At 37.0% G+C, this 144,179-nt stretch overlaps 2 protein-coding genes across 3 annotated transcripts; one reads left to right on the forward strand and one right to left on the reverse strand.

Moving 5' to 3' along the window:
- Positions 1-9,890: 9,890 nt before the first annotated feature.
- METTL25 (methyltransferase like 25) lies at positions 9,891-114,209 on the reverse strand. Of its 2 annotated transcripts, XM_004417917.3 has the most exons (12): positions 113,951-114,209; positions 92,938-93,102; positions 92,344-92,450; positions 84,910-85,509; positions 81,929-82,076; positions 56,603-56,697; positions 52,924-52,953; positions 48,269-48,342; positions 26,874-26,967; positions 13,784-13,858; positions 13,137-13,208; positions 9,891-11,562 (listed from the first exon to the last, which is right to left on the reverse strand). In XM_004417917.3, the coding sequence occupies exons 1-12, from the start codon at positions 114,207-114,209 to the stop codon at positions 11,470-11,472; spliced, it is 1,812 nt and encodes a 603-aa protein (XP_004417974.2). In that variant the 3' UTR covers positions 9,891-11,469. The 2 variants fall into 2 exon arrangements, 1 of the variants encoding a protein (XP_004417974.2); XR_015556399.1 differs by lacking the exon at positions 26,874-26,967 and having other exon boundaries at positions 11,497-11,562.
- A 181-nt stretch (positions 114,210-114,390) lies between these two features.
- CCDC59 (coiled-coil domain containing 59) lies at positions 114,391-121,477 on the forward strand. Its single transcript, XM_004417916.3, has 4 exons — positions 114,391-114,549; positions 115,549-115,888; positions 118,596-118,695; positions 120,953-121,477. The coding sequence occupies exons 1-4, from the start codon at positions 114,396-114,398 to the stop codon at positions 121,112-121,114; spliced, it is 756 nt and encodes a 251-aa protein (XP_004417973.1). The 5' UTR covers positions 114,391-114,395; the 3' UTR covers positions 121,115-121,477.
- Positions 121,478-144,179: the final 22,702 nt, after the last annotated feature.

Below are 144,179 nucleotides of genomic sequence, written 5' to 3' on the forward strand. Positions count from 1 at the left end.
CTTTCAGTATTTTGAATATATCATTCCAGTCTCTTCTAGCCTGTAAAGTTTCTGTTGAGAAATCCACTGAGAGCCTGATGGGTGTTCCTGTGGACGGTATTTTTTGTTTTTGTCTTGCTGCCCTTAATATTGTTTCTTTGTCATTGACTTGGCTAGCCTTACCACTAGGTGTCGTGGTGAAGGCCTTTGTCTGTTAATATATATAGGTGTCCTGTTGGCTTCGCTTACTGGTATTTCCTGCTCCTTCCCCAGATTTGGGAAATTCTCAGCTATTATTTCCTTGAATAGGCTCTCTGTTCCTCTTTCTCTCTCTTCTCCCTCAGGAATACCTATAATTCTTATGTTACATTTTCTAATAGAGTCAGATATTTCTCAGAGTCTTTCTTCATTTCTTTTTAGTCTTAGTTCTCTCTCCTCTTCCATCTGGAGTATATCTGTATTCCTATCCTCTAAAGTGCTAATTCTTTCCTCCATATTGTCAGCCCAGTTCTTTAAAGATTCCAGATTCTCCTTTATCTCCTCCATTGTGTTCTTCATCTCCATCAGCACTGATTGGTTTTTCTTTATGATTTCAATCTCTTTTGTGAAGAAACTCCTAATCTCATTGAATTGTTTGTCTGTGTTGTCTCGTATTTCATTGAGTGTTTTTATGATAGCTATTTTGAAATCTCTGTCATTTAGTTTATGGATTTCTGTGTCTTTGGGGTTGATTTCTGGGTGCTTGTCATTTTGTTTCTGGTCTGATGATTTCATATATTTTTGCATTGTGGTTCCTGTGTTGGTTTTGTTTTTTCTCATCCTGGAAATCTCTGGTTGCAATTTCCACCTACCACCACTGTCTGGTGGTAAAGGGCCGTGTAGTCTAAGCCCCCTGCACTCTGCCCAGGTTTTTCTGCTGCGATCCGCAGTTTTGTTTTTTGTTTTTTTTTCCCACTGCGATCCATGGGTCCGATCGTTTGATCAGGTCTGCCGCAGATCGCTTGGTCTGGTCTGTCGCGGATCTCTTGGTCTGGTCTGCCACGGATCGCTATGTCTGGTCTGGTTGGTTGAGCTGCAGGGTCCGGTTTAGCGGGGAGGGGGGAGCTCTCTCTTTTGCCCTCTGGGTTCCTGACATGGGAGGCTTCTCGTTTGCCCCTCTTTATCCTCTGTCTGTGGTGCTCAGATGTTGATGGTAGCCCTGTGGCTCTTCTGAGTCCTCTGTGCGGGAGTTTCCCACTGGCTGAGAGAGTCCGAAGAGCTACGGTTTCCCCGCCGAGGGCCGCCCCTCCCCCCTCTCTGGGAGCCACGCGGACCGGGATTGCTGATCTGATGGGGAGGGAGACGAGTTCTCCTTACCTCTCCCCACTTCCTCCGGGGGCCCGGCACGTTCTGCTCTCAGATGTGCGGCAGTGTGGATCTTTCCGCTCTAGCTTTTCACTGTCTGGGATTCCGTTGTTGGTCTGTGACTGTTCCTTTTGTTGTATCTTGTCGGGGGAAGAGTTCACGGGAAAGCTCGCTCTGCCATGATGCTGACGTCACTCTCCATTCTGTGTCTTTTGATTGGTGAATTCAATCCACTTACATTTAGAGTGCTTAGTGATATATGAGGACTTAATACTGCCATTTTATCTTTTCTTTTCTGGTTGTTTTATATTTCCATTGTTTCTTTTTCCTTGTATTTCTGTCTGTGCTTTCAATTTGGTGGTTTTCTGTGATGTTTTTCTTAGTTTCCTCTTTATTTATGATTTGTGACTCTGCTCTGAATTTTAGTTTTGTGGTTACCCTGAGGTTTGTATCAAAGATCTCATAGATGAGATAGTCCTTTTTCTGATAGCATCTTATCTTCATTAGTCTATGCAGGTTCTGTCCTTTTCCTCTTCCCCTTCTATGTTATTGTTGTCACAATTTATCATTTTTTGTGTTGTGAGTTTATTACCATATTGCAGTGGTTATAGTTATTTTTGATGCTTTCCTTCCCTTTAGCCTTTACTTTATAATTGTTTATTAACCTATTCTCATATAGAGTTGCAATTTTCTAATTCTGCCTGTCTATTTACCACCTTGCTCAAAACTTTGTAAACCTTTGCTTTTTTGTTTCAGGTAGGAGAGCTCCTTTCAACATTTCTTGTAATACAGTTCTGGTGGCAATAAACTCCCTCAGCTCTAAGCTAACATCTATCACCAATCCTCCTCCTTTTTTTTTTTTTCCCCAAAGCCCCAGTAGATAGTTGTATGTCATAGTTGCACATCCTTCTAGTTGTTGTATGTGGGACGCGGCCTCAGCATGGCGGGAGAAGCAGTGCATCAGTGTGCGCCCGGGACCCGAACCTGGGCTGCCAGTAGCAGAGTGCGCGCACTTAACCGCTAAGCCATGGGGCCGGCCTGCTACTATTTCTTTAAATAAGCTCTCTGCTCCTTTTCCCCTCTCTTCTCTTTCTGGGATATCCATTATCCTTACGTTGCTTTTCCTAATTGAGACAGATATTTCCCATTGAGTTTCTTCATTTTTTAAAAATCTTAGTTCTCTCTCCTCTTCCACCTGAATAATTTCTAGATTTCTATCTTCAAGCTTCCTAATTCTCTCTTCCATATGGTCTGCTCTATTTCCAATGCTTTCTACTTTATTTTTCATCTCATTAATTGTGTTCTTCCTCCCTAGAATTTGTTTTTTTTTTAAAGTTTCAATCTCTTTGGTGAAGTAATCCTTCTGTTCATTAATTTTACTCCTGAATTCATTGAACTGTCTTTCTGAGTTTTCTTGTAACTTGCTGAGTTTGTTCATGACAGCAATTTTGAATTTTCTCTCTGTTAGATTGTAATCTTCTGTGTCTTCAAGTTTGGTTTCTGAAGAGTTGTCATTTTCTTTCTATGTTACTGTGTTACTGTATTTCTTCATGGTGCTTGATGAGTTGATCCTCTGCCAGCACATTTGAGGTGGTAAACACCTTTCCTGTTTGGGTAAGGCTTTGGTTACTTTGATTCTGAGCTGCTTCTTGTTGTATCTGAGAGCCTGCACTTTTTACCCTCCACTGCCTCTGCTAGAGGTGTCATTAGTGCCCTCCTTGTGCTCCTTGTGCCTCTGAGCTTGTTGGTGCCTTGCTGCTTATGATTGCTGCAGTCATGGGTGTTGCCACTGGGGTCACCAGACTGCGAGCACCTCTGCTACTTCTGGGGTTGCTTGGGTCTTGTGTTTCCCCACTGGCTCTCTGCAGGCTCTCCACAGGCTTGGGTGCTGCTGCTACGTGTACCACCTGTGCTCCTGCTCCCAGGTTATCTGGGGGTGCTGGCAGCAGTGCCACTGGGGTCACTGGGTTCATGGGTGTCACTGCCACTGCCAGAGGCCCAGGGTCATGTATGCAGCCCTCACTACTGGTAGAGCTGGTGTTGAGGGTTCCATCACTGGGGGCTGGGTCATGGGTACTGCTGTGGTTCCTGAAATCTCAGGTCACAGGTGCCACCTGCCACTGCTGGGGGAGGGGGAGGGGCTAAGCCACGAGCATTGTTGCTGCTCCTGCAGCCTCTCTTCTCTGGCACCAGTGTGCTTTTTGAAATCTCAGGTCAGGGCACCACTGCCACTGCCAGGGGTATCCACATTTTGGATTACCACTGCCAAGGGAGGGGAAGATGGCTGGTCCGCTAGTTCTACTGTCTCCCAGAGGTCCAGTCTACTCACATTCAGATGTATAGATGTATGGATCTCTCAGGTGTTCTGGTGTGCTGTGCAGGCAGTCCTTTGTTGGTCAATGGATGTCCTACTGGTTATAACTTACAGGAGAGAGAGAAAGAGAAAAACTCACTCTGCCATGATGCTGACATCACCCCTTGCTAATGTTTTCTTATATTATGGTTTTAGCTCTTTCCACAAGTTTTGTTGTGTAACTTTTCCACTATAATTCAGTTCAATTATTTTCATTATTATTCAAAGTATTTCCTGATTTCCACTGTGATTTCTTCTTTGACTCCAAAGTTATTTAGATGTATAATTCTTGAGGCATATAGGAATTTTCTACTTATCTTTAAAACAATTCTTTTTAGCTTAAATGCATTGTGGTCAGAGACTATATATGATTTCAGTTTTTTGAAATTTATTAAAATTTGCTTAAAATCCCAGCACATGGTCAATTTTTGTAAAAGTTCCATGTGTGCTTGAAAAATTATGTATTCTATAGTGGTTGGGAGGGGCAGGCCCGGTGGCGCAAGCGGTTAAGTGCTTGCGCTCCACTTCGGCGGCCCGGGGTTCCCAGGTTCGGATCCCGGGCGCGCACCGACCCACCGCTTCTCCGGCCATGCTGAGGCCGCGTCCCACATACAGCAACTAGAAGGATGTGCAACTATGACCTACAACTATCTGCTGGGGCTTTGGGGGAAAAAAAAATAAAAATTATAGTGGTTTGGAATAGTTTATTATATTTGTTCATTAGGTTAATTTTACTTATTTCATTTTTTTTTTTTTTTTTTGTGAGGAGATCAGCCCTGTGCTAACATCTGCCAATCCTCCTCTTTTTTTTGATGAGGAAGACTGGCCCTGGGCTAACATCCATGCCCATCTTCCTCCACTTTATATGGGACGCCACCACAGCATGGCTTGCCAAGCAGTGCATTGGTGTGCACCCAGGATCCAAACCGGCGAACCCCGGGCTGCCGCAGCGGAGTGTGCACACTTAACTGCTTGCGCCACTGGGCCGGCCCCCTTATTTCATTTTTTAAATCTTATATCTTTATGATTTTGTTTGCTTTTGCCATCAGATAGAGAGCATAAAAATACTCCCAGCATGATTGTAGATTTATTTCCCCTTGTAGCCATGTTAATTTTTGCTTTATATATTTTGATATTAACTGAATACAAACCTAGAATTATTATATCTTCCTGGCACATTAAAACTTTTTTCATTATGAAGCTTTTTTCTTTATCTTTAAAAATAAATTTTGCCTGACATTAATTAAAATCTACTTTGATATTGATACAGCATCCTTTTGATGAGTATTTGCTATTAATTTTGAACATTTTGTACCCTCATGTTTTAGATGTATCTCTTGTACTAGCATATTGTTGGGTTTTATTTTTCTAAGAATGCAATCTTTGTTTTATAATTGAAGCATTTAATTTACACTTAATGGGATGACTGATATATCTGGATTTAAGTCTACTATTCTATTATTTGCTTTCTACATGTCTATATGTCTTGCCTATTCAATGTTTTTTTTCTCTCTTTCATTGCCTTTTTTTTTTTTTTTTGAGAGAGACTGAGAATCAGTATCACATTGGTTGAGCAGGGCCCCTGTTCTGGACCCCACACCTCAGGGATCCCTGCCCTTTGGAGTCCTTTCTGGAGCCTAGGATGATCTGGGCCAACAGTGCCATCTGGGCAGGGCAGTTCAAATTGGAAACTGTGTGGGTCCTGGTCCCCATTTCTCCCCGTTAGGCCACTCTCTCCCTACCTTCTCCCCCATGTGTGGGCTCAATCAGATATCCTCCAAAATTTTGAGACTTGTTCCTATAAAGTTAACCTGGGGCCCACAGTTGGACCACAGTTCCAGGAGCGCAGCCAGGTAAGAAGATTGCTTCACTGGCTGGTACAGTGTTTCTTCCATGGGACCTGCAAGATTTGGGTGCCTTATTGACAGGCTAATTTTGGGTGACTCATATTGTTTATGTAGAACAGGCATCTGCAAAAAAATATTTGCTCATGGTTCTGCTCACTCTTGGGGTGGCCCTTTGAGAATATAATTTCATTCTTTTTCCTTCTATTATCTTGGAAGTTATATTCTTTATAATTCTTTTAGTGGTTACCTTAGTATATTACCTAAGTCTTAACTTCTCGAAGTCTAATAATAATTATTAATATTATTTTCCTCTTGGTCATTGAAAGGACCTTGTTAGAACATGTAACTCCATTTACTACTTTCTCTTGTATGCTACTTGTTTTGATTATTTAAATTGTATATATCTTTTAACTCCCACCAGACCTTATTATTATTGTTTTATATAGTCAATATTTACCTGAGTTTACCTATTATATAGCCTTTTTGTTGGTCTTCCTTTCATCTTTCATTTGCAACCTTCCATCTGAGATCATTTCCTTCCTGCTTGAAGAACACCCTTTAGTATTCCCTTAGGTGCAGATCTGCTATTGAAAATTCTGTGTTCATTTGTCTGAAGCTGTCCTTATTTTAGCTTAAGTCTTGAAGGATATTTTTACTGGGCATAGAATTCTAGGTTGGCAGTTGTTTATTATTAGCACTTTGGAGGTATTATTCAATTGTCCTCCAGCGTCTATTGTTTCTGTTGAGAAGTCCATTGTCCATTCAATAGCTATGCCTTTGTAGGTAATGGGGTTTTTTTTTCTTCTGGACATTTTCAGATTTTCTTGTCTCTGGTTTTTAGCAATTTAAATATATGCCTAGATATGTTTTCCTTAAAATTTTTCTTCTTTAATCTGTGATTTGATTGTTTTTCAGTTGAAGAATATTCTTAGCCCATTATCTCTCTCAATAGTAGTTCCGCCATTCTCTCTATCCTTGTCTTCTGGGACTCCAATTATATGTGTGTTAGACTTTTCCAATGTATTCTCTATGTCTCTTATCCTGTGTTCTGATTTTTTCTATCCCTTTGTCTCTCTGTGTTTCATTCTGGATATTTATTTCAGAATTTACTTAACAGTTCACTAATTCACATTTCAGCTATGCCTAATCTCTACTAAGCCCATTCACTAAATTATTAATTTTGGTTAATGTATTTTTCACTCTTAGAATTTCCATTTGATACTTGTTTATAGTTTCTAATTTTCTGCTGAAATTCTCAGTCTTCTCTTTTATCTCTTTCAACTTAGTAAGAATGATTAAAGACTCTGTCTCATAACTGAAATATATGGAAGTCCTATAGGTCTGTTTCTATTCTGTAGTGTCTCTTATTTTATTTTTTTGGTGAGGAAGATTAGCCCTGAGCTAACATTCCTTGCCAATCCTCCTCTTTTTGCTGAGGAAGATTAGCCGTGAGCTAACATCTGTGCCCATCTTCCTCTATTTTGCATATGGGATGCCGCCACAACATGACTTGATGAGTGGTGCGTAGGTCCATGCCCAGGTTTCGAATCTGCAAACCCTGGGTGGCCAAAGCAGAGCGCATGAACTTAACCACTATGTCACCAGGCTGGCCTCGTAGTTTCTCTTATTTTTTAACCTCCCTATATTCAGGTCATTTTTTCTAGTGTGCCAGACATTGCATTTGCAAAATTGTTTGTAGAAGTAATGTGAGGCCTAGAATGTTATTTTCTTTCAGAAAATATTAGTATTTATTTTTATAGTTTCATAACCTATAAAATAGGGATAATGATAGTACCTACTTCATGAGTTTTCATGAGGATTAAATGAGTTAATACATGTAAAGTGCTTAGGACAGTGCCTAACCAAAAATCAATGTTTTCTAGTTATGAAGACAGACATCCATAGATGCTGCCTTCTACAGGACATTTTAGTAAGTGATTTAAGGCAGAACTGATACATTAATTTAGCAGATACTCATCATGAGCATTTTATGTTGCAGGTACTGTGTTGGGTGCTGGGTATCGAAATATGCCTAATAATTGTTGGGAGATGCAATCCACATAGTTACAGACTGGCAGAATAGTAGTTGAGTCCTTTTGTTATACACAGACGTATTCCAGGAGCTTCATCTGTGTTCCTTGACTATTTCTATCAATTCTAAGTCTCCCTGAATATTAATTATTAATGTAGGATCGCCATAGTGGAGTTAAGATTAGAGGCCTGTCTGCCTGCATCTATTTTAACAGCATGTCACTGGGCTATATATATCTCTACAAAAAATTGATGGCAATGATATTCTTAAATGGCTTTAGAACAATGAACTAAAGTTGAGGAGATTTTAAACAAAAGTTGTTTCTGTGTATTTTGAAAACAAACTTTAAGAAAAACAGCAGAAAGCTAGGAAATAAAAAAAAAGAGTGGTCAATTTAGCTCTTAGCCATCTAGGAAAGGATGGAACTTCATGACTCACTGCAAAGACTTTGGAATAACTCTGCATGTTAAAACTGGGTAATAATAATAATAAATATTACTAATAATAAATAATACTTTATTATTATTATCTAGCACAGTGGCTAGAACCACAGATTAAAAAACAACCTTCAGATGCATGTAGTGTGGAAAGGCCTTTTGTATAAGTCTCTGCATTTATACTTACAGATACAGTGTAGTCACTGTTAGAAATAATGCTAGAAATAAATATTAATCTTAACAGATAACCTCAGAAAGCAAAATTACTGTGAAATTTAACTACTGAACATAAGATAATGTTTTCCATCCAAAAATCAAATCTACTTTTTTGTCCACATTTAGTGGACAATTCCCCAGATTTTGAATGGGGATGCTAAAAATCCATTTGTACGTTGATTAGAACTTAGAACACATTTTTTTTCCTATAAAATCAATGTTATAAATATGGATAAGTTTGCATTTCTCTCCCTCTAGGGCATTTAACAAACACAACTATTGCTTTTATATTACGCATTACATGTCAGGAATTAAGTGTTTTACATTGCGAACTGCAACCATCTGCATCAATATGACAGAGCTATGGGGTCTAAGAACTGAGACCACCTGTGTCAACATGATTTATTTGTTTGTTACAAAAAAACTTTGCCCATGAAAGATAAGACTGTAAATGAATAAATAACTTCATTGTTTGTTTCAGGAAATTCCCATATATTAATTTATCTCAGACAAACAATCTGCTCACCTTGGCAAAGAGTTCACTATTCAAGCAACAGCTTACTTATCAAGACTTGCTGCAAGACCCTCGCCTTGTTATAGATACTAATCTAAAACTATTATGTCATGAACTTTTCCAAATCCCAGTCTATTCTCCACCTAAAAAGAGCCACCTTAAACCACTTGAGCCCAGACTCCCAAATCCTATACATAGACTCCTCTGACTTCTCCCTTCAGAGACTGTGGAGACTCTCAAGGCAGAGTCTTCTCTTTTTGCAGAGAATTCAAATAAACTTAGTTTTGCTTTATTAACAGGTTGTCTGAAGATACTTTGGAGAAGCTCAATAACATCTCTACTTCTTTAATCTTCACAGCAACCTTATGAGTAAATTCTATTCTTATGTCCTTTTTACAGATGAGAAACTGAGGGATACGGAATAGTTAAGTGACTTACCCAAGGACACAAAACAACTTAACTCACGTAAATCTAAACTACGGTACTAATATTAACTGAGTCTTTCTTCCCTCTACGTCTATCGATTTGAGACACCCTGAAGAATCCTGTGCCCTGACCCTCTCAGACCTGTAATTACAGTACTAATTAATGTAATTAGTAATTTTATTATTTGCTTTCCTCATTGGACTGTGAGCTCTTTGAGGACAAGACATATCTTTGTCTCTGTACTGCCAGTACCTAGCATAATCTCTGACACATGGTAGGCATCCAATGAATGTTTATAAAATAAATATTAAATGAAACTCCACTTCATAAATGAAGCTCTGAGATATTAAGTCTTACTTTAGCTCACCCAGATTTGGTGCTCCCACCAATGCACTATATTCTTTAGCTCAACTACCTGTAAATCAGTTCTCAAAGAGCAGTTTTTATGAGAATCTACAGACACTGCAATGGGATTCATGTGTATAAAGCCCCAGTTCTATTGAAATATATTTTTTTGTTTTTTGCTGAAATATTATCATCTCAGTATGATCATACAGGTCATCTCATGTTGATTAGATGCTTGAATCCTACATTTGTCGCTCATTAATAAAAATGCAAAACATTAATTGCTAAATGCAATTTCTAACAGTGTTTTAAAACATAGAGAAGTTACTATAAAGCTTCCTTGGTATTGAAAGAGTTGTAATTTTCCATACTAAGCAAAGCTTTACACATATAAAGTTCTTTTTTTTTCCTTTATTATAATGAGAAATGAATGTTATATACATATTTGGGCATCAAGGAGAAAGTTTAAAATTTTACATAGAAAGTGGAATTATGAAAGGAAGGAAAGTAGGTTGGAAACGTTTTCTGCTCCTTTTGAGACAGCTACTCATACAGCAAATGATATGAGGAAATAAAATAAACAACCTACAGAGACACATCAACCAAATGCAAACGTGAACCCTGTTTTGATTCTGAATTGAGCAAACTGATACATAAGACTTTTTGAGCAAATCATAAAAACATAAATGAGGACAAAAGATGTTATTATGGAAAAAATTCTTAGCTGAGAAATATATACTAACATATTTATGGGAAATAACAAACTGCCTGAGATTTGCTTTAAAATTCTCCAGGGCATGGGTGTGGGTGACGGGTGTGCATGTGTGCATGCTCAGGTGTGTACAGATGAAACTAGATTGGTAAAATGCTGATAACTGTTGAAGTTTGTGATGAGTACATGGGGATTCATTACACGCTACTCTCCACTTCCAAATGTTTGAAATTTTCCAGAATAAAAAGCTTAAAAAACGGCTAATTTTCCCAGTATTGTACTAGCTATACAAAGTACCTGATAACTCACGTATATATTGGCTGCAAACTCAATGTTAGTATTACAACCCAAAGCAAAAAGTTATTCTTCTCATTTGTTGATATACTCCAAAATATAAGAAAACAGTTACTTTTTCTGCTTGGGAGAATTTTATTATAGTCTCTAGCTGAGCATCAAAGAAGCTTTCTCCCAGCACCCATCTCTTCTGTGTGTATTAGAAACCTCAAGTTTTCTGCTACTGAAAGTAACCTGTACCACACTGAGCAGAGTGCTGGCCTTCTCTCACTGACTCTTGCCTTACTCAGATGGGCTTTTTATAGAGCACAAGGTAATTCCATTAAGTGCCAAGCCATCCCTTTATTTTAGTAAGATAAATAGCCTCAAGAATTCTTATAGCGAATATCTCTCTTATAAGATACACATTCCTTTAAGGGTACAGAATATTTCCTCATCTAACTTAGATTAAAACCCAGTGAAAAATATGCTTTATATTAGGCACTTTTTATGGCTGGCCTGGCTCCTGGGTATTTCTTTCCTTTAAATGTGGATTTTTCCCTCCTGATAACATGGAAAATCCTTCCAAAATGAGGAGGAAAGTACAAATGATCTTCAACTAATTTTACTATACCTACATCTATACCTTTCATCTGCTTTTAAGTCAATAAAAGTCAAAATATAATATGTAGCAAATATTAAGGGTCTCAACTATTGAACAAGAAACAAAGCTCAGATTTCAAAGTCCTTTTGACATACTAACTCAGGAATGTAGGTCAATCCTTTTATAATATTTTCACGAGTTCTTATTTTATTAATGTATGGTTTGACAATGGAAAAATGGATTATGGCATTCTATCGTTAGCTATTATTTTATTATTTAAAACATACAGCAATGTTTTTCAAATATTTACATAATATGACATAAAAAAAGCAAAATTAGCAATAGATTCCACAAACAGACACATCTAATACTTTGCTTCAATTGAAATCATTGCTGCTTCTTCAGAGCAATAACAGCATAACATCTGGGAGATTTCACAGGATCAAACAACTTTACAAGCGCAGACCATGCAATATCTTCCTGCAAATTGATAAGTGATTTAGATATATAACCATTTGTTGAAGATAAAAATGAGAGATCAGTCAGACTATATACTATAATACAAAAACTACATAAAAAACCAACTATATAAAAGAAAACTAGTTTTGGTGAATAAAATTAACATTTACAATTTCACCTTCAGGAATTTATGCTGAGGAAATAATTAAGATGTACACAGAGAGTGAACTACAAGGTTACTCTTTGCTGTGATTGTGAAAAACCGGAAGTGGCCAATAACAATCAGGTATTACTTAAATAAATTATTATAGGTGAAACATTACTCAGCTTCTGCAGTATATTTAATAAGATCGGAAAATTCTAAATAAAATAATAAATGAAAACAGTTAGATGCAAAACTGCATTTATAATTTGACTCCAATTTTAATTAAAGTATAAAAAATGTGCATATACATATACGTGCAACATACATATATTAGAGAGAAGCACTAGAAAACATACCAAAAATTTAATAGTTAATGCTGAAAGGTGGGATTATCATTGCTTTTCATTTTCTTTTTTATATTCTTCATTTTAACTTTTCTAACATAAATATGTATTACTTTTATAATAATAAAATATTAATAAAATAGCATTGATATGATTTCTATCACTTCACTACGAAGCTATTAATTTTTGTGCATATTGTTTTATTTAGGTCAATGGAAATTGTTTGAAAAGGGAAATGATGAGTACCTAGTAAAATAGGCCTGATTCTGTCACCTGCCAATTTGGGAACCAAAGCTTTTCAATGATTTTGAGTTCAGTGATTTTGGTAGCTTAGGAAAGGACATCATTATCTAAATATTTAAAAATTGCCTTTCTCCATAAAAATACAAATTAGAAGAAAAGCAAACATTTATTAAAATCCACTTCTTCCAAGTAGCCCGTTGAAAAGAAGAAAGTAATGCTCCCCATATGATAAAACAGAACTGTTAAAAATAAAGGGTTTATAGTGGAAACATAAAGCTGAATCCACAAATGGGTTTAATTTAAACAGTTCACAAAACTTTATTTTGATCACAGCTCAGAACAGAATCTGCAAAAACCATTTCCCCTAAAGATAACCAAAAAGACCATTCTTTTTGGTCATTCAACATCGATAAAACAAATAAGATTGTGAAAAAATAGAAGCAATTTCAATTGATCAGAAAGAAGTTTCTATATTGCAGAGTGCATATGTCCAAAAGTCCAAAAGTGAATTAAAAGGCAAATTCTTACAAAATGAAACATATACGATATCTTTTATGTCTGGCCTTTATTAATTTTAGCTATACAATATGTCACATATGATGGTTTGTGTTCACTGCCTACTGTATAATAATTACCATACAATTAAAACAATGTAAACTTTATTATAGCAACTTTGCTGAAAACATCTGTTGTACATATGTTTATGTTTAAAAAGAGACGGAATGACTATCTAAACTTAAAAAATATGAGAAAAATTATCTTACTAGTTTTATGTGAAAGAAACTTATCCCAGATATAGGTGGATCCACATTACTGGATTTAATAAAGGTACTTGTTACGCATTTAAAACTAACATAATTTACCTGCTCTTTCAGGTAGCAAAGTCGATCCAGAAGAATCAATGTCTCTATACAAGGAGCCAGAACAACTTTCAACTAAAAGAAAGAATTCAAGATAGGATAGTGGTACTAAACAAACAAACAAAAAAACCAAAAAACTAGCTTAACACTTATGTGTATGACAATGTATTTACAGATACTTATATAAGGCCAAATCTCCAGTACCCAGTGTACATCTTCAGAAAATGAATACTGCAGAGATCAAACGTTTTTCTCCAATAACAATAGGAAAAGAATGCCCTTTGAGTCACTTTGAGGTAGAATCCAAAGGCAATCATACATATGGGATAGAAAGCTTTTAAAGGGGTACTAAGAATGAAATCATTAAAAGGAATGCTTGTGAAATAACTGCATTGAGACCAATATGTGTTCAAAGAACTCTGAGACTTCTTCTGTGCATTTATAATATACTTTAAGAGAAGTCTACCATATGTTCTCTTTATTACATTACTGGCACCTAATATAGTTCTGAAATAGGAAATGATTCAAAATGGTTTTTCTACAGTAAGAGAAAAACAACATAGATTGGTTAGCTCCATAACAAAATTTAATAGGACCCTATTCAAGTCTAGCAACATATCCAATTTAATATGTTTAATTCTGAGATTTACCATATTAAAAGCTTCCAGTTCATTCATTCTAGGCTTATACTTCTCGTAGTAGTCCATTATAATTTTTTCTGGCAGCTTCAAGATAAAAACAACAACAATAAATTTAGCAATAGTTAAAAAAATTTTTTTTCCTTATCAAACATACTCTAAAGTAAAATAAACATAACAATTTAAAACAACCTTAGGTGTCTGAAGAGTTCTAAGGATATTCATGAAGCAAGTCAATATAACTCTAAATTCTTTCATTCAAATCTTTTGCACTGATACAGGTTATTCAACATATCAAAAACAAAATCACCAATAACATCCTTTTAACATTGTTTAAGTTCAACAAGTAGTGATGAAATATTTACTTTCACTGGTTTCTATGCCTGTGGTACATTGTAGGGGCTCAATAAATATTTTTGAATAAAATTAAGATTTAAAGCAATATATTGAAAACTACATATCCTAGAGAATAATTCAAAGGCAGCAGGAACACAATAATAACATATATCCATACTTAAGGTAATTTCCTCTAACAACCACCTAACAAATCCATCAACAAGCATTACTTTCTGTTTTTTCTCTAAAACATATGATATCCATAGGACACTGAACTCTTGTGATTAGCAGGCCCCTTTCTAGATCACTTCCATGTTTCTGTTCCCACCAGTTGAGCTTTATGCTTACTAAGTCAATTGTATTTGTTTCTAAACTTGTTATGCTGACTAGCATATTATTGTAATGATATAAGGTAAGTAAATATTATATAATCAATGAAATACGAATGCAAAAGGAAATGTTGTTTCTGTAAGCTGAATGCCTTTGTGAAAGGCTTGATAAAGGAAAGTCACCAGAAGAAATTGCTGTCAATTTAGATGCAGTCAAAACAACTGAATAGATCTAAATAGTCAAAAATCTTAAAGGACTTAGATATCTTTGCAAATGTCCAAATGAATTTATTATTTTTTTCAAAGCCCCTATTCTTTTTCTTATTGCATTAAATTTCTTTTGAATTTGAAAGGACAAAAGGGTAACAGTGAAATGTAAGGCTTTGTCTCACTCAGTTTCTAGTGTAGCCTTCTGGAAAAGATCCCTCCCTTGGTACAAAGCAAGTGCAGATTATGCCCCCCGCCCCAAGCCTTTTTAAAATGTTGTCCATCTTCGAATCTTATGAGTACCTCTTGGACCAAATTTTTGCAGTAGAGTATATTGGACTGGATTTGGGCCTGCACTTCAAGCCAGCAAAAATTCTCATTTCACAAAATTGTGTGTGTATTTGAATTATAGCCTTTAGTCTTTACTTCTCTCCTGCCCTCTAGGATCAACAGCTGCAGGACTAACTCAGAACTCATACTGTTTTTTTTGATCCTGCTTCACTAGCATACTGCTTCCTACAAAGATGGCTTTTCAAAGTGATTCCTTGAGTTCTCCAATATTCTGTTTCTCTTTTGTGCCACACTGAGAAGCACCACCCTGGTCATCAGTTGCATTTGTTCCAAACTACGAATTGTTGATTTTGCTCCTCAGGATATGCCACTTTTGAGAACTGTGTTCGGTTGGTTTTGCTGGTGATCTGTAACCCCGGGCATCTTCTCTTGGCATCTTTCTGTATCACTCCTTATCTTCATTGTACTTCATAATACACATGGTTTGAGATTTCAAATGCGTTCTGATTTTGTCAAAGAAGTTAGTTTGTGTTTCTGTTTCTTATTCTATTTGTTGCTTTTGTATGATTCTGACGAGAAAAGGTGAGAACACCATCTTAACTCTATCTAAAAAAATGGATGTCTACTGCTTTACTTTAAGTGAACCAAAGCTGGACACTGTAGAGATGATGCAAAAAAGCTAAGGTAGAACTCCAAGTAGTGAAACTATATGCAAACCTGTGTGCAAAAAACAAAACAAATGGCCTTGTTCTTACACCAAAAGTTTGGTGAATCAAGTATATTAAGTATGTTTTTAAGTTAAAAATGCAGTGTTTAAGGTATTATTTCATGCTTTAATCAACTTTTTCAATCAGATGCTCAACTATCAATCTCATCAGATTAGATCACCGAGATTATATAGAAATTTTAAAATGAAGACACTATCTCATTTAATCCTAACATCACTCTGTAACATACATATATTCATGGTCTCATTTTAGGGATGACATTATTGAGTGTTAAAGCCAGTGAGGGCCTAGGTAGGGCCAACATCCTAGGGATAAAGGCAGGCATCAGAATCGAGGCATTGCCTGGTGTAGGTCATACTTTGGCAAGGACATACATGGAAACTTACAGGTTGAAATGTACATTAAATGGCAGCTGGGAGTACTGGTCATGAATTCCATTGCTCCCTGCAGCCCATCCCCTAGACTCCAGAAAAAGGGATTAATACGAGTTAAGCTGTGTAATAGGGCCCTAGGTCAGTGGGTTGTGGTTTGGGTTTAGGGAGATATCCAGTCCAAAAGAGAAACGAGGGTGAAAGTTGGGAAATGAGCAGTCACGTTTAGGTATTTTAGATTTTTTTCCTCATTTTTCTTATACTTTTTAGACAGTTATTTTAACTCCAATATAGCCTCTGTTAGATACTATATGTCTTACTATTCAACACATTTCTTTTTTTTTTTTTTGTGAGGAAGATCAGCTCTGAGCTAATATCCATGCCAATCCTCCTCCTTCTTGCTGAGGAAGACTGGCCCTGGGCTAACATCTGTGCCCATCTTCCTCTACTTTATATGGGACACCGCCACAGCATGGCCTGACAAGTGGTGCTTCGGTGCATGCCCGGGGTCTGAACCCAGTCCACCAGCAGTGGAGTGTGCGCACTTAACCGCTACGCCATGGGGTGGGCCCTCAACACATTTTTAACGTTTGACCAACTTCATCCTGTCTGCAAAAGTTTCGAGTCAAAGTTCTGGATGTAAACATCTTCTTTAACACTTCAATACGATTCATTAATCCTTGAATTTCTTCTGCCTTTATTCCAAACCTCAATTCTTCAATCTACTTTAGAAGTACATTTATTTTGTCTGTTGGCAAGCACAAATTTTCTGTGTATTCTTCCTCATAGGCTTATTTATCTGATGACTGTGTTTTGGAAAAATGCTAAACAAGCATTCTTCTTGTGCTCAATGTCTGTTAATAAGTCATATAAATATGACAAAAAAGAGCAGTCTGGACAGTCTGGATTGGAATCCTTCTTCCTCAACTTCCTAGATTTTGGCATTAAGAAATCCACTTAATCTACGTCTCAATTTCCTCACCTATAAAATGAGGATAACAGCACTCATTTCATAAGGGCATCCTTAGTATTCAGTGAGATAATCTATACAAAGCTTTTAGCACAATGTCTGGCACAAAGCTAAAGTTCAATAAACATTAGCTTTTCTCATATTGTTTTTTAAAAATGAACTTATATTTTAGAATAGTTTTAGATTTACAGAAAATTTGAAGATAGTTTCCACATAGCCTATATTCAGCTTCCCCTATTATTAACACCTTACAATATGGTTATTTATTATAATTAATGAACAAATATTGATAATTATTAGCTAGAGTCCATATTTTATTAGATTTCCTTAGTTTTTACCTAATACTTGTTTTTAGTTCCAGGATCCTGTCCAGGATACCACATTGCATTTAGTTCTATTGATTCTGACAGTTTCTCAGACTTGCCTTGTTTCTGATGACCTTGACAATTTTGAGGAGTACTGGTCAGGCATTTTGTAGAATGTTCCTTCACTGGGATTTGCCAGATGTTTTCCTCATAATTAGACTGGTTTCCTATGGGTTTTTGACAGGAAGACCACAAAAGTAAAGTGCCATGTTCCTCATATCAAATCAAGGGTACATACTATCAATATGATTTCTCATTGTTGATGCTGAACTTGATTACCTGGCTGAGACAGTGTATGCCAGGTTTCTTCAATGTAAAGTTTCCCCCTTTCCATACTGTACACTTTGGAAGAAGGTCACTATGTGTGGCCCACACTTAAGGAGAGGGCAGTTATGCTCCATCTCCTTGAGGGTAGAGTATTTAAATAAATTATCTGGAATTCTTTTCCATGGGAGACTTGTCTCTTCTCTATTTATTTATGTATTAAAATTGTCTTTTTATAGATCAATATAAGGGGGCCCAGATATGCAAAGGTGGACCATACTTCAACTTCACAGGGAATGGGTTGGATTAATGGATGAGAGATACACAGTTGTTCAGAGATCCTCCCCACATCTTATGTGATCAGAAGATGGGTTAGCAATTGACTTAATTCTCACTGCTAGATGGTGGGACTGAGGCTGCTGATATACCCTTGGCTAGGTCGTGATTGGCTCAAGACCTAGAGTCGGTGGATGCAGAGGTGAGGCCCATTAGCTGATCTTGACTAGGGAGCTGGGGAAGACGAAGCCAGTGACAAGAAGGCTGAAGTGGGCCCGACAGTCTTAGGCTGACAGAGGAAGTTATCTATGTGATTACTCAAAAGATTACTATCATTGAGAATCTTCTGGAGCACACAGTGCAAAGATGACTCAGTAGGTTTCTTACTTTTAGAAGTGATGTAATTATGTATGTAACTAATCTTACTAAGCTTGACATGTAGGGCAATAAGATAGAAGTTTTCTTAAAAAGAAAGAAAGAAAAATGTAATGCACCAAGTTCTCGCCATATTTTCTAATGTATACATGTTCAATAACTAGCTAACGGAAATAAAATTTGAACTGGCTACTATCTGAACAGCATAATCTACATATAAAATATTAAATTCAGTTCATATTCATTCAAAAAATGATTATTGATACATCATAATTGATACATCTGATATATATTGATACATCTCTTTTTACATCATAATTGTTACAAATTTTTTATTTTAATAAGTCATTTGCAGATTTTGTACACTTCAGTAATTCTAATAATCTAAAATAAATGTTTAAATTAATGTTTTTTCCTATATTAACAGCGGTATCAATAAAATAATCAAGTAGCTCTCCTTCTTCCTTAAACAAATAAAAAAATAAATAAAAAGTGTAACGTATTTTCCTATTTCCTCTAGTTTCAATGACTATATCTTCTACTACTCCCTAGAGCTACTGGTTGCCAGGGAGACATTTCTGTATCTAATGCTTCTCTGTGGTTAGCTGGGAGAATATAGATAATTTTTATAGGCAACATAATCTACTCTTATATAGAAGTAGACATATTACATGAGAATGTTCTATTGCTTAATAAAATATTCTTTTTTTTTTTGGGAGGAAGACTGGGCCTGAGCTAACATCTCTTGCCAATCTTCCTCTTTTTTGCTTGAGGAAGATTGTCCCTGAGCTAACATTTGTACTAATCTTCCTCTATTTTGTATGTGGGACGCTGCCACAGCATGACTTGATGAGCCATGTGTAGATCCGCGCCCAAGGTCCAAACCTGCAAACCCCGGGCCACCGAAGTGGAGCGTGTGAACTTAATCACTATGCCACCGGGCTGGCCTCTAAAGTAGTCTCTTATTTTCTGTGCATTTGGCATTAAAATGTTATTAGGCTTGGTCTTTGCATGTAATTTTGATATATCGTTTTTGATCAGAATTTGAAAGAAGTATAAATTAATTCTTGTTTTTTATTCCAAATTTAATTGCTCCAAATCTATACAATGACAAATTACAGAAAACTTTATTATTAATAACATGGTTATTTTCAAGAAGAATTTGAGGTGGTTTATAATATGAAGCATAAAAATATATCAATAGTAGAACCATTAAAGAAAGGATAAACTCTCAAGGGTATATAATTCAAGGGAGAAGATCATGATACCAAAATAACCTAGCTAAGGACAGTTGCTGGAATAAAGCATAAATTGAACTTTGAGCCTCCTGAGAGCTAAGACAAAAAAGAAATAAGGTGAATGTTCTTTGGAGATCATCCTATCACGAAAAATTGAACAGAAATTATGTAGACTGTTATATAACAGAATCCAGATAACATAAAAACGCTTATCTTTATTGAATGTCCAGAAATATCCTCATACCAAATACATTAAGACTCAGAATGCCTCAAAACCCTAAGCCCCATTTTTGTGTTCTCGTCCAACCATTGCTTGCAGAAAAGGTCACAGGCGGCAACTTATGCACAGGTCTCACCACATGTACCCACGTTTCCTCTCTTCTACCTCTCTCACTTTATTGGATTTAGAGTATTTGTGAGTTATGACAGGCCTGCTGCGAGCTGATATGGTGTCTTTGTGAGAATCAGAAATAGACTTCCCCACCTTCCTTCCGGGGCCAAGGCACTTGTCTTAAGTGGAACATCGGCTGGAATTTTAGTCCTACTTGTGCCCTCAGCCAGATGCCTTTGTGCACAGCAAAAATTGGGCAACCCTATGTGGCGGCCCTGCTGATGAAGTGGTATGGAATAAAAAGTCTATCCAGATAGGTACGAAAGATCAAATGAATCAACTAGATCTTCTTTTTCTGGGGGGAGGGTACGGGACTGAAAGGGATGTACAAAGTTTGTTGGACGGGGAAAGCAGAGTCATGAATAAACAACCTATCAATAAGCTAAAATCTGGAGAGAAAAATCACCTAAGACAGAGAGTGAAATAGTTGGTAGTACAGGAGCTGAATCACTATAATGGGGAAGGATTAAAAAACATGTATTGCTCAAAAGTGACAATAACTCAGTCACTATGGCTGCTTTAACTCAGTCACTATGGCTGTTCTGAATCCTGCTCCCACTAACAAACTACATTCTGATGAGACCAGGCTGTACATCTCTTTCTGGATTTTTGTGAAACTGAGAGATTTCAGTCTTTCTTATAAAATATATGTCTTCCTGGAATAACCTCCCACCAATTATTAAAAAAATCTGAGTAAATCTTCATTTTTTGCAATCAAATATTCCTTCCTTCTTAAGAGTTTGATAAAAGCAAACCACTTAATCACAGTTCTGATAATGCATCCCTACAGGGATAAACTACGGCAGGTACATGGGTATAAATAGGGGATTATAGTTCTTTAATGATGTAATTTGACAAGATGGGGCTTGGATATCTAGATGCATAGGGAAGGGCACAAAATCCCTTATGTAATATTCCTGCCAAAAATGCATAAATTTAATCTGTTCATGAGGCAACACCGAGACAACTAGCCTTTTCAAAATATGTCAATGTCATGAAAGACAAAGAAGAGATGAAGAACTGTTCCAGATTAAATGCAACCAGAGACAGAACAACTAAATGCAATGTCCCATCCTGGGTTGTATGTGTTAAAAAAAAAATGCTATAAAAGACAGAGGCAGATGATGTCAGCTTGTTTCATTATTGGTGATGCTTTTTTTTTTTTTTTGGTGAGGAAGATTGGCCCTGAGCTAACATCCATTACCAATCTTCCTTGTTTCCTGAGGAAGATTAGCTCTGAGCTAACGTCTGTGCCCATCTTCCTTCATTTTGTATGTGGGATGCTGCCACAGCATGGCTTGATGAGTGGTGCACAGGGCCGCGCCCAGGATCCGAACTTGCGAACCTCGGGGCTGCCGAAGTAGAGTGTGCGAACTTAAGCACTATGCCACTGGACCGGCCCAGTGATGCTAACTTTGATCACTTGGTATGGGTGTTGAAATTAATAAATAATCTGTGGGAGGTACTTTGAGACTGTGTAAATATCTTGGTCCCCAAAAGTCTTTTACCCAATTTTTTTTTTTTTTGTGAGGAAGATCGGCACTGAGCTAACATCTGATGCCAATCCTCCTCTTTTTGCTGAGGAAGATTGGCCCTGAGCTAACATCCGTGCCCATCTTCCTCTACTTTATATGGGACGCTGCCACAGCATGGCTCTACAAGCAGTGTGTCAGTCCGGGCCAGGATCCGAACTGGTGAACCCCAGGCCGCCGCAGCGGAGCACACACACTTAACTGCTTGCGCCACTGGGCGGGCCCCTTTTACCCAATGGTTTTAACATCCACTAATGATTCTCCTGTTAATCAATTATTATCATGGTGGTTGCAAAAAGCAGCAGGAACTTATTTATGGGAATAACGCACATGTTTTTCTCATATCATCAAAGATGACAGGTTTTTGGCCCTATATATTTAATCTGTATCAGGAATTTGCTGTTTCTTTAGGGTCAGAGGGACTCATTCAGTCTAGGCCATTTACGGACACATTACCACACAGAAGAGTTTATGAGCTCCTTAGATTTGCTGTTGGCCATCTTGTGGAACGATTCCTGCCCTCCCGCCTGTATTTAAACCACCCGGTGAGTATGATTAGTCCCAATTAATTTCTGATTTAATGTCCAAAGATCAGTTTACTTGGCCTCTCCACATGTGCCCACTCCTTGAGCCTCATCTCTCACCACTGCCTCCCCTACTTGCTTTATGCTGCAGCAATGCTGAGTCCAGAATCATGTTTCTTACATCTCTGTGGTTTTGCACAAGCTATTCCCCCCACACATCTGAAATGAATTCCTTGCTGCCTATCCTCTCACCTTGTTTACTCAATGCATCCTTTAAGACCAAGCTAAGGTCCTTGGTGAGATCTTCACAGGCAGAGTGAGTCACTCCTTTCCCTGTGACGCCACCATAGTTTATGTATGTGTCTGCTGGTGTAAATTCACGCTATAATTACTCGTTTTCTTTTTTCATGGTTATGTCCTAATTATCTTCGTAGCTCCAGAGTTAACGCTGTTCTTGGCACATGGGTGATTCTTCAAAATAAATGTTTGCTGAAGAATAACTAAATGATTTTGGTTTCAAAAGTTTTGCTTTTGAGAAAATATCTTAGGATATTTTTCTGAATTATCCTCTAACTACTTCGACTAAGTAGAGTTCTAGCTTAGTGGTTTTCAATTTTGTCCATTCAACAGTACACCACCCCCTCTTAAATCACCACTTGTATTGCTTTTATTTCACTTCTCTATATCTGAAATTAACTTCATTTGTTTGAGTATTCATTATATAACACACACACACACACACACATACAAGCAAGCTCTAGAACATAAGCTCCTTTCCTCTTCTTATGGACAAATACTCCAGCTCATTCTTTGACTATGAAACAATACCATTTCTTACGCTTTTAGAATCCTATGGACGTGTGTGTGTGCATATTCATGCATTCCTGTGCGTGCAGTATACGCATGGGGAAGGAGAAAGAATGAAAAGTAATACAAAAGAGGATAAAACGCTGTGGACCATGAAGAAAACATGAGACCTTAAAGACAATTTTGGAGGTTTTCTGAAATCTGGTGAGATACCAAAGTTTGGGACAGAAAATAAGGTTTGAGAATACCTAATCTTTTTTAGGTCTAGGTAAAGCTAATCACTACAATTTTGTTATTTTAGACTATTCTAAAGTTCTATTAAAATGTTTTACAAAGAAATACTTGAACCTTACAAGAATTTTCCTGTAACATTTCACTCGATTACAAACAGTATACTTGCTGATATAAGGTAGTTGATGTTCTGCCACAATTTATTGTTTTCAGTGCTATAGAGTTAGGCTTAACTTTACTGTGGAATCTAAACACTCTTCTTAAACAGACCTGTATTCTACGCAGGGCTGAAACAATATCACCTTTAAGGGGTTAGAGCTATACAAAATCAAAGACCAAGGAGGAGATAATTTTGAACAAAAAGTCTTCAAAATGTAACAACAGAATCACTGCTTCTTCCTCTTTTCCCCTCTCCATGCTTCTTGGTGTAATATGGGATTTTTAAAAAAAATGTGGGGTTTATAAGGTGAATATTAGATGATTGCAAATAGAATCACTAAGATGACCAATGTTCAAAGACAGTGGATCTCAAATGGGGGTGATTTTGTCCCCCATGGCATTTTTGGAAATGTCTGGAGACTTTTTTTTTTAATTTAATTTTTTTGATTGTCACCACTAGGGTGCTACTGCTGACATCTAGAAGCCAGGGATGCTGCTAAACATCCTACAATGCATAGGACAGACCCTTACAACCAGAATTATGCAAATGTCAGTAGTGCTGAGTTGGAGAAATTCTGCTCTAAGATAAAATATCCAATGCTGTCTTTCACAACTGACTATAGGACTTATGGATTAATCTTTTAAGCTGTGTATGAGCCACTTCTATATCCAGCACATGCAGCTCTGGTCTCCTTTGGAATGATGATCTGTCTGCGAATGTCCTCAGTTTACTTCTATACATTTAACATGATTTCTTGCAAATAAAGAGTGTATCCAGAGCATATCAGAAGATTTTCTAGGCACTTCACTTGCTTACATAGTTTTGAATATGAAGAGATGTGCTTTAAAAGATGAGAAACACATCAATACATTCACCACACTTTCAATTATATATAAAAGTTTGTTAATAAATGATTATGAATTTAGTCAAAGATCTTTTAAATATTTTGGTATATCTAATATTTTAAATTTCAACGGTTTTGATACTTTTCAGTAGTTAGAATCTCATGTGAAAATTGATTTCATTTTTAACATAAAACTATACACAAATCTCTTTTTCTTGTGCTTGTGGTCAAAACTGTCATTTTAGCACTGATACTTCATGATGTGGGAGAACAATGATAGAATTTTGTATTGGATAAGAAATATGTTTGGTTTTAATAACTTATCTTATTTCCAATCACTCTGGCCAGGGAGACACAACTCTCTCATTCCTCTTGCTTAACATTAAAATAAACAAGCAAAAAACCCTAAGAAAACATATGCACATCTATTTGCTTTCTCTCACCAGCACATCTTCTTAAACACCTTTATTATGTTTTTTGGTACCTTTCCCCCACACTGTCTTCCAGCTTGGGCTTTTTGTTCCTTTTCTTTTTCTAACCCATTTTATTTGACATATTTGTTTTTAATGAGCTTTAACAGTATTATGAGAAAATCAGTGGGGTACTATTATTGTCTTTATTCACTAATAAAGGGAATCATTTAAGACTGATTTTACATGGTGATACTTATCTACATTAGTCTTTTTTTCTTTTGTTTTAAATTTCACTTCTCAGTATAGTGGTGTTGAACAGTTGAGGTTTTGATGTTAGTGGAATCTGTGTTCCAAGTTTCAGCTCCCACTTGCTAGCTCTTTGACCCTGGAAAAATGACCTGCCTTTCTCTGAGCCTATCTTTCTAGATCACTACCCTGGGAATAATAACAGTATCTACCATGGGTGTTTTTGTGAAAAGTAAATGAGATAATGTTGTGATGTCCTTAGTATAACTATCACATAGTAAGTGCTTAGTAAATATTAGCTATTAACATTCTTATCAGTAACATAATAAGCATACTAAGGAACATTTACTATGGTTATTATTAAAAACAAACTTGGGAAGAGAAAGCCATCAGGAAGGATCAGTAACATTCTTTCTGGATTTTTCCTATTTGGTTTTTGGCAAAGAACAACACATTTTTAGTTTAAGTAAAAACTCAGCTCTTTATTCATGAAAATAATGCTTAGGTTTGTGTTCCTGATATAAAATCCAAGACGTGAAATTGAGACATGCAATAAACATATGTACTAAGTAAGACAAATTGGAAGGAAGAACAGTCTGATTAAAAATTAAAAAAAAAAAATCCAGAAATAAAATAACTAGGATAACAGTGAGGAAGATTAGCCCTGAGCTAACATCTGTTGCCAATCCTCCTCTTTTTGCTGAGAAAGATTGACCCAGGGCTAACATCTGTATCCATCTTCCTCTACTTTATATGTGGGATGCCTGCCACAGCATGGCTTGATAAGTGGTGCGTAGGTCCGCGCCCGGGATCTGAACCTGTGAACTCTGGGCCACCGAAGCAGAGCACATGAACTTAACTGCTATGCTACTGGGCCGACCCCAACAGTGTCTATTCTTATTCATTTATGCAAGACTAGAAGGATCTTTGTTTTGGTGACTAAATAAAAAAATATATAGGTGTCATATCAATTGTGTTATTACAGGTAGTAAATTTACAAAGATCAGAATATTAAAAATCAATACTATTTAGTTAGCATTTACTATGTACAAACATTGTGTTCAGCGTTTTACATACAGTACCTCATTTAATCTTTCTTAAATCATATGAGTCAAGAATAATTTTTTTTTTTTTGGTGAGGAAGATTTGCCCCGAGCTAACATCTGTTGCCAATCTTCCTCTTTCTTTTGTTTGAGGAAGATTATCCCTGAGTTAACATCTGTGTCAATTTTCCTCTATTTTTACGTGGGTTGCCACCTCAGCATGACTGACGAGTGGTGTAGTCCGCACTGGGGATCCGAACCCATGACACCGGGCTGCCGAAGTGGAGCACACCAAACCCAACCACCACTATGCCACGGGGCTGGCCCCAGGAATACTTTTTTAATGGCCATGACACAGGGGAGCAAATTGGATTAGTACCAGTTTAATTGCTTTAAGTAATAAAGCAACTCCGAAGAAAATGGATAATTGCTACAATAAATAATAATACTCTTTAGCTTTGATATAACTGAACCGTATCTGTGTAAGTTTTCTCTTTCAAGAAATACATTTTATTCCTTTAACCATCTATTTTATTCTTTATTTCAATTTATAATCAATTCAAAATATCAGAGTGATCCAAGTTCAACTTAATATTTCAGTTAACAACTCATTTGAATCATGTTGGGAGTTTATTTTTTCCCTCAGGGTTAGACGATTTATTATTACTAGTCAATCAGCTTACCTTTTTGTTTTCAACAATATAGTCTCAATTATAGCTTGGACCTCCTATGATTTGCCACTTTCCAGGATTCTCCCATTCAAAGGCTTTTTGAATTCAAGGTTTTTAGTTTTAATTTGCTACACAATCTTTAAATAAACGCAGTTCAAAATTAAAACCATTTTTTCTTCCTTTACTTAAAATTCCCATTTGTTCTGTTCTCTTCCTTTTCAACTCTATTTTGATTTGAAAATTGACAGGTTTTTACCTGGATAAACCTAAAGGGGGAATCTCTCTGGAGAGATTTTGGACAGCAAACTACTCACACTGACAGGAAAGGTGTACGGGAGTAAAGGTAATGGAGGTTTGCTTTCAATATAATTTAGATGTTTTTTACAAATGGGAGAAAAGTAGAAGGCAAATAGTTTTGTATTATCTCAATTCATTACTCCATAGGAGTTCTTCTGTTCTTGATAAAAACAATGGGTCATCATATACTGACCTTTGACTCATCTAATCCAAGCTTCTTTAGAGACTTTCTGACATAATCCAAAAAGGAAGAGGATTTGGAATAAATTTTACCAACATGCCCATCACTGCAAAACAAAATTGAATCACTTTTTAGTTTTTAAAAAATTAAATTAAAGATGATTTAAAATTCAATCATGAAATACTTTCAAATACCTTCTGTGTATCTGGCACAAGCTCTAGATGTGATAAAATGAAGTAATATTTCTGTGAACACTTTAAAGTTACAATTATAAAGTAGTTAGGATCTCCTTCTGAGAATCCCTTCAACACACAGCAGTGGAAGACAATATTATGAAGATAATACTATGAGAAAGAAGTTGTAAACTTATAGCATTAAAAAGTCTCGTTTTTGGTGATGTCATCATCATGGCAGCATGAGAGGATCATTTTGTCTCTTTCCTTCAATCTACAGTGAATAAAACATCCATAACCCAACAAAGGCATTGCACAACACACCAGGATGCCAGAAAGATCCACACATCAGTACATACAAAGGTGGGTGAACTGGAGCACACAGAGGAGGCTAAATGGGGAACAGCAGAGGCAGAGCCCAGGATCCTGGATCCAGGCTGCAGTGGCTGAGCCACCTGTCCCCAGCTGCAAGGAACTTGGTGGGCAGCAGCAGAGGCACACGAGTGACTCAGCCAGCTAGCCACAGAGGTGCTTGCAACCACGGCAAGTGGAGCAACAGCAGACGTGGAGGCCCATGAGCCCACCCCCCTGGTCTCAGTGCAGAGCCTGGTAGTAGCAGCAGAGGTGTGCACAGAACTCTGACATCCCAACTGCAGTGGTGCCTATGACCACAAGGTAACAGGCAACAGCTGAGATGGTGCCCCATGTACCAGACTTCTTCCCCCACCCCACCACAGTGGCAGAGCTTCTGACGCAGGTGATCCTGGATGCAGCTGAGGCACCAGCTATCCCTATGTCCCAGGTGGCAAAGCCAGCAACTGCAGTGACACCAGCAACAGCAAGGCATCAGTGACCCCTAGAAGTGCAGATGGCAATGACAAGAGTACCAGCAACATCCCAAATAGAGGTGGTGGAAGGTAGAATGTGTAGATTCTCAAATACAGCCAGAGGAAGTTCAGGTAAGAGAAACCAAAAACAAGTGCTATAGCGCCACCTACTGAAAAATGAAAGAAAGGCCTCTAATCTTCAAGCAGCTGAAAAGTTTGAATCAAAACAAAGCCATACCTAAATAAAAAATGTGTTTGCTACAACCAATGTGCCAGTAGAGGAATAACTCAGCAAGCACCACAAAAAGCCACAGTACCAGGGCACTACATATAGAAAACAATTCTCCAGAAGCCAAACACAAAGTCATGGAGGATTGTGATCTAATTGATAAAGAATGCAAAATAGCTGCCATGGAAAAACTCAATGAGCTACAAAAAAAAAAAAAAAAAAAACCCACACAAAAAAATGCAGTTCAATGAGCTCAGGAATAAAATCAATAAACAGAAGGAATATTTTACCAAAGAGACTGAAACTCTAAAAAGAACCAAACAGAAATTTTGGAGCTGAAGAACTCAATAAATAAGATGAAAAATGCATTAGAAAGCATTGGAAATAGAGATCATATGGAAGAGAGAATTAGTGAGCTTGATGATAGAAACCTAGAAATGATACAGGTAGAAGAGGAGAGAGAACTAAGACTTAAAAAAAATGTAGAAATTCTACAGGAATTATCTGACTCCTCCAGAAAGGCAACATAAGGGTAATTGGTATTCCAGAAGGAGAAGAGAGAGAGGGAGCACAGAGCTTATTTAACGAAATAATAGCTGAGAACTTCCCAAACATGGGGAAGGTACTGGATATAAAAATCAATGAAGATAATAGAATACCCAACTATCTCAATGCAAAAAGACCTTATCCAAGACACATCATAATAAAACTGTCAAAAATCAATTAAAAAGAAAGAATATTAAAAGTAGCCAGAGAGAAAAAGAAAATAACCTACAAGGGAATCCCCATTAGGCTATCAGTAGATTTCTCAGCAGAAACCCTAGAAGTTAGGAGAGAGTAGAAAGAGATATTCAAAATATTGAAAGCTAAAAACTGTCAGCCAAGAATACTCTATCCAGCAAAGTTATCCTTCAGATATGAAGGAGAAATAAAGGCTTTCCCAGACAAAAAAAAAAGCTGAGGGAGGTTCATCACCACTAGACCTACCTTACAAGAAATGTTGAAAGGAGCCCTCCTACCTGAAATGAAAAGGCAAAGGTATACAAAGCTTTGAACAAGATGATAAATAGATAGACAGAATTATAAAACTGCAGATCTGTATCAGAATAGGATAGAAAACAATTATAACATAAAGGTTAAAGGGAAAGAAAGCAATAATAATAAATATCACCACTTCTATTTGGTAACAAAATCCTCTCCATATGGAGAGGGATAATTTGTGATAACAAAAATATAGAAGGGGAAAAGGAAAAGGATGGAACCTGCATAGGGAAATGGAGATAAGAGGCTATCAGCAAAAAAAGAACTATCCCATCTATGAGACCTTTTATAAAAACCTCATGGTAATCACAAAAAATTCAGAACAGAGTCATAAAACATAAAAAAAGAGGAAACTGAGAAATACAGCACAAAAAACCACTGAACTGAAATTGCAGTCATAAACATAAGGAAAAAGAAACAATGGAAATACAGAGCAACCAGAGAACAAAAGATAAATTGGCAGTATTAAGTTCTCAAATATAAATAATCACTCTAAATGTAAATGGATTGAATTCACTAATCAAAAGACAGAGGATGGATTAAAAAACAAATCCAACAATATGCTGCCTCCAGGAGAAGCATCTCAGTTCTAAAGACAAAAATAGGCTCAAAGTGAAGGGATGGAAGATGATACTCCACGTGAATGGCAACCAAAAGAAAGTGTGTATAGCCATATATATATCAGACAAAATAGACTTCAAGCCCAGAAAGGTAACAAGAGACAAATATGGATACTGTATAATGATAAAAGAGACAATCCATCAAGACAATCCATTAATAACATTTATTAATATATATGCACCTAACATAGGAGCACCAAAGTATATAAAGCAATTATCAACAGACCTAAGGGGAGAAACTAACAAGACAATAATGGTAGGGGATTTTAATATCCCATTTAGTTCAATGGATAGACCACCCAGACAGAAAGTCAACAAGGAAACATCAGCCTTAAATGAAACATTAGACCAGAGGAACTTAATAGATATGTATAAACATTCTATCCAAAAGCAGAATACATATTCTTCTCAAGTACACAAGGAATATTCTCAAAGATAGACCATATGCCGGGAAACAAAACAAGTGTCAATAAATTTTAGAAGACTGAAATCATATCAAGCATTTTTTTTTGACCACAATGCTATGAAACTAGAAACCAACTACATGAAGAAAACTGAAAAGCCACAAATATTTGGAAACTAAACAACATGCTACTGAACAACTATTGGATCAATGAAGAAATCAAAAAACACCTGGAGACAAATAAAAATGAAAATACAACATACCAAAATCTATGGGATGCAGTAAAAGCAGTTCTACAGGGTAAGTTTATAGCAGTACAGGCCTACGTGAAGAAACAAGAAAAATCTCAAATAAAAAATCTAACTTTACACCTAAAGGAACTAGAAAACAAAGAGCAATGAGGTCCAAAATCAGTATAAGAAAGGAAATAATAAAAATCACAGTGGAAATAAATAAAATAGAGATTAAAAAGACAATAGAAAGGATCAATGAAACTAAGAGCTGGTTCTTTGAAAAGATAAACAAAATTGACAAACTTTTACCTAGACTCACTAATGAAAAAAAAGGAAGGCTCAAATAAAGTCAGCAATGAAAGAAGAGAAATTACAACAGATACCACAGAAATACAAAGAATTATAAGAGAATACTATAAAAGCACCAACAAATTGGATAACCTAGAAGAAATGGATAAATTTCTAGAATCACACAACCTTCCAAAACTGAATCAAAAAGAAATCGAAAATCTGAATAGACCAAATACTTGTAATGAGATTCAAAGAGTAATCAAAAACCTCCCCCAAAATAAAAATCCACGACCAGACAGGTTCTCTGGTGAATTCTACCAAACATTCAAAGAAGATCTAATCCTATCCTTTTCAAACTCTTCCAAAAAATCGAAGAGGAGGAGACACTTCCTAACTCATTTTACGAGATCAACATTACCCTGATATCAAAACCTGACAAGGACACCACAAAATAAGAAAATTATAGGCTAATATCACTGATAAACGAAGATACAGAAATCCTCAACAAACTGTCAGCAAATCAAATACAACAATATATTAAAAGGATCATACACCACGATCAAATGGGGTTTATTCCAGGGATGCAGGGATAGTTCAACATTTGCAAATCAATCAATGAAATATACCATATTAACAAAATGAAGAATAAGAATCACAGGATTATCTCAATAGATGCAGAGAAAGCATTTGACAATACTCACTATCCACTTATCATAAAACTCTGAATAAAATGGGTATAGAAGGAAAATAACCCAACATAATAAAGGCCATATATGACAAACCCACAGTTAATATCACATTCAATGGTAAAAACTGAAAGCTAATCCCCTAAGAACGGGAATAAGACAAGGATGCCTGCTTTCATCACTCTTATTCAACAAAGGATTGGAAGTCCCAGCCATAGCCATTAGGCAAGAAAAAGAAATAGAAGGGATTCAAATTGGAAAGAAGTAATACAGTCACTATGTGCAGATAATATAATTTTATATATAGAAAACTCTAAAGAATCTACCAAAAAACAATGAAATAATAAACGAATATAGTAAAGTTGCAGGCTACAAAACCAACATACAAAAATCAGTTGTGTTTTTATACATTAACAATGAACTAGCAGAAACAGAAATCAAGAATACAATCCTATTTACAATCACAGCAACAAGAATAAAATACATAGGAATAAACTTAACCAAGGAGGTAAAAGACATACACTGAAAACTATAAAATATTGTTGAAAGAAATCAAAGAAAACACAAAGAAATGGGAAGATATTCCATGCTTATGGATAGGAAGAATATAACATAGTTAAAATGTCCGTATTACCTAAAGCAATCTACGGATTCAATGCAATCTCTATCAAAATCCCAATAACATTTTTCATGGAAATAGAACAAAGAATCCTAAAACTTATATGGAACAACAAAAGAGCCCAAAGAGCTACAGCAGTCCTGAGAAAAATAACAAAGCTGGAGGCATCACACTCCGATTTCAAAATATACTACAAATCTATAGTAATCAAAACAGCATGGTACTGGTACAAAAACCAATACACTGATCAATGAAACAGAATCGGGAGCCCAGAAATAAACCCACATATCTATGGACAGCTAATTTCCCACAAAGGAGCCAAGAAAAGTCTCTTCAATAAATAGTGCTGGAAAAACTGGACAGCCACATGCAAAAGAGTGAAAAGTAGACCATTATGTTACACCAAACACAAAAATTAACTCAAAATGGATTAACACTTGAATGTAATACCTGAAACCAGAAAACTCCTAGCAGAAAACATAGTACACTCTTTGACATTGGTCTTAGTATCTTTTGGAATATGTGTTCTCAGGCAAGGGAAACAAAAGAAAAAATAAACAAATGGGACTATATCAAACTAAAAAGCTTCTGCACAGCAAAGGAAACCATCCACAAAAGGAAAAGACAACCTATGAACCAGGAGAAAATATTTGCAAATCATATATCCAATAAGGGGTTAATATCCAAAATACATAAAGAACTCATACAACTCAACCACAAAAAAACAAACAACCTGATTAAAAAAATGGGCAGAGGATCTGAACAGACATTTTTCCCAAGTAGATATGCAGATGGCCAACAGGCATATGAACAGATGTTCAACATCACTAATTATTAGAGAAATGCAAATTAAAACCACAATAAGATATCACCATGCCCATCAAAATTGCTATTATTAAAAGACAAGAAACAACAAGTGTTGGAGAGGATGTGGAGAAAAGGGAACCCTTGTACACTGCTGGTGGGGATGTAAACTGGTATAGCCACTATGGAAAACAGTACAGAGATTCCTCAAAAAATTAAAAACAGAACTAGCACATGATCTAGCTATTCCACTTCTGGGTATTTATCCAAAGAACACAAAAACACTAATTCAAGAAGATATATGCACCTCTATGTTCACTGCACCATTACTCACAATAGCCAAGACTTGGAAAAAACCTAAGTGACCACCAACAGATGAAGGGATAAAGAAGATGTGGTGTATATATATACAAGGGAATACTACTCAGTCACAAACAAAGAAGAAATCTTGCCGTTTGTGACAACATGGATGGACCTTGAGGGTATTATGCTAAGCGAAATAAGTCAGATGGAGAAAGACAAATACTGTATGACTTCCCTCTTATGTGGAAGATAAATAAACAAACACACAGATACAAAGAACAGATTGGTGGTTACCAAAGGGGAAATGGGTGGGGGGAGGGTGGAAGGGGTAAAGGGCACATTTGTATGGTGATGGATGGAAACTAGACTCTTGGTGAGGAAAAAGATGTAGTCTATGTATACAGAAGGCGAAATATAATGACGTACACCTGAAATTTATACAGTGCTATAAATCAATATTATTTCAATTAAAAAAAGCTTCATTTTTAAAGGGAACTTTAGTCTTTCAAAAGTTTCCATTGTGGTACAAAACACATTTTCATTTTACTGGCTCAATATTATAGTGTACTTTTCATTGAAACACCTGCTAACAGTGGCAGTAATTCAACAGCTATGCAAAGAGACCTTCTTCAATGCCAGCCATTGATCAAGCGCCATATGCTCAGTTGGGTCTGACTTGATCTCATTTATGCCCTGCAAATTTTCATTACAGTTTAAACAAAATATCATGGGATGGTTTTGAGTTTAAATAATGCAATGCTAGACTATCACATCTCACAATTTTGGTTGCAATTTAGGTATAACATAAAAATCAAGGGAATGAAAAATTCAACACTTCCAAGTCATCAAAAACAATGAATAAAATCTTGTTTGCTCTGGGTAGTACAAATATTAATCCCTATGATTAATTAGACATGAAGTTCTATCAATTATTCCTTGAAATATATCTCAAATATATTCCTTCATCTCCACTTCTAGACAGCCACTTCAATTCCACTTATTATTACCTCATGTCCTAATTATTACAGCTACTTCCTCATTAGGACTGCAGTCTGTCCCTTTCATTGCTGCCTACATTGTCACGACATTTTCTTAGATGAACATTTTTATTTATCACATCCCTGCTCAAAAAGCTTTCAATACCTCTCTCATTTCTTGGGATAAATTTGAAAGTCCTTAGTTAAGCAATCAAGCCCACTATATTCTGGCTATAACCACATTTTCCCACTATATTCCAGACTTTAGTTTTCTCTAGTAATTGTTTTAGACTATCCTCCACATTTCCGTTCTGGTGCATTTGCTCATGCAGTCACTCCCTAATGGATTACAAGGTTCTCTACTCTCTGCTTCAGCTTAGTTAAACTACAGCCATCCTTCACCACTAAGCTCAAATTATGTGTTCTTCTTGGTAATGTGACCAACAATAATCTTTTCTAGTTTTGAAACAATAGTCATTTGAATAGGTACAGGTCCCAGGAAGCAGAAATTACATTTTTAACAAATTTTTGTATCCTCAGATCGTACACAAACTTACGTATCTTATGTATAACAGATATCATATAATAGATATGGACATCTTATATATTACAGAATATTGGATTGATTAACTGTGTAGCCAGAAAAAGATGCCATTTAATATTAACTTCATGCCCCTTAACTTAAAAAGTTTTTTAAACCTTGATTTGTTTTTTAAAATCCAAAGGGGCAAGCAATTCTTTCCATGAACCAGTGATTCTGGTTATTATTTTATACTATTCATCACTGCCTAATGGAGTAGCTCAAAAGAGAGAGAGCATAAAACAGAAGATAAGCGTGTGGCTTCCAGTCAGGCTGACTCTATTACCTACTAGCTCCTTGTTTATAAAATGGGATATTAACAGTACCTATTTTGTAGAGTCATTGTGAGGATTAAATTAGATAACACATGGAAGGCGCTCAGAACCATGCCATAATGTGAGCTGCTGTTGTTGCTATCATTGTTGTTCTTTTTATCATTACTGGAATTATAGTCTGGATTATTCTTTGATTACAGAGTTAAGGAACCAGAGTTAAGATGCTCACGAGTAAGTGTTAACCATTGTAAGCTGAAGAGAGAATACAGTGTAGTATTCACTTACTCACGAGTAAGTGTAGATAGTACTGATTTATTTCCTGGGTCTTGTATTTCAGCTTGCTTGAAAGTAAGAGAAACTTTCAAAATTTAATTTCCCTTGTCTTACTTTTCCTTTTCAGAATATAATACCTTTCACTGTTGCAAAATCTCACAGCATGATGATAAGATTACTTTTAGTGTGTTAAGTAATAATTTGCTGCATAAGACTTTTTCTTTAAATCCTTTGTTAATGTGTACTATTTCAGACCTGTTTTTAGCAGTGACAAGTAAGGGAGAATAATACCACCCAGATAGAACTAGAAAGGTGATTATTTGACCTAGTCATTTCCCTTTAAATTCCTCCAGAGCTTCCCGTGAACTCTTAGGATCAAGATCTAAATGCTTAACACAGTATATAAGCCTTGTACCATCTGGTCCTCTTTCAACCTCTCCAATATTGTTTTACGACATTGCCTCTGCAGCTACAATGGCGTTCTCTCAGTCTTGAACACATCATGCTTTTGCCTACAAACACTATTCTTACAACACTTCACTCTCCATCCTTTTGCCTTTCCGATCTTATCTCAGATGTTGCTTTCCTGGGGACGCCTTCTCCAGCCTTCCAGATCTCCTGACACAGAGAACTTTTCCTTCATATACTTCCTCTTTTTTTGGTTCTCCATCTGTCTTTCCCTTGATATTTTAAGCCAGTGGACTCCAAAGGGGGTGAACACACCCCAAGAGAAAGAGAATATTAGAATTTTTATTTCTATTTATCTTTACTGTTTTATTTCAATTTTTGAGTTTATTTCAAAATCTATAAAATAGAGTAGTAGAGAGACACGCGTATCACATAATTTTCATTTTTGGAGTAGATGCTCAAAAATGTTTATTGATAGAGGTGTAAAATTTAAAAATACGTTAGAGACCACTACTCTGAGCAGCTGGAGAGCAGGGTTTCCACCTGTTTTGCTCATGAAAATATCCTCTGTGCCTAGCTTGGTACTTCACACATAGCAGGGTCTCAATAAGTGGATTAGAGGATTAAATAAATCAGCTCTTGGCTTGCAGAAACAAAAACGTCTAGTTAGACTATCACAGGGAAATGCATTAACACAGTAAATAGATCTATTTATTAATCAAATAGACAACACTATAGGCAGGCTTAACTATACAAACAAACAAGTGTAGTTTAAAATATGTAGAGAGAACTACTGAACAAATAGATAAGGAAAAGTGCAATGTAAACAAAACAAATAATAACAGTGAATATTTTTTTCATGTTTACTATGTGCCAGAGACTCTTAAGTTCTTTGCTGCATTTACTCATTTAATCCTTACAGCAACCCCATGTGGTAGGTCCCATCACTACCCCTATTTTAAAGATGGTGAAACTAAAGCACAGAGAGATTAAGTAAACTGCCCAAAGTTTGAATCCAGGAAGTCTGGCTTCAGAACCTGGGATATTAACTACTATTCAATATTACCTCCAGCACAGTCTTTCAATATGACTCATACTCAATATTGTTAAACTGAAGACGAAGAATGCCCACCTCTGTGTTACAGGCAAACAGAAACGACATCCTACGAGTATATATGTATATATTCTTACAGAACAGCTATGCAGGCCCTCCTGCTGCACTCAAGGAAAACGAGTTTTAGTGCTTTAGTGCAACTGTCTTTCCCAATGGCACTCATGTTAATTAGATCATTCATTCATTCATTTTGCAAGCATTTCTTGAAATGTTGTATATGTATGATAGCATAGTGGTAAGCACAGGTTTTGAACTCTGGACTGAAATGAATTTGAATCCTTGCTCTACTACTTATTAACCACTTAACCTCTCTTTGCCTCCACTTGCTCATCAGTAGAATGGTAGTGGTAAATGTATCTCATAAAGTTGAAGATAAAATAAGATATTCTAGGTATAGCGCTTGGCTCAGTATTTAACAAACACTCAATGAATGGTGATTATTTTCCTGTTATTGTGCTGGGTTCTAGGGGTAGAATCATGCACAGTTTATAAAAAATCTTTCACAGTTCATAAAGGAAGATAGGTGAACAAATGTTGTAATCCAGTGTGATAAGCACATGATAGTGAGCAGAGGACAGCACAGAGAGGCAGGGCTTTAAGAACTGGAATTGACTAGGGGAGCCTTCTTAGAGGACAAATTAAGTTTCAAAATGTCTCAGTTTCCAACAGTACTGTGAACAGCAATATTAAGAAAACAAATGAAGAAATATTAACATACTAAAACTAGGCCGACAGGTAAAATTTAGAAATAGCTTACAATTTGTTTTTAATTTAACCACTATGCCACCGGGCTGGCCTTACAATTTGTTTTTAAACTGTTTCTTACGGACTCCAAGGAGGTACTTCAAAGGTTTACAATTTTCCATAAAACATGAAAGTATAATTGTGTAGGAAATTTTCTAAAATTTATTGAATTTATTTGGTCCTATGTAAGACTGTATTTGAAAATAGAGTGATATTGCTAAAAAAGTCTGAAAAAAACTGGTTTTATTACCTTCATGATTATGGGAGTAAAGAGAAGTACCAATGATTCCATTTTGGTTTAAAAAAAAAAAAGTATATTTTACAGAAAACAGAATGTCAATTTAAATATTATTACCAAAGAAACACATGATTAAGTACAATTAATCAGACTTTTAGAACTTTTGGAGGTAAAAGGTGACTTTTGCAGGACATGGCACCAATCTCTAAAGTCTGGGTATCTTACAAATTAAACTTCTTAAAATAACATCTGCAAAGAGAGTTTATGATGCAGAATGCAACCCGCTCTTTCACAGCTGCAAGAAAAGGCGAATATTTCATTCATTAGCCTTTAGAATGTTCTACAGTTTTAAAGAAAAAAACTGTAATTCTATTAATAAAGAAATAAGAGGGCTAGCCCTGGTGGCCTAGTGGTTAACTTAGCCACACTCTGCTTTGGCGGCCCGGGTTCAGTTCCCAGGTGGGGACCTACACTGCTGGTCGGTGGCCATGCTGTGGTGGCAGCCCATACAAAACAGAGGAAGACTGGCACAGATGTTAGCTACAGTGTATCTTCCTCAAGCACAAAGAGAAGGATTGGAGATGGATGTTAGCTCAGGGAGAATCTTCCTCAGCAAAAAAAAGAAACAAGAGAAAAAGGAGGCAGGCCCAAGAAGAATCTCAAAACTTAACTACATGGGAAGTAAAAGAGCTGAATAGTATTATTAAAAAATGGAATATGGGGCAATCCATGTTTAATTTTTAATTTTAATTTTTCATAAGTGCCAATCCCATTTTTCTCATTATGTAACGCTACAGATTTAGAGTCTGCTTTTGATAATTATATGTTATGACATCTCAGATTCACTGTAGTCTTAATTTCTGCTGAAGTGTGTGAGGATAAATGGAAACCTTTCTGTCCACTAATTAGTTAATATAATTAATTTAGTTAATATAATTGTTTTCTGTCAGAAAATACCTAGGATCAGGGATCTGGATGCCACTTCCTTCTGCCTCCTCTTACGCAACTTCCACTTCTCTTTACTTACTGAGTCAGTACTCTTATCATATGAAAATGCTCACGTTTCTCTGTCTAAATAAAGCAAGCAAACAACCCCACTCCCAAAACAAAACCTCCCTCTGATCCCATGTCCTAAAATGATTTACTATATGGTGGAAGTCACATGACCAAAGGATAGAGAGGTGAATCCTATAAGCATTTAATTTATGTGAATTCAATAATATATACTTGGTATATCATTAAAAATATTGTAAAATATTTTATATATGTATTTGATACTATATATAGGCAAACAAAATGCACTTAAATATTTTATACATTTAAATTACTGTACTGGGTTATATAGTGAAATCCATGTATATAGAACTTTGTAGGAAATGTAAGGAATTTTCAAGGGTAAATTTTACTATATGACTCCTCTTGATATTGCCACCATGTATTATGGATTTTCTATGTGAATTTGCTTACTCATTAGACCATAAGTTCCTTAGTTATTTGGCCCAGAAAGCATGGGCACCACGCCAAACACTGGGTGGCGGTGGCTGTGATAAGACCGCTGGACTAGTTCCCAACATTGCTTACTACTGTCCTGAGAAAGAGTAATGGTAATATTCTTCCGATTCTCCAGTAATGCATTCCAATAAAGTTTTACTCTTCATGTTTAATAATTTAAAATAAAAACTTGTAATTTATATTGTCTACATGTTTACGTATTTATGTAACAATAACCTAATCCAGAATAATTTTTTTTTAACATTTAGAGCTTTATTTGTATAGGAAATTTTGTCATCAAGTGGACAGGATAGAAAAGTAAAAGGAGAGCAAAGACCAGTCACCAAAGGGAAAGGATGTTGCACTGTGATCCCATTATGGAGTTAAAGTATGGCTGGACTTACTATATCTAATAGAAAATATGAATATTTTAGAAAATATTGATATGTCAGAAGAACCCTACACAGTATTTTACAGTTGACTGTCAACAATATATGTGATATTAAAGAAAATAATCACAAGAACTTTATTTTGTTATTGTCATTTCATTTGGAGTTGATAGACAAATAATCACATAAGTCACAGATGAGATCCTAGGAGGAGTTAGAATAATTATTTTCAAGATTTTTCTGTGTTTTTTTAGAGTGCGCCCCATAAAACACCGAGTGCTACTAATATTAAGTAAGTGTGTGTATAGTTTTGGGAGAAGAAAGGTGGTATGAACAAATAAACATTGGTTTCAACAAAGTTAAACACGTTTCTTTCAATAATAATAGCAATCACTCACTATGTTCCAGGCATTGTTTTAAGCATTTTATAGATAGTAATTTATTTTTCATAACATCTCTTTGATGTAGATACTATTATTTGCCCCAATTTACAGATGGGAAAAATAAGGCAAAAAGATGTCAAGTAACGTGCCCAAGATGATAGTGTTAGCACTCAGGAAGGACTGGGACTTAACCAGGCAGCAGAGCTCCTGTGCTCATGCTCTTAACCATTACACCCTCCTCTCTCACCAAACTAACGGGAATCTTTAAAATATGTATGTGCACTGGGAATCTTCAAGAGGATGATTTTACATGATACATCTACTTGATTACAAAATTCTTAAAAATCATTGCTTTTCAGGACAACAATCTGGAGAACTGTTATAGAATAATCAAAATCTGATTTATCCTCTTTCATAAGCATTTCTAAAATACTCGGGAGCCAGATTACTTGGTTCTATCACCTATAGTGAACGAAACAAAACAAACAAAAAATCATTTGAATTGGATGACAATCAGTGAGAAGCTGATGATACAGGAGAGATAGCAGATACTGTTGGAGAGGAGTGATGATGGGTGGTGGATATCATAGAGATGATAATTTTGAGTAAAGCACAGAAGGAAAAAAGTGAGCTAGCCATGTGGATATCTGGTGAGGAGCAATCCAGGCAGAGGATACATCATATGCAAAGGCCCTGAGGTAGAAGTGTTTTTGGCATTTTCCAGGAATAGCAAGGAAATCAGTGCAGACATAAATAAAGGGAAAAATAGTAGAAATGAGATCAGAGAGATAACGAGGAGCCACATCAAGTAAGGCTTTGTAGGTCACAGTGAAAATATTAGCTTTACTTCCCAGTGAATGAGAAACCATGGGAAGATCGTGAGCAAGATCTCACTTAAAAATATTAATAGGATCACTCTGCTATTGTGTGTAGAGAATAGACTATAGGGGCAAAAGCAGAAGCAGGAAGACCAATTAGGAGGTTATTATAATAATGTAGGTGAGAGATGATGGTGGCTTGGACCACGATGGTGGCCCTGAGCATAGCAAGTGGTAGAAGTTTAGATACATTATGTTGGGAGAGACTATAAGATTGCTGAAGGACTGGATCTAGGCAGTGTGAGAAAGAGGAGTCAAGAATGCCTCCAAGATTTCTGGCCTGAGCAACTGGAAGAATAAGATTATCATTAACTACACTATATATCTGGGGTTTATCAGCATATAGATGATATTTAAAGCCATGAGATTCGATAAGATCACCTAGGCAGTAGGTATAGATAGAAAAAAGTGTGTATCGATTAGAAAATTATAGAGAAAATTAGAAGTTTGAAAACAGAAAAGGAATCAGCAACTGATAAACTGAAAAAAAGAGAAAGAGAAAGAAAGTATCTTGTGAGGGACCTTTCCCAGAATATTGAGAGAAAAAAGGGTTTCAATAAAGAGTGGCAGATCGTGTGAAATGCAGATGGCAGGCCAAGTAAGGTGAGGACTGAGGATTGATCGTGGGATTTAGCAACATGAGGTCATTAGTGCCCCTGAAATGGGTGATTTGATGGAATGATGGAAATAAAATCTGATTGGCATTCACGAGAAAATGGGAAAGAAATTGGTAGCACTTTCAAGCTTTCCGGTAAAGGAAAGAACAGGTGTAGGATAACAGTTGGAGGGGAAAATGTGGTTCAAAGAGGATTTTCAGAATTTATGCTCTTAATCTTATGCACTATGACAGACCATTTCATTTAATAATGAAAACTGGCCATCAAGAGCTCACTAGGCAGTAGAGGAGTAGACAAAAACAACTAAATGTACTATTAGGTTCAATAAGAGCCGTGAATCACAGATTAAGTACCATGGGCAAAGAGAAGAGTGGGAGAAGGAGAAAAGAAAGATATCATATCAGAGACGTCTTCTAAACTAGGTTTCAAAGAATGCCTAGGATTTCACCTGCCAGAGGTCATGGGAGGAAAGGGTGGCAGAAATGGGGAGGAGAATATTCCAGGTAGATAGAGGAGCTTCAAGGAAGCATACAAGGTGCAAACTTAATTGCACGAGAAATGATGACTAATACAGCATACCATGACAGGGGCATGGGCAGCTGCTTGGGGTGCAGAGGAGGAAGAATGAGGTGATGGATCAGGCTGCAAAGGATATTAGTGACAGATTAGAAATGGCCTTGAACGCCCTAACAAGGATATTTTAGTTTTTGAGTATAAAGAAGTATATATTATCAAACATTTAAGTTAGAAAAGTGACAGCACTGTTTCTGAAAGATAAATGATGGGACTTGAAGCACAGATTAAAGGGGGCTCTCTGTCAGAATAAAGCATGGCCAGCATGCTAAAAAGGAATTAGTATTCTTTCTTTTAATAAAAGTGAATGCACTAGATCTAATTAAAATTCTCCTCAAGTGAATCCAACACCACCCACACGCTTTTCCAAAAATACAATTGTAAGAACATGGTTTACTTGTAGCACTTTCCAAAGAAGCGACATTAATGTAGGAAATTTGGGGAAAAGGTGAAGCAGATGTCTACTAAATAAATGGAAACAAACACATGCAGGAGAGAAAGTACCAAAATTCAGTTCTCCATCATCACAAAGTGTTTATGAAATTATTTATTTTGTGCCTTTTATATGCTAATACACATTGGAAGACTCAAAAGATCAGCAACACAAAATTTTGCTGGAAATGGTGATCACTTAAGGAAGCTTCAAAAGTCTTCAAACTACTCTTCAATTTAAAAGATACAAATTTGCTAATTCCAATTTGACCACACAGTATGGATTAAATAATTACCCTTAATTTTGTGAGCCAGTTTTCATGATCTGGTTTTTCACTTTCCTATTTGATTATAGCAAAATCAATATGAAAATTAAAGTAATTCATAATAGGCATCAAAAACGTGTCTATTTCTTGTATAGCTGTGCATAGTACTTATTACAAAAGAGAATAATAAAGTGAGTAAAGTTACACATCATATTTTCCCTGCCCTCTAAGTGTTGTAAGAGATTTTTTACCCCATGAAATGCCTTCTTTGGCATTTTATTCCCCTTAGAAAGTTTCCAGATAAGAACTAATTATAAAATAAAGAATTTTCTATAAATTAGTCAGTTTTAACATAAATATTAAATGCTAAATCACAATTACAATTAATAGAGTAAAAACGTAAGTCCACGAAAAAAATTTACTTCTAATCTTAGGCTACACAATTACACTTAAATTACACTTCACTTCAGAACAATATTTCAGGTATTCTAAAACAGTATGTCACTCGAAGACAATTTATTTCAGTTAACAAGGAAAACTAAACAAAATATGAAAGAAGTAATTAAGTGATCTTATCTTCTGTCTTTAGTACTCTTGCTGGCTAGAGATTCCAGTCAAGTTAACCTTGATTTACAATGCTAATACAAGGAGCATGCAACTCAACTCATATTAAAAATATCCCAAAGAAAATTTAAACTAAAAAGAAGCATAGGATAGTGAAAACACTTATGGACTATGAATTTAGTCCTAGCCTTGGTTCTTTGAGGTTGTTATGACTTAGGACAAGCTTTTAACCATTTTTATCTTAATTTTTCTTATCACTATAATCAGATGACTGTAACAGATAGTAGGAGTATAATATGTACTCAACCCACCCTGGGGTGCAGCCTGATAAGAGATTAAAATTTTATTGCTATTGAACACAAACAAATAAACATTTATAAAATATGTATAAAGTATAAAGAATATCAATAAAATGAACCTTTATACCTAACACTAAACTTGAGAAATAGAACATCACTATTATATTGAAATCCCTACGTACCCCTCATCTTCCCCATCTCATCACTCTGTCCACTCAATTGTCCCCTCTCCCACAGAAACTACAACACTGAATCTGGCTTGTGTTTACCATTCTTATGCTTTTCTTAATTGTTTCTCACATATTTATACTCCTAAAAAATTATCTTTTCTCTGTGGCAGAGTGTTCCACTACAATTTATCCATTTTTGTTCCTAGATATTTGTTCTTATAAACTTTGCTGCTATTGATCATTCTTGTATAAGTCTCTAGGAGCACATGCATAAGAGTTTCTCTAGGATATACACTTAGGCATGGAACCACTGAGACAAATTATATAGACATTTTCAACTTCATTAGATAATGCTAGCTTGTTTTCCAAGGGGTAGAACTAATTTTTTTCTCCCATCAGTCATGTGGACAGTTCTACTTGCTCTACATGGTTGCTAACACGTGATATTGTCAAACTTTCAATTTTTTGCTAACCCAATGGTTATAAAAATAATATCCCATTGTGGTTTCATTTTACATTCCCCTGATTACTAATCAAAAGATTGAGCATCCTATCCCATGTTCACCGGCCATTTGAGAGTCCTCTTTATGAAGCGACTAATCAAGTCTTTTCACTATTTTTCTTTTACATAGGTTAATTTTTCTCATAGACTTGTAGGAATTCTTTACATATTTGGATATTAATCTTTTGTCAGTTAATAGGTCTTGCAATTACTTTCTGCCAATGGTCACTTTTCTTTTCACTCTTTTTACGGCATCTTCAGAAAACAGAAGTTCTTAATATTAATTGGTTGAATTTTCAATCTTTTATTTTAAGATTTGCAGGTTTATATTTAGTTTAAGAAATCCTTCCCCTATCTCAAGGTCATAAAGATATTCTTCAATACTATTATCTAAAACTACTATAGTTAAGCTTTTATCTACTATGAATTGATTTTTGTGTTTGTTGTAAAGTAGGAATCAGATTTAATTTTTTTTTTTTGCATGTGGTAGGCAGAATAATGCTCTACTAAAGACGTCTACATTCTAATCCTCAGAACCTACGAATATATTATGTTTCATACAAAGAAGGAATTAAGGTTGTGGATGGAATTAAATTTTCTAATCTGCAGACCTTAAAATGAAAAGAGCATCCTAAATTATCCAGGTGGCCCATGGCAATCTCAAGGATCATTTAAAGTGGAAGAGGGAGGGAGGCAGATAAGGAAGTCAGGGTCAGAGAAAGACTTGAAGATGCCACGCTGCTGGCTTTGAAGACGGAGGAAGGAGCCATGAGACAAAATATGTAGGTTGCTTCTAAAAGCTGACAAAGTCAAGGAAATGGATTATTCCTTAGAGGCTCCAGAAGAAATGCAGCCCTGCTGACACCTCATGTTAGCCCAGTGAAACCCATTTTGGACTTCTGACCTCCAGAATGCTAGATAATAAATTTGTGTTATTTTAAGGCACCAAGTTTGTAGGAATTTGCTACAGCAGCAAAGGAAACTAATACATGGTATAACTGTGTAAATAACTATTGTCCTGGCACTATTTAATGACTAGTCCCTCTGCAGGCAGCTAGAAGCAGTGATCTGAAATACTTGAATCACAGCTTGAGATGATTCCAAGTGGGGCTTTACTCCATCTTAGGACTGCTCCATTTCTGGTTCACCTTCACTCAGACAGTGTGAACCTCCAGGGACCTAACTCAAGGTCCTGGCCTATAGGGTCCTCATCCCAGGCAGGCCATGAACTCTAACTTCTGTCTCACTAGAACTGTTATTCTACTGAAAACTGTGCTCACTCTCTCTGCAATCTCTGCTGACTGGCAGACAGCTGTCTCTTCAAGAATTGGCAGATGCCTCTGGGGAAAACACAGCCCTAAAAGTTGGGCTTATTTTTATTTCTCTTGGTTTTCATGTTCTCCTAGATATTTGCCCTGTAATTTTTAACTTCTTTGATAGATCTCTGATTTTCTCAAACCAATTAAAAACAAATTTAAATACACACACACTTATATGTGCACACACACATATGCAGGAACACACATCTCTAGTATTTTTAGCTTTTCTCAGGAGGAGGGATGGTCCTAATTATCTAGTCTGCAGTTATTGGAAGTGGGTTTTTATCATTTTCTTTGGTTTTTGTACATGCCATCCTAACTGGAATATGAAAACTCCTGTGGGGACCCTATATCCTATGCATTCAGAACCTAATAGGCTGCCTGTCACACAATAAACAACCGCTGGGTTAAAAAATATAACATGTGCAAGTCTTAGCAACTAATCAGAATGTGTGGTTTGATGATGGGAGAATAGAATCGAATACGATTTTAAGAGTTCTAAAGCTTGATAATGGTGATGCCATTCTCAGAAATGACAAAAGAAATCAAGGGAGGGAAGAAAGAGGAATAGAATTGTTGGGAAGTCCACTTTGGTTTTTGGATGTGGCTGAATCTGATGTATTTGTGAGGTACTTAAGTAAAGCTTCTCAGATGAAAATGAGAGATGTAAATCTGAACTTCTAAAGAGAGGCGGGAGCCGGATACATGTTTCAAGTTATTTGTTGTGAGGGGAACTGCTAAGAGAAAGAGGAAAATATAAAGAGACAGGAGCTGAGCATAAGACATGAGAGAATGCCTAGATAAACTGAGGGCATGACTAAGAAGAAAAACCCTCAAAAAAAACCAGATAGGGCTGGCCCCGTGGCTTAGTGGGTTAAGTGCGCGCGCTCTGCTACTGGCGGCCTGGGTTCGGATCCCGGGCGCGCACCGACGCACCGCTTCTCCGGCCATGCTGAGGCCGCGTCCCACATAGAGCAACGAGAAGGATGTGCAACTATGACATACAGCTATCTACTGGGGCTTTGGGGGGGGGGGGAAAGGAGGAGGATTGGCAACAGATGTTAGCTCAGAGCCATTCTTCCTCAGCAAAAAAAAAAAAGAGGAGGATTAGCATGGATGTTAGCTCAGGGCTGATCTTCCTCAAAAAAAAAAAAAAACAGATAAGTGTTCAGAGTTGGAAAAAGAAACCTAGAAGAGTACAGCTTAACAGAAGATAATGAGGAAGAGAGTTTGGAGAAAACATAATTATCAACACGGTCAAATGTGGCTGAAAGGTCAAGGAAGCTCTGGAAGGAAAGAAGTCTTATAATAAACACCATCCATCTTCTGAGTAGTAAAGGAAGGCAGAAATGTGGAGGGGTGGAGAAATTTGAATTTTTAAGTGAGAAGGAAGGTTTAGAAAAGAATGTAGATGATTTTAAGTGATCATTAAGAGAACAACAAACAAATTGATGAACAGATTTGAGGTCCTAAAGGAAGGCAGGTAGTCAATATTTGAGTGGTCACGAATTTGCATGAGTGGACATGAATTTGCACAATTTTGTGATTTTCTTCAACAAGTTTATTATCTTGGAGTGAACTCAAGAGAAGGAGCTAGTTTTTAGGAAAATATGAGAAATTCACTTTTAGACATTTTGAAGATTAATATACAGAAAAGAGAATGAAGATTGGGATACAGATTTGGGAGTTATCTACATAGAAATGGCAGTTGAAACCAATGGCATATGTAGGTATTTGTATGTCATAATTTCTGTCAGTAAAAAATAGATTATTTTCTCCTAGAGAGAAATTATACCCAATCTAAAAATAGCTTCTATCTCTGTTAGTAAGTGTGGATTAGTTTTTGAGAACCTGAAAATTGCCCTGTATTAATTTGAAGAATAATCCTACTACAATGAAATGGCTATCAGAATCCTAAAATTGTCATTAGCAAGAGGACATTTATGAAAGTTGAAAGGCTTGCAAATGTATGCTTGAGGACAGCAGTTATTGAACCAGCATTATAAAAAAATTCTCCTACCCCTTGCCTCTCTGTGTAAGCAGTGTATTATTTGAGGAAAACAGAAACAAACAAAACACATGCAGGGGTACTATTCTACCAGCAGATACCCAAGTGGCCACAATGGCTGTTTATGATCGATATCTGTAATTAGTTTTTTTTGCTGAGGAAGTTTCACCTTGAGCTAACATCTGTGTCAATCTTCCTCTATTTTGTACGTGGGTCACTGCCACAGCATGGCTGATGAGTGGTGTAGGTCTGCACCCGGGATCCAAACCTGCAAACCTGGGCCACTGACGCAGAGTGCACCGAACTTAACCACTATGCCACAGGGCTGGCCCCATGAAACATTTTAAATACAACTGCTACTCATGTGATAATATTATATTCACTGAATTACTATATATAACATTTCACTACTTCGAAAATTCAAAAGTACATTTTACATATATTACTTTGTCTTTACCACAACCTTTCAGGACAAAAAGGATTCATTAGAGCCACTAGGTTAGTAATGATTAACCTAAGATACAGTTGTTGCCTATTTCTTTGTTATTTGCTAACATTATGCTCAAATTCAAAGCTGCTTCTACCAATAACAGTGACCCTGAATAAATTCACTTGAAAACTAAAAGTCAATTCACTTAGAATACAGTAGTTACTCTTATTAAAGTAAAATCCTCATACCATTTGGTGATGCCATAACAATCTTTAATAATATCTTGAAGTACAGCACGATAGAAGAGTGATTCAGTAGGCAGCTGAAAAAAATGTAGCACAAGAAACAAATAAATAAGCACAAGCAACAAATAAAAAACAGAAATCAAATAAATACCAGGGAGTTAGGACAATAAGTGAATGTTAGAAACCTGACTTTGTTGCTAAACATAGAGCACAATGTTATAATTTTTCCATTCTAAGTTAAAATGAACCCTGAGGCTAACTCTCACTGAAAAAGTAATTCTACAAGGAAATAGAAAAAAATGATAAAAGAAGAGTAGTGAATGAGGAAGAAAAGGCATAACGAAAAAACAAAAAATGAGCTAATGTCCCAAATGGAGTGCTTGGCAGTTAAAAATGTAGAAATAAACTTTCATGACCAGCCAAGTCAGCTCTGCATAAGAGAGCAGTCAGGTAGGATACGTGCAAAAGAGAAGAGAATGTGGGTCTGTCCTAATGGTGGTGGAATAGAGATGCTATTACCCAGGACTCACACCCAGAAAGAGACAGTACTACCCTAAGTAAGGACATACTAAAAATATGTCTCAAGCCAAAAAGATCACAGCATTGGCTAATGCAGAGTTGAAAAGAAGGGCCCTGGAAAGGACACAGGATCAGAGATTGAAGTCTTGGCAAGGCTTCATTTCCTGGGGAAAAAGAGATGGGAGGTGTCCACGAAGGTGTAAAAGTTTTTGAAAGGACAGAAGGGATGGGTGAAGAGAAGGGCCCTAATGAAGCCTGACAGTTTCAAAGAACTAGAAGGTAAAAAAGCACTACACATAAGAGAAAGTGTACTTTGCTGTTGCAATGGAAGAGGTACTCTTAAACTAAGGAACTACAAAAATCTCCAAACAAAACTCCACCCACACACATCCCCACAGACCTCTTAATACTGATACTGTAGAGGAAAATCCAACACAATATCAGCAACAACAACCCTACTTTCAGGCAAAGTTATTATTGAAAAAAAAAAAAAAGAAAAAGAAAACTGAGCAAGGATGGAGGCAGGTCAACAATACTGAATGCTTTTGAGAAGTCAAATAAGGTAAAAACTAAAAACTGTCCAATGACTGGTAAAGTTTTAAAGATAGAGTTCAGTGGAACACGTATATCCACTGAGTTATCCTTTTGTCATTTTTATTCTCCTTCAGAGCCCAAAATTGTTATTTTCACCTGTTTTCAACTAGAATATGTTTGGATTCAGATGGAGTTTAGCACAAAATAAAATTATGCCTGTGTGCTCAGGCAGATAACCTACTCTACTGTCCTTCTCCCCCTTCCAACATCAAGTTCCTACACTGTGGGCCCCAGGTGCTGAGACTACAAAAAACCACAGGTTGGGAGTTGAGTCTTCACCTGGTGGCATTGCCTTCTTAAGTCACTGGAGAATGTCTGTCGGACTGGTAGGATCTTGACAGAGCACTTTGAAAGAACACAAGTTATACCCTCTCTGGATGGTGGGAATAGTGGGGAGGGTAATTCCAGTAGAAAAAGGTGTTAAGAATACCATAGTCCTTAACTCAACTCTGATAAATAAATGAAAAGCAACAGGATATATTGGAGTATATGAGGAAGCCATTTGGTTTAAAACTAATTCGGCCTGACCTAGGTTTTCTAAAAGGACCTGATGTGGCCTGTTGAGCATGCATTGTACATCTGCTTTAAACATTCATTATGTCCCAAAGACAAGAATGATGCTCTTAAAGATAAGGATATAGCTTCCCCCCATATCAGAATTTCTTTAAGGATAAGCATCTCTTCCTGGAAACTGAGGATTAATTACAGACCTGCTGTGCTCACCTTGTGACCACTGACCCGCTGACCACTGATCTGCTGCGCCAGCTAAGCATCTCGTGACAGTAGTAAAAGAGATACTCCTGTCACATGTGATGTATGCTCTTTGTTCCAAGATGGTATACAACCACTCTGTACACCCCACTTCTTTGGTGCCCTTCCTTCCTTGGGGAACGAACACCCCGGGTGATAGTCCTCAGACCTGGCTCATAATAAATTTACCCCAATTTTGATTTATAGATTGATTATGGATTATTTGTGTCAATAACTTCTAAAATAACTCACTGAATGCAGACATACACACACACTTGAGTGCCCACACTAAAATTTATAACCTTCAAAATATATATATAACCTTCTTATATAAAATCTCTTTCCAAATACAATTCCTTGACTTGAGACAAAATCTCTGATTTCTAAACTTTCCTTTCCTGAAGATTGCTCTAAAACATTTCACTCAGAATTTCCCATCTCTGGATATATTTTCCATTTGACATTCTGTCATCTTGAGCAATTCTTTTCTACAGTAAGTACCAAAAATCTCTACTTCATCATCTGTCCTCCTCTACCTCCCAAATCCCCTCAATTGTCTCACAAAAATGCTGAAATCCCTTTTCATATGTTAACACCTACTGTTATACTATTCTATTGAAATTAAAGGCATTTTGGAAAATATATTATTACATGAACTAAAATATTAGTATTATAAATGGCTTACAAAGAGTTCTTAACTTTTTATTTGATTAGCTATAATAGATAGGAACTTCAATTTTATATGAAACTCCTAAAAATAGCTGAGCTAGTATTTGAACTGAGGAAGCCTGGCTCTGATGTCCCAGTACCAAGCTATGATGTTATTTTGCCTCTCAGACACTTGGGTAAGGATGAGGCGTCATTATTATTGTTTTTAATATACGTTAATTTGGGGGAAAAAAAACTCCTACAAAGAAAGCTCTTCTTCTCATACCTTTGAGAAAAATTATATCAAGATTATTTATAAATAAATGCATATTTATATTGTTATTAACTGATTGTAGAAAGAGCACAAAAAGACCAAGAATTGCATTTAAAGCAAGAGAACATACAGAAATGGAATGCATAGAGACATACAAATAGGACAGAATAAATCATCATTCCCAAGTTACCCTGAGTAAATAAGAGCTTTACAGCTGTTTCCTAAGAGAAAGGGAAGAGAGTTAAATGCCTTCACATGTGCATTCCTGGAATATCTAGGACCATCCATCCTGGTAAATACAGACGGGGGTAAGTGGGAAGGGAGTCAACATCTCCTGAGCAGCCTTGCCTGACTCTTTCAGAAATAAACTGGATGCAGCTCAGAGTTTACTTTCTTTCCTTCACAAGTGATAAATCAACTTAACATTTTAATGCATTTTAAAATGGGAGGGAGCAGAAAGCGTACACCCTTAAAGTACATGTACTAGACATGCATTTTACAGGCCTAGTGGAGAGGGCACTAAGCTGGAAGCCAGGACTCTGCAATTAATTAAGGGAGCTAGAATGCACTACTAAACTTTTGCTGTGTATCATGTTCTCATGTAAGTCTGGGATGATACCCAACTCATAAGATTGACTGTAAACATGAGCAAGCACTTGGGAATTGAAAAACACCATACAAATGCACTGGGGCATTATTATGATGAAGGCTCTTTCCTCTTCCAGACCCCTAGGGAAGCACTAAGTTGATATGCAGTACAGTACTTAAGAGCTTGGGCTCCAGAGTCAGAGATTCAAATCTCAGTGTTCACTACTTAGTGTCCTCATGTGCACCGTAGGACAATAAGAGTTCCTATCTCATAGGATTATGTATATAGTGCTTTAATTGATGAAAACCTTGAACAGTACTTTGGTAAGCACTGTGTTAAACTTTGTTATTATTTTCATGATCATAATTATTAACTACCTGTAACAGCAACAACAATTGACATTTATTGAACACTTAGTATGTGCTAGACACTGCTTTATGCATTTTACATTTTTCATTTATTTAATCCTCATAACAACTTTACAAGGAAGATATTACCGTTACTCCCATTATTGTTATTATTCTTATTCTACAGATAAAGAAATTAAGCTATGACGTGTCCCAGGTCACTAAGCCAGTAACTGATGAAGACAGGATGCAAATTAACAGTTCGAGATTAAAGCCCACACACTTAAACAACATGCTCTAATGCTTTTAAAAAATCAGTTTTGATCAATTTTTAAATAGGTACAATTAATGCATTTTAAAAAAAAAGCTCTTAGCGTTGTGCCTGGCCCAGAGTAAAGCACTCAGTAAATGATGCTTGTTGCTATTATTATTTTTAAAAACTGGCATATTAATGTTCCTTGAAAAGAAGCAAAAGAGAGATTTCTAAATTTAGGTCCAATAAGAAAAACCTTGTGAAAAGTTTAAACGCTTAAAAAAAACTTAAAAAATTCCTAATGTTTCATGAATCATAAAGTGGAGCATAAGGCAATTATATGGATATTTGGGGGATACATTTAACTTCTGTTTATACGTGCAAACTCCTTTGGCTGTTGCAACTAATCAGTGGTCAAGTCAATAAAGAAAAATGTTTAAAAACAACCAACTTAAATATGTGTTTTAGACTACAGTTAAAAAATATATTGAATGCTGCAAGTTCACTTCTCTTTTAAAGTAAACTTACAGAAAATGTATAAATTTGAATATGAAGAGGTGACAAGAAGAGGCTATTTATTAAAATCCATCAGGTTTTAAGTTCATCAGCAGGTCAAGTATGAAGAATACTTTAAGAAAAACTATCCTGTTCATCAATTGGATTAGAGTAAACACTCTTACTTACCCCTTGGCCAACTGCAACCCGCTCCAATGCCTTTAAGGAGAAAACATAAGAGAAAGACTGCTGATACATTTAGTCTTATCTTTTAAGACTTATAAACATACTGTATAAGGCTTTGTAAAAGTGACATTTAAAAGACTGATTAAGTAATAACATGCAAGTTTATACACTTAAAAGTGTTAATAACATTAAGGACTGTTAACTGGTATACCTGCATAATTTAAGGCTGATATATAATGGATGTATCTCATGTAAACAAACACATACAGACCTCAATTGTATACACTCCTTGAATTTTAGAAGGGATTAGAAAACAGAAAAGAAATGAAATGACATATTTTTGGCTTACTTTTAGTGTGGCTAAAGCAAATAAATACAAAGCTATTATTATGCATATATACAGATGTATTTATATACTACTTTTTAACTTTTTTCTTCCAATTTTTTATAAACATATAATTTCACCTCTTATTAAACAAAATTATACTGAACAATTACAGTTGAAAACTGAGTTTTGAAAAGTATGTATATTTTTAGTCTGCATGGTCTGCAAATTCAAATTCACATTTGATCAAGTACCTAATAGAAGAGAAAGTAATACATATTTTTACAATTCTATATGTAGCTGGTTTTACATTTATATTTATTTAAGATCCAAAACATTTTTACAAAATATTTCCTAATATTTCTAATAAGTACTCATAATCTAACACATATGAAAGATACATATAAAAGATTTGTCACAATTTAAATGTGGAATAGAGCCTTCTGAAACTTTCATTTTTTTAGAGAAATACATTTCTATACTTATATAGTTTTATAACTGAATTAGATTAAAATATTTTAACTGAAGTTTTATTGTTAAAATTTTAATTGGAAAATATTTCAAACATTAAGTAGCAAAATATAATAGATCTGTATATACTCCTTACTCAAATTTAAAATACTCATACTTGCTTCAGATTTCTATGCCTTCATAAATAAGACTTTTTAGATATAGCTGAATCATATACCTTTAAAACTGAAAGATAGCTTACAGATTATCCTGTGTAAGTGCAATTTTTGCAGATGCACAAGGTCACCGACAAGGTAAAGTAATTTGCCACAAGTTGCACAGCTAGTTAGCAGGTGAACAGGAACTAAAAACTTGTTTTTTGAACCCTGATTTATTTCTCATGCCCTCACACTATGAAGATTTAGCGGGAAAATGAGTTCATTGCATGAAAATTTCTTTCACAGAATTGTTTTCAGAAAAAAATGTAATTTTTCCATTGACTTAAAGGGTACCTTCACCGAACATCTAGAGCCAGAGTGTTATGAATACAGGAGATAGTTATTATATAATTTTAATATTAAATAGCAACAGGCCCAGAACAAGTTTTTTATTGAAGACTACATTGAGTTTTCATTTATAGTACTGGTTGTGCTCATTTCAGATTAGATTTTTGTGTTACTGGCTTTTGCTCAAAGACTGAACTGAATAAAGAAACAAGAGAGTTCTTAACAATAAATTATTTGGTGGGAATAAAAATATCACATAACATAGGACTACTTTTGGTATGTGTTGCTGATCAGTTTATTTTAGAAATACAAATGATAAACTTTGATTACATAGTAAAAGATAATCAGGTAGGTGATAAGTTTCTTGGAAACATTAATCTTTTTCTTGGCCAAAAAATAAAGATGAAGAAAATATACCAAGTGTTCATTTCATACTAATCTAAAATATTTTACAGTTTTATCAGGCTTAAAGTATGCTGACAAGATTGCACTATTCTAATTACATTTTTATTTCTGGTTAGTACCCTTAACAATTTATCTGCAAGTGTCAGCAGAAAGGTCTCTTTTTTTTAACTCCTTAAGCTTTGAATACTTGTGGAAAAGGTCAGTTATAAAACAAAAGGCAATAAAACAAGATGCACCAAAAGAAATGTTCCTTAGACTTCTCAAGATTACTCTAGCATCAAAAAAAGAAGTCGAGGTGAGCAGGGACTTGGAATGAAGCGAAGGAGAGGGCCATTCCATGGGAAGCTGACACTGGTCAAGGAAATTTCTTAAGTGTGGCATGGTCTATAAATTCTACTTTTTGGAATTTATTTTTCAAAAACTCTTCTTTTTGGTTCTTTGAATGTTTATTTTTATAGCGAACATTCTTGTTCGGTGGATACAGATCTTCTTTTATCTCTTCAAGGGATATTAATAGTTATTTTATGTTATTTTATCTTACATAGTATCCATTTCCTCCAGGTTGCTTTTTCTATTTGTTTATCTGATCTCTATTCTTTCCTCTTATACTTTCTTACACATCTAGTGATGTTTGGCTGTCTGTTGATAATAAAATGGGAGTATCATAAACCTGATTAGAAGCATTGGGTTTATGAGTGAGGGCTATTAGTTGTGGGCCTCATAGTAAAGGTGAGATCTGTCCTGTTTCACTGTGAAATCCCTGATGCCAAGATCTTTAGGTTTTTCTCTTAGGCTAGTCAGATTCCCTACAAACGACTATTTCAATTTCTTGCCTGGAGGGTATTAGCCTGGCTGCCAGCATTTTGGGAACCAAGTCATTCCAAGAATGACTTGCCATTCTCACAAGACCTTGAACAAGTACCATTTACAGATATAATGAAAGAACAAGACAAATTCTCAGAGAAGTATTTTAAGAAGACTTATAAAACAAAATTATTATTTGAGCATAAATAGATTTCTAAGATAATTCCAGGATATATGACCTGGAACACTGGTACACTATTTTTTTTTTGGTGAGGAGATCAACCCTGTGCTAACATCTGCCAATCCTCCTCTTTTTTTTTTTTTTTTTTTGCTGAGGAAGACTGGCCCTGGGCTAACATCCGTGCCCATCTTCCTCCACTTTATATGGGACGCCGCCACAGCATGGACTGCCAAGCAGTGCGTCGGTGCGCGCCCGGGATCCGAACCGGCAAACCCTGGGCTACCACAGCAGAGCGCACGCGCACTTAACCGCTTGCGCCAACGGGCCGGCCCCTGGTACGCTATTTTTTATATTGCTGTGTTACTGGTGTATAAATAATGGCTTTATAATAATTAATTTATCTTGGGATTGGACATTAAACACATTATTTAATCAACTTATATTCCGAATTGCTAATACAAAAAACCACTTACACTGTTTAATTTGCATCTATTCCTTTGTAAACACAGCACCACAGACAGAGAAGCCCATGAGTTAAAGTGTTCTAGGTCTAAGGACACCAGCCAATCAGGCATAAAAAAGGTTTTATTTAACTAAATAGTTACTTCATATCCCAAGTAGCTTAATAATATTCTTCTCATTCTATAAAAATTTAGCATACCAAATGATCTGCTACAAACAAATGCAAACATACCACAGAGCTATGGACAAAGCACTGAACTAATTCTGTGTTTAAGACTTGGCAGTTGGTACATTTTATATGATAATCAAAGTAATTATACGTAAAAAATTAAGTACTACAATGTAGAATTACAGTATAACTATAAATTGTTACCACACTGCATGTAGAGTGGATACTACTGCAAGGGCAAGTCATTTTTTTCTCATAATTTGCAGTGAACAAAAGCATTAAAGATGATGCTCTGCAAAATTTGGCATTTAATGCATAATGTTAGCCAAAAATAAGTTCTGCAACATCTGGATATAGTCCAGAAAAAAACATAACCATACCAAACACGCTGACATTCTGGCATTACGACCACAGCACCATCTCTCTTCCTTTAAATAGTGGCACATTGGAAATCCCCACTTTTGTTGAGTACATTCTGCAGATGGGGGAAAAATACGGATTATTTAAATAAAACTCTTCCTCTTTCAGTTAAAGTAAATAATCTATTGAGAAAGCAAATCAGTCATTGAGAGAGTCAAACAGTAGTTAAACAAGGAAGTGGTAATGTTTAACAGTTCATTTCAGTCTGTTAATTGAAAGCATATTAATGTTATGAAAATGGTATTTTCTCAACAACAGCTGTTTTGTGTTTAAGCTACAGGTCTGATACTAACCAATTTGCCAATTATTTCTCTAAGATTTAGCACAAGCAATTCAAAATGAAAAAACTTTTCATGTTCAATGTAAGTAACTATAGCAGACAAGTAATGAGATACTGGACATTTATTGCTGGCCTGACTTTACCAAAAAAATGATTTATTAAATATGATATTTGGCAATTATAGAACAATATTAATTCATTCCTAACAATGTTGAAGCATCAATTTTTTTCCAGCCATGATGTTCACTTTCCAGAAAAAGAACAGCTGTATAGGCTCTTCTTTCTTTATTGTATTAAGAGCTGTAATATTTTCAACTGTGATTCAATTTGGCTCAATTGCCTGGTTCAAGTAACAACAAGAAAAATCAACATTCGCTGCTTAATCACACATATTTGCTGCCCAACACACTCACAGAGTTACATATGCGAACTTGCTGATGTTTAAACCCCTTATATAGAACTATTAATTACACAGGGTTCTTGAAAAGGAAAAAAAAAATGATTTCTATTTTAAATCAAAGCCTAGAAAATAAGAACTTAAATTTTATCAAAACTGTGGCAATTAAAAGAAAATTGAGATATATATAAATTTCCTATTAGGTTAAAAAGTACAATAGAACTAAAAACTTCAAAACAAGAAAACTCTTTAAAAGAAAATACTGTTGAGGTAGATTCCACTAAATAAACTTTGCTATGAAGGATCAGATGACTTTTGAGTAAAATAGAGAAAGTTTAAATTTCATGCAGATCATAAGCCTGTGAAAGTGGTTTCTTTCAGGTATTAAATTGAGATTTATAAAAGATCCTACTGATAACCAGATGGAAGATATGGACTTTCCCCCAGGACTATAAATAATAATATAGCTAGTATTTATACAGCACTTAATATTGTTAGGCACTATTGTAAGTACTTTAAATGTTTAACTAGCTTTAAATGCTAAGTGCTTTAAATGTATTAACTAGTCCCCACAGCAATTCTATGAAGTAGGTATACTATTATCCTCAATTCTATCAAGTAGGTAAACTATTATTCTCAATTCTATGAAGTAGGTATACTATTATCCTCAGTTCTATCAAGTACGTAAACTATTATTCCCAATCCTATGAAGTAGGTATACTATTATTATTATTATTATTATACTATTATTCACATGTTTCAGATAGGGAAACTGAGCACAGGGAGGTTAAGTAAATTACCTAAGTTGCAAATCTAGCACATGACAGAGTTGGAATTTAAACCCAGGCAGTCTGACTCCAGAGGCCATGCTCTTAACTACCAAGCGATATAAACAATTTCATTTACAACTTCACAGGACTCATGGAGCCCCTGAAGCCTATCCAGGTCCTAGGAACCCTGGACTACTTCCTCTGTCTATTTCCAAGATGACATGAAATAGTGGTTTGAGTTTTACTGAAGGCTTTACAATTTAACTGAGACATGATTATTGCTAAATGAAAGGGTTATTTATAAGTGGTTTTTTTCCTTACAACTAAAAAGAGAAATACCTAGATCTTACTGTACAGGGTAAAGGGCTGAGAGATGGGGTTGTGCTATTTCATTCAGAGTGTTTAGGAAAAGTGCTAACCAATAAAACAGCTAGTTCTTCCCTCACCCCCATCAATTCTCTCCTTATTCCTTGTAGTAACAGAGCATTCAATTTTCAGCTGGGTATTCAGCTGTTCAGATTAAAGACTGCAATTCCCAGACTCCCATGCAGCCACTAGGATAGCTACAAGACTAAGTTTTGGCTAACTGGATGTGGGCAGAAAAGATGTGTGTAAATTCTAGGTCACATGCTCAAAGGGAGAGGAGCAAGCTCTTTCTCCCCACATTCCACCCCGCTTCATCCCTCCTCTGTCTGGAATGTGGCCATGGTGGCAAGCCAACAAGGACCATATAAACAAGAGCAGCTGAGGATAGAGCAACAAAACAGAAGGATTCTGGGTTCTTGGAAGACTTTTTGGTAGAGAGCTCCCATATCAGCTCTAATTGTCTACTTCTGGATTGAAACAGAAATATCCCTCTGTCTTGTTGAAGTTACCGTTACATTGGGTCTGAACCTATTTTGCATCTATGTCTTTATCTTAATTTAATGCTTCTCAAACTTTGTATTGGAATATGGCAAAATTTGTACATCACACTGGAATAAACAGATGATGGTGATTGTGTTGAGGCAAAATGCAGGAGATGAAGGAAGCAGTATCTCAGGAACACCCATAAAGCATCCATGGCACATTAGTTGAATAGTTCTATCCTAATTAATATAGAAGTCTTTTTTGAGGATATGATATTTGAGCAGAGACTTAAATGAGGAAGCCAGCCATGAAATATCAGGGGAAGACAATGAAAAACAAACAAACAAACAAACAGCTTCCACCAGGATATAGTTAATCTTCAAAAATCTAATATGAGAATATTTTACCATTTAAAATGATAATCGACTAGCAATGGCCCAACTTCTAATATCCCAACCAAATACATACAAAAAAACTTGTAGAGCCAGCCCTGGTGGCCTACTGGTTAAGTCTGGCACGCTCCACTTCGGTGGCTTGGGTTCAGTTCCCAGGCGGGGACCTATACCACTCGTCGGTGGCCATGCTGTGGTGGCAGCTCACATAGAAAACAGAGGAAGACTGGCAACAGATGTTAGCTCAGGGTGAACCTTCCTCAGCAAAAAACAAAAGCAAAAAAACCCAAAAAACTTGTAACACTGGAAAAGAGGAGATGAAAGTCAACTTATTGCAGAACATGAAACAAACAATGGATTTGTAATGAAAGGCATAATTAGTGCACCTTCACTGCTCTGCAATTCACCTTATGCTGCCAGGAAAAAAGCATGTCTACTTGCCTGAAAACAGGTAGAAAGAGCCTCCCCCAGTAATAATCTAAAGAAGACTTTGACTGAAAAAAATTACTACTTAACATTAGGTAGAAAGGGGAACAGTATTTCTAGAAAATATGACAGTGGAAGGGGTATATCATTTCCAGGAAAAAAAAAATCTAATACAGTCACATGTCACTTAACAATGGATATATGTTATGAGAAATGTGTTGTTACGCAATTTTGTCATTGTGGAAACATCATAGAGTGCACTTACACAAACCTAGATGGTACAGCCTACTACACGCCTACGCTATATGGTACTAATGTTATGGGACCATTGTTGTATATACAGTCCCTTATTGACTGAAATGTCATTATGTGGCACATGACTGTGCAAGAAGGCCACACCCAAGTTACTCCCAAATTCTTGACCCACAGAAACCGTGAGAGATAATAAAAAGTTATTGTGGCTCTAAGCCATTCAGTTTTGTGGTGATTTCTCAAACAGCATTAGATAATAAATACAGTCTAGAAGCAGTAACGAGGAGGCTAATTAACCCATATAAGGGAAGTGAGACAGAAAAGTCCACTGCCTGAGGCGTATGGGAAGTGTACTTCCTTAGGAAAGAGCTAGGTTTTGATTAGACAAGAAAATAAAGGAATTTTCAGAGATCAGGCTGTAGATATAGGCAATTTCAGTAACGACTGACTGTGAATTCCCGAGGATTTTGGAATTGAGAAGAGGTGGAAGATAAGTCAGAACAAAGGACATATAGAGATACGTCTGATTAGAGTCCCAGAAATTAGGAATGAATTGTGAGGCCTGGGGTTCTGGTGAGGGCTGACATGAATAGGGATCAAAGGCATGATGGGATTAGTCCTGACAGTCCCTAGAGAGATAGTGGTGAAGCTGTGAGCGTGGTGGTAGGAGGGAAGGCGGGGGTATTTTTCAGGAGACTACAGAATTCTGGGCTCCCCAATTGACTTCTGGTGATAAAGGGAAGATGCAGGCAGAGATACATAGGACTCCTGGGATCCCTCTTGATTTCAGATGATACAAGACGGAAGCCAGCAGGGGAGCAATCACACTTTGAGCTCATGGGGCTGTCACTGGAGAAATGGAGGCTGGTAAAAGATAGGCAAGTATGTCCCCTAACTTGTGCTGATAAAGATGAGGGTGGAGGAAAGTTACTGTCTTCCTTAAGGCTCATAAAGCTACTCTTTGCCACTACAATGAAGGCCTAGAGAAGGGTATGTACTCTTAATCTGTGTGTAAGAAAGCTCTCTCTTCAACCCTCATAACAGTGTGAGGGACAGCAGAAGGGCAGTCTTACTGATGCATGTGGCTCCCCGAATCCCTATCCAAAACAACTAGGAACTTGAAGATCCTAGGGCAATGTACAGGAACTGCCAGCCCTGACTCAGAGCTATGAGAAACCACATTGGAGACTCACTCCTCTGGACACCTGATGGTGTGTGACCACCTTGAAGTTTTCTGAATCTGCATCACAGTTTCCTCTGTGGCTGAGGTCATGGTGGCCGCACAGCTCTGTTCATCCTCTAATAGAACAAGTGCAAACAACTGATACAGAGGCATGACACCCTCAAAGTCAAACAAAGCCTTTCTTTCATGTACAGGTTCACTATTATCTTGGGAATCTATTTCATCAGCTTCATTCTGACTGCAGTGAATAATGAGGCTCCCTTCTATGTCATGAATCAAAGTCACAGCGTTCACCACATTCACTATTTCTATTGTTATCCATCAGTCTCCTATTTAACTGTGTTCATATACTCATATTCAAATCTAGTTAAATTGAGCATTAACTGCCCTTATCAGTAAATCAAGTTGCTTTCTCCTAGGATCACTTTCATTCTATCTTTAAATGATAATTTTGGATTAGATGAAGTCTCTCGTTTTTTTCTTCTATCCTATTTCTTAGTATCCTTTGTTGGCTTTAGAAATGCATTAATCTTGTAAATGTAGAGATTCCACTAGTTCTTTATTTCTTGTGTCAATAATATTATTATCCACTTAATTACACAAGTTTGAACTTTAGAACCATCTTTTACTGTTCTCTCCTTTAATCTCCAAGTTCTTATATATACATCCTCTAAATTATATCTCCTTTTCATTTTCAATCTTCATTAGCTCTTGGCTGGGTAAACGCAATACTACCTACTGATTCTCTTTTTCCTTTCTTTTGGTCTTCTCATCCATCCTTTATATTAAGAGCAACACTATCTTTCTAAAATACACACATCTAACTATGTCACTCCAACAGCTCTTTTTCTGTCACCACTGCCATCTATGAGACCAAACCCAATGAGTATTTTTCTTATTCACTGTAGATTTTCAGGAGCTTTTGATACTCCCTCCTTAAAACATTCTCTCCATTTGGCTTCCATTCTCTCTTATTTGTGGCCTACTACTCTTCATATCCCCTTGATAGCTGATTATTTTCTATCTGTCTATTAAGCATTCTTAAGCGTTTAATCTTCCCACTCCCCATCCCCCTTTCATTCCTTCTTTGAGTACAAGCTCATAAACTCAAATGCCTACAGTTGGTTGGTAAACAAATGTATGAAGCCACTAGGTAGAATCTAACAGGTACTAAACAATTTGTATGGTAACCAAGTATCACATTTGCCTGGTCTTACTGCTTTTCACAGTATAATTTAGGCACAATAAGACTGTCTAAATTGCCCTATATTAGTCTGCAGACACCCACTGTCAGTGAGTGTAACCCTTGCAACTCTTGCTCCATCTATACTCTTTCCTTAGGCAATCCTATCAATAAATACCTCAGTATATACTGATGATTCCTGTATTAATTTCATAGGGCTGCTATAACAAATTACCACACACTGGGTGGCTTAAAACAACAGAAATGTATTCTCTCACAGTTCTAGAGGCTAGAAATCCAACATCAAGGTATCAGCTGAGCCATGCTCCCTCTGAAGGCTCTAGAGAAGAATCCTTACTTGCCTCCCTCTAGCTTCTGGTGGTTGCTGGCAATCCTTGGCATTCCTGGGCTGACAGCTGCATCACAGTAGTTTCTGCCTCTGTCTTCATATAGCTGTCTTCCCTCTGTGTCTCTGTGTGTCCTCTCCTCTTCTTATGACACTCGTCATTGGATTTAGGGTCCACTCAAATCCAGTAGGACTTCATCTTAACTAATGACATCTGCAAAGACCCTATTTCCAAATAAGGTCACATTCTGAGGTTCTGAGTGGACATGACTTTCTGGGAGACACTATTCAACCCACCACAATTTCTAAACTATATCTACAACTTCTTCTCTAACATCTAGTTCTGTATCACCAATAGCCTAACCAACATCTCCAAATGGATAGTTCATTGGCACCTTAAAAACCACATTGTATAAACTGAAACTATCAAAGTTAGGGAGAAAATTATGAAGCAAATGTCAGTCAATACAGGAGAAGCTAAATAGAATACAGTACATCCATTTTAAGGAATACTTTGTAGAGTGTAACACGAATTTAGTAAATCTATATACATTAACAACGGAAAGAGCTCTGAGATACATTGCTAAGTAACAGGGCAACACTGTATTGTTCTTCCTTATCAGACCACCTTGCTGGTCTTCTTTATCTTCCCAACCTCCTTTGGACTGTTCTTGAGTTTAGTCCCTGTACTTATTCTTTTCATCATTTCTGCTCCCTAAGTGATCTCATTCAGACTTACTATCTATATGTTAATAACTCATGAGTTTCTTATCTTTAACCCAGATTTGTCTTCAGAAATCCTATCTACCCAACTGATAACACAACTTCTGCACTTGAATTTCTAAAAGGCATATCAAACCCAACCTGTCCAAAACTGAACAACTTCTATCTCAGTTCTACTCTTTTGGCATTCACATCCAGTTCACTAAATGATAACTCCATCTTTCCATTGTTTCAGGTCAAAGATCTTTGAGTCATACTTTGCTTTTTTCTTTCTTTCACACCCCCATTGAATCTGTCAATTATTTCTGCTAGCAATACTTTTAAAATATAGTCAGAATTTAACCATTTCTTCTAATGCTCCCCTCTGATTTACACCACCATCATCTCTCATCTGGATTACAGTAATAGCTCCCTAATGGATCTTCCTGCTTTGACACTTTTTTTCAGCCATACTGGTTTCTTTGGTGTTCCTTGAAAAGGTAAGCAAACCTCTGCCTTTTTACTTGCTGTTCCCTTTGCCTGGAACACTATTTCTCCAAGACAACTGCACGGCTTCCTCCCTCATCCTTCAACTCTCTGCTTGAATGTGATCTTAATAACAAGGCCTTCCCGGGTTACTCTACATAAAATAGGATCCCTCCAGTCTCACTCACTTAGCTTTATTTTTCTCCATAGCACTTACCAGCATCTAATAAACTATATATATATATATAAAATTTGCTTTTTATTTTGCTATCTCTACCCATTAGGATTAAATAACATGAGAGCATGATCTTTTTTTTTCCTTCCATCTCTCTAGCCCCTGGAAAAGTATCTGGCACACTGTAGACCTGTAATAAATATTTTTTGGAAGAACAGATAAATGAATGAATGAATCATTACATTCAGTTTGACTCCGTTTGTTAAAAAACCTTAAATATTTGTACATGTACAAATCTGTATATGTACAAGCATAGAAAGAAACATCAGAAGGGAGTGTCATTGTGGGTGGTGATAGCGAACAAGGACTTTCACTTTTTACTCTATATGTCTGTATACTATCAGATTTCTTTTATAATGATATTACGTTTATGTTATATTATTCTTCAACGGTATCTGAAGACTTGCCATGTAGAGACTGACACACTCTCAAGCAAAGATAACATTTGGATTTTAGTTCTAAAAGTTTAGAAACTTATTTCCCACCTTACAGTTTTATAGTTTAAAATTAACATCAAAGGCTATATATAGGACAATTCTATGAAAATTTCTTGATATTCATTTTAGCTTTTAAATAAGGTTAAGTGTATATGACACGCAAAATACTACCTAAGGATAAAAGGCATATTAAAATTATATTGAACTGTCCAGATTTCTGAAACATCTATATCTTACAGGTTTCTCAAATATATTAAAACTACAAGAATAAATATAATTAAACAACTACGTAAATCAGACCTATACTCCTCAGCATTAATAATATAATAAGCTGAAAAATAAATTAAAAACAGTACAACCAGAAGAGGAATAACTAGATAATTTAAAAGTAGATAAATTCTAAAAACTGCTTTACTCTCTTAAAATGATTAGGCTAAATATGGGCATAAAAATTTGGTAACTTAAGAAGATAACATTTATGTGTAGCTATCAACAATGATTCAAATTATGAAGGAGATAGAGAAAGATCCTAGAATTCAAGACATTTAAAGAAAATAACAGCACAATGATCATATATGTTCATGATCATTCATTCATTCATTCCATAAATATGGATTGAACCCCTACTGGTTCTCTCCTCCTGCCTTCCTCAGACTGTACCTTCAATTTAAGTGACTGAGAGATATATTCCATGTATGGACTTTTGCTTCACAGAATATTCTAAAGGAGCATAACTGGTTAATTAATAGTATAAAAATAATTTATCAGTTCTCATTTGTTCCTCTCTAGACCATGCCAGGTATAGCCCTACTTACAACATCCTTTTTTCTACTTCTCATCTCCACTTGTAGTTCCCTTATATAATCAACACATTAGTATTTCCCTTATCCTTTGGTTAAAAGTGCAGCTGGAAAAGTAATCTCAAGAGAATATGTAAATTATAATGTATATACAAAAGAAAATAAATACCCAGTTAAAAATGTATATATTACGTTACTAGAGTCATATCTACATTAAAACACTGTTTCTCAATGAATCAGTCTAGGTACTACTATCTCGGTATTTTTAAATTTTTTTTGGTGAGGAAGATTGGCCCTGAGCTAACATCTGTTGCCAATCTTCCTCATCTTTTTTGCTTGAGAAAGATTGTCCCTGACCTAATATCCGTGCCAATCTTCCTCTATTTTGTACGTGGGTCACCTCCACTGCATGGCTTGATGAGTGATGTGTAGGTTCGTGCCCGGGATCTAAACCGGCGAACCTCGGGCCACCAAAGTGGAGCGCACAAACCACTACACCACTGGGCTGGCCCCTATCTTGGTATTTTTTATGCATGACTATAAGAATGGCAAAGTCTGGGTGCTGAGAGAAAACACTGTGTGGGTCTGGAAAACACTGTTAGCAGCTCCCCAAGAGTGCTTCTCACTGTGGATGACGAGCTTCCTCTGCTGCTCTTGATACACTCTTTATAGTCTTTTTTCAAGACTCTAGTCTTGATAAAAGAGTTTACACTGAGACACATATGGAACACCTGAAACAGTAAGTCAGTGAGACAGTCTTTACACTGATCATGCTGTAATTTCATTCCTATAAAAATTTTGCTCATTGTGTCTGACTGATGATGAAAGAAATTTAGACAACTTTCTTATAATGTATGTACCATAGGAAAAAAGAAATGTGAGAACACTATAGCAAAATATTTCTCAAGATCATTTGCTCTACAGTATACAAATCTAAATTTATACATAAAACTAGTAGAATGTAAACTAGTTCTTTTCAAAGCCTGTTTTACATTAGTTTGACAGTCAACTTTTGGTAAGAATTTCTATCAGCTTTGATTTCCTATAACTTTATACTTGAAGCAAAAAAATACTTCTCTTTACTACTTCTTTTAAGTGGATATATTAATTCTCTTTTTAGATTAAATTACATTCTTGATTTCTTTTATTTACCAGAGCACAGGAAGAATTTTTTTTATGCTGAATAAAGACAATCTGCATGACCTTCAAAAGCCACTTTAATCACAAAAAATAGCAGAGGTGTAAATTAAAGAAAGGGGCAAAATGTTTTAAAACTCCATTTCTAACTACTTCTAGGCAGCAAGGAGATGCCCTATGGCAAAAGTAAAATCAGTGCCAAAACTCTAGAAAACACAACTGAGTGAAGATCAGATACAGCTGTCTTTGTGAGGTAATTGTGTAGACTGCCAAATATATCTAGACAGCTCTATATTCATCCCATATTAACTGGCAAGAATTTTTCTGAGACATAAGCCAAGCTGAACAGTAAGAAGTAATGTGATATTGTAACAAAAGCTTATAAACAGCTGAATCTACAAGGCTGACAGTAGAGTCTATTTATGTGCTCAAAAATTACAAGAGCAATATCTTATTCAAGCTGAGATAGCTCCTGATAGTTTCTGAATTACTGAACAAGCTAATAAACTGTTAATATTGATATTTAAGCAAAGGAAAACTTACATATGTGTTTACTAGGAATTATTTTTAGATAATTTTACTTCTTAAAAACCAAATAAAACTTTGGGAAAAATAACATTTATGGTCATTATTACACCAGTATAGATTTAAAAATATGGTTTTCAAAAATGCCACATTATCATTCAAATGCAGAATCATAGAAGTATAATATTTGTTTATGCAAACCCAACATAATTAAGAAAAAAAGATATTAAAAATAAACCTAAATGTGATAAATACAGGTGAGGTCCAATTTAAATAAAAGGCATGTTTTGGAAAGCAACATTCAATCATATTATTAGACCCAATAAGAGACCTCCAAGATGATCTAATTTCACCTCTCTCCTTTTACTCATTAAGAGATGATTCACAAAGGCTAACTTATTTATCCAAGGCCACAGCACTGCAGAGACAGAAGGAAAACTCCAGTCAGGCCAAGCATCTCCTCTTCTATGCTGTGTTCTTAGACTCCAACATTCAGATATCACTACCTCTATGCCTCCAATGTAACTTATGTGTAACCCTAATAAAGCACCTCTCACACTGTATTACAGCTGTCTTTTGTTATCTGTCTTCCCATTGGGTTGTAAATTTCTTTCAATTGTTTTATCTAGAAATTCCTGGTATCTAGCAAAGTGGTTACACAGTTTCTTGAGGGTCTCCTAAATCTCAGCACATTCCATGTTGAATAAATGTTCATTGATATTCTCAATGCCCAAAGTTGTTACTAAATCAGCTCTCACGTTCTCCTAATTTCAGAGAGTCTTCATTTTAATTTCCAGTTGGTTTTAAATTTATAGGATCTTCTAAAAAATTTCCATGCCCCAACATCCAGATTTAAATATTAAGAGATCAAACACTAACAATTTATAGAAAGGCTAGAAGAAAGTTCATTGAAAAGAATTAATTTGAAATATTATCAATCACTTATAAATTACTCGTTTTTAAAGCTTTCTTTTATTTAAAGAATTATTTTGAAATATAATCAATCACTTATAATTTCTTTTTAATAATAATTTGTTTTTATTTTCTCAAATTTTATGCTAAAAGTCTTAGAAAAAAATTCAAGTAATGAACATGTGATGTAGTAGGCACCATGATATATAAATGAAGTAAAATATTTCCTCTTCAACTTAGAAGTTTATGAATCTGAAAAATCTCTGTGAGATTCAGTTGAGAAATTGAAGTCTTTATGTGAAAAGATGGACGAGTGAAAAAGAAACAAACTTAGGAAGACATAAATACTCCTTAAATTTGTCAAAATAAAGCAACTCCTTCTTTCAACAAATATATATTCAGCATCTGCTATATACCAGACACTGTTTAGGACGCTCTATAGATAAGTTCGTTTGCAGCTTAACTGAGCAAACTCACTTACCTATAATAAACATAAATTTATATTAATTTCAAACTGTGGGTTACAGCCTGTGGTTTGGTGAAGCTGGCTCATACTGGCTCCAGAGAGAGCTAATTGTGTCATCTCTTCCCAGCTCAGCATTCAGTTACACCAGGTTGGTAGCTTGAAACTGGCCAAGTGGGGTGTATTGACACCACAGAAATCAGGAAACACTACATGTGAGGGCTTTTATTCAGGGAGCAGAGCCAACCATTTAAACATTTACCATCACACCACTGGCTGCAACCCATTAATTGGTCATGAAATCAATTTAGTGGATTGTGACCAATATTTTATAAAATTTAATAGAAAGGAATAGAATAAAAAACATCAGCATGCATTGTGTGTTTTAAGATCCAGTATCTTTCAAAGAACAAATGTTAACCGAAAAGAAAAAAGAGTAAGTACTTTTTTAATAAAATTTCAGCTATCAGCTTGCTTTATCTATTTATCTATCTCTATATATACTAGGTAGTGATATAAAATGTATTTCTTAATGTGGATCTGAGTTAAAAAACGTGTAACTACTACTATTATCAAGATAGAGAACAAATATAACTTTCTTCCACAAACATGTTTTACAACCTTTGTGGTCATCATATGCTTTGTGATTAAAGGTTACACGGTTGGGAGAGAAATAAAAACGTCGTAGTTAATAGGTGAATATTTGGAAGCTTTTTGTTTCTTCTCAAGGAATACCAAAGAGAGGAATTATAATTTACGATCACAAAAGAATCTACGTTTGCAGCGATTTCAATTTAAATAAGACCTCTGTCTACCAGGGTAGGGTGCTTTCATCCTTTAGCTCCAGCGGTCTCTGGAACGTAAATCTTCTCTAACCTTCTGTTTCTTACCTTTGCTAAGAAGGGCAAAGCCAGCCCAATACCTTGAATCCTCAAAGTACTTATGTCAACATAAATACTTCTTCACAAGATGTCTTATCAAATACTTTTGTTTCTTCTTTAGTTTTAACCAATGCTGAATCAGTTTTTTCTTTTCTTTTCTTTTTTTTTTTTGTGAGGAAGATCAGCCCTGAGCTAACATCCATGCTAAACCTCCTCTTTTTGCTGAGGAAGACCGGCTCTGAGCTAACGTCTATTGCCAATCCTCTTCCTTTTTCTCCCCCAAAGCCCCAGCAGATAGCTATATGTCACAGTTGCACATCCTTCTAGTTGCTGTATGTGGGACGTGGCCTCAGCATGGCTGGAGAAGTGGTGCGTTGGTGCGCGCCCGGGATCCGAACCCAGGCAGCCAGTAGCGGAGCGCGCGCACTTAACCGCTAAGCCATGGGGCCGGCCCAGTTTTTTCTTAATTTATAATTTTATTTCATGTTATTCCTTTATTGAGCACTTGCTATATATCACGCATTATGGTGAGTGTTAGGCATTAAAAGAAAAATTTTAATGATAGAGTTTTTGTCTTAGATGAGCTCAGCGTCCATTGTGAGAAGTAAATACTAAACCAGCCAGGATTAAATAATGTGGTGGGTACCAAAACAAAAGAATGTACAAAGAGATCAGTGCCCCTCTCCTCTTAGAGAGTTAGTGCTCTCATGTTACTCCTTTCAACCCAAAAATCAGGACACAAGAGAGAAGAGACAGGGAAGAAAGGAGGAAAAAAGGACGTTTTTACAGATGCCGTTAGTAGGCTATTCAACAATCATTCTTAACACCTGTCTACTTTGCCTGCATCACAACAGAGGCTGAAAAGATCAAATATTCACTGTTCTAGACTTCCCTGCAACCAGAAGTTACCTTGTGAACCATACCTAGACAATGAGACATGAAATAATTCTGGACAGATTTCTTTTTTCCTCCTGACAAAAAGAGAGAGATGCTTGAGGAGCAAGTCTCTAACTTACGCCCACTTCGCATGAAGACATGATGCTTACAACTGCAGCAGTCACCTTGTAGCCCCAAGAAGGAAGCCTAGATGTGAACCCAGTGCCCCGATGTCACTGAGCCAGTGAACCAACCTAAAACTGCTAGCTCCTGACGTTTGGTTATGTGACATACTTAATGTCTTGATTGCTACGCCACTGTTCAGTGAACCTGCTATTATTTGCAGCCAAAAGTACTTAAAATGGATATAGGTATGATTAACCACTGTTTTTCTTTCCAAGATGTGGCTCTTCAGAAGTCACATGCCTCTTACATTACAGGTAGAACTTATCCTGAAACTTTTTTCACCTCCTTTCCCTCAGGGCCCATGTGGCCCACACAAATAGAGAATGAACAGAGAAAAATAAGAAGCTAATTACATAGCACAGGCAATAAAAGCAAAAAAGATAGGAGAAATTAAAACAGGATATAGCTATTAAACTCATGCCAATGTAATAAAATCTTAATCCTAGTAAACAAAACAACTGATATCTATATTAAAAGTTAGTTTCTGAAACGCAGGAGACGCCACGCTTATCTTATGAGTACCTACATCTATTGAATCTGAAAACAAAATAGAGGCCCTCAAGGGCAGTGCTGCTCCTGAAGACAAAAGGTGAGTACCCCCCTAGGAGCCGGGACACTCACAGACACCTCACCCTTCCCATACTGCAGAGAAGGAAAAGAGCACCAGGTCACTTTATACAGTCGGCTCAAGTCAGAGCAATTTATCTGGTGATTATTCATGACCCCTGGCCATTAACCCTTTGCACGACAGTTGGGCTCTTCTAAAGAGATTAACCTAGGGCTTGGACAATGGGAAGCCAAGGGATGGGTGAATCACGAGTGGGCCCTTGTGGAGTCAGGATGTATGGAGGGACATTTGGGTTTGCCTGCAAGAGCCTGAGGCAATCCTTACTGTCTTCCACATCCCAGCTCAAAAGGCACTGACACCCCACGGCAATCAAGAAGCTGATGCCCTAGCTTAGGTACGAGCCTTAGCAACTGACCCTTTAGTTGATACAGCCAATTGGGTGCAGAGAAGGAGTAGTCACCAAAGTACCTGAGTGGAATGGCATATTGCCAAGATGCTGGATTGTCTTTGAAATACAGTGATTTGGTTAATGCAGTAACAGCAAGTCCTGTGTGTTCTAAACAATACCCAAGGCAACTGCCAAAGGAGTCTAGGGCCATTCACTGGAGTTCCCAACCTGTGAAGGATTGGCAAGTTGATAATATTGGCACTCTCCCTCCAAGCAAGGGTTCTAAATACGCCTTGGTCTGTGTGGACACTGTGTGTGGCCTAACCCAAGCTTTCTCTGTTGCTGTGCAAACCAGGCTACTGCTATTAGGAGATTAAACAAGCTGAATACCACGTATGGATACCCTCAGTGAACAATGTTTGAGGATCACATTTCAAAGATCATGATATGCAAGATTGGGCAAAACAACATGACACTGAATGGAAATTCCATCTCCCCTTTAACCTGCAAGCAGCAGAGGTGGAAAAAGGAAAAATGAAATATTAAAGCAGATTAAATTATCAACAGGTAAAACCACCTTGGCTGGGTGGACTAAAGTACTATCCCAGGCTTTGATAAATTTGAATGATCAACCAGGAGGGCCTGTTGCTCCATATGCCAGAAAAACCAAAACCTAGGTGTGTAGGGGACCCTTGCCAAGATATCCAATACTGTAAAGGTATGGAATTCAAAGGAAGCAACCATTGCCCCAACTCTCACCATGGATCAACATGCTATGCTGCTGAGAACACCAAGCCCCCTCATGCCTGGGAAAAGAATTATCTACTGGAATCTGTAATGGGATGGATGAGTTCCTTTGCAGCCCTGGGTGAGGGGGAGCTACTTAATTTCCACTGGGAGCCCATTGTCCTGCTGCAAGCTGAACCTGTTGAAATGTACTATACCTGGAATGGGACATGCACTACTGAAAGAGAGAAGAAGGTGGGGGTCCTGGTCTGGCATATCCCACACCCAGTCCCTCTCCTCATGCCTGATAGTGCTGCCTCCCCCTGCCAACATGTATGGTATGTACGACCAAGTCAGTCCTAAAGCTGCCAACCTCCTTCTCCTCAAGGCCAGGTGGGCACCTTTTGTTTTCCACTGGTATGATCATTTGACTGACATCTTTGTCTCCTCCACTGGCCTGAAGGATGTTATAGCACACATAGAAGCCTTGACCAAATTCATACAGCTAGCCTTGAATGATAGCCAACAAAGCCTATCCATAATGAATGCTGAAATGTCTCTAATGAGAAAAGCTGTCCTCCAAAATAGAATGGTCTTAGACATTATTACTGCCTCACAAGGAGGCATCTGTGTCATTATCCAAATAGAATATTGTGTGTTCAAATGTGATGAGTCTGTTAATGTGTCGTCTTTATTAAATCACATGAGGACACAAGTGAACACCCTGAGTGATCCGGATCATGGGGCTCTTGGTGGAAAAGGCTGTCACTAGTCTTGGGAATTATTATCTTAACCTGTGTTTTCTCTTGCATGTGCCTGTACTGTTGCTGTGGCATCTACGCCCAATACAGCCAAAGAGCCGCCAAATGAGCCCCCTCCATGTTAGTGAGCCCCTTGCTGACCACTCAGGGCACGCTCAGGGGAAGAGGGGGCGTGTGAGGTTGTAAGAGCCGGTCACGAGGATGGAGTGTTGGGGAAGGTCATCAAAAAGACATGACCACTGGTTTGACCCATGATTTGCACCCCCTTCCCTGTGCTTTGGAATGTGTGTTCTGCTTGCCTTCCTCACTCCCAGAAGCTGCTCCCAGGATACAGCCTTGAGATAGAAATGTGGTGTTGAGACTAAATGGACTGGCTATGTGACTGAACCCAGTTAGGGCCTCTATGTAAGTTTTTAAGATTCTGGCGGGTGGGTGCAGTAAACTACTCATCTTGTGACCACTCAAGATAAGCCTCATAAGTAATTCTCTTGTTTAATTAAACCTGCTACCTACCAATGTGGAGTGGTCTGCTTTTTTCCTTTGGTCTCTTCATGCCTTCCATGTACTGCTGGTTTCAGGATGCTCCCACTCTGGAGGAGGTTGAGTAGCAACATCTGCGACTCCTTAACTTAATCCACCTTATTCATTATGCTTGGAATGCTCCTCTCCACGTTTTTGCCTATCTAAATCCTACCTCACAAAACTCAATTCAGAAGTTACTATCTTCCAGAGCCAGCCCTGATGGCCTAGTGGTTGAAGTTCGGCCTGTTCTGCTCTGGCGGCCCAGGCCCGGTTTCCAGGTATGGAACCACACCACTCGTCTATCAGTAGCCATGCTGTGGTGGCAGCTCACATAGAAGAACTAGAAGGACCTAGAACTAGAATATACAACTATGTACTGAGCCTTTGTGGAGGGAAAAAAAAAAAGAGAAAGATTGGCAACAGATGTTAGCTCAGGGTGAAATCTTTCCCAGCAAAAAAATAAACAAATAAATAAATAAATAAAAATAAAGCTTGCTGGTAAACTATTTTAAAAAAAAAAGTTACTGTCTTCGAAAAGCCTTTGCTGAGCTCCTAACACAAAATAATTTTTACCTTCTAGCTGGAATAGCTCTTTTAACACTTATATTCTCTTTTTTTCTTACCTCTAAACATCACTTATGAATCATTTATCTTCATATACAATTTATAAATCATCTATAATTTTTTTGTTTGCTGTTGGTATTATTGTTGGCTGGTTGTATGTTCACAGTACATAAACACAGTTACAGTCTCAAGGTAAAAGTTTCACACAATCAAGAAACATTTAGATAAGACCTTAGATTCTCCTGTACTAGATAGGGTATCACAAAGGATCTCAGAACATAGGTCCTTAAATAAGACAGAAATCCATTTCTCTTTTGTCATAGCCCAGAGAAGGGCAGGCAATGTAGAGTGCGTTATCCGGAGACCATATGGGTAGGGCTGCTCTGCCATCCTCAAGAGTTGGCTACCAACTTTGATATCAAGGTTGCTATTTCTTAGCCAGTAGGAAAGGTGAAAAAAAATAGGGTGGGAAACAGCTTCCTTTTAAATAAGTCGCACACATTATTTTGACTCACATTCTACTGGTTTGAACTTTGTCATATGGGAGATAAGTACTCTAACTGAGTGGGTGGGTGATGTTTGCTCTCCTAAAACTAAGAGGAGTTACATTATTAAAAGGAAGAAGAGGACAATGGATACAACTACATTCTGTTACATATACAGTTGGCCCTCTGTATCTACAGGTTTCACAACCATGGATACGGAGGGCTGACAGTATTCATCATACTACGCCATTTTATATAAGCGACTTGAGGATCAGTGGATTTCGGTATCCGCGAGGGGTTCCTGGAACCAATATCCTGTGGATACCAAGGGATGACTGTACATACTGTTCCACTCCCCACGCTCCTTTTCACTCTCTTCCTTCCAGAACCCTAGTCACGCATTAATATCATACACATGTGTGCTTGTGTGCGCGCGCACACACACACACACACTATGGCAAAGAATGTTAACTGCCTCCCCAATATCCAGTTTTTCCTTCTTTGTTACTCATAGAAGCTTGATTTCATTTGGATCTGCAATGTGCCCATCTAGAAGGTTACATTTCCCAGCCTTCCAGAGGTGGCCTATGAGGAAAGGAAGTTTTTGTGTACAGTTTCCGGGGAAGTTCTTTAAACGATGCTGTCTCAGATGGGAGAAGCTCTTCCATCTTCATATTTCTTTCCATTTGGGCTGTAATGGCTAGAGCAGTAGCAGCCGTTATGTAACCATAAGTGAAAGGCTAATAATACCGCAGAGACCTTGGCCCTCACACCCTTGAACCCATATGAACCAATGTCAGCTACTACCTTACATATTTTCTGGAAAATAAGAGAAAATTAAGTCCTATGTGATTATGCTACAACAGTTCTATTTCCATGTATTTACATGTCTGTATTTATAAAACTTTCCCAAAATATGATTACTCATACATAAAGCAATCTCAAATTACTATACATATTCAAAACTTTGCCCTGAAACTTGGTCCTTCCTTAGTGTTTCCTATCATGTAAGTTGCACCATCACCTATCCAGTGGCTCAAAACAGAAACCTGATAATAATCCTTACAAATCCCTTCTCCTTTATCTCACGCTCCTCTAAACAATCTTAAATGTTTCAATTCATTCTATTCCTACTACAGCTGCTCTAACTTTAGTTCCCACCTTTGTGGTCTCAACTTATAAGAGTATGTCCTATGAGGCTCCCCTCTGGGTGTACCTAAGTATAGGTTTTATCATTTGTACCCCACCCCTTGTAGGGCTATGAAACCAGAGCTCAAGTTTGCCACGGTACACAAATACCATTAGTAGCTTCAGTGTTTCCATCATCTTTCTGGACTCCTGCATTCTCCTATTTATTGACCTGATAAAATCATGCATCTTTCCAGTATTTCAATGCTTTTAAGAAACAACATTTAACTGTATTCAGTATTAGGGGGTGGCAAGATATCTAGCCATACATATGTTGTGATATAGTCTTATTTTTTTAAAATAAGTTTTGAGCTTACATTTGGTATATTTTAATCTGTAGCAATTCCAAAGGCCTGAATTTGGGAAGCATTCCCTCAAAAGGATTTGAATTTGCTTCTGCATAGAGCTGACTGAAGACTGCTTTGTCTCATTCAAGGTCATGGCTCAGTATGGACTGTTCAGGTTCAGCTCCCCTACCATGCAGCAGGTCCAATAGTAGCCTATAGATCCCAAAGTGACGAGCATTTGCCTCAAGACAACACTGTCTGCTACCTTATGGCTCACAGTTCCCTGCTCTGGTTTCAACTCCTCTTCCTCCCTCTTCCCCTTCTCTCTTTCTAATTTTTTTGCTTTTGATTTTTCTTGATCCATGGAGATTTCCCTTATTTTTTGTGGACTCAGGAATGCTTAAAAAAATACATGTTCTAATTCAGGCAGGATCTAGCTGAACTGTAGCAGGAGAGTTCCTCAGAAAAATCACAACTCCTACCCCGCCGGAAATGGAAGTCAAATACATGCCCTTTTGGAAAAAAAACAACAACAACCATGCTTTATTCCTGTACATCCTCCAAACTTCTAGCATTAAAAGCCCATAGAAGACAAACAGATTTGTTTAATAAAATATGCCTTATAGGAGACAGAAAATATTGTCAAATCTTTACTAAAAAGACAGCAATTGTATGCATTGTTGCAATGATGGGATTAATTCACTGCTATTTACTTGACTAAGAAATTAGTCACATCTTTCTACATGATACAAGACATGGTTTAATGCTGATATTAACTAGCTAATATTGTCTTATCATTATTTTTAATACCATATACTGGATATCTGAAAGATCTCAAAATATAAGTTAAGCTTATTTTTAAACAGTATGTTACATTTTCAAATAATACGCTCAACATATTTTTTTTCAACCTCCAGACACCTTCCCAGGTGAAGTACCTCTAAATTTAAAGCAATGAAACTACTTGTTAATCTTCAAAGACAGTGAAGATGATATATAAGTATCTAGCCTCTGCCCTTAAAATTCCTACTGGTGACATAAATTGAAAAAGAAATTGAAAAAGAATCTATCACGGATAGGTATTACATGCCTTGACAAATTTCTGTTTGATACAGAAATGGCGAGACCAGACTGAAAGATGCCACTTAAAGATGATCTGCAATCCTCCCCTGGTTAAAAAAAACCATGGTAAATGGAGAGATCTACGGCAGAGTCACCTTAATGCTCTGTAACATATTAAGGCTGGGTGTAAACATGAAGGGAGGCTATAGGCTTTCAAGGGTTACACCATTTATATTTGGCTCTGAAGATCTGCAGTATTTGGAGGGCACTAATAATACTAGAAGACTCCCTAGCATTGGGTTGGGAAGACACAGGGAAAGACCAAGCACACATCTGCGCCCTGACAAGGGTTGCTCCTGGTAGAGGCTCCTAGGAAGGCCAGGGAAGAAGCTCTATGAAACCACTTGAGGTGACTCTCTAGGGTGCCAGCTCTTTCTCTACTCTTCTGGCACTCCTAAGCCTCTGATATGATCATATAAACTTACAGGAAAAGTAAAATGACCTTTCATCCCTCAGTCTGGGCCTGAAGGATTCAGTTAGAGCACTAACACCAATTTCTGACAGAATACATAGTAGGCAGACAGAGAGACACCTCTCTTAGGCTGAACACACACATACAGATGACCAAGTCCAGAGGCAGAAAAAAACAGTGATGTTCCTGCTGTCTTGCATTCCGTTTTGTTTGTTTGTTTGCTGGGAAAGATTCGCCCTGAGCTAACATCTCTTGCCAACATTCCTCTTTCTTTTCCCCCCTCTCCAAAGCTCCAGTACATAGCTGTATATTCTAGTTGTAAGTCCTTCTAGTTCTTCTGTGTGAGCTGCCGCCACAGAATGGCTACTGACAGACAACTGGTGTGGTTCCATGACTGGGAACTGAACCCGGGCTGCCAAAGTGGTGAGACTGCCGAACTTTAACCACTAGGTCATCAGGGCTGGCTCTTGCATTCAGTTTTAAGAGCAAAAAATAAAAATTTTTTTCCTAGAAAACCCCCTAGGAGATATGTTCCTCATGCCTCATAGGTAAGAATTGTGTCTCATATCCATTCCTAAACAAATGGAATTACCATAACTAATTTAGATTGAGAGTCACCTATTTCTGAGGTTATAGATGGGCTCAATCCTCCCAGTAACTGATGTCTGAACAAAATCATAGTTCAGTTAGCAAGGAAGAAGAGATGTATGGATCTGGATAGGTAACTAGCAGTGCTTCCTATACCATGTTTCTATCTTTACGGGAAAAACAACCAAAAGAAGTTCTCTCTCCAACTTCTAGGGGAAGAAATAATATAAGTATTTCAAATTAATTATGATAATAGTAATCAATATTAAGTCAAAACACTGAAACAAGTCAAGCTTGGGAAAATATATATATTCTATAAAGCACTGCAATAAAACTGTTTCTGGTATTTCTTGTTCTCCTAAGAACCACTGGCTTATAATGTATAAATATTTAAAAGCAGTTTTTAAAACATATGGTATAACTTTGGTATTCATAATGGCTCAGAGAGCTTTGAGGTATTTTTGAAAATTGACATTCATGACAGACCACCTCTATGGTCTACCACAGCGTACTGGGTAAACATATTCATGTAAAACACATATTGTTTACATAGTACATATCATCATAAAAAGTTGCAGTGTACATACCAGATTTTTCTACTATACTATGTTGGACTATTAATAACTCAAATTTACATCCCAAAGGGCAACACTGCCCCAATTCAAATTTTAAAACAGCTGTGCAAACAAAGTGAGGGGCAGGGGCAGGTGTGTATGATATGAAGGGAGAAACACATGACATACTAGGCCATTCAGAGATATAACCCCATAGAACCAGTGCTAGATATATGACAGGAAATATGCCAACCTTGTACATGGGAACCCCTCACCCTGTAAGTTAGCTAGTTTAATATAATGATGAAACTGTATAGTGGTGGATTTCTATTTTAGTAAGGAATGTTGGAACTATATAGTACATGTTATATATACAAAATAAGACTACATCTGTATTCCATCTATCCAAACAGTCACTGCTAAATAGTCTAGAACAAATTGTGTGCTGTTGTCTGCCTTCACTCACACACTCACACATACACACACCCCTGCTCATCGATAAAGTCAAGCTATCAAAATTCTAGTGGTACTCATAATAATCATCTTGGACATTCCTTCTTTGTTCTAGAATTTTCCCTTGATTTTGTCTAGTTTCTAACCTTTAACTTTATAGGGCATTTATGATCTGGTTTCCTGCCCTCTCTTTTTGGTATTCTTACGTTTTCATTCTGAGCTCTATATCTCAAGGACTTTTTTTTTTTGCTTAATTACTCTAGCTTTCTGCACTCTGGACATTGATATACCCTCCTGGGCCCTCCTGGGTTCAGCCTTTGGTTTGGATCTGCAAACTGGCACGTGAGTAGAGTCCACCTAAGTCTCTGTATGAGAAAGGCTGAAATAACTACAAATAATATTGAATATATTTCTACATATCATCTTCTAGAATTCTGTATGTCTTCTATGGAACCATAACAAACACTTTGTTTTCAACCACGTTGTTCATCAGAATTACCTACAAGAGCTTCTTAAAAATACTTATATTCAAGTCCCACTCCTGGAGATTCAGGATGTCACAAGCAGGTCCCAGGCATCTATATTCTGAAAATGTCACATTTGATTCAGCTGGGCAGTCAGAGTTGAGAAACACTGTTATAAAAACTGCAGCAGAAGGTTCATATTTTCTGTCTTTTACTATAGCCAAGATAAGGCAAGAAAAATGGAGATAGGAGTGTGGGAAAGAGAGGAGGGAGCGAGTTACCTCTGCCATCTGGTTTTTGAGATGAGAAAATGTGGCAGTTCAAAGCTAGGCAAAACTGCAACATGAACCGAGGTTGTTTTTGTTATTCCTGTCACTTATTTTTCTACATTTTTTTCCTATCTTTTGGCTTTCCAACTCTTTTCTTGACTTCCAAAGTATTTGAAGGTACTCATGTTGCATATGTCTCCACCTATTTCATCACATCACTCAGTCCTGCTTCTTCCTGCTTATTCTTTGCTTTCCTGACAAGCAAAACTCCCCACCCTCTGTTCAGTTCAGGTCTGCATGAGGAAAGCAAGTAACACTAAGACACTACTCTTAACTTTCACCACTTAAGCCTAGTATTGTTTACCTGATAATCTCAATGACTGTCAATGGTTAAGATATTTTTGACAGAAAAGCCTTTCCATGAATTGACTTTGCCTACGAGGAGGGAAAATGAGAGATTGGAGCTGTCAGTCACTGTTGTAACAAATCTTTCCAACACTTTTTCTTCTCTGAATCCTGAGGCCAAAAACGGCCTACCAACTCAGTGAACAACGGCAACTTCCACTCTAGAGAAGAGAAGGCTAACTGCCTTTACCCAGGCAGGATTCAAGTCCAGTGCCTGAGCATCTGTTAACTGAGAGGCTTCCATTTCCAGGGTGTGAACATTTGGAGTTATTTTGTTCAACTAATTTTCCCAGCAGACTCAAAGATTATTTTATGAATGACTAAGTACTAAATAAATAAACTATGTGAACCAAGGAGAGATTCTGGGGAAATGGGTTACGGGTTAAACTGAAATGAGAAAAATGGAAGTCTCATTCACTCTAAAAATTGCCCCTTTCTTCCCACTAAAATGAACATTAGGATTCTCATCATCACTGTTTCTGAGAAAGATACAAGAAAGAACAGGATGGGAGAAAAGACAATAAGAAAGAGAAAGAGCGACTATGAAAGGCAAAGAGAAGGAAACCTGATTTTAAACATTTATCACCCAAGCCCTTATTTCTTCTGTCTGCAGTAGTACTCTTCCCACATCTTTGTTCTGATTAACTTCTACCCATCTTTCAGGACACAGCAAGTATTGCCACACTGGGAACAACGCCCACCCCTCACGCCATAGACTGCGCTACATGCTATTCTGCTGTTAAGATAATACAGATATAATGCTCTGTCTTACAGCACTTACTACACTATTTTGGAACTAATGTTTAAGGATTAGAAAACAAAAAAGAACACTGGTGCCATTAACGCTATTTCACAAAAACCTTTGCTAATTCTAAGGATAACGTCTGTTTCACCCAGTCAAATTTCAGTAGAATTATAAAATCATAATTTTTACCTCTTGCACATGACTAAAAAATAACCAAAATTTCAAATTCATCTGGGATTTAAAACTGAGAAAAAGAGCAAACAATACCATCCATATGTACACAATTTCCTGACCTAAAAATTCTTAGTAAGGGACACTGGATGTGGCTAAAGACTTCATTAAACTAATAGAAAAGAAAACTGCTAATATTAATAGATTGAATAACCATCTAATCTCAACCAGAGGTTTGAAACCATATCTGAAAGAAAGATATAACATACAAAATGATCAAACAGAGGAATTTCAGGAGCTGCTCTGGATGAAGGGTTGTGGGGTGCCTCAAGTTCTGTCAATGTACTCTGCACTCTGCTCCTCAGGGACCTTCTCAGCCCAGAGAGCACAGCTTGAATCCTATTATTTTAATGCGACTACACAGTTTTGCAGCTTTTTAAAATCAAAGTATGCTCACTCTTCAAAATTCAGTAAGGAACTTTTTTGGGGGGAAATATCAATATTCCTTATAAAACAGAGAAGGCTTTGGAAATGAAAGCAAACCCTGCAACTCTATAGTCACGACAAAATAACTTAGCTTTACTATCTTAGTAAAATGTACATCTTACAAGTATTTTTAAACAGAAGTTCTCTAAAACATATACCACAGAAAATTTTCACATATTTGCAGTTTTCAGCATTCATTATGACCATTTTATGACCAAAGAAAATATAATAAAATATGTAAGGTGATATTGCATCAAATTTCATTTGATGTAACACTAAAATTGCAAGAATATCATATCTCAGATGTTAATTCAAAACAACAATAATATCAACAACAAAAAAGAGGGAGAGACAGAAAGCAGCCATTATGCTCAAACAAGGAAAATGACGAGATAAGGAGAACTTTGTACCTTTATGTGGGTTTTCAAATTCTTCAGATAAGAGGTGGTAACAACAACCCACACTGCAAACTCCCTTAATTTCAGACTTGGAAGTAAATATTCGCAGAGTATTTGGAGCAAGATCACCACAAGTATGTAGACCTACCATCAAACAATCCTTTAAAAATTAGAAGAAAAAATAAATTTTGGCAATTAAAAGGAAGGCTAAAAAAAAATCATTTCAGGTGAAGATTTTAGTTCATTAGAATATGCAGAGCTTTTTCAAATCATCAAATTCTACCTAGAAAGTACTGTATGTTTTTTATTTTCATAACAAATAATTATTTCCTTTATAGGCAAAATGACGATGATCTTTTATCACAACTGACATACTTTTTTTTTTTTGTGAGAAAGATCAGCCCTGAGCTAACATCCATGCCAATCCTCCTCATTTTTTTTTTTGCTGAGGAAGACTGGCCCTGGGCTAACATCTGTGCCCATCTTCCTCCACTTTATATGGGACGCCACCACAGTATGGCCTGACAAGTGGTGCATCGGTGCGCGCCTGGGATCCAAACTCGGGCCGCCAGCACCAGAGCGCACGCACTTAACCGCTACACCATGGGGCTGGCCCCACAAATGACATACTTTTGAGTTGATTTTCTAGTGCTTTTGGTTACTTATCTACTTGAGTTTTCTCTGATCTCTTTGGTAACTAATATTTGCTTAACAACTAGCCAAAGTAAAGGTTGGACCAATCAAATGTAGCATGCATTACTAGGACAAATTCGTGATTTGAGACACCTTACTAGTCAATTTTTTCATTCACTTCTTCACAAATAGCCCATCAAAACTTATCAAACATCGTCATAAAAAACAAATAAGTGGTGCTAAGTTGGTATTTCTACTCTAACAACAAAAAAAGTTTACTTAGTTCAGTCATTGCTTCGAATATGGCAAAATTAATTTCAATATAAAAATTTTTGTTCTAAATCTTATAACATGAATTTTACATAAAAATTCTCCTATAAAAGGTTTCTTCTAATTACCCAAAGCCTAATTTAAATGTACACACATAGAGAATGGGTACGGATGCATACACTCACAGAACCTTGATCAACATACCAAGTTTGTTTTAACTCTTTAGTGCCTTAATTTCCTCATCTGTAAAACGAGGATAATAATCGTACCTCACCTCAAAGGGTGGTTGCAAGATTTAAATAAGTTAATACTGGTAAATGACTTACTACAACCTCTGGCACACAATAAAATTCAGTAAATGTTTTCTATTCTTATCATCATTATCATGTTATTATAAATTCAAAATAATAGACATATTAGGTTGTGAATCAAGTGTATTTTTATAACTATCTTCAGAACAAATACAATTGTTTCATTTAAGTTATTTTACTAAAAATGTTATTTTAGCCCATATAATCTAGACATAAAGCATAGCTGAAGTCTAATCTTTCTAAAGAAAAAAATTATACCTGTGAGTAGCTTTGACCTAACAGAATATTCAGTTGCTTCAACCACAATTCTCTACAAAGCACAGATTTTGGAGTGTTGTGCAACTGCTTTTCTTTTCTTGATGATTAGATAGTATGGGTAGGTTTTATCTAGATGTTATAATGTTATAAATAAAAAGGAATTCAGAGAGGAAGGGTTTGTTGCTAATTGAAGGGCAGAAGAACAGAGGTATAAATCTCTCTAAGCTTAGCTTAGCTCTCCCTAAAGATAATATAAGAACATTTAATCTCATTCTTTACTGTATTCACCATATAAAATTAGTTAATAATATTAGCAGGTGGCACACAAAAATATGCAATCACCATATTATCCTAACAGTAAAATATGTAAGTATTGTAGTGTGTGTTGTGGGGTAGGGAGGGGACAGGGGGTATTGGTTACTTCTGGTTATTAAATTGCTAATTTACTCCAGGATCCAAAAACATTCTTCTAGCATATCTTATATTAGACAGAGTCTTATAAAAGTTTGCATATAATTTTGATCATATACTTTCAACAAGACTTTGAAAAATATAAATATATGATAATAAGCACTAAAAATTTATATTTTTTTGTAGTTAGGTTAAAGTAATTGCGGTTGTTTAACCCTACAAGAAAGTTAAAGTATAAGCTAATTACTGATTTCATATATAGGAAAAACAATGAGAATTAACCAGTTTCTCTTAATTAGTGAAATCCAAAATTATCTGGGAAAAAAAAAAATTCCCCATTCTAAAATGACAAAATGACAAAACACTGGTCAGCTACCAAACAAGGATTTTACTTTATAAAGAACTCTGGTATCTTTTGTTTATTCATTTCTTTAGGGAAGGATATCTGAAAAATTTAACAAGAGTAGAATATTACAACTTCAAAGGCTACCTTGTTTTTTAAGACAATGAGCTAGGTCAAATGATTTCCAGAAGCTCCTCTACAATATTGTTTTAACATAAAATATTGCCTTTGTTTAAGATATATTGCCTTTCTATTATATAATCTGACATCCTTGTAGTTTAGAAAAAGTTCAAATTCTTTAAGAATACTCAGAAGCTACTCTTGCTCAAGAAAATTGCATATTTGGTTACCAAGGCTAACATTAAACATAATATTGCCCTAGATACCTCTTTACTTCAAATTTAAGAGTTTTATGTAAGAGTTTTCTCAGATTGGAATTTTAACAATCCCTAAATTGCGTAATGAGAACTTAGCTTACTAGCTTTTGTGTTAGTACTTCTGTTTGACTTAGGAGGCTTGAAATGAGTGGAGGGCACTCTATTCTGGAAAACAATAATTGTCAATCTTTGTACTCTTGTCAGATTTTGATAGCTGTAGGAATCACGAAAGCCTGCATATAATTTTATTTTCTTGGTCCTTCAGATTAATGTCATCAAATAAGATATGTAGTTAAATTTAAGTAAACTACATTAAATTTTAATTCTATGTCTTAGAGCTTTTTTATTAATCAATTTAAATCAAATTAAGGAATTCAAAAGTGAAATCACCTCCAGATCTTTAATAATATCATTTAGTTCTGAGTCAGCAGTGATAAACGATGTTAAAGGTAAATATATATTTGATTCTTTTGACTTTGATGTCGTTTTTCTTCTCTCTCTTTTTGCTTCAGACATTTTTCTCTTAGGTATCTGGGATGAAGAAGTAGGTTCTATGGCATTAATAGGCAACAAGTCTATAAGAGAAAAAGCATTATCAAAACATAAATTTTCTTCTCGATGTGAATAAACCTGTAGGTTTTCCATTTGTTTTCTGATGTTAGAAATTACAGAGCCCGAAAAATCTGGCAAAAAATCTGAGGTAGACATCTCTTCTTGATTTGCAGGACCGCTGTTACAGACTCCCTCAGTATCTGCTTTATAGTCAATTCCATCTTGCACTTTCCTTTCTTTTGCCATTTTTAATGCCAGTCCATTGACATCTAGTTTTGACCGAGTATGATAGACTTTCCAATGTTTCTTCAATTTCCTGTTTCTTTCCTCAGCTCCGTGAGTATTGGTATTTGAGGAATCAATTCCATAAACTTTTAAGCCATACTTCAAGGACAAAAAGGAGCTTAGGTAGCCTTTTCCAGAACCCAGGTCAATCACCTAAAGTAAGAAACACAAAATGAACTAAAGGATTTTAGTCAGAGCACATTCTTGATATTTTTTGAAAAAAGCAAGTAAAAAAATGGTTGTATAATTTATACAACCTGTTATGTTTGTTTTTTATTTTAATTTTTTGATTTCTGTTAAAAACCAACCACTCTCATAATTTTTATTCAGTATTTTTAAAGGGGTTCTAGGCAGTGTAATAAGACAAGGAAAAGATGTAAAAGACATAAATATTGGAAATAAAACTGTCTTTCTTCATAGACGACATGACTGTATCTGTAGAAAATCCTGAGGAATATTAAAAAAAGCTAACAGAACTTGTAAGTGAATTTAGCAATGTGTCAGGATACAGGATCATTAGAAATTAACAATGAACCATTGGAACATATATAATAAAGTAGCAAAGAACAATTAGAAAATAAAATTGAAAACCAATTAAAATAGCATAAAAATAGAATGTCTAGAAATAAATTTAACAAAGGTTGTGCAAGATGTCTACACTGAAAACTGTAAAACATTGCAAAGGAAAAATTTAAAAGATCTAAATAAAGATATACCATGTTCGTGAAATCGCACACTCAATATTAAGATGGCAATTCTCCCAAATTGACATGCAGATTCAAGACAATCCTAATCAAAATCTCAGTCAGGGTTTTTTAAAGAAATTAACAAGCAGATATTATAATTTATATGGAAAGGCAAAGTACCTAGAATAACCAAAACAGTTTTGAAAAAGAATAAGGTTAGAGGATTTACAGTGATTCAGGAATCAATATAAAACTACAGTCATCAAAACAGTGTGGCGCTGGTATAGACACATAAATCAATGGAAAAGAATAAAGCCAGAAATAGATCCACACTTATATGGTTAACTGATTCTTGACAAAACAGCTAACAGAATTCAATGGAGAAGATAGACTTTTCAAAAACTAGTGCTGGTATAAATGGATATCTGTATGGAAAAAAAGGAACTTTGCCTGTCACATGCCAAACACAAAAACTAATTAAAAGTGGATCACAGAGCTAAAGGTAATAGTAAAAACTATTAACTTCTGAAAGAAAACATGAGAAAATCTTTGTGACATTGGGAGGGGCAACGATTTCTTATGTAGGTCATAAAAGCATGAACTACATGGGATATAATTGAAAAAAATGGATTTCATTAAAATTAAAACTTTTGCTATTCAAAATACATAGTTAAAAAGGAAAACAAATATTTGCAAAACAAATCTGACAAATGGTTTGTACCCAGAATATATAAAGAACTCTTACAACTCAATAAGACAAGCAACCAATTAAAAAATGGGCAAAATATCTGAAAACACACTTCACAAAAGAAGATATAAAAACAGCCAATATGAAAAGATGCCCAATATCACTAATCATCAGGGAAATGCAAACTAAAATCATAATGAGATACACACAAATGTAAAATGGTACAGGCACTATGGAAAACATTGGCAGTTTACCATAAAGTTAAAACATTCACTTACTATATCACCTACAAATCCCACTCCAGGCTATTTACCCAAGAGAAATGAAAACAAGTCCACACAAAGTCTTGTATGTGAATAGTCACAGAAGCCAAAAAATGGTAAGAACTCAAATGCCCATCAACTGGTGAACAGAAAAACAAATTGTGGCATATCCACACTATGGCATACCACCCAGCAACAAGGAGGAACAAAGAGCAAACATACACAACAACACTGATGACTCTGAAAAGCTGTGTGCTAAAGGAAAGAAGTCATCACAAAAGTCTACATACTATTTGATTCCATTTATACGATGTTCTAGAAAAGTCAAAACTATAAGCAGATCAGTAGTTCCCTGAGAATGGAGGAGGAAATAGCTTGCAAAAGGGCATGAGGAAACTTTTTATGGTGATAGAAATATTTTTGATTATGGTGGTAGTTATACAACCACATACAATTATCAAATTCATCAAATTGTACACCTAGAATTGGTGAATATGGGAATTATACCTCAATAGCACTAAAAATGATAAGAGAAATAAAAAATTACTAAGATTCTTATTGTATTGCCATGTCATTTCATAAGAAATAAATGGACAATTACAGAAATACTATCATAAGAAATCATTATCTAATCTTATTATATCTATCTTTAATTCCTAAAATCAATTAAACGCTCACTTAAGTATGAGCCACTCAAGGAAACATTCCTACATTTGAAGTAACGCATGTTATTAATTAAATCCTCAAAAATTTCAAGGTCTTGCAATTCAAGTAGTTCATAGGCAAGACAATAAATAATGTCCCCTAAATAAATGACTAGCTTACAAATAATTCCCTATGCCCCTTTTTTATGTTAATCTCTGGGCTAGGAATTGTGGGAAATACAGAAGCATTATATATCTTGATTTTAAGGAACCACAATCTAACTGAACATACCATACCCATACTTACGAATACAAGGGCTATACAGTAGAAACTCTATTAATCAATTCTGCTGTATCTCAATCTCCAGAGAAAGCAAAGCTCTCCATTCCTTTCCTTTTATAAAACACATTCACTGATGCCAATGACAAGCTGAAGGCTAGCAACCTGTAGGTTGCTTGCAAGCACCAGAACGTTTGTTCCAGCCAATTCAGATGTTTTCTTACCAAGAGGTAACCGAGTTTGTTTCCAGATCTGTTTATGACAATTCCACTTGTGAATCAGGAAAATTCTGGCTACAAGTAACAGAACATCAAATTTTGAACAATGAAAAAAATTCACCTTAGAAATCTGGTAGTAGAGGGGCTGAACCATTCAGAAGCTCAACCACATACAGTCTTTGGGCCATCTCATTTGTAATTCTTCTGGCTGCAAGATGGCTGTAGAAACTCTAAGAATCATGTTGTCACAATATAACATCTAAAAACATTTTCAGTAATGGGAAAATTTTCCTACAAAATCTGTCAGCTGACTTACACTTGTATCTTATTGACCCAACTTGACTTTTATCCCCACCAAATTGTCCTTTCAGTAACATATGTAGTGTTACAATAGAATGAAAAACTGTGTGCAACTGAAAGTTACACAGGCCATACAACTTTTTGCATTCAAACTATTTGGTCTGAAAAGCAAAATCTCCAACATCCTGATCTCCTACACCTTACTCACAATAGTCTTCTTCTTCCTGGATCATCCTATAGGTTTGAAGAAAGAGGCATCACCAGTTCAATGCATGTGGGGTATCTTCTCAGTCTCCTAATTCTGTTTAGGAGACTCTGCCACAGAAACATTGTAACACACAGTGGTTATGTTTCTTAATAGTTTTAGTATGGTACTATACTTCGGACAGAAGAGTTATATTTTGTTGACTCACCTGGAGATCTAACTGCCATTCTAGGCTAATGACTTTCAAATTTATAACTCCAGTATAGAATTCTCCCATGAACTTCATACTCATATATCCAACAGTCTACCTAACATTTTCATATTAGAATTCTTGAATTCTAATAAGCATCTCATATTTGACATGTTCAAAACTAAGTTCTTGATATTCTCTGTAAAACCTGGCTCTCCCATAATCTTCTCCATCACAGTTAATGATATCTTCATACTTTCAGGTAGAGAACAGAACTCCTTTCTTTCTCTTATACTCTCCAACTGAATTGTGAACAAACCCATAATCTTACCAAGGGTACTTCATACCAACTGCACCCTAAGCCTGGCTTACTACAACAGACTCCTCAAGGGTCTCCCTGCTCCCACCTTTCCCTCCTAGAGTCTATTCTCAAGAGAGCAAAACAATGTCTAATCATACCACTCCTCTTAGCAAAATCTCTTATCACCTCTGTAATCTTATCTCCTAATGCTAACCTCCTTGGTTAACTAGGTTTTTTGCCTTAACTCTGGAAGCTCATGGTCAGGTAGGAGCTAATTGTCTTGACTGTCTACAAACAAAGACAGGCGAAGAATGCAAAGACAATGGAAATATTTGCTTTATAACACTTCCCAACACAGCAGCCAGAGTGATCCAGTGGCTCCAGTGGTTTCCAACTCATTCAGGAGAAAAGCCCAAATCATCACAATGGCCTCGAAGACTCTACAACTTCATGACTTGCCTTTCACCACCGCAACTTCAGCTCCTACTTTGCTGGGCTCGCCCTCTCCACTGGGGTTCATCTGGCCTCCTGGCTGTTTCAAGAACACAGCAGGCATATTCCCACTTTGGGGCCACTGAATAGTTATTCACTCTATCTGAAAAGTTTTTCGCCCAGATATTCTGATGGATAACTCTCTTACCTCCTGAAGGGGATCTTATCTCAAATGCTACCTTTACAATGAGGTCTTACTTGCCTCTTCCTTCCTAATCAAAAACTTTAATCTCCCATCTCTGAATTAGCAACTTCTTTTCCTTTTTATTTATTTTCTCTTTAAAGTGTATCAACATATCCAATAAAAGATACTTGTAACTGTTTTATTATCTATCTCTCCTCATTAGAATATGAATGCCATAAGGACAAAGATATGTTTTGTTTTGTTTACTACTGTATCCTCAGTATCTAAAACAGTGCCTGACACATGGTAGGAGCTAAAGAAATATTTGTTAAATGAATCCATGCATGCAAGTATGAATGAATGAACATATTTTAAAAATAAAAATTAAGATAACTTGGTAATGTGAATGAGAGAAGCAAAGGTTTTTGGCATGTAGGGAGCAATATGGTTGAGGCAAAAATGAATTTTGTTTTTTTCTTCTCTAGTTCTCTATGGTCACCAATAAAGTTAAGTATTTCAGAATTTGGGTTTCCAAATATCTGCATGAAATTTGTATTTATTATATCAGCATTTTAAAAGTAAAGTAGTACATATATAATACATTTTAAACTCTACTGTGAGAATCCAATATTGCTATTAAGTGATTTCAAGAGAAAGATCTCATAAGTATTTATTTTAGGTTATTTTAATCACTAGGAACAATCTCTTTCACTACAAAAAAAGTTCTCTTAAAGCAGGTCTGACATGATATGTTAGGTTATTTCAAAAATTTTTTCTCTGCACTTTAGAAATAAATTTGCTTTATTAATTTAAAGTGGTTTATTATTATGTAATATTTCATATAAATAAAAGAATAATGTAGTCAAAATATAAAGTTATGAAGCACAACAATAAATACCCCTTATTTTAGTCTGGGTTACCACAGAGCAAATTCTACAACAAAGATTTAAGTATAAGTGATTTATTTGGGAGGTGAAAAGAACACTGGTAGGAAAGTAGAGAAGAGTAAAAGAGAAAGGAAGGCAGCCCAATAAAAGGTGTGTTATTAAGCAAGATACCACTTCAGGGCAATTGGGTTTAACCACACTGGGAAACTCTGAGAGTTAGTGTAGAACACACACCTCAGAATGATCCCACTTGAAAGGTCAGGGAGTTGACGGATTTGTGTACCTACTAGTATCAATCATTGATTCAAGGCTGCTCACAGGAAGGAACTAATTCCCAGAACTTGGATGCGGGCAGCGCCTTGCTTCAGCAACCAGAGAAAACCCACAGGGAAAGAACTGCAGATATGCTAGGTAGAAAGCAGGCTGGCACACCATGGAATGGTAAGGCCCGAGAGTATCTGGGTTAGCAACCCAACAGCATCTGCTATACCCATGAACTCACCAGCCATCCTCAGAACTAGAATATTAGTATTTCCACTGCATATAACTATGTTTTCCTTCCATATCCCATCTCCCTACCAGAAGTAAAAACCATTCTCAAATTATTGTTTATGATTCCCTTGCTTCTTTAATAGTTTTTTGCACACATTTTTTGCATTAAGAATATACCGTTATTTTGCTTAAGAGCCTTTAAAAAATGGTACCGTAAAATATACAGTCTTCTGTAAATTGCTTATCTTTCCTATTCAATTTTATGTTTCTAAGATTCATCCACGTGATATGTAGGGCAGTAGTTTGCCAAGTTTTCCTGTGTATGTGCCGCTTCTATTCCAGGTGAGTATCACTGCCATGGTGAGCCTGTTACTGATGCTGAGAGGTACCGTTTAGGTCTGGTACAGTGGAGAAAAGGTTGAAACTATTGTCTTAGCTCTTGCCTCTAGCCCCTACCCAAGAGATCCATGTTGCCACAAGTGGCTCTGCATGCCTAGCCCAAGCTGTGATAGTTTTCTAATCATCCTCAAACTCTCCACAAGTCTGGAAGAATCCATGGAAAAGGTCCTAATACCTAATAAAAATTGAAGGAGGGAAAATCCCCCTTTACCCCCAAAGATGTTCTTGTAGGGATAAGAAAAATAACTTACTATTTTTATAAGCCAGGGATAAGAAAAATAACCTTATTTTTATAGGCCAATGTAGGCAATCTTTGATTTTATTTTAACATCTGTTTTCAGACATCACTACCTTTCACAAAAGCTATTTTTCACAACAGTAATGCATTGTGATTCTGACACTACATAAGAATCCAAGTTCTAAAACACAGTTTCTTGGTGTTACTATAATGAAGCAGGTGCCCCACACCACAGCTTTGTAACCCAGGTCCTGAGAACATCTAGCAGCAAACAATTTTGCAGAATGTCATCTTCATAATGCTGCCTCAAGTTGGAGTTTCAACAAATCATAGAATTCCCCTTAACTTCTATCCACTCTGAAAAGAGTAAAATGTGTAGCAAAACGTTTATTAATAGTTGCATCATATTTTTAGTATAAATTTGTTATAATTACAAGATAGTGGGAAATTTAAAAGAGCTGACATATCTAACGTCAACTATTATTTAATGACATTTTAAAGGCTAGATAGTGACAGTGAAAAGGAAATTTGAATGATACAAAAAAATGGCAATAATTTTAACATCTGGAAATGTTCTTACCTGTTTTATTCCACAGTGATCAGCAACACTGCTGATCAGCTCTGACATTGCCTCTACTTCATGAGATTTTTTCAAATTCATAAACGCATCTGGCTTCACATTTTCACCTCAACGACAATAAAGCAAAATTAAAGCACTGCTATTAAAGAAACAAAATTTAACAAGAATCATCAGTTGATGTTTATGTTTTCTGTAATTAAATATGAAAATAATATAAAGATCCTATTGTGGTGTCTGTATGATAGATCTCTATTAGTTTAGCTGCTATGAATTAAATATGAACTAATAAAATAAATAAGAAAACCCATAGAACATTATTAAAAATATTCCTCGACCTATAAAACAATTAACTATAAGGAAAAGATTGTTAACTGAACTAAAACGTAGGAAAAAAAATGTGATCTATAACAAAGTTGTTCTGTTTAATATGGTGCATGAGAAAACCTCAGCATTTGGCACAAGCCAATCTACCAGGGCTCATGATACAATGTCTAACAATAAATTAAGAACATGTTGGAAAGATATACATATATGAACAATGTATTGCTTCTAAGTGCCTAAAAAACATACACACACATACACAAATAAACCTACCAGTTCTCTGTTTTTGATTTCCTTGAAGTGCTACAAGTAACTGTTCAAAAGGCGTACATAGTCCCAAGTTTTGTATAGAATAATATTTCGCAGCCAGAGCAAAGGCTTCCACACTCACTAGCTTCTGAGAAGTTTCACAAAATATTTTGGAAAAATCAGTAATACCTAAAAAAATCAGGACAAAAAAGAGAAATGTTAGCAATAATTAAATAATTGATAGCTAATTTGTGTGAGATTAAATAAACAATAAACAAACACTGGATCTTTACAACAAATTACAATATTTTCATTTTGGTGTGAATTTTGACAATCTCTCTACTGGTTCCATTATATTTTTTATTTAAGCTATTAGCTATTCATAGCACCTAGTTTTCTCTTAATACAGTATACAATTATATATTTAAACTCCAAAGTAAAATTTGGCCTTTTTTGTTGTTGTTGTTCTAAGAGCCAAGAAAAAGAAAGAAGTTTAAAATCCTGCTAAACTGTACTGGAGTCATTAAATTTATGAATGGTCCTGGCTGACCTACAACCGTGAACGTAAAGGAGGTTAGCCCATGCAACCCCATTCCTCCCTGTCGACACTGCATGTGGAACAACGGCAACAGCCCAGTGGTGTCAACATTACTGTCCAACACTTCTGGCATCATTGGGACCATGTAGAATTGTGTGTGTGTGTCGGGGGGTTTGTATATGTTCAATGCACTGAACTCAATATGAGTTCTAAGACGAATCAGGTGACGATCAGGTGAGAACAGTTTATTTTCTTCCCATGGTTAGTTTTAAACAAGACATCCCATAAGTTTAGGGGAGAAACTATCACCAGTTTCCAAATGCTCACTCCTTTATAAGAGTATGGTAAACTGTCGTACCGTTTGCCAACAGCCAGTGCCCCTCTCTGCGTGAAGATCACACACCCTGTTGAACTCAGGCATGGCTAGATCTCGCCAAGATGAACTACGCCATTTTCAGGCAGAAGTTTTAGGAGTATCAGAAGATTCACTAAACTTTTCTCTTTTCCCAGAACTGTAATCGTTGAAGCATGTGTCAGGATGAAACCTGCCTCAGGGTGAGTCCCCAGGTGACTATGACAAAGACATCACTGCTGTAAAACCACAATGGACATGCAGCATATATGGAAAGTAAACTTCTTTGCTTTTAGTCACTGAGTTTTTAGGCTTTTGACTGCAGCATAACCTTCCCTATTCCAATGGATACCCATAGGCACACTGACAGACTGGCTTTTTATTTGTTCAATCTCATTTTTCTAAGGCCATTTTTAATGCATGTTAACTTATTTACGAAGATTAAAAAAAGGCACTCCAATTTGTCTGTAGTGGTTCAAAGAAACTCTTTAGATGGAGCAATCCAATTGAGTCCCTTCACTGAAAATTATTTTTAGTAATCCAAAAAAACCACACATACAGTAGTTAAATGAAGTATTTAAAATGTTCGCCTTACAAAAGCATGGTGCAATGCAGGGAACAACTTTGGTTATACCAGAAAACCCACACCATATGCTAGGAACTCTATTCTAGCAGAGCTGATCCTCCACAGTTACTTATGAAATTTAAAAGTCCACTTAAACACAAAGAATAATGATTCTCCCTGGCAAAAATTAAAAGCAAGAAAATTGATGAAGGCTTGCAGAATTCTAAATAAAAGCTACATGTTTACTTAAGAGCTAATATCTATTAAGTTAGTGGTGGTAATGTTTACCAAATTAATTATTAAGAATAAAATCAGCAGAGCTGTGTAACTTCCATTTCTGGATCAACTAAATAGAAATTTAAACTACAAAATTACTATAGTAAATTTATTTAAGATATATATTGTGGATTATATAAAGTTCTTTGGACATTTTACAAACTGAATTTACTAACGCAGCCAAAAGTAATAAAATCCACGTCAAAATATTTAGGCATGATACAGAGGGGAAAACACAGTCAACTATTACGTGAGACTCTCAGGTTTAAGGGCAGTCTCAACATCCCCAAGTTCCAGGGCAGCAATTTCTTCGAGTGTGATAGAATAAGAGTACTAAATCTCAAAGTGCAGAGGGACTATTATAGTAGTCAGTTATTGGACAATGCTGCCAACAGAAAGAAATGTGATGTTTCTGTTGGAAAAGTAAAGGTTCAATCAAAGCAATTTAACTATCCTACTGAAAATACTTGAAAAAATTCCAATCCAAGCTGAATTAAATGTTGTTAATTTGATTTTAATTTAGGCCTCCCAGTAATTTCAGAAATTTGGAGAGCTAAATTACAAAGATATTATCTTTTTAACAATGCTTACTTTTATAAGAAGGATAGTATTCTGATTCAGTCCAACAGTTTATGTCATTTAGAGCTACATCCGTTTATTCAGATAGCCTAGAACTCCGTGAAAAAATCTTTTGGAATTATGGGAATACACCTTCTGCCCTTTCTTTGTTTTTAAGTGATCCAGCCTGTAACTTCCATTACTTGTGATTTATAGAGATTCAGAGAGAGAGAGAGGTGTCAGTGATCTTGTCTTTACTTCCATCCCTGAAACAGGATGTGAGAAAAGTTATGTGGCAATGGTATGGTGTATGGAGTCCTCATAGTGCTTCCCTAGGTACGTAGAACAGTTTGGGTTTGGCAACTAGCAAAACAGAAACCACGGGATTACTCAACTTATATTTGGTTAATTCTTAATTAGTTAGATTTTTTACACAGTGACAGCTTTGTTTTTAAATTTGTTGCCCATTGCACCTGCATATTATGTGGCTTGATTGTTTTGCCAATATCTCCCTCTACTGGAAGGAGCTGCTCTGCTGTATTATACGCTTTGTCTTTATTTAGTCTTGTTTTTTGTACACCCTATATCAATAATCCAGAGGCGTCTTATAAGATAGGTTAATTGAGCATGAGGGAGCGAGGGGGGGCGACGAGGCAGGGTAGAAGTTTTTTTCTATAAATATGAGATCAGGATATCTCTAAGTATCTTTTTCTTTTTTTAATAGCAGAGGTCATTGAACAGGGAAAGATAGAAAAGTTATATATACACATGTTGGATTATAAAAATCTCAAAGTAGAGAAATGAATAATACTGTTTCAAAACTAAAAATAAAATAGAAACAATCAATGAATATATATTTACATTTACTAAGTAAAAATACAATTTTCAAAACTAAATGTCTTTATTTTACTTGAATGTTACCTAGCAGGAAGAGAGAGTACTGTTAGGACTTCACAATAACTCTTCACCATTATTGCTAGCATGTATTGCACATATCCTATGTGCCAGGCACCACGCTGAACAGTTTTCATTTAATGGAATAGCCTTAAAAGCTAGTTATACAGTGCCTTTATCCCCATTTACAGAGGAAAAAACCAAGACTTAGGCTGCAATTTAGTCAGGTTCGCACAGACACCAAGTGACAAGGCATGTGAACCAAGGCAGTGTTCAGACTTTGCTCTTAATTCCCACATTCGATTAGCATACCACAGCAATAAGTTCAGCGGACAACAAATGAAATCAGGCAAGACAGGCGCTAGGCAGATCTGACTGTCAGGATCAGGTCTAGCAAGGGGGCCGGCCCCGCGGCATAGCGGTTAAGTGCGCGCACTCCGCTACTGGTGGCCCAGGTTCGGATCCCGGGCGCACACCGACGCACCACTTCTCCGGCCATGCTGAGGCTGCGTCCCACATACAGCAACTAGAAGGATGTGCAACTATGACATACAACTATCTACTGCGGCTCTGGGGGAAAAAAACGGAGGAGGATTGGCAATAGATGTTAACTCAGAGCCCGTCTTCCTCAGCAAAAAGAGGGGATTAGCATGGATGTTAGCTCAGGGCTGATCTTCCTCACAAAAAAAAAAAAAAAAAGAATGCCCTCTGGCAGAGATCAATATAGCTAACATCTTAAGCTAGTTCATACTCACTTTATCTTCTTCTTTTTTTTTTTTTTTAAATAAAGCTCTTATGCCATTCAAGTACGTCTTTTTTTTTTTTTTATAATTTTATTTATTTATTTATTTATTTATTTTTCCCCCCAAAGCCCCAGTAGATAGTTGTATGTCATAGCTGCACATCCTTCCGGCTGCTGTATGTGGGACGCAGCCTCAGCATGGCCGGAGAAGCAGCACATCGGCATGCGCCCAGGATCCGAACCCAGGCCGCCAGCAGCGGAGCGCGAGCACTTAACCGCTAAGCCACGGGGCCGGCCCAATACTCACTTTATCTTCTTAATTCTTTCATTTTCTTCATTCCCCTCAACACCTCCCTCTCTAAGTGAAGTGATCTTAACGTTTCAAGGAATTAAAATAGTAATTTCTACATATAAAACAATTGATAAGTCTCTGAAAAAGAAATAAAAGTTTTTATGCTAAGGTTTTGCTGTGGTATCTATTTCTAGAAACAAAGCAACCGTACTGCTTCATGCTTCATGCCCAGTCATAAAGCAACAATACCTTGCATATAATAGGCACTCAGATTGTAGGGAATGAATGGATGAATGGATGAATTAATGAATGAAAGCAATTCCTCAATACACTTGCTATTGGAGCACCACCAGCTACATTGGGAGAAACAAATCTGAAGATTCTGTGGTGGTAGTGACCACTGAGGTCACTGGGAGGACTTCACTAGCACTGCTGAGCCTGTTAGAGCAGCATAATACCTCATCTCAGCCCTAATGCTGAGAATCACAAGGTGAGACAGGAGAGATTTAGAATATTTAGAATGCGCCATAAGATAAAATACAATTATGTGCTAAATTTGGGGGTTGAACTGTGCTGCAGAGGTTAGGGTACAGGTCATTACTGCTATTATCACACAGCCTAGAACTGTCCCACAGCCCAGAATTTCAAGAGGAGATCAACAGTGCCCCCTTAATAACAATCTTCACAAAGACATAGAAATGTTTTGTATTCACTTCTACATGAATATCCTACAGATTTCTCTAATACAAAGGTTCAAAACTGAATTGAACGTTCTCCCACTCGCCAAGCCTTTCCTTTCTCCTATATCCCATCTTAATAGTGTCATCACTCACCCAGTACTGAAGTTTAAAGTCTTTACATTATCTTAAATGCTCCGTGTGCCCTCAATCCACACATCCAGCCACCTATCAATCCTAATATAAAAATGTCTTTCATTTGGGAACCCCCTCCACCCACTATGGCTGCTGTGGTTCAAACTCCACCACTCTCCCCAGTGCTACTGCAATAGCTTCATAGGTGATTTTCTCCTCATTGATAAAACTCCCATAGCACAATGCTCAATAAGTGTTGGCTGAGTTGAATTGAACACGTTTTCTAAAATGGAAATTTACTTATACTCAATGCAAATTTAATTACGAATTTTAAGGCTTTGGCTTCGACAACAGTTGACTTCGGGCATCAATCCTTCATACTTGTTTAGCAGACTTCAACCAAAATTTAACGTCTGTCTTGCTGAACTACGAATGTTATAGATGGAATGTGTTAGATTTTATGAAGGTTTGAATATATCCACAATCCTAGCATCTATATGAAGAAGAAAATAGACTATATACTGTTGCTTCTTAAAATAAATCAATTTATATCACCCAATTACGTGTTACGAAACTTTTTGCCTAAGCTATTTTAGGGTAATTTATGGTTGCATATGAAATGAAAAAATATGTCAATTCAACCATGCTCTTAGAAAGAATGAGATAAAATTAGCAAGAACATGCATGTCCTTATTACGCCAATATTAACATCATACTGAATGTGTCAAGTACATGTAGCCAGTTCAAAAGCATTTTCACATTTAACAAAGTTTTTCATAAAAATGAAATTAAATATAAAAATAGGAAAATCTAACTACAATATTTTAACTCTAACAGACCCTTTTCATAATTTAATTTGAAGGAAAATATAAATATCATACAAAGAAACAGCAATTTAGAAATTGATTTGGTAAATAAAAATAAACTTGATAAAAAAATAAACAACTCAGAGGTGCCTACTATGTGCAAGATAATAACCTGAGAAAGTACAGGAGAGAAATTTAGTACTAATGATATTTCTTACTGAATTTGATGTGATGTTTGGTAGATAGGTTATAATCTTGACTATGCCTTGAAGACCTGATGTAGAGTTTCTAGTATACTTTACTATAATGTTTTAATTTCCTATTATCAAAAGTATATTTTCAGAAAATACCCAAACCCGAGAGAGAGCAGATTACTAGAAATTCAACAACTTCAAACTCCATTTAAAATTAGAAGCATTTAAGAAAAAATTAAAGAAATATTTGTAAATATTTTCTGAAAAATAAATTTAAATTTAATAAATCAAACATAATTTTGTTAGCAAAATACAAAATAAATTCCAGATTGTAAAACTTTAAAAATTGATGTTATAATTGTAAAAGCTACTTTTAAGAATGAACCTGTTTCAGTGCAATAAGTGCTTTGAAATCAATCTCTGTGCTTCTCGTGGTCCTACCACAGACACCCCATTTCCCACTTCAATTGTCATTTTGAATACCACAGTAGGCTCCTCAGCCCCACAGTGCCTCAACAATGTCATTATCTTAGTAACTAACACTGCCATTGATCTCTTACCCAGCAGACCGATATTTCTTTTCTATACATTGACCTGGGCCTCGACTTCCAGGCTTTCAAGAATAAAGAAACTTTTCAGTTTGTTTACTACTGAGGCAGGACATGTAAAGGCCCTTTGTCCCAGGTAAAATGTAATTGTAAGTATAATTAAGTTACTAATAAGGGATTCTGAAAGAGTAAAATTAAGACACACCTCTCTCTTAAACTTGCACTTTTTTTCCATTAGACATTTCATTAACTTGAGCTTAATTTCATTTGCTATTCTTATTCTAAACTCCATTACTTATATTTCAACATTAATACAAAATAGATGTGTGTCTATTCTACTATCTCCTAACTGAAATCAATTATACTCATTTGTCAAGTAAAAGGAACGTGCAAAAGGAATTTGCATTAAATACACTTTCCTCTATCTAGTTCCTACCGCACCTCCAGCAGATCTTGTTCTTTACTTGCTTAGTTTTTGTAATGATGTGTATAATTCACAAAATTCAGATCAATGTTTTTCTTTAGGGGCTATTATTCATAGTGGCTGCTATACAGAGAATAAACAAACAAAATGCCAACCTAAACTTTAAGTTTAAATTCACCATTTTGACTTCAATGATCAAGTAGGAGGGAAGAATTTAAGCTTCAGTAACTGTCATTGGAGTTGCCTCGAGATACTGGTCTGATAATCTATGGCTGAATATGATATGCAGATTCCCCTCACAAGAGGAGGAACTGTTTCCAGCACTTGATAAAGATTAGTTAAATGACTGAATAAAAATATATAAATAGGGGCTGGACCGGTGGCGTAGTCATTAAGTTCGTGTGCTCTGCTTCGGCGGCCTGGGGTTCGCAGGCTCAGATCCCAGGTGCTGACCTATGCACTGCTTATCAAGTCACGCAGTGGCAGATGTCCCACATATAAAGTAGAGGAAGATGGTTAGCCCAGGGCCAATCTTCCTCAGCAAAAAAGAGGACGATTGGCAGTAGATGTTAGCTCAGGGCTAGTCTTCCTCACCAAAAAAGAATATATATACATATATATATAAATATATCATAATAAGGCACAAAATGCTAGTAGAAAAAAATGAAGAATGGGCACAAGTGCTGATCTATATCAAGATGAATTTAAAGAGCTTCGTAATACTAACAATGCTTTCAACTAGTGGTTCTTATCCTCAGGTCTAAGAGCTCAAGAAGCCTGTGAATCACTTAAAGGTGTATGTAAAGTTCTGTGTCTATTTATGAGCATATATGCCTTTTTTTGAGGAAGAGGTTCTAAAGCATTCATTTCATTCAGCCTTTTAATGGAATCTGTGGCCTACGAGATTAAGAATCACTATCTTTTACTGTTTTCTTACCTTTCATCTTGCCCAATGTTAATATTATAACAAACCATTCAACCAAGTATTTTTCCTCTGGCTTCTAGAGATCATTTTAAATGTTCACAACAGAAAAACTAAGTAGTGACTGCCAAAACAACTTAGGATTATTCTTTTTTTCACTTGTAGAGAGATATTAATTCTTAATATAAATTTCATATTTCTAAAGTTAATCCAACTTTGAAAAGATAAGCCTTTCCTCTCCAGTATTTTTATTATTAAACAGACCCTCTCTTAGTGTTGATGGTTTAAGTTATTAGGATGAGATTTTAGATAACGTTCATCTAACAAAAGAATATAAATAAATTTAAGGTACCAAAACATACAGGTCAGTCTGTTCCCTTTGACAAAATATATGTTAATAATAGTAGATGGTTTCAATAAATTTGCATGATCTAAGTTTAAATCTCTAATGAAAAAGGCAAGATTGTTGCTTGTTTGCATAATTTGAGATATCCTAAGTGACACATACAACCACCTGATCCAGGGGAACAATGAACCACACAAGATAGTTTCTTTTTTGACTAAAAAAATAAATTGAAAAGAAATGCATATACTAGATGAACAGGGGGGAAAAAAAGGAAGATTGAAAATAATAAATAGAAATAGAAATAAATTACACTGTTAAAGTTTCTGAGATTAAAAATGACCCTCCTCCTCTAAAAGAGAATTATTTCAAGATAATTTAATAATAGAATTATACTTCCAAATCTGTTTTTGATAGGAAATATTATAAAATGTTAAGCAGTAATAAGGTTTATAAATGTAGATGTTGCACACAAAAGGACAGATTCACCATATTTAGATAACGCCTTCATAATCAACAGATGCAAAGAGCAGTCAATTAAGAATAATAATCTTTGAGAAATAACTGTTGACAAAGATAGAGCCATCTGTGGTGAAATTCTAAATAAACTGTAAAAATATTGTCACTTTTTAAATAAAAAATAGTTGTCACAGCAGATTTGTTCAGTTCTCACTAAAATGGCACAAAAATTCTTAAGAAACACATAGAGAAGAATAAAACAATAAATGAGGAACAGCTTGACAGGCTAGGAGGGAAAATTAGAATTTTACTGTGGAGTATTATAAAAACGTGTGCAAACAACACAACCACCAAAATACATACAGCTGGACATTTTAAATTTCAAATATGAAGAAAGACGAAAAAATTATTTGGAAAATGAAATGAACTAGTTTTGAATAAAAGCATTGTCACACAGCTGAAAATTAAATAATAAAAAAATATAAAGATTGAAAAGCATTTTCTTGGGCAATGCTCAGAACATAGGATTTTCATATATCACTTAATCTAGAAAGAGCATAATAATTTAATTCTCAGACCACATCAAATGGAAAGAAACTAGAATAAAATTCTGCTTAGAAAGGAATACTCCATTCATCTTCCCATTTTGTTTTGTACTGCAATTACTGATGTCTTTTATCTCCCTTAATGGAATGTGATTTTTTAAAGGCAGAGATTATGCCTAGTTCACCGCTGTATTCACCCACAACACCTAGCACAATGTTATACTAAGAAAATGCTAAGTAATTTTTGCAAAAATAAATTAGGACATAAAAATAATCAGGCACCCAGAGGCTGTAAGGCTTAAAGACTACTGACCTATTCTTCACTCTGTTAATGATCATAGCAACTTTTGAAGAATACTGAACTTGTAGAGGTCACAGAAGAGATGCTTAAGGATTACCTATCCCTTCCTCTCAGATATCAGTAGGGTTAAATTCATTTCAATCACTTCTGGTCCTTATAGGCCAGAGCATAATAATTTACACTACTCAAATAAAACATGTGAAATAATTCTAAAAACTTAAGGCTGTAGGTAAACGGTTAGGGGGAATGAATGTGAATCCTTAACTATCTGGGTGACCTCAAACACAATGTATCTAAAACTGAATGCATTATTTCCCCAAACAGCTCCCTCTCTTGATTTTGCTAATTTTGCTAATGGTACCATTCATTATTATTCTTCAATCAAAATCTTGGAATTAACTTTGATTCCTCCATTTCTCTAAACCCTATATAAATATCAGTAACCAAGAAATACCAATTTGCTCTGTACAAATTCTTTTAAAACTCACTTCCTTTGCATTTCCATTGCCACCACCTTTCCCCAGGCACATTGTTCATCTCTAGACTACCAGAAAGGGATCCTAACCAGTGTCCCATGGAAGGACAATTCCAAACAGTTTAACACACCAGTCTCCGGAAATTGGCCACAGTATTTTTTTCTGACTTTATTTTTGGCTATTTAAAAATTTATGAATACTTAGCTCGATGTTCCTCACTGTCCCCAAATATGTTTTACAGTTTTCCATCTTCATCCGTTTGCTTACACTGCTCTACCTGCCTGGAATGCCCATATATTCTATACTTAGTCATATCAAACTCAACAAACACACAAGGAGAGCCTACTATGTGGGACTCACTATATGCTAGACACCAGAACTCACACACCAGGAGAGTCAAAGGAAACAAATCATTACAGCACAACACGCTAAGTGATCTAATAAAGGTAGGAATGAAATAATACACAAATGACCAGTTTTGTTATTAATTTAGTTTAGTTTGACCTGGGCTTTGAAAGAAGATGAGAAATAAATGCATGTTTACTAAATAGTTGGGATGGGAGAGTTCCAGGTAAAGAGGATTGCATGAACAAAATTAAGGAGGGAAAATATCCATGGCACATTAAGAGAACAAGGCAGCCGAAGTATAAGGTATACGGGTAGAGAGAGAAAGGTAAGAGAAGTGTTAATAATATTATATCACTCCCTCATACTCCCTCCCTTCAACTTTGGTTGAAGACTTACCTTAAAAATTGAGTACTGACATCAAATTATTTCAGCCATCTTCTGACCTTGAGCAGAGTCAGATCATGTAGAAAGTTCAATCATTTATTAACCTGGCTGACCCAGTAATGACTGGTCATAGGCTTTTTCATCTCAAGATTCAGGTTGACCCAGGCCCTTAACATGATCATGGGTTTAACAGCAGGGACTGATAAGGTCTGGAGAGATAAAAACTTCAAATCATTCCATTTCCATTGGATTTAAGAACTAGAAGCAACCCTAGATATCTTTTAGCCAAGTGATTCATAACTATTTTTGGTTCTCAGTCTCCTTTGAGAAGGTGAAACAAGCTCCTGAATTCAATTTCATGGGCACAAGGAGACTGGCTGAAGCCCACAAATCAAGAGCCGTGACCCCAGCACTTTTGCGGGCCAAGCGGATTATTTCAGACTGTGAAGCTAACTAGGGGAAGAGGATACACTCTCAAAAAGGGAGCTATTTGACACACAGAAATATGCAACAAAATGGCCAGATCTTCTGATTTTTTCCAAGAGAAACCACAATTCCAGATTTATGTGTTTGTGTGTATATGTTAAATCTGTCAATTTTGAATTGTTCACTAAAAAAAAGTAAGCACTTATCGGTCATGCAAGACATGTTGATAAGCCACATGTGACTGGGGGCGGCTATTTTCCCACCTCAGTTATTGATGAATACCCTAGGCAGTTACTTCTTAGATGAGGAAACTGAGGCCTACAGTTAAACGTCCTGTGCAAAATACACAGCTAGTCAGAGTTAGAGACAGATTAGAACCAGGTCTTCTGACTCTGGGCCTAGTTTGTCTCTATTTGAGGGAAGCAGAATATAGAGAAGATGACTAATATTTATTAAATGCCTATTCACTTATGTGCTAGGTTTTAATATAATCTCATTTTCTTTTACACAGCCCTTTTAGGCAAGAATTATGATTCCCATTTTTCTAGTGAGGAAACTGATGCTCAAAAGCTAAACTAACTTTCACAAGATTATACAGCACTACATGGTCAGAGCCAGGATTCAAACGATACATGATGACCACAAAACCCATATTCTTTCCATGTTGTCTCCTACTTGCTTACATTAATAGCTGAGGTTCCAGCTGGAGAGGAGACAGTAGATAAGGCCAGAAGGTGAAGAACTTTATTTTGTAGGAAATGGAGACCTACTGGTGGCTTTTGAGCAGAGGAATGACAAGACCCGAACTACGATTCTGGAAGATAACTGGAGAGCAGTTTGAATGGAGAAGCAATTGAAACAGAGAGTCTGAAGAAAAGAACCACTCAAGGTCATTGCTAAAATTCTGTTGCAAGATTAAAAAAGGAGGCGACTGAACTATTTACTAGGCGAATGGGAAGTGGCAGAGGCAAGAGAAATGGAGGAGTTGGCAGATTATGAGCCTGAGTAACAGGAAGAATGTTAATGCCATTTATAGAGGAGCTCTTGAACCACTGAAGTCATGATGTTAAAAAACAAAAATAAACGTAGATCCTAGTAGTCGTGAAGCCATCTAGGCAAGTAGTTTTTTTTTTTTTGTAAACCAGGAAAAGAATCTAAATATGATAAATCATAAAGATAGGTTACCATAACTGCACGCTTCCACTGAAAGGTTAATGATTTGATATAATTTAAACAAACAACAACATAAAATGAATATCTAAATAAATAAAAGGCACTCAAATTTATTCTGATCAGCTAAAAATAAGGATAATTTAAGTAGAATGAGGGGAAAAAATGCCATAGATGAGACAAATATTTATGAACTTTGTTTTCTAAACTTCTTAATAATTGAAAGATAAGAGGGATGGGGAATCACAAGTGCGGAGGGGGATACCATTAAAAATTAGAATATAAATTCAAGTTCTAAATGGTCTCATCTAAAACGAACTATCTCAAAGCACTTTCTATATATCAATTAAACAAAGTATGATGATAAATTATCCTGGGCTCCCAGATTTGTTTGCAGTGTTGCTCTCCCTTACTTATGATTACAGTAGCAACCCAAGAATAGGGCCGACAATTGCCACTCTCTTGTTGTGGTGTAATATTGTTTCCACACTTGTAGTCTCCTAAAAAGACCCAGAAAAACTGAAAAACAGAAAATAGAGTTCAGGAAAATACATAAAGAGAGTGAAGGAATAAAAAAAATACAACAGAGTAAAACAGATGACTAATTATTTCCCTGTTGTTCTCACTTTCTATTTCCAACACACTTTCTGGCTTCACGTGTTTTGAATTAAATGTGAGCATAATTTCAATGCACTACAATCACCACCATCACCACCAACAACAAAAACCACCTGGGATGGCCAAGAGGAAATTTAATCTATTAAAATGAAATAAAAATAATTTAAGAGAAAGCTCAACAAAATGATAATCTATCATAGGCAGACCCTTTTCTGTGTTGTTCGATTAAAATCACAGTAAATTAATTATGCAGATGCTCACCAAAAAGAACCAATTCTAAAACATTTACTCAGCATCCAATCCTGGTAAGGATCATTTGAGTGACAATAACGAGAAACAGGAGAAGCAGCATATGGTCTCGAGAAGCTGAAAGAATAGTGTCAAGAGAGACCCTGGAGGCTCAGGCAGAGTCTCAGAGCAGCCCTGGGCTTTGGCAGAGTCACCGAGGACAGCTCTGCAGGCACAGAAACTGCATTTCCTGAAAGTTGAATAGGTTTTTCACAATGCTTCCAAACAACGTTACAAGAAATTGACTTTGAAATAAAAATTTGTCAATTTACATTCAGAAATATATTTATAATGATAACCCATATCGTTCATTTGCTAGGACATACAATCTCAATCAAGCTGGGTAGCTGGTTGAGCTGCCTCTGTAGTCTAGATCTATTTCTGCTACATTAAATATTTTGGCTGTCCTAACTCAGAATATCATTTCCCTCTTGCTTTTTGGAAGAATTTTCTAGACTTTATAAAGACCAGTTAACTTCTGAGGACCAAGAGATGATTCACTTGAGAATGTTCCAGATATATATATGCAATCATTACTTCCTAAGGACACAGCCTGGTTCCCTTGAAGGGGGCATAACAAAATCTAATCTCTGAGACGAGATACAGGACACACGTTTGCCCTATCAGCAAAGCATTAAGAGGCTATCTCTAGTGGCTTTTTTCTGCAGATGGATAATCTCACCTATATACGTAATGACTTTTAGAAATTTTAACCTGAAGTGACGCCCTATCTTGATTTTATCTTCAAATTCACAGCGTTTCTTACTGCAATCTGCAACGTACTGAATGAAGTACTACATTTTCGCATAGGGAAAGAATAGTTACTGATTTCTATCTCCTCAAATTAAGTTACGACCTATTAGTTGGGTCAAATCATACGTAAACAAAGATCATAAACATAACACAGACAGAGATCACACCAGAAATAACAGATGTCTAGTTCAGTACCACATTTCAAGGGGTATGGTCAATAACACTCTTCATAGATCTACACTTCCTTCCTTTAAGAATCATTTACTTTCTCATCTATATGCCAGAAACTGTTCAAGGTGCTGAAAATACGACAATAAAAAAGGCAAACAATGCTCCTTTGTTTTTATAGACTTACAATCTAGACAGATACAGACAAGCCAATGGACAATGACAACAGCATGACATTTGGTGACATGGCAGAGAATAGAGGTTGTTAGAGGGACACATACATTTCCAGAAGTTCCTGACAATTTATTTCTTCCAAAGAAAGGCCTAATTACACCATCACCACCACAATCATCATCACCACAACCATAATCATGATTTATCAGCCATGATTTACTAAACTCACGCTACATTTCCAGTTCTATGTTAGGTGCTATATTACATCATCTTTAATCTTTACCACACCTCTGCAAGATAGGTCAAATTATATTTCTGAAAAAGGAAAAAAAACAACAACAATATCAGCTGTGACAGACAATGTCAGCTCATAACTGGCCTGGCACCAACACACAGGCCACAGTCTTCCCTATTGAATATGAGAAGTGTCACAGTACACCAATATCTGATAAGGTCTGTGACCATGACAACTCCACAACCATATCTGAGCACAGACAAAAACAAGAGCATTGGGCAAACACAAAAACTTCCATGCACACAGCCCATGAGAAGCTCCTACGGTGAGGAACTGAGGCCTCAGGCCAACAGGCAGCACCAACCAGCCACCTATGCGAGGGAGACACCGTGGAGGCGAACCCTCCAGCCTAAACCAAACCTTCAACAACGGCAGCCCCAGCCAACATCTGGACTGTGACCTCATGAGACCCCAAACCAGATCCACTCAGTTAATCTACTCCTGAATCCTGACCCACACAAAGTGGATGAGATCATGTGGTTTTAAGTCACTTGTTCTGCAGCAATAGATAATATATAACATTAACATAAGTGTGTGTCAATGAGTCTATACCTTTCCAGTTAAAAGAATTATAAGGTAGATCACATAATTAATATTGATTAATACTATATTCTTCCTTTAATTCTTAGAGTATATTTTCTTTTAGTTCTTTGAACATACTTATAATAGCCACTTAAATCCAACATCTGAGCCCAATCAGAATCAGCTCTTGTTAATTCATCTTCTCTCCCTGGGTGACACTTTCCTGTAATTCTATGAACACACTACTTCAATCCAGCCACAGGGCTCACTTGGAATCAGTTTCCTGAGTATGGGTCGAACCTTCCTGTTGCTTTGCACATCTGGTAGTTTTGGGGTAAAGAGCAGAATTGTGAATAATTCATTGTAATGAATCTATTTTGTTTTTCTAAGGATTTTCTTGTTGTTGTTATTGTTCCACTAAGAAATTAATTTACCTGGACTCAAACTGTGAAATCTATCTCGTGCTCAGTGTACAGCAGCTGATGTCTCTGTCAGTTGCTGATTTACCAGCCTGCTCCCTGGGGGTATCCCCAAACCTGTGTAGTTTAGCAGTCAGACAAAGATTTGTGTAGATTTTATAGTCAGATTGTGGGGTTCACCCTCTCTGTGGTTACCTTTGTTTCCAAGGATCCCCAGCCTAAATTTCCACTTCTCTGCCAGCCCTGAGTTCTGCCCTTAGATACAAGAATTCAGTCAGACTTCTGATTTTTGCCACCCAAGCAGTGTGCACTGTGGGGAACACACTGTCAAAGGCGCGGCAAATCTGCAAATCTCACCACGAGCTCTGTCTTTCACAGGTTCACACCCCCCTGGTTCTGCCAGTGTTTCCGCAAGACCCTCTGGGTCTCCCACGCAGATGCAGTTTAGAGGTCATCTGGGGATTCAGGCAGAGTTTATGCTCAGATCTTAGATCTCAGCCCTTCTGTGGCTCTCCTGCTTCCAGAATGTACCCCTTAAATTTCTGTCTGCTCTGATCTCTGAATTTTGTCATCGCCACTTAGAGCTGGTAAGGATGTAGTTTTCCACTGCCAGATCTAGGGGGGCTTGGAGCACCCCCAGCAAGAAAGCCATTAACTCCCAGTTCTTACTTGATCAATAGAATCTTTCTATAGTAAACTCTTCTCACCTACCTTTGGTCATCTTCCAGAACCTTCCAGTAGTTGTTTTTAATAATCTGGCCACTGTTATCTGCTGGAGGAACTGCCTGACCTCTTCCAGCTCCCATTACCTGAAGTCTCCCTGGACTACTGGTTAGCCTCCTATCTAGTCTTCTGCTTCCATGTTTACCTTCCAATGACAGCCTCTTCTCCACCCAGAAGCCAGAGTCTCCCCTTTGAAACATAAACCACATATCACATCCCCACAAAAAATTCTTGAAGAGGCTTCCATTTCACTCAGGGTAAAAGCCAAGCCCTCTGTATGGCCTACAAGTCCTATGTGAAGTCGCCCCAGGCCACCTCTCAAGCCTTCCGTCTTACCATCTCTTCCCAGTCTCTCCTCAACCATTCTGCTGGGCTTCCAACATGCCCAGCGTGCTCCAGCTCGGGCACCTGCTCTTCACTCGGCATGAAACACTCTTCCCTCAGGTAGTTGCATGACTGGCTCCCTCACTTTCTTCAAGTCTCTGTTCAGGTTTTGTCTTGTTAGAGATGACTTCCCTGATCACCCCCGCTAAAAGAGCATTTCTCTCTACCACACCATCAGGTTCACCTCCCCTCCCCTGCTTTTCTTCATTGTATTTACCACCACCTGAAATCATTCATATACATATATACACACATACATACATATACATATATGGTTTACTATGTATCTACCCTCACTAAAACATAAGCTCCAAGTAGACAGGGATTTTGTTGTGCCCTGGCAGGTAGTCGAAAGAATGGGTTAAGTGCTGTTATTTTGGGGCATTATTCTTAACCCCTTCCATGTACTAACTCATGTAACTTTCATAGCACCCCAGCAAGTAGGTACTATACTTATCCCCATTTTACAGATGAGGAACTGAGGCAAAAAGATTTGAAGCCCAAGTTAATGAAGCTAGGAAGTGATGGAGCCAGGACTAGAACCCAGGCAGTCTGTCTGCAAAGCATTAGTCTGCTCAGGCTGCCATGACAAAATACTGCGGACTGAGTGACTTAAACAGCAATGTATTTTCTCGCAGTTCTGGAAGCTGGGAGTCCAAAATCAGGGTGCTGGCAGAGTTGGTAACTGGGGAAACCTCTACCCTTGGCTTGCAGACGGCTGCCTTCTCACTGCGCCCTCACACACTTTTCCTCTGTGTGTGTCCTCCTATGTCTCTTCCTCTTCCTATTGGGTTAGGGCTTCACCCTTATACCTCATTTAACCTTAATTACCTCCTTAAAGGTCCTATCTCCAAACACGGTCACATTGCGGGTTAGGACTTCAACGTGTGAATTTTGGGGGGACACAAATCAATCTGTAACACCCATAACTTAAGCCATGGAAATACACCTTCCTTTTTATTTTGGAGAATTAAGATTTTTTTCCCTATGAGCCAGCCCTGGTGGTCTAGTGGTTCAAGTCTGGCACTCACTTCTCCGGTGGCCCAGGTTTGCTCCCCAGTCGTGGAACCACACCACTGTCTGTCAGTTGCCATGCTGTGGCAGCAGCTCACACAGAAGAACTAGAATGACTTAAAACTAGGATATACAACTATGTACTGGGGCTTTGGGGAGGACAATAAAAAGTAGATAAAAAAAGAAAAAGATTTTTTTCTCTAGATCTTTTTAGATGAACAGCCAAGAAACTTCCAAAACTCTGACCAAGCCATAAGATCACCTGGCAAGATAAATCTACTGAAATGGCTACACTGAGGATTTTCAGAAACAACTTGGTCTCATAACGCACCAAATGAGTGTGCCAAACATCTGCTAGTGTACTTTCACACACTGTGCACTTCCTCGGTGCACCTCTGGGAACTGTGTTTATTTGTAACTCCCCACACAGAACCAGCAGAAAACCATACTTCTTGTGAGTCCCTGATGGAAATCCATCCCAGTCTCCTTGCTGCTCCATAAACACACTGTGCGTGCTCCCACCTTGGGGCCTTTGCCCCCCCTGTTCTCACTATCCGGAATGCTCTCCCTCCAGATAGCTTCATAACTCATTTTTCTCCTTACTTAGATTTTTTTCCAGAGTCATCTCCATGAAGTCTTGCTGCAACAACCTTTTGAAAATTGCAAACATACTTTCCTCTTGCACTTCCCTTATCTACTCCTCCCTTTTCTACTGGATTTTTCTCTGTGGCACTTTTTAAAAATTGTCTCTCTTCCCTCTAGAATGCAAGCAAGATGAAGGTGGGGGCTCTTGTTTCTTTATTTACTGCCATTTCCCTCGCCCCTAGAAAAGTGCCAGCACACGGTAGACACTCAGTGAATGTTCAATGAATGAACGAATAAATGAACGTCCTCGAGGTCGCAGAGCGGGTGAGGGGTAGAACTGGAATTTGAACCCTATCTGACTCAAGTCTAAACATTCAACTGCTGCGTTATACTGTGCATAGCAGCTAACAATTCTTCAATAAGATATAGCTCTGGTCAAAGCATAAAGAATGCTCTTCTCTGACACCAACAGTAGACCTCATACAGTGATGGAGAAAGTGCGCAACTTTACATAAACAAAACTTAATATTCCTTACAAACATAAATTATAAAAATTCATCCTTTTTAATACTAGAGGCAGCTGACCATTTATACAATTAAATATTTTGCATAAAAATGTTTGCAGGGTCAGAGACATTTCAAAAGCGAACAATCTAGTCTAGATTCCATTGTTGTTGGATAGGCACAAAACTGGTTGTAAGGTTTTCCCAAAAGTTGTTAGTATTTTATTCCTGGCCTAAGAGAACAAATAAGTGGTAGCATTCATTTATTTACTTGCCAAATATTTATTAATCACCTACTCTGACCAGGCACTGTTCTAGGCACTAGACACAGCAGTGAATGAGACAATTCTTATATTCTTGAAGGGGAAACCATAAACACAAAACAAAAAAATAAGGAATGTATTCATGTCATAAAACTATTGGTTTTGATAATAAATGGATTTTGTAATTCATTCCTAAATAATTCAGAGTAAACTTTTATCACAGTGGTGAAGACCTCAGACTCTAGAATCAGATGACCCAGGTCTGAATCTCCGTTACAAGCTGTGCCCCTGGCAAATTACCGCCTCAAGTCGCAATTTCACAAACTGGGGAAAACAGAACCCATCATGCAAGGCTGACATAAAGATTAAAAGAGAAAACATGCAAGCAAACACTTAGCACATTACAGGGTAAATAATAAATATCAATCCTATTATTATTATTAGGATATATAAACAATCTAATTCTTCCATTGTATGAAGACGAGGCTAAACTCACAGGAAGACTTGGCTTCGTATTTAATTGTGGTTTCTTTTCTTTTTTCGGAGGCTACCATGAGTCATCCATTCATTCATTCATTCATTCAACAAATATTCACTGAGCATTTAATAGATGCCAGCTATTTTACTAGCTACTGGGAATACATCAGTTTACAGGCCAGGCATGGTCTCTGGTCCCTTGGAATTTATGTTGCCACGTTATTATAAGTACTAGGTACCATGAAAGCAAACTGAAGAGGTGCCTAACTTTTCAACAATAAATAGTGAGCGACTTTCAAGAAACCAATATTCACCAAGATCTACTATAGGAGGCCCCTTTAGTGATGCTTTGCATTCAGGGAAAGCTCAATGAATAAAGTTCACCAGCAAGAGTAAGGTTGAGAATGCCTGGAAGGGAGGTAGGAGAAATCCCAGGAGTCTGCTGGTGTCCTCTCATCATTCTTCCAAAATACTTCCAAAATATACTCCCCTTAGTAGAATATAAGTTTCTTGAGGGCAAGAATCCCCAGAGCCTACAAAAATTCGTGGCACACAGTAGATACTTCATAGACAGTTTTCAAATGAACTAGTAAATATTCCAGGTCCTCACTACCACCATCCTGGTCCACGGTATGATCATCTATTTCCTGTACTACTGAAATGGACTTCTCAGCTTTTGCCCCACTAGACTGTTCTTCAAATACCTTTCAGATTTGTCTTTTCAGATGTTAGACTAGGTCACTATATTGACTAAATGGCTCCAAAGGTTTCCCCTCACACTTAGAATCCAATATCCTGCCAAGGTCGAGAGAGCCCTGCGCGATCCGGCCCCTCCTGCCTCCCTGACCGCACGTGCTGCGGCCCCGCACCTGGCTCTAGCCACTCAGGCTTTCTTCCTGACCCTCAGCCAGCCCCGCTCTTTGTGCCTCGCGGCCTCCGCGGTCCCCGGTCCTGAAATCCCTTCCTGTGGCTCTCAGGGCAGGCTGGCATCTTCTCAGGCTCCTGAGCACCTAAGTCAAAGCAGCCTCCTCACACAATCGCTATCCCATTTGACTGTTTTTATTTTCTTCCTAGCCATTATCATCACTTGAAATTATCTCGATGTATTTCGTTAAGTGTTGATTTATCTTCTGCGGTGTTTCTACATGGAATCTATAAGCATTGTGAGAGCACTGTTCCCCTTGTTTCTCTCCACTCAAAAAATTGTTGAATTACTAAACGAAGAAACGCCCTGCGCTGTTTCCAGTTCTCTTTAATTGTGGAAATACACAAGCACCTAGGGACCAAACAGATCCCGGAAAAGCATCTCGGCCCCACGCAGCCACTAAGCCGCTGCCCTCCCTCCGCTTCCCGCGAGGGCGTGCCTTACCGGCCCCGCCGTTCGCCTGTTTCCGCCCGACTTCCGCTAAGGGGCAGGCTCCGCTGGGCGGGACCGTCTCTCTGGCTCCTTGCCCGCCCCGCCCACCCGCCATTCACCTGATTCCCTCTCCGCTTCCGCCAGGGGGCGCGCCTCCGAGGGCCGGGCCTCCATCTGCGCCGCCGACCTCCCCAGCACCGCCAGCACCGTCTCCGGGGGCACGTCGACCAGTTGCTCCCACACGGACTCCGTGTAGAAGTCCACCGTATGTGCACTGGAAATGGATAAGGCTTCCCTCAGGAACCGCAGCAGCCCCTGCAACTTCGCCCGCAACGTGGACAGGTCCGGGGTCACTGGAAGCGGACAGGAAGCCGCCATGACGCTCACCCTGCCGGGCTGCAGGTGGCGCAAACGTGGCCGCAAGGCGAGTGCTCGGTCGAAAGTAGCACAGGCCAGATAAGTAGAACTTCGATCTGGACTCTACTTGGGCGATTGATTGCTTCTGCCTGATGACGTAGTTTGACAGCGTCCGTTGTGGTTTTCCGGCGACGCGGTTGGTGTGCTATGGCGCCGGTGAGGCCGGCAGCAAGGTGGCGGCCAGGGAGTGTGGGGACGCGTGGTGAAGGAGTTTCTCCGGTCGGATTCAGGAATCAGAATGTGAAACAGAGGAGGTGGCGACCTAACCATGCGCAGGCCTTCGTGGGGAGCCTTCGCGAGGGTATGTGAGAAGGCAGCCTTTTACAAGTCCTCAGGCCTGCGAAATCTTAGGATCCGCGACCCGCCGAAGCGGGCAAGAAGGATTTAGGAACAAGACTGGCCCCTCCTCGGGGCAGAGGAAGCCATTCTTAAACCCGCCGAAGCCGTGGCCTTCTCAGAGCTCTGGATGGAAAGACGAGGCACTTTTGCTACCTCTAAATCTTGAAACATCTTCCCCGACTTAACCCCATTCTTGATCAGAACTCTTTTTCCTCTACGTTTTGCCCGTGAAACTGTAAGCAGAGAGCATCTAAGGATCCACTTGTGCATGTAATACGGTAAAGGATAGACAGAACGGCTGGGCCAGAAATATACTACCCCAAACCCTTGCTGATTACCCCGAAGTCCCCCAGTCTTATTTTCCTTTCTTTCGCTTTAGTTTGTGTTTTTCATTTTATCTTGCTGTCTGTAAGTTCCCTCAAATCCCCCTTGGAATGTATAAATTTTAAGTTCAGTCTTCTGATAATTGCTAGCTGTTCAGAATGTCATACACCATGTTATCTGTTTTGCGTTGAGTTATTTTAGAAAATCGGTCGTATAGTTGTTTCTCTAAGGTTAAGTAATAAATGTGAGGGTTTTTTTCTTAATTATTTATTAAAGATCTAGATTAAGTGTTTTAAATGAATTAAGGACTTTGTTTTGATTTGTCAGTACAGTAAATTAGAGTTGTACTATGCTCTAGTCATTTTTCCTTCTTTGAGATACTTGAGTGTCTGTATGGCTGTTAGCCTGGTCTTTTTGCAAAGGACTGACATACTAGTCTTTTTGCAAAGGACTGACGTACTGTTCATTCCATTAGCTTAAACTTGTTTTCTTGAAGTAACCTTTTAAAGCAAAACATAATGTAATTCTGGCATCTGAATGTGATGGTGTGAAAAGTTTTTCATTTTAAATCAACAGTTACATTTTTCATGCAACTTATTTTCTGAGAAAGTAATTTATGACTGATATTCTTCAATAGGACAAGGCTTTGCATTTCGAAGAAAACTGAAGATTCAGCAAAATTACAAGAAATTGCTGTGGAGGGAAAAGAAAGCCCAAACTGCACAGGAATCCCAATTCACAGATCGGTACCCTGATCATCTGAAACATCTCTATTTAGCAGAAGAAGAAAGACTCAGGAAGCAACTTAGAAAAGTTGACCATCCTTTGTCAGAAGAACAAGTTGACCAGCCTTTGTCAGAAGAACAAGGTGATCAGCCTTTGCCAGTAGAAGAATGTAGCATTGACCAGGCTTTGTCTGAAGAACACTGTAGCATTGAGCAGCCTCAGCCAGAAGAACAGTGTAGCGTAAGAGTAAAGTATGTATTATCTTCTTTTGAAATCCTTTGTTTTACATATAAGTGGTGTTTTATGAAAGAGATTTAGGACAATTTGTATATGAATTGGAATTTTTTTATTTAAGACATTTTAGAAGTCATGATGTAATTAAGTGAAAAGATTTGCATGGAGGCTTTCTTTTCAGTTTAAATGACTGAAGTAGACTGGTTTAGCTTAATAGAAGAAGTAATGGAATGGGAATTAAGAGGTCTGGGTTTTGGATTTCAGCCTCTCAAGTATATTTAACTTACTTGGACCATGATTAACTCCTATTATTAATATAAGTTTAAAAAACACAACTAATTTTTGAGAGGTATTATAGTGAAGTGGTTAACAGCATGGACTGTGGAGCTGTACATAACATGTTGGTGTTCAATGTCCTCTTCTTTGGGAAATGATAATAATAAGTATGTACTTCAGAGCTGCCGTGTTGCACAACTCCAGAATGGATTATTCCACCGACTGTGGTATCCCTGATCTATCTCATGACGTGAAGACGAAATAAGTTCATTTCTTAAAAGGTGTATGGTACGTGGGAAGTGCTACATGAGTGTTACCTACTACTGCTGTTGCTACTACTACTGTTATTACAGTATTGTTAATCTGGATTTTTTTTTCCTAGAAGACGTAGACTTGGTTGCAATTAAAAAACAAATGGCACAGTTCCATAAAAACTTTGGTTTTATAAGACCTAACTTATAAAGCTTTCGCTGCACATACCTCAGGTCAAAAAACAACTAAAATCTAAACTTTCAGAGAAGCCAGTTGTTGTTTGGGACCATAACTTTTTACTTTACTAAAATTCTGTCCTTTAAAGTTGTGAACTATTTGTGGTAAAAGTAACAGGAAATGGACTTCAGGAAAAAGTGTAGCCAAGGATGAAGACAGAGACACTAAAAATTCAGTTTTTTCAGTAGGCTTGTTCATCTTATCGGATAGTAGATGTAAAGCTGTGGCAAAAGATTAGCACTAAAAATGTAGATTTGAGTCATTCCCGGTGATAATTGAAGTGAGAAGGGTTAAATCATGGTCAAGATACAAAGGTAAAAATTATATTCTTTTTTTTTTTTTAATAATTTTTATTTGTTTTTTCCCCCAGAGCCCCAGTAGATAGTTGTATGTCATAGCTGCACGTCCTTCTAGTTGCTGTATGTGGGACACGGCCTCAGCATGGCCGGAGAAGCGGTGTGTCCGTGCGCGCCCGTGATCCGAACCCAGGCTGCCAGCAGCGGAGCGCGCGCACTTAACCGCTAAGCCACGGGGCTGGCCCAAAAATTATATTCTTAAAGATTATTTATTTTGAAGTGAAAGCAGGAAAAAGTTGTCATTGAAGAAGTTAAATAGAACTGTCATAATTGGAGAAAGAGGAATACAGTGACAGCTGAGTCAGCAGAGGAGCATTGTACAAAGTAGAGGTTGGTCGACTGTAAAATACTGTAAGGTCCAAGAGAAAAAGAACTGAGAGGAGGTCTTTGCATTTGTGGTCTAGGCAATCATTGGTGACTTTAGAGATTTTCAATAACCGTGATTAAGTTTTTAGCCTTACATATGTGTGGCATCTGAAGCCATAGTCAAGGATATGACTGCCTCAAGAGTGTGGAGACCAACAAGAGAAACACTTGGGGGAAAACCTGGAGCAAGGAAGAGAAAGAGGATCAAGAGAGAAGAACATCACCAAAACAAAGGGAGTGGAATTTTCAGAAGTAGTGAATGGTCAATTAAATGTGACTGAAAAGTAGCCGTTGACTCGATCATCATATTTTGCTAGAAAGTCATCACTCTCTTGCCATGGGCAGTTTCGTTGGAGTGGTGAGAGCGAAATTCAGATTGCAAAGAGTTAAGGAGTGAATGGGAAGTGACCATCGTAGTCTATTCACTATTCTTTCTAGATACTTGACTATGACTATGAAAGGACAAGGGATGAGAGACGGGTAGTTAGAAGAGGAGACAGAGTCTGGTGATGAGTAATTTATGCATTTGTTTACCTTGAGAAGGGAGCTGCTGAAATATGTTATATTGTGGTTATGGTGTTGGTGTAGTGAAAATTGAGAGATAAGGAAAAGGAAGATTATTATTGAATTAGATATCCTGAGGAAGTGGATGGAATCGGGACCTAAGGGGTTGAATTAGCTTAGGCAATAGGACACCTTTAGAGAGGTGAGAAGTACTTTAAGATAGAGTAGTTCTAAATGGGGACTAGGTCCAAGGTGTGGCCATTCATGACTGAGTAGATGAAATGGAATAGAGATGAGTTGGTCAAAGAACTTTGGGATTAAAGTTCATGTACATCTGCAACTTCCATCACGTCCTTGAATTTAATGCCTTTTTCAGTCTGTCATTTCTGCCATCTGGTTTCCTGGGTTTTTTTGGTTTTTGTTAATTTTATTTTTTTTTAATATTTTAGGATCTTTCAAAGCTTTCTGTATTTTCCTAATTGAAATATTTCTCCAAGAATCTCCATTTACCACTTTTTAATTATATCTTGAAAGCTGTAACTATGTTTTTAATATGTTACTTGGACATTTTACTAATAAGATTAATGTCCTCTTTCTTCCAACCTCTCTTCCCCCCTATTAATTTGCATTAGTGAGATTTTATTATACAAATACTATATTTGACATAATTGTGTCATAATTTTGGTTATATCATTTTTAATCCCTGTGACTTGTCTTACTTTGTCTTACAAAGCTCCATTACTATTCCAAAGAAAAATAAAAAGAAAACATCAAATCAGAAAGCACAGGAAGAATATGAACGGGTACAAGCTAAGCGTGCTGCTAAGAAACAAGTAAGATCTACTTTTAAAATATTTAGCTTCATTTTTCCTTATTTATCCTAAATGTATATGTATGCTTCTTAGTATGGGGCACATAGTGTGCCCTCTATAAATATTTGTTAGTAAATGAATGGTCTGAGTAGAGCTGAGGAATTTCAACATATTCAAATTCCTTGATTGTTTATATCATCCTTGAGAGGTGATACTGATAGCTCAAAAATAGGATTTTAAAGATGTTGTTCATAGGTTAATAATATGAGCATCTGGGATTATGTTTCTCAAGAGTTTGGTCTAGGAACTTGCACTTTCAACAGCTGCCTCAAGAGATTCTTATGGATAATAAAATTGGAGAACTGACCTAAGAAAAATATAGATGCTTTCCACAATTTTACATTGAAGCAAGTAAAAGCCAGAGGGAGGTGTTAGAATAAAATAGTTCTTTACTCTAAAGAGTTGGTCTTGCCTATTAAAAATCCTACTACATTAAGTTAGCAAAAAGTTATCACTCTGTATTATCATTCAGAAACTCAAAATTATAATGCATTTTTCAACTGAGTAGAACAAAATTATTCACAGCTTCAACAAAATTATTTTGTTTAATCTGTGGTTAATTCTTACTTTTTGTGTTGAAGCTCTATTAATCTATCACTTTAAAAAGGATAGGACATCAATCAAAAATACCCCAAAGATGGCATTGTCATATGATTTCTTTTATGTCTTAGCTTTTAGAGTTTGTGTAAATAAGAAATCTGGAAGTTTAACATCTAAAATTCTTATGATTCTTCTTAAACTGATGACAGACTAGGATGAAGCAGAAACATTTCTTCATGGAAATTATTCTGGACCTTTGTTTCTTAGCTTGTTACATCATGCGTTTGTCTAACCAGCTGTCTGTTATCTGCCACCTTTGGAAATAGTATACCAGGTGAAGTAAGGCCCATTGTACAGTACAGACCATTGTATATAAAACATTTAATATTCTTTTCAAATTTCCTTTATATATAAATGCTAGGGCTTTGTAATCATGAAAATTGACAGTTTCTTAGAACTTGCAGGTATCAAATGTTAGTATAAAAATCAATACCATTATCCATGAGAAATCAAAATTAAGAACATTAATTAAATAAAGACCCATAATACATGGTAAGACTATTTAAATTTTTTTAACTTTGTTAGAGAAACTCTATAAAGGTAAACTAGACTCCATATACCTAAATTCACAAATAAGTTCCAGATGCTTGTGTGCTTATTAAAATAAATGAAGTATAGGGGCCAGCCTGGTGGTGCAAGCGCTTAAGTGTGCGCGCTCCACTACGGTGGCCCGGGGTTCACCGGTTCAGATCCCGGGCGCACAGCGACGCACCACTTGGCAAGCCATGCTGTGGCGGTGTCCCATATAAAGTGGAGGAAGATGGGCACGGATGTTAGCCCAGGGCTGGTCTTCTTCAGCAAAAATAAATAAATAAATAGAGAGGTGGATTGGCAGATGTTAGCACGGGGCTGATCTTCCTCACACACACAGAAAAAAGTAAGTGAAGCACTATATCATAGGAGAACATGGGTAAGTGATACAGCGTAGCATGATGGAGAAGTTTACAGACTTTGAATTCACAAGATCTGGGTATGAGACTTGGCTCTTCCAGTTATTTGGGATCTTGGGCGAGATACTTTCAGTGTGATTGAGCATTCAGCTGCTCGTCTGTAAGGTGAAGACAGTAACAGCGTAAAAGGTTGGAAAAGAATGGAATGTGCTGTGATGTATGTGAAAGCACTTTGTTAATTATGTCACCATACAAATGTAAGGCTGTGTCATTTGGGGCTATATGTATTACAGGGGAAATTGAAAAACAGCGTTCGTATTGCATTAAGAACTTTTGTTTTAACTTTTTAATTTAGTAAGAATACTGTAGTGTATTTCAAGTAGTGCTTTTCAGGTCTGTATATGACTTTGAATTATTTTTCCTTATACTCACATGAGTTTGAGTCTTTATCTTAGCAAATCAGATGATCATGATAATTCTTAAATGATCAAAATCATAATGCCTAGCACAGTGTTTTGCATATGTTATCACTAAATGCTTCTTGAACTAATTGTCAGATGGCAAATTAAAAAGAATACCAGATGTTCTGGAAATGAAGATTTTAGTGTTATATGGACTAGATAACCTTATATGTTACAGCATGTGATATAGTGTAAAGGCAAAGAGGGTACACTACTTTAGTTACATATCTTACATTAGGTGTTAATTACATATGTTAATAATTTCAGGAATTTGAGAGGAGAAAACAAGAGAGAGAAGAAGCTCAAAGGCTCTACAAAAAGAAGAAAATGGAAGTGTTCAAAATATTGAGCAAAAAGACTAAAAAGGGCCAACCAAACTTGAATTTACAAATGGAGTATCTTCTTAAAAAAATACAAGAAAAAAATTAAATCAGCCGTGTTGTCCTTAATCAAGGGTTAAAATATCTACTATCTATTGAGTTCTTTTGTATATGTGCTCTACCTCCTAATAATTAACTAAATTTGTCAACATAAACTGGATTGCTAAGCTGTACTAAATATGAAATGTCAAAATATTTTTGTTCTTGTAAAAGAAAATTTTCGATATATACTCTACATAGTATGATTTGTTTCTTATTTATTTGCCTCTGAAGGAAGGTTGGTCTGAGGAACTGAAAGAACCTTCTATCTGAGCAACAGGTTCAAGCATGTAATACTTTTGTACCTGTATAAAATTCAGATGAAATAAATTTCTGTATGAAATTCAGATGAAATAAAATGTTTTAAAAATAAGGGAGTAGAGCTTTCAATGAATCATTTCAATGAAATGTTTAAATTTAGTAATCAACTATTGTGGTTTTAAAATTCATTTTAAAAATGAAGGGGCAAAGACTCCCCTTGGACTTTTTAATCAATTTATTTTAAATTAAGTACATCTTACAGAGGGCTTTCCAGAAACCTGAGAGCAGGCCACCTGGGTGGTAAAACGCTTATCCTCCCACCAGATTACAATGTGGTCTTTATACAAAGCAGAGTTTGGTGTAAGAATTCAGAGTCTGATGTTTATAAACAGCCTCTTAAGTGGAAGTACGCAACTTGTTAGTGTAAGATCTTTTGAATGATGATGGAAAGCCAGCAGCGTCACAGCGAGAATTAAGCTTTCCAGATCCTGTGGGATCCCATTGTGTAGGAACATTGTCACCAGGCATTAGCAGTGTTGTCTCTGCTGGTACCTTTGTGAGCTGAGGGAGAGTGCTGGAATACTGCTGCTCTTCCTGCCTCCTTGTAATCGCTGCAAAGTGAGAAAAGCTTGACTGCCATCATCATAAACAAGAGGACCGTACAATACTATCTGTAAAATATTGTATAATAAAGTTTTATAAATGGTAACAGTTGCGGCCTGATATTGCATTAAGGTTTTAGGGAGTCCACACTCTGCTTTTAAAAGTGCAATAGGAGGTGCTGAGGAAACAGCTTACTACAGAGAAATTCTTTATTGCATAGAAAACAGTGCTTAGAAATTTGCAGTACATTATGTTACATTTAAAACGAGAAACTGAGAAAGCCTAAATTTGGCTACATTGGTGAAGACAGTACATTGTGAAGCAGAGTAAAATATTTCCATTAATTGCTTTATAATGCTTTCACATATGTTTTTCTTTTACTTCTAGACACTTTATCAGGGTGGGGCAAAACACAGGAAGAGATCTAATCCTTTTGAGAGATGAGTAAAAATTAGTTAAGTTCATTTTAGTGACTTTGTTGAGCAGCTGCTACATATTCAAGGTCCATGTTAAGGAGTTAATTCTTAAAAAAAAAAGATTCTTTCCTTTAAGGAACTTCGAGCGCAGTAAATGCCAAATAACATCACAGGACAAAAAGTAATCAGTGACGATCAGGTACAAAACAAAAGGTTCAGACTTGACTGCAGCAGAGAACCACCAACAGAGCTGCGTACAATACACGTTCAAGAGCCCTGCCCCGAGAATCGGACAGCATGGATGGGCTCAGTCATAGATGTTGTCACAAGCAACCCCGGTGATTCTGTTGTGGTTGGTCCTCAGACCAGGTTTTGCAAAGCAGTGAACCAGGGCCTCAGACTTCTGAGACGTTTCATCTGGTTGAGGACATCAGGGAAAGTGTCGTGGATGAGACGGCATGTGAGAAAAGCCTTCAAGGTTGAGAATTACAGGTGAAGACGGCGTGAAGAAAATCACAAAGGGAAGAGAGCTTGGGATGTATTGAAAAGCTTATTTAAAAGTCTTAAAAAATAGTTATGCTATATGTACATTGTCATTACCTGTGGGGCTAACACTTCCTATCCATTGCCAATGTCTCATTCCGTATGAACAGGGCACCGTCAGCCTAACACCCTTGGTCTCCTTACTGTTCTTACTTGTTCTGCCCGGGGAGGTAATGACTTACCTAAATGGTAAGTTTGGGAGAGGACCTGGCCTGCCTGCACAGTGCGTGTACTCTTGATTACTATTCTCATACTGAAAATCGTAAAGAACAGGCTGTATTAAGGAAGGGTAGGAGGTGGATGGGGATAGGGACAGAGCAGGGGAGAGGCCTGTGTTTTGCGAAATGTAACATCTAAAACTCCAATTTGTGCTGACTGGGTCAGTCTGTCGAGAAATAAATCGGAATGAAATTTGAGGGAACACAATGTACGAGTGGAAAAGCTTTGGGTCGCCAGACCTGAATGTGTACATATGGAGTTTTGACCTTGACAGTTTGTAGAGGCTTATACTGGGTCATTAATTTGATTTTTATAAATGTGCAGTAGGCTTTTAATCCTTTTAATTGCTGAGGTTTTGGCAAAATGCTTTAAAAGTCTCATGAGATTTTAACCTGAAGTTTAGGGTGGCTTTGTCCACAGAAAATTGGTTATTTCCGCAGAGGTAGGGTGCAGTATTGGGCCTTAAGCAGAAGTGTCTAGGCTTCAAGAAAGAAGCAAGGTGTGGCGTGGGAATGGTAGAGACACAGGCTTCAGCAAAGGCACAGAATGTGGGAGTGGTGTTCCCAAAGGCTGGCCTCCCGGGCCGTCTCAGCTGATGCCCGCCAAGATGAAGTTTAGTGAGCTACCCCAGCAGTGCTGGTACAGTAGTACCCCCATCCATGAGGAATACGTTCCAAGACCCTCAGTGGGTGCTTGAAACCTCAGATAGTACTGACTCCTGTATATACTATGTTTTTTTCCTATACATGCTTATTTGAGGTGTGACAGCAAAACTGGCATGAATTTCTTTTTCCTTCAAGATTTCACGGATAGAAGATTCATTCTTACTATAGATCTTAGCAACCTCAGCATACGATTTTTTTTGCTTCTTTATTAAGTGGAGAACTAAACATCTTTTCACTTCAAGGAAGCACTTTATGTCTCTCTGGCATATCCGAATTGCCAGCATCACTACTCTTGCACTTCAGGGACATTATTAAGTAAAAGCAGGGTTACTTGAACACAAGCACTGCGATACTGCGACAGTTGATCTAATAATCAAGAGGGCTACTAAGTGACTGACGGGCAGGTAGCGTGTACAGCGTGGATCCACTAGATGAATTCACGTCCAGGGCGGGGTGGGATGGAGCAGGATGGCGTGAGATTTCATCACGGTACTCAGAATGGTGCACAATTTAACTTATGAATTGTTTATTTCTGGAATTTTCTATTTAACATTTTCAGATCTCGGTTTCAGTTAGCCCCAGTCAATCGAGGTTCAGAAGCAGACGATCCTCCTTCTGACCTATCCTCAGGTTAGTAGCCTAAGGCTACGTCACAATGCCTCCATCATTCACCTCACTTCATCTCATCACCTAGGCGTTGTATCATCTCACGTCATCACTAGAAGAAGAAAGGTAAGTACAGTACAATAAGATATTTTGAGAGAGAGATCACATTCACATAACTTTTATTACAGTATATTGTTCTATTTTACTATGTTATTGTTAATCTTTTACTGTGCCTAATTTATAAATTAAACTTTATCATAGGTGTGCATGTATAGGAAAAAAACATAGTATATATAGGGTTTGGTACTATCCGAGATATCAGGCATCCACTGGGGGTCTTGGAACGTAATCTCCGCAGATAAGGGGGGCTACTGTGTTAGCAGGCATTGACAAGTGCAGGCAGCCTCAGGGTGCAGGCTACTGCAGCTTGACCTTGAACTACATTTAAATTCATGGATGAGCATAAGGGGCCTCATCAGAAGCTGCAGAGACACTAGAAAGCAATCTCATTTGAGGCAAGAATTTAATGATAGAAAAAATATTTATAAATACGCTAAATATGAGTGACTATATCAGTATTTGCTGCTCTTAAACTTCAAGGCAGAGGACTTGTATACAATACAGACTTCTAGAGAAGTTCAAGGTTTAAATTGCTCATGCCAATCATTAAAATGCAATGTAAAAGACAAATTTTGAAAATAGAGATTTTGAATATACTAGATGGGAAAGATCAGAATGGCAAATGAGACCTAGTGATTAGGACTGCACCACTGCAAATCTATACTTTACAAGATAGCACCAGTGTCTCAAATGCCACTCTCTGAGAGAGATGATACAGTGTGCCATGCTAAATGCATGGTGATAAATTTAACTTCTTGCTGAAAAATGTCTTCCAATTTAGTTTAAGTGTGAAGGTCACTGACCTGCACAATATGGAGAATTGGCATAACTGATTGGCATTCTGATAAGGCTAAAGCCATCCCCACTCTTCTCCTTCCTACAGATCCATGAGTTTCTACTATAGAGTTTGTGATACATACTGTATTTGGCAATAACAGTTACGGCGTTCTGGAAACATAATTTTTCCAGGATAACTGCTTTTTAAATTTTGTGGATGTGAGGCAAGTGATATGATAATCTTGGGTGTTCTATTCTTTAGACCTTTTAAAAATTGAAACACACCATAGGCTTGATGTTGAATTAATTTAACTTTTGAGGAGCTGAATGAGTCAGTTCTATCCCCAAGAAAGACACACAGGCTGCAACTGCTGTAGAAGTCCACCTAGGCATTAAGAACATTTCTGGCTGTGAGGGAACAAAATAAGAAACTGGGAAGGACTTTAATTTCATTGGACTTTTATAAGGACAAGAGAATTCGATTCTGGGTTTTGCTTTTTTGGTCTTTGGACATTAACTTGAAAGGTAATTTAATATATAGACTTTATTTTCTTCCTAGGAGTTTGATAAGAGGAAATATTGATACTAATATGTGCAACATCAACATTTTGCTGGCTTTTTGTCATTGAGCTCTCTTTATGTATTTGAATAATTCCCATAGAGAACACCTGATTGAATCACCCATGCTGCTGATTGAGAGCCCTATGAGATGCACACCTCATGGGCCTAGTGACCTGGGTTTTACAAATAAATTTATCGAGGTACAATAGATGGAATATATTTAAAATGTATAATTTGTTGAGTTTGGCGCATGTATTCACTCATGAAATCATCACCACGATCACAAATTCATCACCATCATCTCCAAAAATTTCCTCATGGCCCTTTGTAATCATTTGTCCCAGTGGCTCCCCAAATTGGTCTGAGGCAGCCACTGATCAGCTTTCTGTTACTATAGATAGTTTGCATTTTCAAAAATTTTATATAATTGGAATCATATACTGTACATTCTTTTTTGTCTGGCTTCTTTCAGTTGGCATGATTATTTTGAGATTCATTCATGCTTTTGCATTTATCAATAGTTTGTTCCTTTTTATTGCTGAGTATTCTATTTGTTTATCCATTCACCTGTTGATTGACATCTGGGTTATTTCCAGTTTGGGGTTCCTATAATAAAGCTACTATGAATATTTGTGTATAGGTCTTCTATGGGCAGCTGCTCTCAATTCTCTTCAGTAACACCTAGGAGTGGAATGGTTCAGTTACATGAAAGGTGTATTTAACTTTTTAGGAAATGTGACATCTGCAAGGAGATTGGATGCTGGAAAAGTGGCTACCTGCTAAAACTGAGAAAGAGCCTATAAAGTCAAATTACATGTCCAACAATGACATCCAAGGTGTCATTGCATCACCTCCATTATACCTATTTTGGGGGCAGGCCTTCCAATTCCTAGTGAATGCAGAGTCTACATTTTCCACCTTCAATCTCACCACTTTATCTCAACCTGTTCCTTGGAGTACTAATAAAATAATTGGGGACGCTGTCTCCAAAAGACATTGATAACCTATGATATTACTAGTCTTGAAACTTTTACCAATTTCAGTTGTGTGTCTTTGCTCCAGCTAACTTAGTTGAGAATTGCTCTGTAACAGCTTTATGAAATTAAATGTTTGCCAGAAGGCACCACATCAGAGCAACCCAAATTATAGAAGTTCCCTGCATGTACATCCTCTCCTGATGCAGTATGAGATCAGATTCCTTCTACTTTTTGGGCTAAAGACTCTACTGGCATGAGTAGAATATTTGGAACTGACCTACTAAGATTCAGATGAATCCTTGTTAACTCCTCACTGAGGTCATCCCAATATCCACTCAAATGTGAAGAAAAACCCATTATTGAGTCTTTATTAGCTTAGTGATGGCCACATCTCATTCCTTGCAGTACTCCCACATAGCCATTAAGAAGCCTATCAGAAAAGGCTACCTAACCCCTATTTGTAGAATTGTGATCCCTACACTCCTAGTGGTTCCCAAAGCAAATACATCCTGTCCTCCATCCCCCCAAAAAGTAAATATTTCACAGAAGTCAATTTATATGCGACTTTCTTTAGTAGACACGTAGATAAAGACAGTTAATATTTGTTTGCTATTTTTGTGGGAAAATTAACAGCATACTAGATTATTATACCTCAGGGATTTACAGAACCCCCCTCATATTTCCTTCAATCTAAACTAGTCAATCTAAACAAACAGATTTGACTTTTCTGTGAAAGTCTATTATCATACAATATGTAGATGATTTATTGCTGTGCCCCCTTAATATAAGTAGTTCACAGGAAGACTTCATGTATCTCTTTTCAAGATTAGTTGAAAAGGGTTACAAGCCATCTAGAGAAAAGTTATGATTTTGTTAAGAAACTGTACAAATCATTTGGGTCACAATCTGTCAGCACAGGGATGTTTTCTGTCCTCCACCAGAACAGAGATGATTCCATTTTACCAAGGCCCCAAACTAGAAGACAATGAAAAGATTTTTAGGATTGACTGGTAATTGTAAGCAATAAATACCTAATTAAAAACAAGTAGCTTAGTCCTCTCATGAACTTATTAAGGCAACAATTCCTGAGCCGCTCCCATGGGATGCAAAAGTGAAAAGAAGCTTTCTACACTTTGAATGCTTCTCTTCAACAATCTCCCACGTTGGGTACCCCTAACCAGGTCAAACCCTTCTCTCTATTGTTCAAGAAAGATAAGATGATGCATTAGGAGTATTAACTCACCAGAGTTGCTGATTGCCTCTCTCAGCATATTCTTTGGTTTGGTAACTGAGGCATACTTCGTAAGCCTGCAAGAGGTGGCCGCAGCTGCCAAATTGGTTGAATCTTCTGCCAGTATGGTATTTGCTTCTCAGGAACTCACTAACCTGCCGTGCAATCCTTGTGACTTTTAGGCCACGCTCCAGATTTCTCTATCAGCAACTTTTCCATTTATGAAATTCTTTTATTATCTCTTTTACGTATCACTATTTAACATACTTCAAACCTTACTCTTGCAATTTGATTCCCCCTTCAAGATGAAGGGGAAACATGTGACTATAGCAATAACTCGGGAAAGCATGTCCAGGTCTGATCTCAGATACACTTTTAGTCAATCTTTTTGTTTTATTGAGGTATAATTGACACAACATTATATTAATTTTAGGTGTACAACATAATGATTCGATATTTGTATATATTGTGAAATGATCACCACAAGTCTAGTTAACATCCACATCACACATAGTTACAGAATTTTTTTCCTTGTGATGAGAACTTTAAGGTTTACTGTCTTAGCAACTTTTAACTATGTAATACAGTATTATTAACCATAGCCAGCCCCAGTGGTCTAGTGGTTAAGATCTGGACCTCTCACCACCGCAACCCGGGTTTGTTTTCCAGTCAGGGAACGACACCATCTGTCTGTCGGTTGTCATACTGTGGTGGCTGTGTGTTGCTGTGATGCTGAAAGCTATGCCGCCAGTATTTCAAATACTAGCATGGTGGACAGGTTTCAGTGGAGCTTCCAGACTAAGCCAGGCTAGTCAGGAAGAAGGACCTGGCCACTCACTTCGAAAAAATTGGCCATGAAAACCCTATGAATAGTAGAGGAGCATTGTCTGACACAGTGCTGGAAGGGGAGGGGATGGGGCAGAAAGACCAGATGGAGTTCTGTTCTGCTGTCCGTGGGGGCGCTAGGAGTCAGAATCGACTGGACAGCACTAACGACAATTATTGACTGTTGTCTCCACGTTGCACATCACATCCCCAGGAATGTAAGTTTGTAGCTTTTGACTCCTCTCACCCACTTCACCTCCCCTACTTGATTTAATGTTATTTATATATGGATTTTATTTTAAAAATGATAAAGGCTTCCTCTTTTATTGTGTCTACTGAAAATGCAGCCGTTAAAACTGCTCCATTACGTAATATTTTATCTTCCCAGGTAGCAGAATTAAGAGCTCTGACTGAGGCCTGTACTGTGGCAAAAGACAAAAGATACAAAAATAGTAGATATGCTTTTAGAATTGTTCATGATTTTGAAATGTTATTAAACCTAAAGGATTTATGACTTCTTCAGATTTTTTGAGTAATTGTGGAAAAGATAGCAATGACTTTGTGGAAGCATTTCAAGACTCACAAGGAACGACAGTTATCAAGGTAAAGAGTGTAGGCAGACCAAAGTCAGCAGCAATGCCCTTGCAGTGCCACATGCTGATGGGCAGCTTTACCATCCCACCTCTGTGAGATGCTTCTAAGTTGACATCTCTCCCCACCAAACCTTCAGATGGATAACTGTCCCAATTTAAGCCAGCTATGGTTGACTCGCAGATAGATCAACCTTGTGAAGACAGAATTGGCCATCACAGGGATGGAGGCCAGAAGTCTGAAATCAAAGTGTGGGAAGGGCCATGCCCCTTGTGAAGGCACTCGGGAAAGCTCTGTTCCAGGTTTCTCTTCTAGCTCTGGGAGTTCCTTGGCTTATGGCAGCGTAACTCCAATCTTTACATGGTCTTCTCCCTGTGAGCATTCCTGTGTCCAAATTTCCCTTTTTATAAGGACGCCAGTTATATTGTATTAGGACTCACCCTAATTACTTCATTTTAACTTGATTACCTTTCCAATTATGGTCACATTCCTGGGGGTTAGGTCCCCAACATATCTTTATTGTGGGACAAAATTCAACTCATAATACGTAGCAACATGAAAATGCTTTACAGCATTACTGAGATACCATTTCTCTTCCTTCTATGGGCTCATGTATCACAGTGAAAACAAACTACCAACCCAAATCCATGGATTTCCACTCATGCAAGACCTTAAACTGAGGCCAAGTCAAAAAAGTCACTAGAAGCAGACAATTTCAAGAAGCAGTCACTCTTCCCAAGAACTCTGAACCAAGGAGATGACAGTGGATACACAGCCCGTGCCTGATATTGACAAAGTAAGACATAGCAGAATGAATTTCTTTAAAAAAATCTTTCTCTTTTTGTAATTATTGTTCTGGTATTCTTTGGTGATTTAATGTAAATATCATGAGATTATTGTTTTCTGTCAGCATAGTTGAATTTAACCATATTCAGTTCTCAGTGTATTCAAAATACATGGTTACAATTAGCCTGTGCATTTGCAACAGCATTAAATGCAAAAATGATTGGGTATGTGGGAACTTCTCTTTTTATACATGTAATATCTCCATGTTACCAGTCCTTGTAATTCTAGTTATTATACACAGGTGTCTGTGAGTGCTCTGGTCCCCAGTGACCATAATCCACATGAGATTTGTGAAACCCTTCCTGTGATTCTCTGTAGAGGCCCAGTTTACCTGATTGAAAACCATACAGGTCACGGGCTCTGAGTGGGTACAGCCTTTGTTATAACTCAATTTCAGGGGCTAAAAATGACAATAGAGAATGGTCATCACAAACACGTGTCACTGTCAGTAATATTTAAGAGATGAAAAATAATATAGAAATGATAGGGGGAAATAACACAAAGGGTCATTAGTGCAAGTTTCTTTAGGTGACTCCTCCTCCCTATGTTGAGTTTATGGAACCAGAGCTTACTGGATGTTACCTGCTAACTGATTAGGCTTAGTAACATAGCCTACCTTATGTCAACCTTGCAGATAGTACAGGACCCATGAGAGATGGCAAAGCAATATTTTATCTATCAAAAAAATTTCATTACTGGCTGGAGGATTGGTTGGTTCAGTTTCAGCTTGTAGTTGTGTTTATAGTAATGAAGTACAGTTGTATAGGTTTCAGAAAATTGTTATCTTAATGAAAGAACTCTATCGCTGAACCTCTAATATACAGTGACACTCAAATAATGATTCTAAGTCAGAGTAGACCAAATTCCTTATGGTCAAACTTTCTCCTCTGGGACAGAGGGATAACCACAGGAGGTGACTGATGAATTTTGACCTCTCGAGCATACCACATACAAAGCAGAGGCAGCCAAATGCCATAATCCCAAATTGGGGAAATCACGTACAAGGCACAGGTACTTAGATGGTATAATCCTAAAATGGGCATCATATAAATCCTCCAACCAGCCCAGTGCTTACTTAACCCAGATATAGCCATCCAGTGACATCACTGAGAGACCTTGTTTTCCTAATACAGAACAGGGACGGTTCACGATCTTGTGGTTATAGAAGAACTACTCCATTTCTTCTCCCCCAAACTTCTTTTATGAGAGCCTCTTGTATTTGGTCTGTTATTATGAATATATATAACTTTATTATTATATATTATTATATGTAATATATATAATATTAATACAACAGAAATAGAGAAACTAGTAGAAGGAGCTGGCTTGGGTTGAAAAATGTTGAGTTTGATTTACATCTGAGTAGACCTCAAATTATCTGTTCACAGCAGTGGAGAAAGTCAAGTGGATCTTTAATACCATCCACTCCCTGTCGAGATCCTTAGGAAATGTCTTTTGGAAATTTGCTTGAGTTAATTACCATGGCAGTACATTTTGAAGGTTACTTTTTGTGCTTTTAAATATAGATTAAAATCTGAATTCATTTAAAAGATATTAGCATATTTATGTGACTTACATTTTATGCTTACATATTGAGAAAGTGTTATCAGAGGTTCGGGGATTCGATCGGAGACGTAAAAGACACTTTCCACTCCAAACAAATGGACCGAAGGTATATTTTATTATATAGAGGATAGTAAAGGTGACAGTCTGCAAACAGATCAAATCAAATATTAAGAGGAAAAAATATCAGCCCGACTGGAAAGGGAAAACACCCACATCGGCTGAAGAGAAATGACACAAATCAACCGGAAAGAGAAACACCAGGTTGACCGAAAAGAGAACACATCAAATCAATTACTTCATATCAAATCAATTACTTCACATCAAATCAGTTACTCACAACATCCACGCCCCACTGCCGGGAGAGCCCTGTCAATCGACGCGGCTGGGCAAGGATCACACGTCCTGGGCAAGGTGTCCCTTCCACAGGTGGAACTCTCACCCGGTCTCAGTTTCAGCAGTTTTTATACCATCAGTAATTTTCAGAGTAAGCAATTACAGAGTTTGCAGAGCAAGCATTTAGTGTTCCCATGCACAAATGGTTATCAGTGGCGACGTGCACTGAGCCCCTGGCTAACGCCCCAGCCCAGTAGTTGCGCACGTGCATTGTTCTCTTTGGTTATCGTCCCAGCCCGGCACAGATGGCCAGTCCATCCCGTGCTACGACGCTCCAAGAGCCTTGAAATGTTACAACTTGCAACTCCTCCGTGAGAGAAGGGCCAGTTCCCACCACGCAGAAAGCAGCCTTGTATTTCTTTTTTGTGCTGGTGGCTGTAGGTCAATGGAGCGGCCAAACATGGCTGTACTCATGTCAAGACATATTCGGCCGTGGCCGTCTCCATTAACCATAAGACACCATACGCACAGACAATGAACTTCGTACGCAAGTACATAAGGCACATCCAAGAATCCAAAATCCAATGACTACAATAATTATAAAACTATCTCGCAATAAAGGACCCAAACCCCAAGGTAACCAATCAAACAACCCCTTAGAATATGAAATGTTATTAACTTGATCTTGCAAATCATGTACAGCATCAAAGATAACATTAGATAAGATAACACTTAGGCCTAACAAATTAGCTTGCAGAAGTCCAGACCAGCCCCCATCACAGAGGGTAGCAGAAGGCAGGGTAATAGAGAAATTATAACCAGTTCTCCGTGACTGGTCAGATATAGGCTTATACTGAGAGATTGCTTGATGTTTCTGAGACCAAATTTCTCGGCCATTCATAGTCCAGGTCATAGGTCCCACTGGTGTAGAGCAGTTGGTCCAGCAGTGCAGGGTCAAAGGTTGTCCTACGGAGACATTAGTTGGCATGTAGGTCTGCAGCAGACATGGAAGTGCAGCACAGCATAGCAAACACAGCAGGAATATCTATTCACGCAAAGAAACAGAATTTTTAGGAACATGATATAATTGTTCATTTCCTGGATACATTACTATGAGCGTTGCAGTGGGCCCTTGGGCCACTACTTCTGCACGTGGAGCCGCATTGGGTGGATGTGTCACCCACACCTTTGCTCCAGGTTTCCATCCATCTGTAGACCCAAATCCTTGCATTCCTCTTTTAGTTAATTCACTTGGAGGTTGTCCTTGTGACACATTTGGAGTCAGGAGGGGAAGCACCAATAATTGTCCCACTCGTTCCCCAGACTCTACAGTTAGTACTGTGTCACTACCATTATATAATATAAATTTTATTTCTCCTTGATAATCTGGATCAATAACTCCTCCTATGACATCAATATCTTTGCTGCCAGTCCAGAGCGCCCTTTAACAAACCAAAGGTATTTTTGGGAAATTGTATCCCTATCCCAGTAGGGACTATAGACTGCCTCTTAGGGGGCAATTGAATAGAATGAACAGTAGATAAATCCAATCCAGCCGCTTCGGCCGTGGCACGAAAAGGCGGTTTAGCAGACTGAGTCAGGGGCCAATAGGTTAAGGTCATAAACTCATGGGTGGCGGCTGCCACTTCTGTAATCTTTGCTGGTAACAACCTTGACAGAGGAGTCTCATTAGGGCCTAGTGGCCTGTTATTTAACACATTTAGAGCAGTACTTAGATGGTTGTGCCACCCTTTTAATGAGCCATGACCAAGTTTCTTCAATTGTTGTTTAAGCAATCCATTCATTCGTTCTATGAGGCCTGCAGCTTGGGGGTAATAAGGTATATGATAAATCCATTCTATATAATTTTCCTTGGTATAGGTTTGAATCAACTTACCTGTAAAGTGGGAACCGTTGTCACTCTGAATTTGCCTTGGTGTCCCATAATATAACTTAATTATATCTAATAATTTTATGGCACTCTGTTGGGTGGCCACTTTAGCTGGTATAGCCAATAAATAACCAGAATATGTATCAACAGCAGTGCAGGCATAAGTATATCCACAAGAATTTGGCAATGGTCCAATAAAATCTATTTGCCAGGTATGGGCGGGAAATAATCCCTTTTGGATATGACCTTGGTAGGGGTGTGGAACTCCCCGTTTATTTAACTGTTGGCATAACTGACACTGTTGTACTGCAGTGGCAATATCATCATGGGTGACAAGGATTCCCCTTTGTTGTGCCCACCTGTATGAAGCTTGTTCTCCCAAGTGTCCACTCTTTCGTGGACCCATTGTGCTAAGCCTGGGTTGTGCTGTACCTAATCTGCACCAGCTGATTAGCATGAGAATTATGCTTTCGTTCTGCAGAAATTAAAGAACTGTGAGCATCAACATGAAATACAGTAACAATTGTATTTTGACACCATAACCATATGTCTTCCCATAATTTCTTTCCCCATATTTCTTTATCATTAATTTTCCAATCATGTTTTTTCCATTGTGGCATCCACGTTGCCAAACCTTGTGCCACTGCCCACGAATCAGTATATATATGACATTGTTGCCCCTGTTCTTGTTGAAGTGCCTGATACACTGCATAGAGTTCAGCATATTGGCTACTCATATTATCTCCGGTGGTGACAATTGTTTGTTGGGTGGATGGGTTATAGGCAACTGCTTTCCATTTCCGTGAGCTTGATATCATTTTGGCAGAACCATCTGTAAACCACGTATGGTTTTGTTGTTCTTCAGTCAATTGATCATATGAGACACCCCATTTAACAGGAGATTCTGTTATATCAGTCTTAGGTGACACAGTTGGTTCACTGCTATATTGAGACACTTGTTCATGCAATAGAGACAACCCCTTTGGGCCAGGTTTGGCCTGGTCTTGAATATACCATTTCCATTTGATAATATTAAATTCTTGTGCTTGTCCAATTTTATGAGTAACAGGCGTGCTATGAATCCATTGCATGATGGGTATTTGAGGTCGCATAATTACCTCATGTCCCAGGGTAAGGCTTTCTGAGTCTATTAGAGCCCAGTAGCAGGCTAACAACTGTTTTTCAAAAGGACTATATCTTTCACTGGAACAGGGAAGCTTGCGACTCCAAAATCCCAGAGGATAACGTCGGGCACCTTGTTTTTGCCATAGACTCCAGCTGGCATACTGATCAATGACATCTACCTGTAACTCAATGGGTCCCGGTTTAATTGGCCATAGATCTAAAGCAGTCTGAATAGCATGCTTGGCTGCTTCAAAAGCTTCTTTTTGTTCCATTCCCCATTCAAATTCATATTTTTCGTGGTACTTTTATATAAAGGTGCAAGGAGCCGACTTAAATGTGGAATATGTGCCCTCCAAAATCCAAATAATCCAATAAATTTTTGTGCTTCCTTTTTATTACGAGGTGCTGCAAAATCTAATATCTTTTGTCTAGCTTTAGGTAAAATTTCTTGTTTTCCATTATTCCAAAGTACTCCCAAAAATTTGACATTTGAACTCGGGCCCTGAATTTTAGCTGGATTAGTTTTCCATCCATCCTCCTCAAGTATGTCCATTACTTTTTCTAACTGTTGTTGTACCTTTTCTTCTTCATTTCCTTGGATCATAATATCATCTATATAATGTACTATTTGGACATCATCAGAAGCAGGTACCTTTGCCAAGGTCTCAGCAACCTGTCGATGGCAGATAGTGGGGCTATGCACATATCCCTGAGGAAGTCTAGTAAAGGTATATTGTTGTCCCAGCCACGTGAAAGCAAACTGTTCTTGGACACTTTTAGGTATAGGTATGGTGAAAAAGGCATTAGCCAAGTCTATGACTGCATACCAAGTGCCTGGATAACATTGCACTTTTTCTATGAGAGTAATCAAATCAGGGACGGCCGCTTGAATAGCCGGAGTCACTTTGTTTAGCTCTCTGTAATCTACAGTCATTCTCCATGTCCCATCACCTTTTTAACAGGCCAGATAGGATTATTCCAGGCTGTAGTTACTCATGCGAAGGACTTTTACAGCCAAATAATCTTCTATGGTCTCAGATATTTCTTGTTGTCCTCCAGGGATGCGATACTGTCTTTGATTGATCACTTGCGTGGCAGGTGGAATTTCTACTTCATGATGCAAACATCCCACAATTACAGCATTAATATGAAAAGACAAAGCTCTAATAGCAAATTGGTATTGTCCATCAGCCAAATTTAATGTCAATCCTTTTAGAATATCAATCCCAATTATATATTCTGGTATTGGTACAATCATAACTAGATATGTGCGCTGGGGTAGTTGCCCAATTTGCATAGAAAGATTAGTGGTAACTGCCTGGATTTCTTTTCCTCCCAATCCAGTTATCAGAATTGATGTACCTTGAAACTTAGTTGGATTCCCATAGATAAGGGTGGCCTCTGCCCCTGTATCCACAAGTGCCTTCACACTAGTTGTAGATCCATTCTTCCAAAATATTTTAATTGGTACATGTGGTCTAATATCTTTTCTTATAGTGGCACTAATCGATACAGAGGTTTGGCCTTCCCCTCAATCACATAAGTCAGCAAGAAGAGGATCCAAGGGAGGAGGTGGTGCACTAGGTGCAGTAGGCACTGGGTTGGAAGCATTCTCTATACTGTCCCTTCTGTTCACTTGTTTTACATTCAGCCCTTTTTCTTTATATAGTTTCCATAATTCTCTAGTGTCAACTCCATCAATCTGGTCTTTAGGTACTCCTGCCTGGAGTAGGGCCAAAAACATATCACCTCGAGTTATTTTATCTTTTTAAAGAATGTTTCTCTTTTTCTCTTCTTGGAGAGTTTTCAGTTGTCTGCCAGTCTCCCAAGTCTGCTAGCTGCATAATCTTATCTGCAAGTGTTGATATAGGGCTTTCAGTTTCATTCATGAGAAGGGTTGTAATTATTTGTTTGTATGCCGGAGGTGCAGTTTTTATCAACCTGTTTCGCACCTGGACACTTAAAGTCATTTCATTTAAAGCTTCACCACACCCCAGAAACACAGCCCGCTTCATGGTTTCTTCTCTCATCTTTTGAACACAATCTTTTAAAGTATACCAGGGTCTATTAGTGTCTGGCCACATATCATCCGTGGGGTATTTATCTTGAGCTCCTTTTACTGCAAGAGCCAATAAAGTCGTACCATCAGTGTCTTGTCCACGATCATTTGGGGGGTGAGCATTCATGCTCCAATCTCTGAAAGCTCCCCAGACATTGGATCATTGGACAAAATTACAAATTTAAAAGCATCTCCTGCATCCAGATTAATTCCTGTAGCGCCCATATCATATAGGCGAACAAGCCAGGTTATGATGGCTTCTCCAGGCTTTTGTGTAGCCCGGGCTAAAATGTCAGAAATTTCTTGCTGGTTAAAATCCTCAATCACATCTTTCCTTACAGGATGATTACCATCCATTTCCATCCGCCGACGGCGAAGAGGACGTGCCTCTGTGCGTTTGGGCGGTTTTTCCTCTTCCTCATAATCAGTTTCAGAATCATCATCCCAGATATCACCATCCCATGTGTCCGGGTCCCACTTGGGACCGGCCGATGCTATGGCCATATGAACTTTTCGTTCATTTACCTTTCCTCTCCTCTTTCTATATTTATATTTGGCAACTCTTACAGCAGCCTTTTCTGCTATAGCTTGGTAGTTACGAGCCTGATCTCCCAGTGCATGATATTGACATTGAATCATAGCCAAGCGAGACTGCAAATCTGAATTCTCTTTTTCCAAGAGTGCCTTCTCTTTCTGTATCTTATCCCTATCTTCTATAGCCCGACGATAAGCAGTCAACAAACACCAACCTCGCCGTGCCAAAAAAGAAACATCATCTTTGCTTTTCCTCTCCACCGTCTGCAAAGCTTTGGTCACATCCAACGGTTCAAATTGTCGCAGACGAGCATCCCAAGCTTCACATAACCCTGACCTACGAGCCCACTCCCCAGCCAGAGTGCAAAAGGGAGGGTCCTCCCATCCTGGAATTTCTTCCACCTTGGCTTCAGTTACCTTTCGTTTGAATAGGAAAGGCATCTCCTTAATCGAATCCTGCTCACAGCGCCAATTATGTTATCAGAGGTTCGGGATTCGATCGAGACGTAAAAGACACTTTCCACTCCAAACAAATGGACCGAAGGTATATTTTATTATATAGAGGATAGTAAAGGTGACAGTCTGCAAACAGATCAAATCAAATATTAAGAGGAAAAAATATCAGCCCGACTGGAAAGGGAAAACACCCACATCGGCTGAAGAGAAATGACACAAATCAACCGGAAAGAGAAACACCAGGTTGACCGAAAAGAGAACACATCAAATCAATTACTTCATATCAAATCAATTACTTCACATCAAATCAGTTACTCACAACATCCACGCCCCACTGCCGGGAGAGCCCTGTCAATCGACGCGGCTGGGCAAGGATCACACGCCCTGGGCAAGGTGTCCCTTCCACAGGTGGAACTCTCACCCGGTCTCAGTTTCCAGCAGTTTTTATACCATCAGTAATTTTCAGAGTAAGCAATTACAGAGTTTGCAGAGCAAGCATTTAGTGTTCCCATGCACAAATGGTTATCAGTGGCGTACGTGCACTGAGCCCCCTGGCTAACGTCCCAGCCCAGTAGTTGCGTACGTGCATTGTTCTCTTTGGTTATCGTCCCAGCCCGGCACAGATGGCCAGTCCATCCCGTGCTACGACGCTCCAAGAGCCTTGAAATGTTACAACTTGCAACTCCCTCCGTGAGAGAAGGGCCAGTTCCCACCACGCAGAAAGCAGCCTTGTATTTCTTTTTTGTGCTGGTGGCTGTAGGTCAATGGAGCGGCCAAACATGGCTGTACTCATGTCAAGACAGAAAGGTAGTCTAGATTTCTTTTGTCCTAATCTATATACACTTTGGTGGGGTATCAATGTATCATCTTAAATTGTAAACATTCACAATAACTGTTTCCTTTAGTAAAAAGTGATGAACTACCGCCAACTTCATCCATTACATTCTTACCCCCATTTCCAAGTAAATTTATTTTTGGTATACTTTATTAACAAATTAATAAAAAAACGAGTCTAAGTTTTGAATCAGAGAAGAGAGCTTACAATTAACAGCAACCCATTAAAATTTTTTGAGATATATTCTGCAATATGAATTATCACAATTTATAATTCTGGACATATATAGATTCTTTACAGGGTGTATACTCTCTCATCAACTCTAAAGGCTTGTCCACATTATCTGATTTGATGGGAGAGTTTTTACATTAATGGCCTAATATGTGAGCCATCCACCTGAGTCATGATGACACCTCTTTGGTGTACATAGAGGTTTTAGCAATAAGGTGTACTGTTCTAGAAATCACAGTCTAGTGTGAAAAGAAAGAATCATTCTTTGCTCCTAATTGAAATAGTTTTAAGATTTTGCAGTATTCTGCTGTCCCAATAATTACTGAAACTGGGAAACATTAATAATTTATATAGAGTGTGATAGGGACAGATATGCTTGAGTTATTAACTTACACATTTACCATTTGACTAAGGATGGAATCTATGTTTAGAGTTGTGATTACAAAATTATTATTGTTTTGCCACTTTTAGAAAAGCTATTAAAGAATTTGAGAAATAGCTTAAACACTCTATCTTGGGACACACTACAGATGACAAACTTGAGTTTGGCTTCTGATACTGTGAAAATGGGACAAACTGTTTCAGGATTAGACATTGAAATAGTAATAAATACTACTTTTAGGCGTTCCCAAAAATGGCTCTTAACTGTACTCATATACATTTATTTCATCTAGATTTCATGGAAACAAAATTCTAAATATAATTCAGAAATGGGAACACATGAAGTGAAATACTGCTTAATTATTTATTCAAGGTCACACAACAATTTGGCTTCTGAGTTAGAAACAGAAAGTCGATTTCCTAGCATCCACCCGAAGCTGCTGTATGGATAACTCTAGAAATTCCATCTGTGAAATTTCAATCAACACAAATGTATTTAAGCCCTTTGAAAACTTTGCTTACTCTGTAATTCCACATTTCATACTGATCATTATATAGTAATTTACAGTGGGTTTTTTTTTTTGACAACACATGCTGGCACAGCATTTGGCACACTTTTTGGAGGAACCATGACACACACACATTCGAATAAATTAATGTCCAGTCTTAACTGACTAACCTGGGTTGACCAATACGATCTCCTCTCTAGAATACAAAACGAGTGTTCAGCCAGCAACGTTGTGAGCCGCAAGCTTTTCTATTTTTTTCTTCTAAAAGTGACACATATCTACAGGTGTCCATCCAACATTCCACGTTTGAGACTTTGGAGTCAGTGGAAATGGAAAGAGGTATGGGAAAATATTTAAAACAATATTAAATGTTTACATGGAAATTAATCACATTTCTACTACTTACAAGCTGTGTGACTTTGCAAAATGACTTACCGTCTCTGTGCCTGTTTACCTATCTGTAAAATGAGCATGATCATGTAGGTTCATAATTTATTTTCCAAAATTCTTGGGTCCAAGGGTGTTTCAAACTCAGAATTTTGGATTTTAAATAGGTAGTTCAGTGCAAACATCATCTATTTGCATAAGAGTCACAGCAGGGTCTCAAGCAGTATATTAAAATTGCTACAGTAAAATGAATAAATATTCAAACTAAGAGATAATTCAAGAATATAAATAGCCTCGTATCAATTCAGGTCAGATTTCTGCCTGTGTGAGGAAAAACAAAAAAAAGCTTTCAGAGACTTTTGCCTTTCAAAATTGTAGGTACGAGATTATAGAGCTGAAATAATACAAATATCATAGGGTAATTTAAGTGGATAAATAACTTATTTCATGCAAAGCACTTAGAACAGTAACTGGCACATAGTGAGTGCTCATATGTGTTGGCTATTGTTATTTTAATACTGTGTATATCATTTTTACCTTGAGATGTTACACATCGATTTAATCATCTTGTTTACAATGAAGTATAGTTAATTAGTCAAAGTTTCACACCAAATGCATCTTGGAAGGATTTGGTTGGTTTGTTGACAAAATTTGTGTTGTAAGAAAAAATTAAAGGTCAAAAATAATATAGGCATTAGAAAAAAGCACATACATTGTCAATATGAAGCACTTGCAATTACTGGTAATTGCAAGTATTTCCCTGTAATATTTTAGATATTAATTATATTATATTCTGTATCAGTAATGTTTAATAACAGTTTTGACATGGCCAAATTAAGAATCATGCAGGGTTGTCTTTTTCATAGGCTATAAGCCCATTCAATTAATAATGGCAACTATAACCATTAAGGGATCATAAAAAAATTCTCATAGGACACGTAAGAGTGCTGGATGTCTTACGGATAAAATCTCCCAACATTTGAATTATCCACCCTTATTTCTTTATCCCTGAAAACTTTTGACACTTTTGGTACTTAAAAAATAAAATTTTAAGCATATGATATGCGTTAAACTTTATCTTCCTCCAAATTTAATTGCAAGCCTTCTTTAAGTAGGTTAACGCCAACACCACTTAGGGCCAGCCCCAGTGGCCTAGTGGTTAAGCTCGGTGTGCTCTGCCTCAGCAGCCAGAGTTCAGTTCCTGGGCCCAGACCTATACAAGTCGTCAGTGGCCATGCTGTGGTGGCAGCCCGCATACAAAATGGAAGACTGACCACAGATGTTAGCTCAGGGCAAATCTTCCTCAGTGAAAAAAAAAAAAAAAAAAAAAGCTAACATCACTTAAAAAGTAAAAATGTATTTCATTTTTCAAATGAAGTCTATTTTCAAATGTAGATTTCTAAACATATTTTTATATCCATATAAGCTAAGAGCTTGAATATTTTGGGCTTTTGGAATTACTTTGCTAAATGTTAAACACATTATTTTTTCTCTCATAACATAATTACTAGATATTTTCACATGAAGTATACATTGATATTTTGAGGCCAAATAATAGCAAACTAGTGATTTGAGGTCATGAAAGAGATAGATGCTAAAGAAATCAGTAGATATTGAGATACTATTAATCTGACACTATACATATGTCATAAATAAATTAATTTTAATAATTAATATTAATAATATTAACAATAATGTTATTATTATAATTACCTGGCACTGTGCTAAGAGATTTATGAATATTATCTCATTTAATCCCCAATGAGCCCTGTTTATTCCACTCAACCTTATGATTGGTTGATTAATTATATGATGATGATAAAAATAGTAATATTAATATTGCCCAACACCGTACTAAGACCTTTGTAGACATTATCTCATTTAATCCCCTTAACAACTTTCTGAAAAATACTATTATTGTTGCCACTTTAAGTTGAGGAAATTATCATTCTTTATGATATAATCCCTTAATCATTTTGGTAAATTAATTGATGTGCAAGCGAGGCTTCATACATTTCACACATAGAATAGTATTCACCCAAATTAAATTCCTCAAAATTTGTTCCTTGTGTAAAGAATTTCCAAAATTAGTACCCCAGTTGATTCGAGCATCTTGTTTCCAAATAGGAATGATATATTTACTTACTTGATGAACGTTTCTTTTAAGCCAGTGACTCATTTTACAATTAAAGCAATGAAAAAAAAAGATATTCAAAAGTTATCAAACTAACGTATAATATGTTTCCAAAGAAATTCTAGTTAAAGAATAGCTATACTTCCTTGCCTTTTCTTATTTTCCAGTATCAAATATATATACGAAAGAGTTCTCTTTGCTATCTGGTGGCCAACAAAATTTTGTACAGTGTTAATTCTGCTAAAGAATAAGCTGAGTTGCAGCACATTTAAAAAATCTATATGTGTATGAATATTATATTTTTTCTAAATATTAGAGTCAGATGAAAATGCAGACTTTTTTTTCCAAGGAGTATTCGCCCTAAGCTAACATCCGTTGCCAATCTTCCTCTTTTTGCTTGAGGAAGATTAGCCCTGAGATGACATCTGTGCCAGTCTGCCTCTATTTTGTATGTGGGTCGCTGCCACAGCATGGCCACTGATGAGTGGTGTAGGTCTGTGCCCGGGAACTGAACTTGGGCCGCTGAAGCAGAGTGCACTGAACTTAACCACTAGGCCATGAAGCCAGCCCCAAAATGCAGATTTTTAAGAAAGGAAAGTTATGTAGAATTATGAACTATTAATGCATTGGTATACATCTTCCTAGTATAGTGTTTTACATTCCACTTACTATATTACAAACATAATTTTACATCATTAAATAGTCTGATAAATCAGTATTTTAATGATTTATACTTGAATAATATTTTACTATAATGTTGAACTATAATTTTTTAATTAATTCAAATTATTGACTTTTAGATTATGACTATCCTAAAATAAAAACAATGTAATGAAATTTGTGTATATAAACCTTTAAACATTTTCTGAATAAATTTTTCTTTACAGATTTCTGTTTTTTTACAAAATGTCTATACAGAAATTCATATCACATTTCATGTTAAAATAAGTAATTGGGAAGCTTTAGCATATTAACTATCACCATAAATGTATATCAGGTGGAAGCTGCAAAGTATTCCTTTTTGAGCTTTTTAAAAATCTCTCTTGAAAATAATCAATTTTAGTAGGAAAAAATGTAGAAAAATAGTATTGTATATCTTTCAGTTCTGAAAGAGAGTGAAAGAAAATATGATATTTTTCCTCCTTCTAACATAGGTTTATTGAAATATGAAAGTTCCTAATTATATTGTCATAAAGCTATAATCCCACCATTTTAAAAAGAAAGGATATTTTATTTCTTAATTAATTTGAAATGGTAGTTCATACAAATGGGAGATAGAAAAAAAATCACTTCATGGAATTGGCTTTAGGTTCTAAAAAACATGAAGCAAAATAGTTACCACATTCCTTTTCAATAATATCCTGATATATTGTAGTACACTTCTAGAAACTTT

Source organism: Ceratotherium simum, chromosome 25 (genome assembly GCF_057802395.1).
Source record: "Ceratotherium simum simum isolate JZ-2026a chromosome 25, ASM5780239v1, whole genome shotgun sequence".
Lineage (NCBI taxonomy): Eukaryota > Metazoa > Chordata > Mammalia > Perissodactyla > Rhinocerotidae > Ceratotherium > Ceratotherium simum.

What these genes read in the sequence shown, in the direction of transcription:
- METTL25 (XM_004417917.3), bottom strand. Translation starts at nt 114,209, where the DNA reads ATGGCGGCTTCCTGTCCGCTTCCAGTGACCCCGGACCTGTCCACGTTG. An exon ending in ATCACTGTGGAATAAAACAG is followed by an intron (nt 85,510 to 92,343) that starts GTAAGAACATTT and finishes TTCTTACTTTAG; the next exon opens with GTGATTGACCTGGGTTCTGG. An exon ending in AACTGGAAGCTTTTAATATG is followed by an intron (nt 13,209 to 13,783) that starts GTAAATCTCAGA and finishes TCTTTCTTTTAG; the next exon opens with TTGAAAGTTGTTCTGGCTCC.
- CCDC59 (XM_004417916.3), top strand. Translation starts at nt 114,396, where the DNA reads ATGGCGCCGGTGAGGCCGGCAGCAAGGTGGCGGCCAGGGAGTGTGGGG. An exon ending in CAGTGTAGCGTAAGAGTAAA is followed by an intron (nt 115,889 to 118,595) that starts GTATGTATTATC and finishes TGTCTTACAAAG; the next exon opens with CTCCATTACTATTCCAAAGA. An exon ending in AGCGTGCTGCTAAGAAACAA is followed by an intron (nt 118,696 to 120,952) that starts GTAAGATCTACT and finishes TAATAATTTCAG; the next exon opens with GAATTTGAGAGGAGAAAACA.